General features: G+C 37.6%; 3 protein-coding genes across 5 annotated transcripts; all 3 read right to left on the bottom strand.

Annotated features, from left to right (window-relative positions):
* Positions 1-29,083: 29,083 nt before the first annotated feature.
* MYH4 (myosin heavy chain 4) lies at positions 29,084-55,128 on the bottom strand. The gene is made up of 40 exons (XM_054571243.1): positions 55,050-55,128; positions 54,791-54,839; positions 52,055-52,302; positions 51,789-51,932; positions 51,260-51,416; positions 50,604-50,631; positions 50,383-50,500; positions 49,897-49,989; positions 49,683-49,746; positions 49,472-49,570; positions 49,265-49,368; positions 47,942-48,080; positions 47,237-47,355; positions 46,988-47,137; positions 44,913-45,083; positions 43,082-43,391; positions 41,621-41,691; positions 40,962-41,049; positions 40,762-40,879; positions 40,316-40,439; positions 40,089-40,225; positions 39,701-39,956; positions 38,760-39,002; positions 38,266-38,442; positions 37,895-38,040; positions 37,539-37,629; positions 37,063-37,452; positions 36,456-36,582; positions 35,859-35,977; positions 35,534-35,730; positions 34,120-34,303; positions 33,869-34,034; positions 33,642-33,766; positions 33,057-33,365; positions 32,260-32,463; positions 30,802-30,927; positions 30,545-30,715; positions 30,355-30,459; positions 30,159-30,254; positions 29,084-29,353 (listed from the first exon to the last, which is right to left on the bottom strand). The coding sequence occupies exons 3-40, from the start codon at positions 52,256-52,258 to the stop codon at positions 29,201-29,203; spliced, it is 5,823 nt and encodes a 1,940-aa protein (XP_054427218.1). The 5' UTR covers positions 52,259-52,302; positions 54,791-54,839; positions 55,050-55,128; the 3' UTR covers positions 29,084-29,200.
* A 9,537-nt stretch (positions 55,129-64,665) lies between these two features.
* LOC129068803 (myosin-4) lies at positions 64,666-90,541 on the bottom strand. 2 transcript variants are annotated; one of them, XM_054571236.1, is made up of 40 exons: positions 90,493-90,541; positions 90,213-90,243; positions 88,388-88,631; positions 88,143-88,286; positions 87,873-88,029; positions 86,745-86,772; positions 85,801-85,915; positions 85,616-85,708; positions 85,415-85,478; positions 84,661-84,759; positions 84,465-84,568; positions 84,170-84,308; positions 83,837-83,955; positions 83,598-83,747; positions 81,528-81,698; positions 80,429-80,738; positions 80,265-80,335; positions 78,722-78,809; positions 78,522-78,639; positions 78,112-78,235; positions 77,889-78,025; positions 77,536-77,791; positions 75,197-75,439; positions 74,930-75,106; positions 73,957-74,102; positions 73,787-73,877; positions 73,311-73,700; positions 72,622-72,748; positions 70,435-70,553; positions 70,092-70,288; positions 68,658-68,841; positions 68,224-68,389; positions 68,010-68,134; positions 67,308-67,616; positions 67,019-67,222; positions 66,584-66,709; positions 66,327-66,497; positions 65,944-66,048; positions 65,730-65,825; positions 64,666-64,927 (listed from the first exon to the last, which is right to left on the bottom strand). In XM_054571236.1, the coding sequence occupies exons 3-40, from the start codon at positions 88,589-88,591 to the stop codon at positions 64,775-64,777; spliced, it is 5,820 nt and encodes a 1,939-aa protein (XP_054427211.1). In that variant the 5' UTR covers positions 88,592-88,631; positions 90,213-90,243; positions 90,493-90,541; the 3' UTR covers positions 64,666-64,774. The 2 variants fall into 2 exon arrangements, with proteins under 2 accessions (XP_054427211.1, XP_054427212.1); XM_054571237.1 differs by lacking the exon at positions 90,493-90,541 and having other exon boundaries at positions 88,388-88,627; positions 90,213-90,237.
* Positions 90,542-93,054: 2,513 nt separating this feature from the next.
* Positions 93,055-117,931, bottom strand: LOC129068802 (myosin-2). 2 transcript variants are annotated; one of them, XM_054571235.1, is made up of 40 exons: positions 117,909-117,931; positions 117,645-117,687; positions 115,694-115,920; positions 115,462-115,605; positions 113,964-114,120; positions 112,800-112,827; positions 112,604-112,718; positions 112,419-112,511; positions 112,218-112,281; positions 111,463-111,561; positions 111,267-111,370; positions 110,969-111,107; positions 110,636-110,754; positions 110,398-110,547; positions 109,126-109,296; positions 108,692-109,001; positions 107,984-108,057; positions 107,042-107,129; positions 106,834-106,951; positions 105,647-105,770; positions 105,424-105,560; positions 103,732-103,987; positions 101,495-101,737; positions 101,205-101,381; positions 100,976-101,121; positions 100,799-100,889; positions 100,326-100,715; positions 99,543-99,669; positions 98,754-98,872; positions 98,417-98,613; positions 97,561-97,744; positions 97,318-97,483; positions 97,092-97,216; positions 96,621-96,929; positions 96,332-96,535; positions 95,674-95,799; positions 95,417-95,587; positions 95,232-95,336; positions 95,014-95,109; positions 93,055-93,338 (listed from the first exon to the last, which is right to left on the bottom strand). In XM_054571235.1, exons 3-40 carry the CDS (start codon positions 115,898-115,900, stop codon positions 93,186-93,188), a joined length of 5,826 nt encoding a protein of 1,941 aa, XP_054427210.1. In that variant the 5' UTR covers positions 115,901-115,920; positions 117,645-117,687; positions 117,909-117,931; the 3' UTR covers positions 93,055-93,185. The 2 variants fall into 2 exon arrangements, with proteins under 2 accessions (XP_054427210.1, XP_054427209.1); XM_054571234.1 differs by lacking the exon at positions 117,909-117,931 and adding an exon at positions 117,832-117,896.
* Between the last annotated feature and the right edge of the window lie 26,248 nt (positions 117,932-144,179).

Raw genomic sequence — 144,179 nt, 5'->3', positions numbered from 1 at the left:
TAATAACATTATATAAATTTCAGGTGTACAACTTGATAATATGACATCCATATATTCTATTGTGTGCTCACCACCTGAAGTCAAGTCTCCTTCTGTCACCTTGTATTTCAAATAGTTTACCCTCTTCATCCTCTCCCCACCTTCCCTCCGCTTTCATAACCACTATTTAGTTGTTTGCATCTATGAGTTTGGTTTTTTAAAATTTATTTTACTTTTTTATTGTTCAGATACATTTGTCTCCAGCTTCCTGCCACCACTTTCCCCTGCCCCCCTCCCCTCAATCCTTTCCCACTTTGGCTTTGTCCATGGTTCCTTCACACTTGTTCCTTGACTTGACCCTTCCCTTCCATTTCCTCGCCCCCTGCCCCTTCCCTCTTGATTTTGTTGGTTTCTTTTTTCTTTCAATGTTGTTCGTTATATTTTTCTTCTTTGTTTCTTTTGTTGGTTAGGTTCCACTTATAGTTGAGATCATATGGTGTTTGACTTTCACCCCCTGGCTTATTTCACTTAGCATAATGCTCTGCAGTTCCATCCATGCTGTTGCAAAGGGTAGTATCTCTTCCTTCCTTTCTCCCTCCCCCCCCTCCCTCCCTCCCTCCCTCCCTCCCTCCCTCCCTCCATCCCTCCCTTCCTTCCTTCCTGCTCCGTAGTATTCCATTGTGTAAATGTACCATAGCTTTTTGATCCACTCATTTACTGATGGGCACTTTTGAATTGGTGTTTTGGGATTCTTAGGGTATAATCCCAGTAGTGGAATCGCTGGGTCAAAAGGCAGTTCCATTTTTAGCTTTTTGAGGAAATTCCAAAAAGCGGCTGCACCAGTCTGCATTTTCCACCAACAGTATACTAGGGTTCACTTTTCTCCACAGCCTCGCCAGCACCCGTGGTTTGTTGATCTATTTGTGATGGCCATTCTGACTGGTGTGAAATGGTATCTCATTGTGGTTTTAATTTGCCATTTCTCTGATGGCTAGTGATGCTGAGCATCCTTTCATATGTCTCTGTGCCCTCTGTATCTCTTCCTTGGAGAAGTGTCTCTACAGGTCCTTTGCCCATTTTTTAATTGGATTTTTTTTATTTGTTTTGTTTGTTGATTTTCATTTTATATCCCACATATAAGTGCAATATATGGTTCTTGTCCTTTCCTCTCTGACTTATTTCACTTTGTATAATTCTCTTAAGATCCTAGTTTTTGAAATGAAAGGGTTATATTTTTCTTATTAGGTTTATTTCTAAGAATTTATAGGTTCTTCTTTTACTGTAATGGTGAACAGGATTATTTTTCCTATTATACTTTCTACTTGATGTTACTGGCATGTGGCAAATGAGTTCATGTAGTCAGAACCTCAGTTTTGTTCGTAGCAGCAATATGCCCACTAAACTTTATTTCTAAGATTTCTTTGCAGGGAGTAACCATGTGACACTTTTGGCTAATGAAATGCAAGCAGGAGTTGCTGGGTTGGGCTTCCAGAGAAGTTCTTTTATCAAAAAGGGCACACTCCTCTGTTTACCTTTCCCTTTTCCCTCTTATCCTTTTTCCTGTGTAGAATACAGATGCAATGGCTAGAGCTATAGCCTGGAAAGGAGGATGAAGAGAATTTCAGAACTTAGCTTTGAAATTTGTTATGTGAAGAAAAATAAATCACTAATATTTATAAGGTACTGTTCACTTAGATTTTCTGTTACATACAAACACAGTCCCTAACAAATATGTGGTGCTTCTGAAAGTTGCTGGTTTTTCTATGTTATCTTACATCTGACCCTGCTTGATGAACTTCATAATCACTTCTAATAATTTACTTGTTATTCCTCAGTTTTTGATGCACTATGCACAAATACATCACAAAAACAAGTCACAATTCTCTGTCTCCTTTTTTTTGGTAATTTATACATTATTTTTTTCTTCTCTTTTGCATTGTCTTAAGATATTTAGGACAATGTGAATAGTGATTAATATATTATTAAGACTAAGATACTTCTGTACCTATTCTATACAAGATAAGCAATTCTTACCTTGTTCCTGACATTAATTGCACTATATCTAATGTTTTACCAAGTATAATATTTGCTGTATACTTTATATCTAGTTTCCCAGTAATTTTGATAATAAAAATGAATTGAAGTGTTCCATTCCTTGGTGTATGCCCAAGAAAATTGAAAATACATGCTTATACAAAAACTTGTGCACAGATGTTTACAGCAGCATTATGCATAATAGCTAAAAAGTGGAAATAATCCAAATGTCCATCAATGACAAGTGAATAAACAAAATGTGATATATTCATACAATGAAATATTATTTATCCATAAAAGGAATGGAGTACTAATATATGATACACAATGGATTAACCTTTAAAACTCTATGCTAAGTGAAAGAAACCAGACACAATGTGCCCATATTTGATTATTTCATTTATATGAAACATTAAGAATAGGCAAATTTATAGAGACATAAAGTAGATTAGTGGTAGAGAAAGTTGTGAGGGGGGAGTGGTGAGTGACTACTAACAGGTTCCTTTTGAGGTGATGAAATGTTCTGGAATTAGATAGTAGTTATGTTGCACAACTTTGTGAATCCACTAAAACCACTGAATTATGCACTTAAATAATAAATTTTATAGTATATTAAGTATATCTAAAAATGCATTGGACTTTATCAGTGTTTTTCTGCATCTACTGAGATTACTATTTTTTTCTTCTCTAGCTTTTTAATGTAAATTTTGTGATAGGGTTTCTCACTTTTATCATTCTAGAGTTCATGAAATAAAACCTATTGAAATAATGTTTAATTTCCTACTGCTTTAACTTCACTGATTTTTATGTGAAATTTCTGCATCTGAATTCGTATGACTAGGCCATAGTTTTCTTCATTTTGATATCAGGATCATGCTAATCTTGTAAAATGAGTTGTTTTCCACTTGTTTCTATTTTCTACAACAGTGTGTTTAGGATGTGAATAATCTGTTCCATGACAGTTTGGTAGAGTTCCTTCATGAACATTTTTGGCTTCTTGCATCTTTGAAGGATAAACATCTTAACTCTTATTTACTTATTTTTCATGACTATTGATTAGGCTATTCAGAGCTCCTACTTTTTTGAGGGGGTGGGTCATTTGGAAAATTTCTATTTTCCTAGAAAATTGCCCATTTCATGTAAGATTTTAGATTTTTTGGCATTTTTGTGCATACCTTTTACAATTAAAAACTTTTATGTAGCCATCTATTTCTTTTTATTCTTTATATAATTTAATACTTATTGTATCCTGCTTTTAATTTTATTCTTTCCTTTCTTTTACTTCTTTAGGCTTATGTCATTGGTCTGTATCTAGCATCTGGAATTGAAATTTTCAGTTATTTTCACTCTTTGTTATGGTCTTACAAGATTATTTATGGTTATAAATTTTTCTTTGGTTACTACTTTGGCCAAATCCTACAGGTTGATAGGTAATACTCAAAGAGTCCTTCAATTATAATTATTTTAAAATGTCTACTTTAAAAGAATGTTCTCTTTTAACTGTTAATTTTTTATTGTGTGTGTTTGTATGTGTATGTGTGTGTGTACAACTTGTTTCCTAGCAGTCCCATTAGGAATAAGGAATGTGGCTTATGTGTCTGTTTGTATGTGTGAGTATAAGTGGTGAAACAATTCAGTAGCATCCAAATATGAATATTATAGGTACCCCATAAACTTCTCATGATCTTCATTATAACTCTTATTTTCCTCTCTTAAAGGTAACTATGATTTTTACTTCATGATAATTTCTCAGCTTTATAGTTTTGCTATTTGTATATGCACCCATAAAAAAAGCATATTTTTGCCTGTTTTTGAGGTTCATATGAATACAACTTTATTTACTTTTCAGCACCTCACTTTTTTTGCCCAGCATTAGTCTTGTAAGATCTCTACATGAAGTTGTATATAGCTTTATTTTCATTACTACGTTTAATATACAGTATTACATTGTATAATAATATGACAATTTATTCTACTATAGACAAAATTTGGGCTTGTTCTCAGTTTTTTGCTATAGTTTTAAATTTTGTACATTTATTTTTCAGCATGAGCAGTAACTATCGCCTCTGTGATATCTTATTCTAGAAATAGTTGGTATTTCTTTTGCAGCTTTGTACATGGGATGGTTATTGTTTTCTTTCTCTCTTCCCCCTTCTTCTTTCGTCAACTTTATTCAGGTTGAAATCTACATACCTTAAAAGTTATATGTTTTAAGTGTATAAGTCAATGAGTTTTTAAAAATTTAGGCAGTTGTGCACCATCACTGGCCAGTATTATAACACTTCTATCAATCCCAAAGTTCCCTTGTGTCCATTTGCCATCAATTTCAATTCCAACCCCAAATTCTATGCGAACATTAATCTGCTTTCTCTCTATGTATTATTGCCTTTTGTAGAAATTACATTTAAATGGAATCTTACTGTACCATGTGCAATCTTTTGTGTCTGGCTTTTCTTCCTTAGCCTCTTTTGGCATTCATCAGTGTTGCTGCATATAAGAATAGTTCATTCATTTTTATTGCTTAGTAGTACAGTCTGTTGTATAGATGCGCCACATTGTGTTTACCCATTCTCCACTTGAAGGACATTTGAATTGCTTCTAGTTTTTGGCTATTATGAATAATGATGTTAATAATATTCTATACAAGTCATTGTGTGGACATTTGTTTTTGTTCCTCTTGGGTATGTAACTAGGAGTTGAATTGCTAGGTTATATATACTTAATGTTTTCAGAAATTGCCAAATTCTTTTCCATTGTGGCTGTACCACTTTACATTTTCAATAATAATATAGGAAGTTTCCAGTTTCTTTACATCCTCACTTACACTTGTCCTTCTTTTTGACTCTAGTCATCTTATGAGTAGAAAGTGGTAACTCATTATGGTTTTAATTTATATTTCTTTAACGAATAATGATTTTGGTTACTTTCTCATGTGCTTATTTGTCATTTATATATTTTCCCTAGGTGAAGTATCCTTCCAATCTTTAGCATTAAAAGATTGGATCATTTTTTGTTATTTACTTGTTAGAATTTTAAATATATATACATATATATTCTTCATAAAAGTCCTTTATCAGATATATGATTAACAAATACTTTCTTTTGGTCTGTGCTTGTTATTTCACTTATTTAATGGTATCTTTTGAAGAAAAGTTTTAAATTTTGATGAAATTTTGATTAAAGTTTGGTTCATCTTTTCCAATACCTTTATTTTCAACCTTTTTAAGTTAATTTATTTTACATCACACTTTTAAAATGCAATTACCTCCTTTAAAAATCCATTATGAGATTTTAGTAGGTCAGTTTTAGAAGCAGCAAACTGGCTGGCATGCATTTTATGGTGTGCACAATATTTTAAATATGAATGTAACTAGCAGGATGTTATTTTGTATGATTTTAGACAAGTCACTTAACCTCTGCAAGCCTCAGTTTGTTTTTCTGTTAAAAAAAAATAAAATGGAGACAAATGTATTTGGAAAAAAAAAAAAAACCACTGGAAAAAATAAAACTATTAAATTACCACAAAAAAAATACATCTCAAAACAGTTCCTGCAGTACAGAGAGTTGGAGAGAAATCTACAGAAAGTAAATGTATTTATTAAAAAATAATAAAAACAAAACAAAAAATAATAAATCCAAAAAAAGAAAAATAATAATATTTTTTTTACAAACCCACAGAATTAATGTATTTGTGAGAAGTATATGTAAAGCACCTAGCATAGTTATCTGGCAATATGGACAGTATTTGTTATATATTGACTATTATCACTCTATTTAAAATTATAGAAAAGGTAAGGTTCTCTCACTGTGAGTCATAGGATATCACTGGTGTCTTTTAAACAAGGAGCTGATATCATAAGATCTGCCTTTTAAACATGACTATGGTAGCAGCGTGGAAGATGAATTGGAGGAGTGAGACAGAGATGAAGAACTCACTTAAGCAGTTGTTGTACTATTTCAGGAAAGAGTTGAGGACCTGAACTAAGCCAACAGCTCTTGGAAAAGAAAATAAGGGGATGAAATCAAGAGGTATTTAGATTGTGGACTTGACTGTGCTTGCTGTTGGTGAAATAGAAATAATTTTAGATGTTCAAGAATTACTTAAATTTATTGTACCCCAACACAGCTTTAAAAAAAAAGCAAAAAAAACCCCTGAATTTCTTGAGGTTGTACATAATTTTTTTTCATGAAAAGGGAACAGACTTGGAAGTAATAGAAAGATTAAAGACATAACGATGTAGAATTACAATATTAGAAGTTGTAATAAAAAGAATGCAAGTTTCCATGAATAATAAGCTTTTTCCAGACAATGAAGTAACAAGCCACCCTACCTGACCTCAAACCTTTTAGAAATATGATTAAAATAGAGCAAAATTAGTGGAGGTGAAGACAAGTAGATCAAAGTGGGTTCTTGCAGGGATGGCAGTTTGGTGTATTATAAAGGTGGCATTTCAAATTACTTGAAGGGGGAAGGACTATTCAATGAATGGGGTTGAGACTTATCAAAGAGGCAATACAAATAGCCCATAAATTTGAAAACATACTCAACTTCAGGGTGCAAGTTCAAATATCCACTAATGTATTTCATCCATCAGGTTGGCAAAAATAAAAAAATTCAATGGTAACAAATGATCATGTGGGAGAGTAGATGCTCTCATATGTTATGGATAAAGGAGAAAAATTCCAGGGCAATTTGTTGAATTCTCTGAAATTTAAAATTTCAGTAATTTCCCTTCTTACTGTCTTTTCTGCAGAAGCACAGGAGAAAAAGTTTCTGCATTTAGTACTTCCCCTAATAGCAAAACTTTGGAAACAAATTCCCATTCAGTTACTTTGCCTGTATTAAGTGGCCACCTGTTAAGTGACGGTGATCTGATTATGGGTCAGTGTCAGAAACCTGACACTTAGTTTAATCTGAGATTTGGATCAACATAATGCATTTTCCACTTGTTTTCTTTGAGGTGTAACCCTGTAAATGAAAAACCTTATTTAAAATAATAAACAATGAAGTACAGAGTTTTCATAGGATATATATATCCTAAGAAACTAAACTGTGAGATATATTTTGCTAACATTTATTGGTATATTCCAACCCTTTTCCAATGTGCAGATATCTCTTACACAATTCTTGAGTGACAACTCATTTCTTTTAACTTAGAGTAAAGCTCTTTCAAGGTCTGGCTTATATCCCTTGTCCATGCTCTTCTTGAGAGTATCTACTTACAATTAAGCTCAGGGGCAGCATTAAGTTACTGTGTTTAATCATCCTTTTGCTCTGTAAGTCCTTGCCAAAAATTAGCCTACAATTCCTAAGTTTCCCTTGGACCTAACAATTTCTCTATGTTCTTTCTTCAGTGAGGAAAAGCAGGAATAACAGCTGCTTAAGGCATCCCTACTTTTTCTAATAAGAAACTCTGTAATTATCTTATTTTCAGCCAAAGGAAACAACTTGCCTTTCATAAGATGCCAAAGAGGAATGTTATTTAGATTCATCTATGTCATTTCACATAGTTCATGTCTTCTTATTGTTGGTGAGTAGTGTTCTTTTGTGAAGATACACCATATTGTGTTCATCTATTCTTTTGCTGATGGAAATTCTTCATTGTGTGGGCATACCTTTTATTTATTTTGGTTAAATCCTAAAGGAGTGGAATTGCTATATCAAAAAATGTATAGGCAAATACCATATGATCTCACCTATAAGCGGAACCTAACCAAGAATGCAAAGATGCAAGGAAAATATGACCAGCAACACTGAAAGGAAAAGAAATCAACAGAGACAAGAGGGAAGGGAGGGGGGCAGAGAAAGGGAAGGGAAGGGGAAAGTCAAGGAACATATAGCAAGGACTCATGGACAAAACCAAAGGGGAAGAGCTCTGAGGGAGGGAAGGAGGGAGGGGGCAAGGGAAAGTGGTGGGGGGGAGGCAGAGACAAATGTATTTAAAAAATAAATAAATAAATAAATAAATAAATAAATTCTCACAACAACCAAAAAAAAAAAAATAAACTTAGGTGGACTATCAAATTAAAAAAAAAATGTATAGGTGTGTAATTTATAAGAAATGGTTAAACAATTTAAAAGTAAGAGTTGAACCATTTTACATCCTTAGTAGCAATATATATGAGATGTAGTTGCCCAGCATTCTTGTCAACATTTGTCATTGTCAGTCTTTATGATTTTAGCCATTGTTACAAATATGTAGCAGAATCTTCTTCTGATTTTAATGAAAACTGTAGAATCTTCTAGAATCCTCTAGACCAGTGGTATTGAGCATCTTTTTATCTGGTTATTGGACCTTCACACACCTTCTTTTTGAAATTATCTTCTTCTTATTGTTGTTTTATATGTATTTTTCACATACAATGAAGTCATTTGTTGCATATATGGATTGCATATTTTTTCCAGCTTGTGGTTTGTCTTTTTATATTATAAACAATGGATTGGTTAGCGGTAGTTTTAATTTTGAAGAGGACAAGTTTATTATTTTCTTTTGTATTTTGTGCTTGATGTGTTCTGTTTAAGAATTTTTATCAAAGATCACAAAGATATGCTCCTCTGTTTTCTTTTAGAAAATTTATAATTTTAGGATTTAAATTTAGGTTTGTTATCCCTATTGAGTTAATTATTGTATATGGTATGACTTATTTTTTCCATACAGTTATCTAACTGATCCAGCATCATTTACCGCAAAGACTTTTCTTTCCATGTTGAATGGCATTGGCAATTTAGTAAAAAGTTATTTGACTGTACATATATAGAGGATTTATTTCCAAATTCTCAATTCCTCTCTATTGTGTTTCATCTATCTATATTTTTCTACCTTTATGCGAATACCATATTGTTTTAATTACTGTAGCTTTGTAAATTTAAATATCTGCTAAGTCCTCTAATTTGGTACTTTTTTTTAAAGATTGCTTTGACTACTCTATGTCCTTTATACTTCATATGCATTTTAATATCAGCTTGCCAATTTCTCAAAAATTGCCTAATGGGATTTCGATTGGTGTTATATTAAATATTTAGATAAATTTGGGAAGAATAATAAATTTGCAATAATGAGTCTTCTATCCCAAGAAAATAGTGTCCTTCTTCCCCCAAATGTGTATATGTATATGTACCATATTTTGCCATGTATAATGTGCATCCATATTTTTGGCCCATACTTTCAGAAAAAAATCTTTTGTTTTAATTTTTTAAATTCAATTATTTATTTATATTTAGAAACAAAACAAATTATAGTATTCCAGGGTATTATTTTGCATACAGATTTCATTATTGTTTTTAGTACTGCCCATTTATAGTGCGCATCCTTATTTTTCCCTCAAAAATTTGGGCAAAAAAGTGCACGTTATACATGGCAAAATACAGTACATATATGTGTGTGTATTTGTGTCTGTACATATACATACGTGTGTGTATAATTTACTTAGGTCCTCTTTACTTTGCCTCAGCAATGATTTGTGGTTTTCAATGTAGAGGTTATTTTTACATTTTTTGTTATATTTATTCCTAAAATATTTTGTGGTATTTTTGATACTATTGTAAATGTTATTGATTTTTAGAATTTTATTTTTCCAATTTTTTTTGTTAATATAAAAATACTGTTTGACATATGATCAGTTTACTTCTTGGATTAAATGTTTTTTATAGATTTACTTAAATGTTCTATTTGTACAATTTTGTTATCTATGAATGAAGACAATTTAATTTTTTTCTTAATCTTTATGCCTTTAATTTTATTTTCTTGCCTTATTGTATAAGCTAGGACCTCCAGTATAGTTAGACAGAAGTGATGAAAGTAAATGTCCTTTGTGTAGTCCCAGTCTTAAACAGAAAATCTTCACAATTTCATTATTAAACATGATGTTTTAGTTGTGCTTTTTTTTTATAGATGTCTTATCAGATTAAAAATGGTCTTTTTCATTGCTAGTTTGCTGAGAGTTTTTTTAAACGTGAATGGGTGCTGGATATTGTCAAATACTTTTTATTGCATCTGTTGAGATTACATAATTTTCACTTTCATTCTGTGAATATGATTTATTACCTTGAGTTTCTAATATTAAACCAACTTTATATTCCTGTGATAAATTTCACTTAGTCATGACTTATTATCATCATCATCATCATCATATATTGTTAGCTGTTGTTAGAATTGATTCATCAATATTTTGTTAAGGATTTATGCATCCATGAGGAATATTGGACTATAATTTTTCTGTATTGCTCTTTTTTTCTCCATTTCATTCATTTACATTCTAATATTTATTATTTCTTTTTTCCTGCTTGCTTTAGAATTAGTTTGCTGTTCTTTTTCCAGTGATTTAGGGTGAAAGGTTAGGTTGAGGAAGAAGGTTTAGGGGAGAGAGAGAAAGAGAAACATCGATTGCCTGCTTTCCCTACTGGGGATCGAACCTGCAACCTAGGTATGTGCCCTGACTGGGAATCAAACCCACAACCTTTCTGGTGTACAGAAAACACTCCAGCCAACTGAGCCACCTGGCCAGGGCTTATTCTCCTTTTTGATTATAGGCATTTACAGCTATAAATTTCCCTCTAAGTACTGCTTGGGCTGCATCCCGTAAGATTTGATATGTTGTGTCTTTGTTTTCATTCATCTCAAAGTATTTTCTGGTTTTTCTTATGATTTCTTTTTTGACTCTGATTATTTAGGAGTATGTTATTTTCTTTCCATGTAATTGTGAGTTTTCTAATTTTATCCTACTTCTGATTTCTAATTTCATTTCATTATCAGAGAACATACTTCATATTATTTCTGTCCTTTTAAATTTACTGAGGTTTGTTTTATAGCCTAATGTATGTTCCTTCAGGAGAATATTCCATGTGCACTTGTGAAAATGTATATTTTGTTGTTGAGTGGAGTGTTCTATGTGTCATGTTTAATTGGTTAATAATGTTCAAGTCTTCTAATTTCCTGTTGATATACTATCTAGTTATTCTATCTGTTATTTAAAATGGGGTAATGAGGCCTCTAACATTGTTGAATTGTTTTTTCTCTGTTTATTTCCATCAGTGTTTGCTTCATTTGTTTTGGTGCTCTGTTATTAGGTACAAATAAATATGTGCTCGTATATTGAGAAAAAGTTACCACAGTAAGTTTAGTTAAAATTCATTTTTATCCATTGCTACAGGCATTTTCTTGTGAGAAGAACTTTTAAGATCTCTTTTAGCAACAAATTTATAATACAGGATTGTTAACTATAATCTCCTTGCTCTACATTACATCCCTAGGACTTATTCATCTTAAAACTGGAAGTTTGTACCTTTTCACTACCATTACCCATTTTACCCACCCTCTTCCCCCATGTCTATCAACCACCAATCTGTTGTTTGTATCTGAGTTTGTTTTTTGTTAGGATTTCACATATAAACAATATTATATTATTTTTATGTCCAACTTATTTTATTTAGCATAATACTCTCAAGACCCATCCATGTTGTGGCAAATGGTAGAATTTCCTTTGTTATGACTGAATAATATTCTATTTTGTGTGTGTGTACGTGTATAGCATTTTATCTGTTCACTGATTTATCCATTTATCTGTTGATGGATACTTAGATTGTTTGTCTTGGCTATTATAAATAATGCTGCAATGAACATGATGATGTGTAGATATTTTTTAAATAGTGATTTTGTTTCCTTCACATAAATATTCAGAAGTAGAACTGCTGGATCATATGGTGGTTCTATTTTTAATTTTTTGAGGAACTACCATACTGTTTTTCATAGTGGCCATAACAATTTACATTCTCACAGTCAGTGTAAAAAGGTTCTCTTTTTTCCCACAACCTTGTCAACATGTTATTTTCTATCTTTTTGATAACAGCTATGCTAACAGATGTGAGGTAATAACTCATTTTGGTTTTGATTGCATTTCCCTGATGATTGGTGATGTTAAGTACCTTTTCATGGTTCATTGGCTGTTTGTATGTCTTTTGGAAAAATGTCTATTCAGATCCTTCACTCATGTTTAAATTGAATTTTTTCCCTATTGAGTTGTATGAGTTCTTTATATATTTTAGATAGTAATGCCTTATCATTATATGATTTGTAAATATCTTTTTCCATTTTGTAGGTTCTTTTCATTTTGTTGATGGTTTCTTTGTTTTATGGACAAAGTACATTTCTTCATGTCTGTCCCAAGAACACATCATGCACATATAATCTTATTCAATTGTTTTCTTAAATAAGTTAAAAGAAAGGATAAAATATGTTTTCATACTGTCTTTTATAATTACTAATTATATTATCCAGTGCACTTTTTTTGGTGGATTTGAATTGCTGAATGGGATCACTTACTTTCAGTGTGAAGAACTTCCTTCAGCATTTATTGTAAGATAACTTGGCTAGCAGCAGATTCTCTCAGTTTTTGTTTATCTGGGAAAATCTTTATTGAGCTCTCTTTTTTGAAAGATAACTTTGGTGGATATAGGTTTCATGTTTGGCAATTGTTTTTCCTTGAATAATTTGTATATGTCTTTCCACTGCCTTCTGGCCTCCTCTGTTTCTACTTATGAGTCAGCTCTTAATCTTATTTTTCCCTTGTAAATACTATGTCATTTTTTTCTCTTGTAAATTTCAAGATTTTCTCCTTGTCTGATTTTTAGCATTTGTACTGTGATGTGTCTGTTTGCAAATCTATTTATATGTATGTTGCTTAGAGTTTGCTCAGCTTCCAGGATGTGTAGGTTATTTTTTTTTTCAGTAAATTCAAGGAGTTTTCAACTGTTTATATCTTTGAATATGTGTACTATACCCTTTTCTGTCTCTCCTCTTCTTTTGGTATTTCATTGCTCATATACCAGTGTATTTAATGGTACCTCACATTTCTCTGAGGCTCTCTTTATTTTTTTCATTTCATTATTTCTTCCTCTTTGTTCTTAGACTTGCATTAGTTCTATACTCTGAACTAATCCAAGTTTGCTTATTCTTTTTTCTGTCAGTTCAGATATACTGTTAAATCCTTTTATAATGAATTTTTTATTTCAGTATTGCATTTTCCAACTCAAGAATTCTATTTGTTGTTTTAAAAATTTCTGTGTTTTTATTTATTTAAGGTGGGTGGGGAGCCCACAGGCAGCAGCTCCAGAAGAATATTTAAATGGCCAGTTGGATCTCCCTGAGAAGAGTGGGGTCTAAACCATATGCAGGGATCTCCATCCTGCAGCACAAGAACCCAAAAAGTACACAGATAACAACCAGCTGTGAAAAGTGGCAGGGTTGCTCTCTGCCAGAGACAGGCAGCTGGAGAGGCAAAGAGCTTTTTAAAGGGCCAACACATAAATTTTTATTTGCAGCCACTTACCCTGGTTTCTGGCAAAGGCAGGGGCAGAGTGAGCTAGAGATGCCTGAGAGGAGACTGGGGAAGGAGGCTTTGGAGAGAGAACTGAGAGAGTAGCCAGCAGGATCCTGGTGCTGATTCCTCCCCCATTTGGCAGCGGCCATCTGGCTCAGGTGGACCACTCCCCTGAGCAGCAGCAGCATGAGAGGACCCAATAACCCTACCCCTAGGAGGGACTCTGCCCCGCACTGTGGTCTCTAAACTTACTGCTGAGTGCAGAGTGACTAGATTATGGACTGAAGGAGTCAGCCACAGACAGTAGATTCCTGGAAGTCTCAAACAGACTGCCTAAGGTCAGACAGGGTCAACATCTGACATCATCAGAGACAGATCCAGAAAGAAAAAGCAGTGGTCTCCTACCATACCACCACAGAAGAACTTCACACCACAAAGTCAGGAAATCAAGACAGATCAATTTAAGAAGCAGAAGCAAAAAAGAAATGTCTCACAAATGATGAGAAGACAGAGAAACACCCCCTAGTCGAAGGGAAAGGAGAAATACCCAGAAAGAGAACTAAAGGAAATAGAGGCAAGTAAACTATCAGATATTGAGTTCAAAACAATGGTTCTGAGGAATCTCAATGAGCTCAGTGAGTGCATACAGAAAGCAACTGGTCAATGTTCCTCTCTCACACTGATGTTTCTCTCTCTCTCTCTCTCAAAAAAAAAAAAAAAAACTACAGGGGAACTATGAGGGACTTAATACAAACTATATCAGCATGATAAAGGACATAGAAACTATCAATAAGAGACAAGGGGAAATGAAGAATACAATTTCTGAATTGAAGAACGTGGTAGAAGAAATCAAAAGCAGGCTAGATGAGGCAGAGAATCGAATCACTGAGCTGGAGGGTAAGGTAGAAAAAAGCTCCCAGAAAGAGCAAGAAAATGAAAAAATATTAAAAAAGAATGAAGAGGTGTTTAGGGAAATGCAGAACAACCGGAAACGTAATAATACCCATATAATAAGGATACCAGAAGGAGAAGAAGAAGGAGGAGGGATAGAGAACCTGTTTGAAAAAGTAATGATGGAAAACTTCCATAATCTGAGGAGAGAAAAAGTCACATAAGTCCAGGAAGCACAGAGGGTCCCATTCAAGAGGAACCCAATAAGGCGCAGTCCAAGACATATCATAATTAAAATGGTAAATATCAAAAACAAACAGAGAATCCTAAAGGCAGCAAGGGAAAAACAGGTAGTAATACATAACAGAGCCCTGATAAGGCTAGCAGCTGATTTCTCAACAGAAACACTGCAAGCCAGAATGGAATAGCAAGAAATATTCCAAGTCATGAAAAGCAAAGGCCTGCAACCGAGACTGCTCTACCCAGCAAGGCTCTCAATTAAAATGGAAGGTAAAATAAGGAGTTTCTCAGACAAAAGAAGGCTAAAAGAATACACCTCCACCAAACCAGCATTGCAAGATATACTAAAGGGACTGCTTTAAGAAGATGAAGAAAAAGAGCCTATGAATACCCAGTTCCTTTCACAGTTACCAATACTTGCTATTACCAATATTTTTAATACTTATTAATCTGATTGTGAAAATGATGTTATTTTAATTGTTTATTATTTGTTGGAGCTAAACCTGCTTTTGTATATTTCTTGCCTATTTCTATTATTTTTAAAAAGCTTAAAATGACTTTTTGGTATTCTTTATCCATTTTTTGATTAAATGTTTGTAGAATTTTTTCCCTAAAAAACAAAACAAAACACTATCAACTCTTATTTAGATGTGTGGCAAATACTTTCCTATTCTATTAGTTGTCCTTTAACTTTTTTTGTATATATTACTGTATAGTCTTAAATGTTTAATATAGTCATATTGTCGATATTTTACTTTATAGCTTCTGGGTTTGAATATTTTACTTCAGGGTAAGAAAAATACTATTTTGTATTTTCTCCTAAGACTCCTTAGATTATACATATTGATTTTTAACTCCACTAAATATTTTTTGTATAATGTGTGAAATAGGGTTCTATATTTGTTTTATTTCAAGTAATAGTGGCCCATGCACCTTATTTGTTGAATATACCTTATTTTTCCTATTGATTTGAAATATCAATTTAATCATATATTACATTGTTATATATATACGTTTGTGTCTCGAATACTCATTTCATTGATCTACTTAATTATTTCTGTGCTGGTGTCATGTTGTTTTAGTTGCTGAGACTTTATAATAGATTTAAATTTTTTAATATTTTATAATGGATTTTGACATTTAAATAAACAAATAAAATCTGCATTAAAAAAAGAAAAGAAAGAAGGAACTCATACCTTTTGCGGCAACATGGATGGAACTGGAGAATATTCAGCTAAGTGAAATAAGTCAGTCGGTGAAAGACAAATACCATATGATCTCACCTATAAGCAGAATCTATTCAACAAAATAATGAACAAAATAAACCACAGGCATGGTAACATGGAGCAGACTGAAAGTGACCAGAGGGGATGGGGAAGGAGGACAATGATGGAAAGAAGGGGGAGGGACTAGACAAAGAACATGTATGAATGACCCGTGGACATGGACAACAGTGTGAGAATTGACTGTGGGAGTGAGGGGGTGGGTGGGATGGGTGGAGGGGGGCAAAAGGGGAAAAATTGAGTCAACTGTGATAAAATAAATGATTTAAAAAAACAAAAAGGAAAAATCTTTTAATAAATATTACTCTCAGATCATTTCACATATTTTATTTTTTAATTTTTTTAATAACTTATTTTTTTCAATTACAAATACAATATTACATTAGTTTCAGGTGTATAACAGTGACTACACATTTATGTAATCTACAAAGTGATCACCCTGATAGTGCTAGTACCCATCTGACACCATATTTAGTTATTACAATTTTATTGACTTTATTTCTTATGCTATCCTTTGTATCACCATGACTATCTTGTAACTACCAATTTGTACTTAATTTCTTCTCCTTTTTTACCCATCCTCCCAAATCCCCTCACATATGGCAGTCATCAAAATGTTCTCTGGGCCCTGGCTGGTGGCTCAGTTGGTTGGAGCATTGTTCTGTACACCAAAACATTGCAGGTTTGATTCTGGTCAGGATTCTGTGAGTTTGATCCACTGTTGTGGTACATATAGGAGGCAACTGATCTATGTTCCTCTTTCACACAGATGTTTCTCTCTCTCTCTCTAAAAAAAAAAAAAATCAATAAACATATCCTCAGGTGAGGATTTAAAAAAATGTTCTCTAGATCTATGAGTTTGCTTTTGTTATGTTTGTTCACTTATTTTGTTTTGTAGATTTGGCATATAAGTGAAATCATGTGACATTTACCTTGCTCTAACTTATTTTACCTAGCACAGTACTCTCTAGGTCCATCCATATTGTTGCAGATGGCAAGATTTCATTTTTTTAATGGCTGAGTCATGTTTCATTTTATATATGTACCACTTTCCTTTATCCATTCACCTATTGCTTCCATATCTTGGCTATTGTAAATAATGCTGCAATGAACATATGCATGCACATATGTTTTTGAAGTAGTACTTTGGGTTTCTTTGGATAAACACAAAGGAGTGGAGTTGCTGGGCCTTTCTTTGTTTTAAAGTTGATTTTGTCTGATATGAGTATTGTTAACTCCAGCATTTTTCTCTCATTTCCATATTCATGAAATATCTTTTTCCATCCCTTTACTTTCAATCTGTGAGTGTCTTTTGATCTGAAGTGAGTCTGTTTTAGACAACATATGCAAGGGTCTTGTTTTCTCATCCATTCAGCCACTCTATGTCTTAATTGGAGTATTTAATCCATTTACATTTACAGCTATTGTTGATAGTTATGTAGTTTTTGACATTTTATTATTCATCTTTTTTGTTTTTAACTTCTTCTTAAAGAACCCCCTTTAACATTTCTGGTAATACTAGTTTGGTGTTCATGAACTCCTTTAGTTTTGCCTTGTCTGGGGAGCTCTTTATCTGTTCTTCGATTCTAAATGATAGCTTTGCTGGGTAGAGTAATCTTGGTTGTAGGCCCTTGCTTTTCATCACTTTGAATATTTCTTGCCAATCCCTTCTGGCCTGCAAAATTTCTATTGAGGAATCAGCTGACAGTCTTATGGGAGCTTCCTTGTAGGTAACTTAACTGCTTTTCTCTTGTGCAGGGGATGGCCCTATGGATCAGCATTTGCTGTAGAAGGGCTCTGGTACCTGCCTAGTTTGCTCTTTGGGTTTGTTGTTTATGGAGGTGGTTGGGTGGTGCAGTGGTATAGTCTGAAGCTGACCTCCAGGTGTGTTGATCCTGGACCTTTAAGGAGGGGCTCTGGTGCAGGCAAAGGTCAGCTGCCTGTGCCCTGCCCAGAACCACTTGGTCTTTAACATGAACCAAGAGAGGCCATTTGTATGGAAAAGCCACTGGAAGCTGCTTGGGTGGGCCTGCAAGGTATGTGGGATGGGGGTCGGGAAATCACCAGGGCAGGGTGAACAGTGTTAGCTACATTGATGGAAACTCAGATATGGCCCCCACCTGTGCCTGCAGGCTGGGTACAGAGAGGGTTCCACAAAGGAACAGTGGCTTCTGCCAGCAATTTTGTCCGGTAGATAGCTGCCTTTCCAGCCCCCACCCTGAAGCCAGACAATTCAGTTTCTCCTTGTATGTCCTTGGCACCTTTCAAGTTGCTGCCCTAGTGTTGGAGCTCAGAGTGAGTCCATCAGTAAGTCCATGCATAGACCCTGTAAGAGGAACACCTGACTCTAGAAGCCCTACAATTACTCAGCCACAATCTGTGCTGGTTTTCACAGCCAGGAATTCTGAGGACCTAGGCTGGTTAACCTGGTTTGGGGCTGGGACCCCTTGATCCTCAGGAGGTATCTCTGCAACCAAGATAGTCCTGCTGATTTTTAACTGCCACATGCAGGTGTGGGACCAGCCTGTTCCACACTTCTGTCCCCTTCTACAAGTCTTGACTTGGCTTGACTTGATCTTTAGTTATGAGACTCTGTGATGGTTGTTCTATAGTTTAGAAATAATTTTGATGTGGTCATGGTAGTAGGATAGCAAAGTGTTTGCCTACTCTGCCATCTTGCCTGAAAAGCCTTTTTATCTTTTTATTGATAGTCTCTATTGATGTGATGTTATGACTTTTTTTTACTTCTTTCATCATGGTTTCATTTTCTTCTGTGAACATGTTTATTATGGCTACTCTGATTTCTTTTTCTGTTAAATCCAACATCTAATTAGTCACAGGCAGTCTCTGTTACCTTTTTTCCAGTGTATGGGTCAAGATTGTTTCTTTATATGCTTCATCTTTTTTTGTTGTTGCTGTAAACTGGATGTCTTTAGATGATATATTGTGGTAACTGTGGGTACTGATACCCTAACCAGGGCTTCTTTGTTTTATTTGTTTTTAACTTTCTAGCTTATTTATTTCCCACCCATAGTCTTTTTTATATGTATTCACAGGTAATGATTTAATCAAATATTCCCTTATTCAACAAATATTTCTTAAGTATTATAGGTGTGTGTGGCACTAATGGCTGGGGCAACAAAACAAAAACTCTACTTGTAAGGAGTTCATAATTTGGTAAGGAAGATGGATATTGTCTCAGTCAGCTTGGGCTGCCATAACAGAATACCACAGAATGGGTGGCTTAAACAATGTAAATTAATTTTTTTCTCAGTTCTGGAAGTTGAAAGTCCAAGATCAGGAACTGGCATGGTTGAGTTCTGGTGAGGGTTCTCTTTCTATCCTACAGATGGCTGCCTTTTTGTTTCCTCACATGGCCTTTACTCAGTATCTTCCTTTTATAAAACCACCAATCCTATCAGATTAGGCCCCCCCCCCCGCCCCGCTTTGATCTTATCTAATCTTATTACATCCTAAAGATCCCATCTCCACATAGAGTCAAATTAGGAATTAGAGTTTTAACACATAAATTTTGGGGGGGAAACAACTCAGTCCATAGCAGACACATACACAGGTCCTTACAATGCATCCACAGGAAAACACAAGGATGCCGATGCCAGATGCACACACAAGAAAAAGGCAGTGTGAGCAGAGCTTAGCAAACCCAGGCCCTTGCCAAAAGGAATAAGCATTTGGGTCAGTGATGAAAACCTGACAAACTTCCCACCCACAGTCTTAAGCCTCTGGTGTTGCTCCCCTGGGAAGTACAGCTTTGATATGCTCACCTTATGATGACAGTAATTTTGATAGGATTCTATTCCTCTCTTTCTTTGACCACATTCAATTTATAAACTTCACTAATTGCTGGCTGAATGCCCTATAGTTTTTAATAATATCCTTGGGCACAAATTTCTCTACAGATGAATCCAATAAAATTCTGGCTCCTTTGAAAAAATAGTTTCTGAGGTCAGTGTTTGATATTTGTTCTCATTCCATAAGGGCTTCTATCTTTTTCCATGGTTCTCCCCTGAATACTAGCTGGCCTGAAGTTTAGCCTGTACCTTGAGTATCTTCCAATTTCCTTTCACTACAACTTCTCTTGTCCTTGAGAGTGAATTTAGGCTTGACTTTCTTTGCCCTTTGTGGCAAATGAAATTAATTCCTTTGGGCAAAGATAGAGGCTCTCTTTTGACATGCTTGGCCCCCAAGGCAAAATCTCTGAGCTAGGGCTCTGTAGCTGTTCGTGGTGGACAATTATAAATTTCTCTCTGAGTGACACTTCTGCTCTTGTAGTTGAACTGTAGGTGGTGGTGGTCAGGAACAGTTTTTTGGCTTGTTTCTCCTGGTGTGGAACCACCACCTGGCAAGTCAAGTGAAGTTTTTATCAGGGCCCAAATATTCTAAGCACACTATACCCATGATAAAGCCCGTATTTCATTAATGGTGGCTGGGAAGAATAATAGAGCCCCCATCTCTTGACCACAATTATTGAGGACTTTGCCTCAGAAGCAGGTAGCTGGGGGCAGAATGAGAAATAGTGATTATCTTGCTATTTTGGGGAAGAAAGTTTTCTGGCTAAGATAAGGGTGGAAGAAGGAGCCCTGTGTTCTTGGACTAGTAGTTTAGAGTGTGGTCCCTGTTTCTCTAAGCTGGGAGGGTGGGAGAAAGGAAGAGATTTTAATTCAAATACCACAGACCCTTACCTTTCTTACAGACTTTCATAGATTTTCTTGGTATATGTTTCATTTTCTGTTTTCCCTTAGGACCATTTCCAGAGGTTTTAAATGATGTTTTAAAAATGATTTTCACAGTGTCAGTGGGTAAAGGGTCTGTGACACTCCTCAGGCTGTCTTGCTGGAAGTTAATCCTATCTACAGTTTGTGTGTGTGTGTATGAGTGTATGTGTGTATCTCTTTGCATGTCACTTTTTTGTAGTTGCTCTAGGTATGTCTATATATAAAAATTACCATTGTCTTCTTTTCTTGTCCCGTTGCCAGTCAGGTGAAACATGGAAAATTTGTCCCCCTTTAAGTACTTTTATCTTCCCCATTTATAATAAAATTGCCTTAAATATATCCTCTATGTTTAAAACCATGTCAGACAGTGATGTAGTTTTTGCTTCAATCATCAAACATAATTTAGAAAACTTGAGAAGAGAAAACCTATTACATTTACTTCCTATTTTTGATTACTGTGTTTTTCTTTTTTAATATTCCAAGGTTTCTTCCTTTATTGTTTTTTCTTTTTCTGTTTAGAGAACTTCCTCTAGCTATTCTTTTAGGGCAGGTCCACTGCTAATAATTTTTCTTAGTTTTCATTCATCTGAGAATGTCTTGAAGAATGTCGTGATTTCTCTTTCATTACTAAAGCATTTATTTTTCTGGGTACAGGATTCTGGGTTGACAATTCTTTTTCACCCAGTGCCTGAAAAATAGCTTTCTGGCCTCCATGATGTCTGGTGAGAAATCTCCTGTCATTTAAATAATTTTTCTCCTATAAGTAAGATATCATTCTTCTTTTTTTAATTGTATTTTATTGATTATGCTGCTACAGTTGGTCTCAATTTTTCCCCTTTTGCTACCCTGAACTAATACCCCCCTCTCCCTCAGGCAATTCCCACACCTTTGTTCGTGTCCATGGGTCATGCATATAAGTTCTTTGTCTACTCCATTTCCTCTACTGTACCTTACATCCCCACGGCTATTCTGTGACTACCAATTTGTACTCCTTAATTCCCTCACCTCTTCACCTGTTCCCCCACGTCCCCTCCTATCTGGTAACCATCAAAATGCACTCTGTATCCATGATTCTGTCTCTGTTCTTCTTGTTTGCTTAATTTGTTATTTTTTTATTCATTTGTAATAGCTGTGAGTTTATTGCCATTTTACCATTCATAGTTTTGATCGTCTTTTTCTTAAGTAAGCCCCTTTAACATTTCATATAATAATGGTTTGGTGACAATGAACCTCTTTAGTTTTTTCTTCTCTGGGAAGCTCTTTATCTGCCCTTCAATTCTAAATGATAGCTTTGCTGGGTAGAGCAATCTTGGCTGTAGGTTGCTTTTCATGACTTTGAATATTTCTTGCCAGTCCCTTCTAGCCTGCAGAGTTTCTTCTGAGAAATCAGCTGACAGTCTTATGGGAACCCCTATGTAGGTAACTCTCTGGTTTTCTCTTGCTGTTTTTAATATTCTGTCTTTACCTTTAACCTTTGGCATTTTAATTATGATATGTTTTGGTGTGGACTTGTTTGCATCCATCTTGTTTGGGATTCTCTGTGCTTCCTGGACTTGCATGTGTATTTCCTTCACCAAATTAGAGAATTTTTCTTTCATTATTTTTTCAAATAAATCTCCAATTTCTTTCTCTTTATATTCTTCTCTGGCACTGCTGTGATATGAATGTTGGTATGCTTGGAGTTGTCCCAGATGCTCCTTACGCTATCCTCGTTTTTACGGATTCTTTTTTTTTTCTTGTTTTTCTGATTGGTTATTTTTGTTTCCTTATGTTCCATATCATTGATTTGATTCTTGGCTTCATCCACTTTACTGTTGATTTCCTGTAAATTGTTCTTTATTTCTATTGGTGTATAACATTTCTGCTTGGATCTTTTTTATGCCGTTGAGGTACTCATTAAGTTCCATGAGCATCATTATAATCATTGTTTTGAATTCTGCATCTATCTGGTAGATTGACCAACTCCATTTTCTTTACTTCCTTTATTGGAGTTTTGATCTATTCTTTCATTTGGGCCATGATTCTTTGTCTCCTCATTTTGGTAGCCTTCCTGTGTTTGTTTCTATGTGTTAGGTAAAGCTTCTATGACTCCCTGTCTTGTCAGTGTGGCCTAATGTAGTAGTAGTCCTGTAAGGTACAACTTCCCATTTCACCTGAGCAGGGTGGAGAGGGTACACCCTCAATGTGGGTTACATACACCCTCCTCTTATAGTTGAGCATTGATTGCTGTTGGCAGGTGATTGGGAGGGATTTACCTAGGCCAGTCAGCTGCAAGGACTGGCTGTGACCACTAACCACCAACCTCTGACTTCCATGGAGAACTAGCTGTGCAGGAGGAAGGTGGTGGTGCTCCAGCGTGGTTTGTTGCTATCCACTGGGTGCACAGGCTCTGGGGTTTCCCAGGTGGTGTTGGCCAGGGTCAAACACAACTGTGTTCTGCCTGGAGCCACCCAGTATGAGCTACCAAGCTATCTGCAGATTGCTGCTACTTGTTCTGGGTGTGGAGGCTCCCAGGCAAAGCCAAACTGATCCAAAGCTGGCTGCTGCTAGTACTGGGCCTGGGGCTGCTTAGCCAGAGGTATGGGGACTACAGGCTCCTTGAGGCTGGCTGTTGTTTATCTGAGAGGATTTAGGAAGATGTGAAGCCTGAGCTGAGACCAGCCATTCATATGGAAAAGTCACTGTTGATGGCCTAGGTGGGCCTGTAAGTTGGGTGGGGGCTGAGCCTCAGAGACTCCTCAGGACAGAACCAACTGTGTTAGCCAGGTTGATGGAGTCTCAGATAGGGCCCCTACCTGCCTGCTCTGTGGCTCTGTTGGGGAAGGGCTCTGAAAAGGAACAATGGCCTTTGCCCATCTTTCTGTCTGGGAGAAATCTGTCCCCAAGCTCTCACCCTGATGCCAGACACTTCAGATCCTCCTAGTATACTGCTGGTGCCTCTCAAGCTGCCACCCTGGTACTGGAGCCCAGAGGTAGTGAGTCTGAGAAAGACTGTGTGTGGCCCCTTCAAGAAGAACTGCCTGGGATTCTAGTAGTTACTTTCATTGACTCCAACCCTGCTGGTTTTTACAGCCAGAAGTATGGGGGCTTATCCTCTTGGCACTGAAACCCTGGGCTGGGGGTTCTGATGTGGGTCTGGGGTTACTTGCTCCCAAGATATCGCTCCTGATTTTTATCTTCTATATGTGGGTATAGGACCAGCCCATTCCACATGTCCGCGCCTCCCCCGTGCTCCGTCTCCCCTTCTTCTACCGGAATTGACATGGTTTCTTTAGTTCCATAGTTATTGGACTTCTATTCAACTTGATTTCTGACAGTTCTGAGAGGTGGTTGTTGTATAGTTGTAATTTTGATGTGGTTGTGTCATGTTTGAGGAGATGAGCCATGTTTGCTCATGCCTTCATATTGACCAGAAGTCAAGATGTCATTTTTCTCTGGCTGCTTTCAAGATACATGTTTTGTTTTTAGTATTTAGAAATTTATGATATTTCTTTGAATTGCTTCTCTTTGGATAACTTCTTTTTTGGATCTACAGGTTTTGTTTCCTACTATATTAGGACTTTTCAACTGTTATTTCTTAGAGTACTTTTTCAGCCCTACTCTCTTTCTCCTTTTCTTCCGGGACTCTTATGACATGAATATTAGATTTATTTGTTGTTGTTGATACAGAGCCACAAGGGCTTCAGGCTCTGTACATTTCCTCTCTTCATTTTCTTTCAGTGTTTCTGATTGGGTTATTTCTGTTGTTCTGTATTCTAATTCAGTGAGTGTTTCCTTTGTCCTGTCCTTTTTTCCATTGAGCCCATTCCACTAAGCTTTTTATTTCAGTTGTAGTTTTCATTTTCTAAATTTTCATTTATTTTTTATATCTTCTATTTTTGTTGAAACTTTATGTTTTTACATTTGTTAAATATGTTATCAAGCATCTTTTTAAAAATTAAATTTATTGAAGTGACATTGGTTACTAAAATTATATAGGTTTTAATATCATCAAGCATTTTAATAAGTATTCCTTGAAGCATTTTTATATCAGATGCTTTAAAATTGTTTTCAGACCATTCTAACTCCTCTATCATCTTGATTTTGACTCTAAATTTATATAGTTATCCTTTTTCATTCAGTGTGAGATCTTGTTATGATGAGTGATTTTTACTTGAAGCCTGGACATTTTTATATTATGTTCTGAGACTCTGGATCTTACTTTAACCTTTTAGCTGGCTTCTTGCGACACCTCTTTGTCAAGGGGAAGGGGGCCACTTCATTACTGCCACATGGAGGTACAAGTCTGGGTTCCCTTCTGTTGACACCTGAGAGGGGAATCTTCTTACTCTTATGTAGTGATTGGAGTGATGGTGCCCCCATATGGTCTCCTCTGACACCACAGTTTTGGGGAGGTAGCTTCATTACCACTGGGCAGTTGTGAATGTACTGACTTTCCACTAGGCCTCCTCTGACAGTGAGAAGACCAAGAAGTACCGTGTTACTGCCACGTGGCTGGGAGTCAAGGATCCCTGTATTGTCTCTACCAACACCATTTGTGGGGTCCAATTACTGGCTGGCAGGGATGAAAATCTCATCTTCCTACTTGCTGTCTTCTGACACAGCCCCAGTGGAGATGTTGGGGCACCTGAATACAGCCTCATTAGGATAGAAGCATGAGCTTCCCACTCAGATTTTGCTGATGATGGAGTGGAACCATAGTTTTTTCTGTGTCATTTGGCTGGTGTAGAGCAGTTATTATCTAAAAGTTTTTTATCTTGCTAGACTGCCTAATACTTTGTCCTTCAGCTAGAGAGAAAAGGCTTTGGTGGAGCTTTTTTGTCTGCACCAATTGGTGTTTTTTTATTGTCTGCTTCTTCAGCTCTAAGACTGAGACATATGAGGCAAAAAGAAAACTCAAGGAACTTATCTAGATGGTCCATCTTCTTTTCTCCATCTTCAGAATCTCTTTTATTAGGTTTATGTATAATGTCCAGAGGTTTTAGTTGCACTTAATGGCAAGAATAGGAAAATTTGATCTTCCTGAAATCAGAAGTCTCCTTACTGAAATGTTTTAGCTCTGTCAGTTACTCAATATTTTCTGCTTTAGGGTTTATTTTGGGGTAATATGCACTGTGCATGGCACATATTAAGTTCTCATTAAATTATCATGCATTGCACAAATTTTCTTGAGCATTTGTTACATGACAGGTAGTGTTCAACTCACTGGACCTTCAACAGTGAACAAAACAAAATTCTGCCCTTGTGGAGCTCATATTTTATAAGAAGAAGATGAATGTTAAATAAAATAATGGTCGTTTGGTGGTCAGTTGCCTGGACAGATTTAAAGCAAATCACGGGGATAAGAAGTATATTTGTCAGGGCAGAGATAAAGTGTTGCCTTTAGATACTGAGTAGCCAGAGAAGGCCTCTCTAAGGTCTAATATGACAAGAATCATGCAGAAATGAAGGAGTAAACCATTTGGATATCCAGGTGAACAGCAAGGACCTTTCCTCTCTTCTACTGAAATGACAGATTACTGACCTTGTTTCTAAGGGAAGAATGTTATCAGAACCTTTCACTGGTCAGGCTGGACTAGAAATCCAGGACAGTACATGACTCTAGGGTGAATAGTTAGAAAATCTTGGTCTGTGTCTTAGATTATCACTTATTAGTAATACAACATTTGACAAAACACTATCATCTTTGTATCTCAGTTTCCAAAAGGATTATGTTTACCTCACACACTTGTGAGTGTCCAGTGACTGAGAAATTATACACAGAAGCATTTTACAAATAAAACAAAGGGTCCTACAGTTGTAAGATACTAAATTATATCATAATTATTGACAGTGCTGCCCAATTTGGACTCAAAAGGCATTGGTTTTTAGCAGTTATTTAGCTCAGCTTCTTCATTTTATGGATGAAGAAACTGAGGCCCTGAGAGGTTTGGCTGAATTTAGGAGCTATAGAATATCATTGTAATAACTCTGTGAAAGATTTGGTGATAATATAGAGCTGTGGTTTTCAGAACGTAGTGCTTGGAATAGGAGCATCATCAACTGGGAATTTGTTAGAAATACAGATTCTTGGACCTTAACTTAGGCCTGCTGAATCAGAAACTCTAGAGGTGGGGCACAGCAATCAGTGTTATAACAAGCACTCCACATGATTCTGATACATGCTGAACTTGAGAACCACTGATGTGGAGGTTCATAATCCTGAGACTCATGAGGAAGGATGCTGAATGTCTTAACAGAATCAACCCTTAGCAAAATTGTGAGTAAATGGCTTTATAGATGCATTTTCTTATCTTTCCCCTTTCTCTCCCCAAAGGATGCCTCCCCTTTAGGCTCATCTTAAGAGACTTATTTATTTACCTGCTTTCTTAATTTATTAGCCAATAATTCTACCTAGGGCATTAATTGAAATTAGTATATTTTAATTTAATAAAAGATTAAATAAAGTGAACATCCTCCAGAATGTCAAGTAGTAGGATATTTAGAAATAAGGTAGACAGAAGTGGAAGTAATAGTTTGGAACAGAGAGATCTTGAGATTTCTTATTTTCTTGATATCTGTTTGGATATTGAACACTCATAAATTGAGTTGACGGAAACAATTCGTGATATTTTCAAGTATCAGTGTGTTGAATGTCCCAGAATATACTTTCAGTAACCATGGCCTTTAACTATTTAGAACATGGAAAAGTAAAGAAACTGGCCTTATTACACATTCTTGGGGGATTTTATTAGAGTAATGATGCCTGTCTGGGTGCCAAAAACACTAGGGCATGATCATCTCTGCCTAGTTTCCTGTGCATATGTTTTAAATAGGTTCATCTATGTTAGAAAAAAATATTTTTGTCTTATTAACATTTTACAATATTCTTCCAGTCTCAATTTTTTTTTCCCCATCACAGTAAGCCTTAGTGCTACTAATCAGGGAGGAATAAGGCTTAAACTACCTCCATTATTCCCAATGCATTGTTGTTCTTGGAGGCAGCCTCCTGCCTTCTCCTTGCATTTATCCTATTTGGATTCTATATCCAGCATAGGTAGGTTAGAAACAGTTCCCAAATCTCAGTGACCCCTCATGTCAGTTAAAGAAAAATCAAAGAGTATTATATGTGTTTCTAGGTTATCATGAATGGTTTTGTCAAAATAGATAAGGAAATAAGTCTATAAATCACCTAATCTTGAGGAAGAATATTAGCCAAAGTAGCTGTGACTCTTAAATCCTTTTTGTTTAATCAGAGACCCCAAAATAATTCACCCATCTATAACTAAACCTACTATCAACTGTCTATATAAGCAATTATTTAAATAGGTGACAAAATAATAAAGCAATTGCCCAGTACTTTTGAGGTCAATAAGTTAACCCTACAGAGTTTAATTAAGATCTGACAATAAATGCCTACTCTAGGCAGGATATTTTATTAATCTTCATTATGGCCTAGGTGAAATATTCCTTATCATTATTTTCTATCTCCTTTAAGTCCTCTTCTCACAAAACAGGCTTCTTATTACTAATTAGGATTCCTACACTAGGGAAGGAGATTCCCTCAAGCAGTCTCCTCATTAGAGAGGTATATCCACTACTCTAAAAGAATAGATTGGTATTCTATTATCTTAGTTTTTAAATGTCCACACAATGAAGCCAAATTATAAGCTTTAAAAAAGTATCAAAGACCAAAAAACCCACTCTGGCAATGGCTGTGATAAAAGACAGTCACATTCTTTTTGCTATCACAAATTAAATTCTGTTTCTGGTTCCACCTTAAAATATGAATGGTATTAAGAAAAACTTGGTTTCCTTGGTAAGCAAAATTATATGCAAAAATTAGAAGGTTAATAAGAGTAATTATTTTAAAAGTTTGGTTTTTTTCTTCTGAGAGGGAGATAGTTCAGAGGAAAACAATTTCCCCCAAAAGGAAGTAAAATCTATAACCACAAAGCACCTGGGAGGTTTGAATTCTGTGAAACCATGTAACCTCTTCAGTGCCCTCCCCGTCTTCTCTTTATACTAGTTTTAACTTCACAGTCAGGTTTCACCTTCCACCTCTGGCCTCATCTGATGCCCTTTGCTCATGCAGCCTGTGTTTAAACTACTCGGAAACCATGCTCATTTTCTCTTTTTCAAATGACCATCTCCACTTCTCTTTCACCTAATAACTTTTCTACTCATCTTTTAGGAGCTAGCTCAAGTCTTCTTTGAGAAGCCTTTCTGGATTCCCCAGGTTAGCTGCTTGTTCTAGGTTATTACCATACTTTATTTTTATACTTCAATCAAAGTATATATGTTGTTCTATAATCTGTTTGAATTGCTCTCTCTCCCACTGGCTCAAGATCCTCAAAGGAAGGGATGATGTCATATCCTGGGCGCCCATTTCTGTATACACACATACTTGGTACTCGTTAAAATTGGTTGAATGGAATTGAGGGTGCATTAACCAGTCCTACATCCTCTCAGAGCACTTCATTTCATTTGCCTTCTATTAAAGTTCACTCACTGCCCACATTCATTTTTGTTACCACCTCTGATTGCACCCAGTAGGAGCTTAACAAATGTTGAATAAATGAATTAGTTCTAGTAGCACTATAGAGCTGGTAATTGAGACACATGTTTTTTTAGATTGCAAAATTCTCTGCAGATTTTATTGATATTACAATGACATGTGACAGTGACAAAGAACTTCACATTGTGTGCATTTCTTTGGTCACCTTTCAGCATTTGGATGAATTACTCTTCACTTATGATTTTTGTGTGAACCTCGCGGCTCTTCACCCGCAGCTTGTTGACCTGGGACTCGGCGATGTCAGCCCGCTCCTCGGCCTCTTCCAGCTCGTGCTGGAGCTTGCGGAACTTGGAGAGGTTGACGTTGGATTGTTCCTCCTGAGAATGAATGGACATGCATTTGAGATTACAAGAAAATTGGATGTTTCTGATTCTTATTGTCTTTGTTACTAGAAGCAGCTACAGGACTTGCTTCATGATTGAGAAAGCAAAAAGTTCTGTCATTTGGCAATGCACTTATTTGGGGGTAGGGCATCCCATATACTTGCCTCAGTGAATAAGAAGGCTTACAACCACCCTGCTCTGTCTTTCTTACTTAAGTCTCTTTCTGGCAAACCTAAGATGCTGCAGTGACCACAGGGAAATCAACATAGCAGGAATATGAATCTTGTTTCTGTGAAACAAACTTTTAAAAGTAGACGCAGTGGTAGTATTGGGTGCAGAAAAACTTAAGGAACATTTCAGAATTAACAGGATAAGACACAAATTAAAGGGAAATGTCCTGAGATAGATTTATCATGAAATTAAATAAGTCTTAAACTTCAGAGCCCTCATTTGCACAGTCACTATGAGTGCTGGGAATATAGGACTTCCAGATGAAAGTTGTAGAATGTTCTAGACAAGGAGGAAATTGGGTTGTAACAAAGAAGCATTTCTATTCGAACATGTCTGGAAGATTGCTTAAAGAAGTCTGAGAAGAAGTGAACCTGAATCTCAAAGGCTCCAGTAATTTGTGGTAAAATTTTCTCATTCTAAGTAAATACTCATTTTCAAACCTAATTCTGTATTCCCAATTTTGTGTTCTTTGCCTTGAGGAAAGCGTCTTCAATCATATAACCTTTAGGCCCCACAAAATGTGGACTTGCTCCTGAACCTTTCTTTCTCACTCTGAAGAGATACTCACAGCCTCTTCAGCTTGTCTCTTATAAGCTTTAACTTTGGTTTGTAATTTGTCCACCAAGTCCTGCAGCCGGAGAACATTCTTGCGGTCCTCCTCAGTCTGAAATGAAAAAGGTACCAAATAGACAGTGTGATTATTTGAAAACAACTCTTTTATTTTCTTGAGTATAAAATTTGGAAAACATGGAAAGGTTCGTCACCTGGTAAGTGAGTTCCTTCACTCTTCTCTCATGTTTGCGAAGACCCTTGACTGCCTCAATGTTGCGCTTCTGTTCATTTTCAACCTCGTTTTCAAGCTCCCTCACCTGGAAAAGAACAAAGGTGTTTAACAATTAGTTGTAGTTTGCTGCATGAATAGGCTGGGAATTGAAGGAAGTGGTGGAAACCCACCCTGGCCTCTAGTTTCTGGATCTGCTTCTTCCCGCCCTTCAGGGCCAGCTGCTCAGCCTCATCCAGACGGTGCTGCAGGTCCTTCACCGTCTGCTCCAGGTTCTTCTTCATCCGCTCCAGGTGGGCGCTGGTGTCCTGCTCCTTCTTCAGTTCTTCAGCCATCATGGCCGCCTAATTAGCAAATAAATCAAGAAAATAAGGAAACCTGGTAATGGCAGGTAGCACTTGTGTATCAGTAAAACAAACGCTCATCTCACATCAGTGATGGCCTTCTTGGCCTTCTCTTCTGCGTTGCGGGCTTCCTGGACAATGTCCTCCATCTCTCCCTGGATTTGGGAAATGTCTGTCTCCAGCTTCTTCTTGGTGTTGATCAGGCTGGTGTTCTATTTTAAATTAATAAAGAAGAGGAAAAGCATATTTAATCATAAATATTTACATGGTCAATTTTATTAGTGTAAATAGGCATAAATTGTTGATGTAACAAGTATTCAGAGTAAAAACCAAACCAAAAGTTTAAGTGTATGCTTTCTTTCTACTGATATTTCTGTTAATAAAAAATTCTCTTGAATTCTTCCACGTAAAATTTAATTTTTGATATCAAAGGTATTTGACAATTTATCAGTGGCTGTTTGTATGCATAAAGCCCTGTCCCTGCCCCAAGAAAAAATTTATACTGCTCTCTGTATTATATAGCACCATACAGCTCATAAAAAATGGGTTATTAATTTTTAGGTGTTCATTCACATTTGTTGGCTCTATATTTTAAGTGCATAAATAGTGTCACTATTGATTCAAAGAGATCCAAGAATCTCTTATGTTTTGGAAACTTGATAATATTTGAAATATTCAACCCATTCAAGAATACTAATAATGAGTAAGGAAAATCTTTTATTTTAATTTGAATATAAAGTTATTTGTAATATGTAATTTTAACATTTATGTGATGGTTATTTCCTTATATTGTAACTTTTAAAAGTTTACAATAATATACACTTATTGTAAATATAGTATAACATACAAATTACCAAAAAAAGAGACAAAGAATGATTATTGTACTTTCACATTTACAACACTTTTGTTTATCTTTCTGGATGTTTCCTGCATATTTTTAACAAAAGAGATCATGCTTGTATATTATCTTTAAGTTGCTTTTTTTCACTTACTATATTGTAAACAGCTTTCTATGGCAACAAATGCATACTACAATGGCTGCTTATTTATTAGCTATTAGTAGGACAAATCACCATTTATGAAAAATATCCATATAAATGCTGACTAGCAGTTAGGATTACTTCCATGAGTTTGAACTTAAGAGCTTTTATATGTCCCATGAAATTAACTTTATGTGCACACATGATACATAAATATTGTGTGGTTGTTTATCCTTTCTCTATTTTATTTGCTTATCTATTTACCATTTAGAGTGGCAAAAGACAAGATGGGCTGCAATGTTGTATATATGGTTATTAGTAGGGGGTCTTCTGTGCTTTTTAACTAAAGTTTCTAGAACTTGAAATTATTTCAAATTAACATAATTATGCCAGTCCATAAATATACTTGTGAACTAGCTAGGCCCCAGTATGTATTTATTGATGTACATTTTCCAAAATTCCAAGACCTTGCCAAGACTAATCCTGACTTTATGAACAAACATTCTCTCAAATTGTCTTCAGCTTCAGGGAGTGCATCTGCTCATTCATACTCTTGATTCTCACCTGGGTGTGCAAGAGTTGCACACGCTCACTAGCATCCAGAAGCTCTTGTTCTGCCATCCTTCTGCTCCTTTCAGTCTGTTCCAGGGATGCCCTTAGCTCTTCAATTTCAGCCTGCATCAGGTTAGCTCTGCGCTCAACCATGGCCAGTTGTTCTTTAAGGTCATCTTGGCCTCTGATGGCATCATCCAAATGTAGCTGAGTGTCCTACACAGAAAGAGAAAATGACTCTTACTCATGCCCCGATTAAAGCAAATACAAATTTAGGTTCATGTACACATGTTGATCTTAATAACTTAGAGCACAATTAGATAGGAAAATTCTACAAGTCCCTTTAATGACAAATTCTTTGTAGCCTAGGGTAGCAGTTTTACTCAAAATAATATGACACTATATTATTTTTAATCCTGAATCATAGAAAAATACTGTGATGTAAGCTATAAAATTTTGGATAAGGACAGTATTCTTAGAGATCAGTTAATCTTGGTATTATTTTATATATAATCAACAAATGAAGTCCAGATAAAAGAAGTGATTTATGCAGTGGCATGTAACTAAACTCTCATTACTTCCTCTCTCTCCTCATTCTTCACCACTTTGTCTTCTCTTCAGATGACAAAATAAACCCTGTCCTGGGCTTTCCAGAATTAAGCTGTTTTTCAGCTATGCGCATAAAAATTTCAACTGATGACTGCATTACTTGGATGATTTATTGCATATGGTCCTCATACAATATTAAAATTTGAGTTACACAATGACACCCAGACTGTCTGAGACCACGTGTGTTTATCCCACTGTACCTTCAGTATTCCTTGTGTGTTTCTAAGATTCTTTATTGCCTCAGCAGCCTGGCGGTTGGCATGGTTCAGCTGAATTTCCATTTCATTAAGGTCTCCCTCCATTTTCTTCTTGATCCTCAGGGCATCATTTCTGCTCCTGATTTCAGCATCTAGGGTGCTCTGCATAGACTCCACAACTCTGAGATGGTTCCTCTTTAGCTGATCGATTTCTTCATCTTTTTCAGCAATTTTTCGGTCAACTTCAGATTTCACCTGATTTAACTCAAGTTGGATGCGAAGGATTTTGCCTTCTTCATGTTCAAGAGATGCCTTTTGGAAAAGCAACATTTATGTTACCTAAATGTAAAGTTTCAAGAGCTTTTTTTCTTTTGGTTATGATGATTTCTTCAAGAAGGCATTTAAAAACTCACTAAATTTCATACATCTTAACTTAGCCTATTGGTTCTGCATTCCCAAGAAACTATTCAGTATTTCTCACTAAATTATATGAGATTGTCCCCTAAAAGTTTGCAACATGATTGATATCAGTTGCTATTAATTTTTCAACTTATTTATAATGCATAGATGAGCAAACAAAACATGTACCTCTGCCTCCTCTAAGGCAGCCTGTAGTTCACTCTTCTCTTGATCTATTTGTTTTTTAATTTTCTCCAATTCATGGATATGCTTTCCTCCCTCTGCAATTTGCTCAGTCAGGTCAGAAATCTCCTCTGTAGTTTAATAATAAAATAACAAATTCAATTGAGAAAAATGAAAAGTTGGGAAGATAACCTCCCTACCATTTTTAAAATAGCATGATTATAAAGACTCACGCTGTAAGTTCTTATTCTCTCGCTTTAGGGTTTCAAGTTGGTCCAGGGATTCCTCATAGGAATTCTTGATCTTGAACAGCTCAGTGCTGAGAGAACGGGACTCTTTCTGGGAGGCCTCAAGTTCAGCGTGAGTTTCCTCATGCTTCTGTTTCCATTCTGATAGGACCTGAAAAGTATCCAAGTCATCAGCCAATGCAAGCAGAAAGGGGGACCTAGTGAAACATGGATGAAATTTAAGTAGGATGGGCCACCTTGTCAAAGTTCCTTTGCTTCTTATCAAGAGCTGCGCAGGCAGCATTAGATCTCTCGACATCGAGCATGAGGTCCTCCACTTCATTCTGGAGCCTCTGCTTTGTCTTCTCAAGGGAGGCACACTTGGCATTCACAGCTTCTACATGCTCTTCAGCTTCTTGCAGCCTTTGAGCCAGCTTCTTTCTGAAAAGTTGGTCAGGGTGAGTAACTAAGGACGGAGTCCAAGTTGTCCACTTTATAAAGCTGTTAACTAAAAAGGCATTGTCTTCCCAAGATTTTTTTTGTTCCTATGTCTACAAGTCATTAAGGTTTTCTAAGAATATCTTCTCAGTATCCATTTTATTTCTTCTAGAATTATGTTTTGCCTAGTGAATTCTTATCTTTATTTCAGAGGTTGTCAGATATTTTTATGAGGCCATTTGTGTGTGTGGTGGAAAAGGTGCGGAGGGAAAGAGAGAGAGAGAAAGAGAGACAGAAAACACTTAAGCTGACTGAGCAGTATGAGGATGTGAGGGAGGATGAGGAAGAAGTGGCAACCATATACAGGAGTCATATCATTAAAGAATACTAGTATTGAATGGGATCCTTAAACATTTTTTTTGTATGGTCCTCTTTACAAATGAGGAAACAGGTCTAGAGTGACATGTTCAAGGTCATACAACAATCAGTAAATAAATATTATTCCATTATTTGTTCAACCCAGAAAATAAATATTATTCCATTATTACTTCCCAAGTATCCTCCAATCCTACTGATCCCTTCACCAGCCCACACTCTTATCTAGAATACTCCCTCAGCAAACCAAACCCTTCCTTCTGTCTAGTTCTAACAACTACTGAGATAAATCAAATTTAGGGAAGCTTCCTTCACTGGGAATATAATGGTTATTTTCTTTCCACCTGTAATTCCCATGAGTTTTATTCCACAAATAGTGTGTGTTATTTTGTGAATAGACTCATTGATACCAGTTTTTAGTTAAGTGATGAGAGTATGATAGTCTCATTCTGAATTTGTAATACTTCAGGTAGAGATAAATTGATTAGTGTGAATTATAACATGTATAACAATATATCAGATGTTTCAATGTCTCTATTTTTCCTTGTATTAAAGGAATCAATTCTACCTAATTAATAAAGAATATACTGATAATTACTATTTAATTTTGATGCAAAGAAATTTAATATACTTTTGTAATAGACCAGAATGGGGAGAGGGCTCTGGTCTTGGCCCATTCTCCAAGAAGGAGAACATGGTAGAATCCAGCACTCTGCAATAAAATAGACTGAAATCCTTTATGGATAATCATAATCTATCTCTATGCCTGTAATATTCTCCTTCTTTTAGTTTTATTTTGCTGTTTCATAATTTTTATTTCTTTCTATTGCCTTTCCCCCCTTCCCCGAGAGCCCTTACTTGGCCTCCTCCAGCTCCTCTGTGCGCTGGATGGCGTCCGTCTCGTACTTGGTCCTCCACTGGGCAACCTCGCTGTTGGCCTTGGACATTGCCCTCTGCAGCTCGGCCTTGGCTTCCTGCTCCTCCTCATACTGTTCCCGCAGCAGGTCACAGTCATGGCGGGAGGACTGCAGAGCGTGGGCTAGAGCACTCTTGGCCTGAACCAACCAAAATGTTCGTAATATAAGTTTATGTTCTGATCATCAATACTCTCCATGTGAAGTTCAATAGTGTCTCATGCTGCAAAGTTCAACTGATAGAAAGTTATCAGCTGGAGAATTCTCACCTTAGACTCCTCTTCTAGCTGCCTCTTTAATTCCTCAATCTGTTGTGTAAATGCTTGTTTGCCTCGGGATAGCTGGGAAACCAAAGCATCTTTCTCATCTAGCTGTCGTGAAAACTCACCTGTGAAAGACAAAACATGAGACAACATTTGTTGTCTAAATGAAGAATAATTTAAAGAATGAAACAACATTAGAATTCTCTTATTTCATATGATGGAAAGAATAACTCAAGAGCTTTGATACTGTTGAGGAGACTATTTCTTGCCTTTCAAAAATGTGCGTGCTTTCTTTGATATTTTAAGATTTGGGTTTTTAAAAAATGTATTATATTTTTCCCATTACCATTTAGTCCCCTTATACCCTATGCTCCAATGCTAAAGCAACGAAAATTTTCTCAGCCCAATGAGCTAAATTTTTCCCAATTATAGCTTATAAATAATTTTTTACCATCTCACAATGAAAATATGAAGGGATAATAAGTCAGTGGTAAATGGCCATACATGGCCCAAGAAATGATTTGTGTTTGAGAGGTAAGCACTATTTGAGTCTTGTCTTACATCCTTCGCCTGTCCACAAGATGTTCATATTTATTTACTGACCTGATTCTGTATGTAAACGTGCTCTCTGGGCTGATAATTCATTTATTAAGCGTTGTTGTTCCTCTTCCTTTGTTTTCACTTCACTAAGCTGGTCCTCTAGTGTGCGGCACAGTTTCTCAAAGTTTCCCTATGGTGGGAGGTACAAAGCATAAGATGATACATTTCTATGTTTAAATCTGGGATTTGGAGATCTGAAAGTACTTTTGGAAAAGGGATGAGTTTTATCTGCTTTTCTATCTATCTCAAAGCCCTGTGTGGTGCCTTGGATATAGAGGCACATAATTTTGCCTGAACAAATGAATAAATGATTGTGAAAAGGGTATTGAAAATGACTGGAAAACATAAACAGCATGTAGATTCCTCATCATGTTGTAGAGTTTGATTTTTAGATTTTTTTTCTATAATTGCATTCTTTCAGAGTATTAGTGACAAAGCTTAAAATGATTTCTACATATAAATCAAATGAATATAGTGATGTCTATTGGGAATAACTTTAATATTTGAGATAAGACCTAAAGTTTGTACCATTAGATAAGATTGTCATATGTAAATGATCATTTTTGAATTGTTGTAAACAAAGATGAAAGGGGAACAAGTTAATAAAGACCTTGGCTTTGGTGACAGTCTCCATGTTACTAGCAAGGTCATCGATCTCCATCTTCAGCTCACTCTTCTCCTTCTCCAACTTCTGCTTGACTCGCTGCAGGTTGTCTATCTGCTCCCCAAGTTCAGCTACACTGTCTGCGTGCTTCTTCCTCAGGGCGGCCGCCGTGGCTTCGTGCTGCAGGGTGGCCTCCTCCAGGTCCCTGCGCATTTTCTGGAACTCGGCCTCCCTCTTCTTGTTCATCTCAATCTGGGCCGAAGTGGCGCCCCCAGCTTCTTCCAGCCGCTCGCTGATCTCCTCCAGTTCCCGCGAGAGGTCAGAGCGCTGCTTCTCTGCTTTGGCCCGAGAGGCCCGCTCTGCCTCGATTTCTTCCTCCAGCTCCTCAGTGCGCGCCTGGGAGTGACATAACCAACACCAAGGTGAATACATGGCCATTTTGATTCCTGCAATGTCTAGAAAAGGTGGAATTTATGACTTACCTGTAACTCCTTGATCTTCTTCTGCAGCTGCATCCCAAGGGCTTGTTCATCTTCAATCTTGCTTTGCAGGTTGCTCATTTCAAACTCTTTCCTGTTAGAAGAGCATCACATTAGCTCACAGTCAGTTCTTTTCCCTTCTTCTTGTCTATGTATAATTGAACGTCTATTTATAATGTTGGTGGTGAGGAAGTGAGTAATACATGCTTTATGAGTCAATAATCTTCAGTTTTCATTAACTAAAAAGTGAAAGATGTCTTTTCTCCCATATAAAATAGTAACATTTTAGAGATTTTTAAAACATGTATTTCATCTGAACTGACAATAAGAAGGTTATAATTGAATTATATCATACTCACTTTTTGAGTTTCTCATCAAGTTGCTGTTTGTCATTTTCTACATCCATTGTGGATTCTTGGGCCAATTTTAGGTCACCCTCCAGTTTTCTCTTGGCTCTTTCTAAGTCCATGCGAAGTTTCTTTTCTTGTTCCAGAGATCCTTCAAGCTAAATTTTTAGATTTTATTATTTTTTTTTTTGTCCTTAATTGCTGAATGCTATGTTACTAGCTCTCAAAGATACACAGGAGAATTTTAAAAGATACATCAAATAGCCTGAACTTCAATTATTGTTTCCAAACCAGTAGTTAAGAGTTTATGAGCATCATTTATGGTTATGTGTTTCAATGGGTTATTTCATCTTAAGAGACAACACCGTGTTTTTCACACTTACATCATCCACTTGCTGCTCTAGTTTAGTTTTGGCTTTGGTCAGTGTGTTGACTTTGTCCTCTTCCGCCTGCAGGTCATCCAGGGTCTGCTGATGGGCCTCCTGGAGGGCCTTCTTCTCCTTGGTCAGCTTAGCTATGGTTTCATCCAGGCCTGCCATCTCTTCTGTCAGGTTTTTTACCTTTAGATTTGGAAAAAAAGTTGTAGGAATGTTAATGACGTCCTGTCATCTTGATGAAAAACATGGTACTATTTTAGGACAACGTCAGCCTGATAGAAAAGGGACACTAGAAAAGGACACAAGCTAACTCAGGTGTATGTAGCTAAAAAATATAGGAGATAAAGGTCAAGATAAATAGATAGAAGTGGCTAAAAGATGACATAATTATGACAGTAGTTTTCTTTCATATTTTACAATTTTATGGTAAACTTTTAATTGAAATACTTTAGGAACAAGCTAGTATTTGTAAATATTCTAAAATGGATCATGATTTGTACCTTGTTTTCTGTGGCATGTTTCTCCTTTTCAACCTTGGCCAGTGTCAGCTCAAGGTCATCAATGTCTTTCTTCAGTTCTGAACATTCATCCTCTAGTTTCCTCTTCTTGGCTGTCAGCTCAGCATTGATCTCTTCCTCATCCTCAGCTCGCTCAGTTACCTCTTTGATTTTGGCCTCCAGCTGGATTTTGGCTTTAATCAACTGGTCACACCTTTCCTCTGCATCTGCTAAGCCTTCAGCTTCCTAAAGGGGGAAATGAAATGTTTTCATTTGTCTACGCTATATCTGCAAACTCATACTAAATTATTAGAAAGTGGAAACTTCAGTGACTCAACCAGTTTGGTCAACACATATGCCAACTAACTTGCCAATTTTCAAAAATCAAAAGGACAAAATGTTAGTAATTTCAAATATACTGATTAGATATAGTAAAAAAATTCCTCCAAATATCCATATATGGAAGGTCAAGTCAGGAAAATGAGCCTTTTGGCTAAATCTGCACCCCTTCTACTTTGGAAATTCACTTATTCAATCTAGGACTCAGTTTCCTTATATTTGAGTGTGATTGATTTATCCTTTTTTCCTTTCCTGGCAAAAACAACATAACTTCTATTTTATCCATAAAAATATTAACTAAGAAAAGAACATTATGATTCAAGAGAAGGTTTATAAAGAAAGGAAATTGTCTATGAATATTTTTGTGGCTTTGCTCACCAATCATCAAACTATGTGTGAATGCACACATGAACATAGGCAACATAATTTGTGACTGTGCATCTGTTGCCTCTTTAGGTCTGAGTCTTGGTATTTTTGAAAAGCAAACAATTACAACACGTTTCAGTGGAAAGTATTTATTTATAAAACTTAAAAAATTCTTATATTAAATCAGATAGTGATAGGATGATAAGATGGGGCTAAAATGTGCAATCTATGATACTCACAGATTGAACTTGGAGTTGTAGATCATTTTTCTCTTGCATCAGAGTTACCATTTTCTCTTCAAGTTCTTTCCTTTTGGCCTCTGATTTAGCCAGGTCTTCTTTGGTCTTCTCAAACTCTTCTTTCATGTTGGCCATCTCCTTCTCTGTCTCTGCACTCTTGAGGAGGGGCTTGATCTTAAAATACAGCTTCATCCAGGGCCAGTGCTTGACGTTCATGAAAGCACGGACATTGTACTGGATGCAGAAGATGGACTCTCTAGGAAAGAAAAAAAGGTGCAAATGAAAAAGAATGTGGAAAGTGACCATTCCTCAACAAATGGAATGACTGCATTGGATTTAACTATTAAAATGTGGAGAACTTGTACTTGACAGTCAGAGACAACCTCACCTCCTTTCCATCATCTTCTTGAACTCCACCCTCATCAGGTACCCTCTGCACATGGCTTGAGTGCGTGTGATGAGTTGAGCCAGCTTATCATCTCGCATCTCCTCTAGAGTTCCCAACAGGCCAGCTTTAAAGAAAACCTTGCCAAAGAACAAGTTAAATATGTTATTTTTATTCATGAGAAAGTCCAAAGGAGATGAATTTATGATAGTAATTAACATTGGTAGTACCTTAGTATGACCGAATTTGTACTGGGTGTGGTCAATGTCAATGGACCCTAGAAGTTTCTCAGAAGCCTTCTTGCTGTCAATGAACTGACCCTCTGGGATGGCACTTGCATTTAGAATCTTGTATCTGTCAGAATAAAAAGAACATTAAAGAGTGGTTTTCCTCACTGAAATTAAAAAGGTAGAACTCTCGGTAGCTGTCATGGACAAAATTATAGATTGATTTTTGGAGGAAAAATGTATTCAAATAATGAAACAGTGCTTTATGTAAAACTTGCAAAGATATAATGAAAAATTTATGATCATATAAACCAAGAATTTTTTCTTTTATGATCACCTTTCAAATAATTGCATTTCAGTGTTCAAGGAAAAGTTAAAAAATGTTTGAAATATATAGCAATTTTGACATAGAATAGCACATTGAGAGGCATAAACAATGAGACGCAAACCTTTGTTTGAAGTCTGCATAAAGGATTCTGCTTGGGAATCCCTTCCTGCAGATTCTGATGCCTTCCAGCACACCGTTACACCTCAGCTGGTGCAGGACAAGTTCATGCTCCATGGCCCCTAAAAAGAAGATATGTTTTCCATCTAAAAGTCTCATGAAAAGTCACACCCAAGTCTTATTTGGATATCAGAAATATCTTACCAGGAGTTTTAGTTTCATTGGGAATGAGACAGCGTACAAAGTGGGGGTGAGTGCTCCTCAAGTTGGTCATCAGCTTATTTAAATTCTCCTATAACACCATATGAAAAGTTTTAAAAATAATTTCTAGTTATATTTATATTACAGTCCCTATCAATGATCTGTAGTTAATGTGCTTTTGTTTCATATTTTAATGAGCTGTCTCAATGAAGAACAAGTCATAGTAACAAAAAATCATATATATGGAATATAGATAGAAAATTATGGATTACACAAAACCAGACAATTTCATTATGCTTTTCTTAATCACTGACAATCAGAGACAATTTATATTGAGACTTTGGTCATATGAAATAGATGTAACTGAATACAGTGCTTGCTTTTAAGTGAGTGTTTGATTTCATGTTAAATTTGTTTAATACCAGATCTTTTAGATTTGGGGCTTAAAAGGGATGTGCTTCATTTAGCATAAGGTTTGATGTGAACAGACACACTGTGGGTCTTCTTGTTAAATTTTTCCTCAGGAATTTTTTAGATTATTTTTAGTACATCTCTACTTTTCTTCTGTTTCACCATAGATTTCTTTAAATAAATGTTTTAAAGTTATAATAATTTAACTTCTTCACAAGAGTAATCATTTGGAATTCAAGAATATACTGTACCCTGAAAAGAGCTGACACCGTCTGGAAAGAAGACCCCTTCTTCTTGGCACCTTTCTTTCCACCACCACCTTCTGAAAAATAAAATAGAGAAATTACAGTTGTTTAGAGTAGTCTTTTAAGTACTATCCATAGACATCAGGACTGCCAAAATAACCTTTGGTATTTAAATTTGCACTCATTCATTTGTATCATTCCTATTATTTTCATATCTCTCCTCCTTCAACTCTAGATTTTGAAAATATAAACACTAGTTCACATTAAAAGTGTTCAGGAAAATACCACCACCACTACCGCTACCAACAACAAAAGAACTGTTTTGTAAAGTGTAGATTTAGGAAAGGGATAGGATTCCTCTACTTCAAATCAGCAAAGTCTGTCCCATGGAGGAGTTGCCAGGAGACAGAGAAAGGCCTTCTCAGTGCACACATTCCCAGAAAACAGGTAAAGTTGCATGCCTGGTCCCAAGTAGGTGAGCCTCTGCTAATCTGCAGGTTAGACCTATTTTCCCTTTGCCTGTACTTTCATACTGTTACTTGTACATCCAGTCTTAGGTGACTTAACAGAACTTTAATTTCTCAAGCACTAGTGCTCTGACAAAGAATTTTCTTGTCTCCAATTTAGCTGGATTCTTGAAGGAATCTATACTATTTAAATGAAAACAATGAGCTGTATGATTTTGAGCAAGTCACTTAACTGAGTCTCTGCGTTTTTATTGGTAAAAGGAGTCCACACCAAATGACCCATTGTGTCAATTTTATTTCGGAAAGTCTATGATTGTAAGACTGTGTACCACATATATTAAATATACTTCACTTCATTACATCCATATTGGCCAATATTTTCATGTTAGGTTTTGCCATAACTATGTCAGTCTCTGATAAATAGTATATTTCTGACTTCTGGCTCTAGGAACATATTGATGATATTAAAAATACCCATCAGTAGATGAATGGATTAAAAACCTGTGGTATATTTACACAATGGGATACTACCTGGCCATAAAAAAGGAAATCTGACCTTTTGTTACAGCATGGATGGGCCTGGAGAATATTATGTTAAGTGAAATAAGCCAGTCAGAGTAAGGTAAATACTATATGATTTCACTTATAAGTGGAATCTAACAAACAAAATAACAAACAAAATAGAAACAGACTCACAGAGACCAGATTGACAGCTGCCAGAGTGGAGGGGAGGAGTTGGGGGCTGGGGAAAATGAAGGAGGGATTGAGCAAACCCCCCACCAAAACTCATAAGACACAGGCAGCAGCATGGTGATCACCAGAGGGAAAGGGTGTGGGGTGAGGTAGAACAAGGGAAAGAGGGGATAAATGGTGACAGAAGATGACTTGGAGTGGTGAACACACAATACAATATACAGATGATGTATTATAGAATTGTGCACCTGAAAGCTATATAATTTTATTAATCAATGTCACTGCCATAAATTCAATGAAAAATTACCTGCTTCAGCAGTTTGAGCCCCAGAAAAGAGGAGAGCCAGAGTCTTCATTGATGACTTCTGGTACAGCCCAACCACGGTCTCATTCAGCGGGTCCTTGTTCTTGTCAAGCCAGCCTGCAATGTTGTAGTCCACGGTGCCCGCATAGTGCACCAGCGAGAAGTGGGCCTCAGCCTTGCCTTTGGCTGGCTTGGGCTTCTGGAAGTTGTTGGACTTTCCCAGGTGCTGTTCATATAGTTTGTTCTTGAAGGAGGTGTCTGTGGCCTTGGGGAACATGCACTCCTCTTCCAGGATGGAGAAGATGCCCATAGGCTAAGAGTAGGAAAAAAGGGTATAGTAATGATGAGTCTCTCCAAAAAAATATGCTCCAGTAATTATGTACTTGGTGGAAACCTGAAAATATAATGTTCCAAAAGAAGACTTGGAATGATAGGAAATTAATTGATACTACTTCATTGCCTCAACTACCTAAATGTGAAACAATCATGTACCAAGGATACATAGCAAATATGTTTGCTAGAGAGACTCCATTTTAAAAAAAAAAGCTTATTTGTGCCACTTGATAAACTTTATGTTTAGAGTATAAAATTAAATTCCAAAACAACCATTTCAAAGCTGAATTCTTTCTTTTATATATGTATATATTTAAATACTTTCTTCCCTACAGACAGTGTAACTTCCTTCACCTCAAATTTACACATGACAAAAGTATGATGGGAAGAGAGATTAAGGATAATGACTAGGAATGACCCATTCCCAGGAGAAAAGTGCATCTCATGCTGTATCATAAAACTCTTTGTACTCTAAGCTCTGTTCCCCACCTCTGAGGAGTTAAGTGATGCTAATTTGTTTTTTCTTTGTAAGCAGATTGACTCTTTTCAGTGGCAAATTTGGTATGAAAGCCTGATATAAAATTCAACATTGATGGTTTTGCTTTAGTCACAAACTGTCTTGCAGAAGCTATTTTGCATGTTCCAGACTGAAATACTATAGAAGAAAACAAATGCCTTTCCTGAGGACTGTACAGTTTTGATGAATAGTAGTGATATTATATCACCAAATTAAAATATCTTTTCCCCAAATTAGGCACACCTATTCTGCTTTTATGCTCTCACCTTTCATATTTTTATGAATTTTGACATTAGTATTTGTGGTTTTCCTACATGGCAGTTACATTTACTAGTCCCACTGTCAGGGTAGGGTTCACAAATAAAAATATGCTTTATTGTTATCAGTAGGTACATGATAAGTTCCCACTACACTTTTGAAAGTGTTTAACAATTGCCTGATGAGTTTTAACATCTGAACTGATATAACTGTTGCTCTACCCCCTTGATAATGGGAAATTCAGGGTCCATATTCCAGGTAAGGCTCTAGAAGAGTTTATTAATAATCAGTTTACTCAATTGACTGCAACAATTGAAGAGTTAACTTTCCAACCTTTAAGATATCTTGACATATCCTGCCTAGATACACATGAAAGATGGCAAATGCCCAATACACAATCATAGGTTCACTGAAGTTCATTACAATACTCAGAGGACTAGCCATAATTTCATTCTTTTCTCCCATATGCATGAAATCATGCAGGAATAACAGAGAAAATGAAGTGATTAGAGGGAAAAATGTAACTATGTGTGTTGTAATCATTTTTCTACAAATTGCTTTCTTCATTAACAATGGGTCACTTGTGACACACCTCACAACTGATCGGAGTGCCCAAATATATCATAAAATACCACTGTTTTACTTTGAAAATTGGGAGTACAACTAGGCATAGGTAGGTGGACTATTTGTTTTTCACATTTTGAAGGCTTGAAAAGTTCTACAAACCTTCTCGATGAGCTCGATGCAGGCAGCCAGGTCCATCCCGAAGTCAATGAACTCCCACTCGATGCCTTCCTTCTTGTACTCCTCCTGCTCCAGCACGAACATGTGGTGGTTGAAAAACTGTTGCAGTTTCTCGTTGGTGAAGTTGATGCACAGCTGCTCCAGGCTGTTGAACTATAGGAAACAATAAATATAAGAAATCACTCATAACTTAAGTGTTTGTATCTACAGAGCAGCTATTAATATTTCCTTCTAAATTTAAGGCATTTGATATTAAATTACAAAGGTTTAGATTGTTTTCTTAATTTATGACATAATTCTAAACAAAGGAGAATTGACTCTTCTGTATTTTGCTCTCCAAATAACTGCATATGAGGCAAAATGCTATTAAAGGAGATATCTTTTAACCATTCCCTTAGAGTAATTTAAGAAAATGTTTCTATACCCATCTGTTTGGGTCCTAGATTGATATTGACTTTTAATCATTCATGGACCAATTTTGACACTTAATAGATTTGAGAGACTAAAGCTCTCTTTTATATTTATACCTATTTACTAGATTTTATATCTTCTTGAAGACCCTTCTTTAGCACAAATTGTATTTTGTACTTTTTGATAGTTGAAGATTTTAATATCCCTCTTTAAAAAATTCGTAGAAAAAATAGGCAGAAAATCAGGAAAGAATAGTATACTTAAATGATGATATCAGTTCACCTGATTGATATTTATAGAACACTCAACAGTTTGTAGCAGAACACGTTTTTTCTTTTTTATCATATAAAATTTAAAATTTTTAATATAACAAAGTACTTTATAATCTAACCATCCCATAATTTTAAAGCCTTATCTCTTCAAAACCCACCACTTTCTTACCGTATCTCGCATCCCTTTTTTAAAAGAAATGTTATTTAAATGCATTTTGGTGACATTGATTAATAAAATTCTATAGGTTTCAAGTGTACAAGTCTATAATACATCATCTGTATATTGTATTGTGTATTCACCACCCCAAGTAAAGTCTCCTCCTCTCACCACTTATCCCCCCTTTACCATGTTCTAGTCCCCCACCACCCTTCTTTCTCTCTGGTAATCACCATAGTGTTGTCTGTGTCCATGAGTTCTTTGTTGTGTTTTTCTTTTTTTCTCTTTTTCTTTGCTCAATCCCTTCACCTTTTCCTCCCAGCCCCTCAACTCCACTCCCCTATGACATCTCTCAGCCTGTTCTCTACCTATGGATCTGTTTCTATTTTGTTCGTTATTTCATTTTTTGCATTAGATTCTGCATACAAGTGAAATCATATGGTATTTGTCTCTCTCTGACTGGCTTATTTCACTTAACATACTACTCTCCAGGTCCATCCATCTATCACAAAAAGGACAGATTTTCTTCTTCTTCTTCTTTTTTTTTACAGCTGAGTAATATTACATTGTGTAAATGTACCACAGCTTTTTTATTCACTCATCTACTTATGGGCACTTGCCTGCTATTGTAAGTAACACTGCAATGAACCTTAGAGGTGCATATTTTTTTGTATTAGTGTTTTGGGTTTCTTTTGATATATTTCCAGAAGTGGAATTACTGGGTCACAAGGAAGTTCCATTTTAAGTTTTTTGAGGTAACTCCTCACTGCTTTCCTCAGTGGCTGCACCATCTTCATTCCCACCAACAGCGCATGAGGGTTCTCCTTTCTCCACATCCTCACCAACACTTATTCTTATTTTTTATATTTTAAATTGAATTTATTAGGGTGACATTGATTACTAAAATTATATAGCTTTCAGGTATACAGTTCTATAGTATAGCATCTGTATATTTTATTGTTTGTTCACTACCCCAAGTCTCCTTCCATCACCATTTATCCCCTCTATACCCTCTTTTTCCTTTCCCTATCTCCTTCCCCTCTGGTAATCACCACATTGTTGTCTGTGTCTATGAGGTTTTTTTGTTTGTTTTTTGCCTAATCCCTTCATCTTTTTCACCCAACCACACAACACCCCCACTTCTTATTTGTTGACCTGGTATGCTTTAAATAATCAGGGATTTGCATTTGCTAATTTTCTGTCAGTTCACAACTCACATCAAAGATCTCAAAGCCAGCGATGTCCAAGACCCCAATGAAGTACTGCCTGGGCTGCTTGGTGTCCAGCTGCTGGTTGATGCGGGTGACCATCCACAGGAACATCTTCTCATAGACGGCTTTGGCCAGAGCACCCACTGAGTTGTATACCTTCAAGAACAATGGTAGTTTAGTTTTTGAATTGAAAACAAGATGGATCCTTGAGTCTCCTTTGGCTCAAATGAATCAGGAGGTTTAAGTCATGTTTACCTGCTGCACAGTCTGGCCTTTGGTGACGTACTCGTTGCCGACCTTGACCCTGGGGTAGCAGAGGGCTTTGAGCAGGTCAGCAGAGTTCAGACCCTGGAGATAGGCTGCCTTGTCAGCAACTTCATGGAAGAGGTGAGAACAGTGAAACCGATCAAGACTTATACAACTTAAGGTGTGAATGACAATGACACAGGAAAAAAATTTTGCTTGAAGGGTAGTATGTGCAAATGTAGCAAAACCTATTCATGTGCTGATATTGCTTCAAAATTATTGCCACATTTTATGCTAATTTAAGTCATTTTTAAGATGATAATTTGAAATTTGAGAAATCAATGTTCTGTGTGATATTCAAAACATAGCTAAATGGGCCACAGATAAAAATAATTTGAGAAACTCTAATCTAAGGGAGTAGTGACAGTAAAATTTAGATTTCTTTTTCCCAGTGCATGTGGGCACACAAAATATTCACTGAAATGAAAAATGTTTTAATCAAATTGCAAATACTGTCTTGCAATAAGTCAACGAAGAATGGAATGGGCAGAAATCACATCACCACAGATCTGCTCAGTCATGTAAAACACTAGGTAGTGCATCATTTTTTCCCCATCATTGGGTAACTCAAACAGTGTAAAAACATAGTCTGTGCCTCTGAGGAGCTGATGGGTTCAGTTCTGTCAATTGAAAGAAATCAACAGGGAGTGATACCTTCAGTGCCCTCTGGCTCAGCTTGCTCTTCCCTTTGCTTTTGCTTGAATTTCATGTTCCCATAATGCATCACAGCTCCTGTGAGCTTGTAAATGGCCACCTTTTCATCAGAGCTGAAACCCAGGATGTCCACAGCACTCTGTGAAGAGTTGAATTTAACGCACCTCAGAATTATTACCATGGCAGACTTGGGATGCTCCTTCCACTTTTTTCTTGTCACACCGTCTCATATTTGACTAACAATTTTTCATTTCAAAAGACACTCATATTCATCACCATTTGGTTCCACATAACAACACCAAGAGGTATGTATCAGTCTTCCCATTGAGTCATGTGGACAGTAAAGATGCTATATAATTTGTCCACACTCACTCAGCCAGGACTGAGAGCCCTTGCTTTGGATACTAAGGCCAGTGCTTTTCCCATTCTCCATGTTATTAGCCTGGCCTTGCTGCACATACTTATCATTGTTTCATGGCTTTTCTTGCTCTTCTTTCCAGCCTCATTAATCTCTCTGTTTGCTCCTTCTTCTCCTACATTGTCCTAAACTAATCCATAATCAAAGTGTATCTTTGCACCCTAATGGGCATGAAGAATGATGTTGGGAAGAGGATATGAGGACAACAGCAGTGGCCTGAGTTTTTCTCCACATTCCTCTTCAGTACCAGGTCATAGCTTAAAGAAAATAAGCCAGAGTAATAACCCCTTAAAAAAAGAGGAGGGAGGAAAAAACTGTAGTTGCAAAAATAAATGTAAAATCTTCATGGAGTCCCAAAAGAATAATATTATGCTAGACAATCCATTGCTTCTTATACTGCATAGGGTGGTGAGGCTTATATTATTAGCCCACAGGGGTATATTCAAACCAGATTTTGTGTTTACATATGAGTATAGAGGAAATGTGAGGATAACATATTCTGTTATAAAAAATTTAAAATGTTGTAGTTCTTTCTCATACTCTTGGGTATAGGGTCTGGTGTAAAGTAGAAGAGAAACATCACCACTGGAGTACAAAAATTGACCAAAAATGACTGATGAGAAAAAATAAAAAGAGTCAATTAGCCAAGGAATGACAAAGACCAACATTTATTATAGACATTTAAATTTTCTAATTCTCCACATTCTTGTAGTAGTTACAAGAAGGTGGGCAGGAGCATTGAAATTTCTTGTACTTTTATTCCAGGGGTAAGAAAACCTAAAAGATAGTATTGCCTATTTATACTCTTTCCACTAATGCTATCTACTCTAATAGAGGAGAGTGTTGTATAGTGGAAAATGAATTTGCCTTTTCCTGCTTTTCCCTGTGTTGTATCTATTACTTACATCTGTGGCCATCAGCTCTTCCTGATCATCAATGCTGGGCACTGTAATTTCACCTTGACTGACAAAGGCAAAGTCATATGGGTTGGTGGTGATCAAAAGCATTTCTGAACAAATCAAAAAGAATAATTATAGATAGTTACTTTGGTCATCAAAAACATTTCAGAGGGACTTCTTAGAAGGGCAGTTATTATCAAAGATATTTCTTACCAATGAGCTCTGGTTTCTTGTTGGACATGATCTGATAAAATATGTGGTAGCTTCTTTCAGCCTTTAGCTGGAAAGTAACTCGGGACTTCTCTAGCAGATCTAGAAAGTGAGATTAAGCATATTTAAAAGAAAAGGCCACAGTGGCAAATAGACTTAAAAAAATTTAAATATGTACCTCAAAGGAAAACATACTCTGTAACTATTAACTTACAAGTTTCAATATCTGCAGAAGCCAGTTTGCCTGTGGCTCCAAAATGGATCCTGATGAATTTACCCTTAAAGAGGCAAAGGAGAAGTTACTGTTAATATAAAGTGGGTACTAGTTCTTTAGCTATGGAACAAATAGATGGAAAATATATTGCTATCAGATACATAGAAAAGGCAGTGCTGATTCTCACACTGAAAAGGAACACCATGAAACTTACAAAGCGAGAGGAGTTGTCATTCCTCACGGTCTTGGCGTTGCCAAAGGCCTCCAGGAGGGGGTTGGCACTGATGATTTGATCTTCAAGGGTCCCCTTAAGAGAATTGAATAAGACAGATAAAGAAACCCTACAAAAAAGGCGTTGCTGTTGGCTAAAATAATTTTTTCATTGATCTTTCCTCTTCTCCTTTCCCCTTTTGCAGTAATCTGTAGCTTTTGTAAGTTAGTCAACAGGACAAATTGTGGGGAGCGGGACATTCCATTGACATGGTCTTGATTTCTGTATCCTTAAGGCCCACTTTTTCCTCCTAATTAAAGAGTCATGAGAACTTCTGCATATTGAACCCGCCAATATATTTCATTCTCACAAGTCCTTCCAAGAGTTATTTCCCAAATCTGGCATTGCATGCAGTTAGTTGCCATGATTCTGAAGGTCACATTTGAAAGCCTTTTCATTCTTCCATCCTCCAATGAACATCGCACCCACCTGCAGTTTACCACCAGGAGCAGATTCCTCTTTTTTCTTCTCCCCAGTAACTGCAATTGTTGCAAAGTACTGGATGACACGCTTGGTGTTCACTGTCTTCCCTGCACCAGATTCTCCGCTGTCAAGTCCGGAGACAAGAAAAAGTCAGAATCTAAGCCTGAAGTAGTAACTACTACAAGAATCAAAATTCAACAGAAAGAAAAGGCAGGAAATGTGCATACGTAATCAGGATCGACTGGTTCTCCCGATCTGTGAAGAGAAACGAAAACCCAAGGTGTTTTAAGAAAAAAACAACACACAAGAACTCAGCACATAGATTAACACAGTACCTATAAACTTAAAATTGTCTTTTAAACCGCCCCCCCACCACAAAAATAATAACTGTATCATTTGGTGCTTTGCTTTTTTCACAAGATACTTTTTAAAAATAAGTAGCAAAAGATGTGCTAATCAGGTAAATTAATAATAGATTCATGTCTCATTAATCACCTAATTCATAGTTCAAAATCCTGTCATGATATTATTGTCCAATCCAAAGTTTAATATAGTAATTGTGATAACTTCTCCCCATGAAATTCCAAAATTTACTTTTTAGAAGAGATGATGTATTAGCTATAATTAAAATGCATATATTTAGTTAATTTTGAGCTGGAATTTGCACAGATTAATTTGGATTTTAGCATAGAAATATAAGCAAAACTCCTTATTTTTGGAACTGGTACATTTTATTCTAAATCTACTTCTTAATTTTATTAGTGCTACTATTACCTTGTGCTAAACATTTTATTCTCAAAGTACTGGCTCTATGTCTTCTGTGTTATCAGTGTACAAATCTTTTATAAGTGGCTGTAGAAATTGTAACTATGGACTTGCTCACCAGTCAGCATGAACTGATAGGCATTGTCAGAGATGGAGAAGATGTGGGGCGGGGCCTCCTGGCGCTTTTTGCCTCGGTAGGCAGACACCACCTCGGGGTTGTACACCGGCAGCCACTTGTAGGGGTTGACGGTGACGCAGAAGAGGCCTGAGTAGGTCTGTGGGAAATGACAAGGTTGCTCAATCAGTAGTTGCCTCACTAATCTCCCTGGGAAATATAGAGAGAGGGACCTAAGTATTGCATTGAAGGGACCTAAGTCTTAAGTTCTCGTAGAGCTTAATTGTTCCATTCATTTGCTGCCACCCTCTAAACACCTTCTGCTGCACAAAATGCTTCAGTTTTCCAACTAACTCAGTGTTAAGTAGATGGCTTTCCATTTGCATCTTTTCAAATACATCAGAATTTACAACACTAACCAAATGATTGGCCTTAAAATAATGTTGCAGTAGCAAAGCCTGAAAATAAAGTCTTCGTTTTAGCTAACATGGTCATGGAGTTATTGAAAAGTAATGTCAAAGGGGGCACTCACGTAGATCATCCAGGCTGCATAACGCTCTTTGAGGTTGTACAGCACGGCAGGCTCGTGCAGGTGAGTCATCATGGCCATGTCCTCGATCTTGTCATATTTCGGAGGGTTCATAGAGAAGACTTGATCATCCTTAACTGTAACCGTCTTAAGAAAAGAAGGATCCAGTGTATGTCAACTAAGTAGTAGAAGAGTATCAATTATGCCTCTCCCTCCATTTATTTTATTCATTCATTCATTCATTCATTCATTCATTCATTCATACTCACAGCTCCACCTTCAGTCTTGACTGTCACTTTCCCTGCTTCCCTGCTCTGCACTGTTGCTTTCACATAGGATTCCTTAGCATCCACCACAAAGACAGAATTCTTGGCATCAAAGGGCTTGTTCTGGGCCTCGATTCGCTCCTTTTCAGACTTTCGGAGGTAAGGAGCAGCCTCCCCAAAAACTGCCATCTCGGAGTCGGAACTCATGGCTGCGGGTTATTGATGGCAGCACAGCACAGCACCAGGTGTACCTGAAGAGAAGAAACAGAGCCGGGTGGTGTCCCAGGGTGTGGGTGGGCATGGTCCTGTTGCTCTCATATTTGGTGAATGGGCTTCGCTGGCCAGGCTATTTCCTCACCCCTGCTTTTAGGGGTCACTTCTGTGTGCTCTGTACCAGTTTGGAAAATTTAGATCATTAATTTGAAAGTCTTATAGTGGTAGCTTAATTTTTGTGAAATTTTAAGCCTCCACTATATCTTTTGTATTGAGTGGGAAATATGGAGGGATTGATGTTCCACTCAGCAACTGATTTATAATGCCCCAAGTGTGCTCAGAATCTTTTCTTTTCCTGCTTGCTTTTTATTTCTTTCCTTTTTCTACACATCCCCTTTTTTGACATTGTGATGATACAAAGGATCTTTTGACATTGTGATGATACAAAGAATTGGAAAACATTTAACAATGGGTTTACAATCTAAATGAACCTATTTAAAATATTCAATTATTTAAGTAAGTTTTCCTGCTGCCCAAGTTATTAAAGATGGATGTATATACTGGATGTAAAAAGATATTAAAATTGGACATATGAAAGGCACATCTGTTCTTTGAGAACATAGTCCGGTTGAAAACACCTAATAAACACAAATAAACTCTTAGTTAACTGACAAGTATTAGGTAATTAAAGGGGAAAATTAGTATAATGGTAGCTGAAAATCCAACAGGTGATATTATCCTAGCTCAAAATTATATTTTATCAGTTCTTAAATTATGTAAAAGTCAGAAATGTTATCTAAGCAAAATATAACTTTCAGAGTTTCTTGGAGAAAAATATGCATTTTTAATAAAATTTTTTTTAGTGATTACATTCTTTTAGTCTATACTTCCTTTTGTTTTTAGCTGGATTTTAGCATACATAACCTTTTTATCTGATTCCTATTGTTTTAAGCCTCTTTCTCCCTCCTCTTCTTATTTAAAAAATATCAATCTTCTAAATATATCTTCTGAAATGAATAGCCAGCATAAGTTTTCAAACCAAAAACCAAACAAACAAAAAACAAAACCTTAGATTTTTCCCACTGTCAAATTAATTGTGAGAAAATAAGTCCTCTTATCTTTGTGATAAGGACAGGATGAGTGACCAGAGTTAAAGAAAGTGACCTTTGTGAAGCAGAAGAAGGGCTGATTTGTGGAAAGCAGTGTCTTGGTTGTCGACAGCAACACAGCATCAACCTTTTATAACTTTTCCAAGAGTCTTGGTCAAAAATTCCTCTCAACTCACAATGTCAGATATGGAATTTACTACCTACTCTATCTCTAAAGTCAGTATAGTTTATACTTGTAAAAGTCACTTCATAATACTGTGCAATTTAGATATTTTCAGGGACAGATATTGAAACAGCTAATGTTAGGGTTTTTTTTTTTTCTTAGAAGAAGAAATGTTATTGTTTTACATTATTTTTTATTTCTGTGCTTGTTTTTGTACCAGGCAATTTTGAATTAACAACCACGTAGAGATTACTATGTACAGTGTATCCACAAAACACAGAAAGGATGTTACCCTTCCCATTTCATGGCTGAAATCAGTCATTTCCCAGCTTGTGTGTCACAAGCCCCCAAGGATCCTCAGGTTTGTTGAAGCAAGATCTTGGGTTCACCTGCACAGTGATAATTGCCTCAAGTTCAACAAGCAACATTGCCATACAAACAATATGATTTCTAAATGAATATAGATGCTGTATTAAATATAAATTCATTTAAAATAATTATTAATGTATAGTAGGTTTTCATCATTATGTATATTCCTAACAATGCAAAAAAGTACAGGTCCTGACACTTAAGAGTTGGAGGAGGTCTATTAAATGTTTTTGGTTCTATAGGAGGGGTCCTTGGAAACCACTGATAGATCATAGACGGCAAGAGCTGGAAGGACGTTAATGGCCACTTAGAATCCATTCTTGTCATTTTACTCACTGATGAGGAAACTAAGGCTCAGAAAGATGAAGGATCATTAGGTTACACAGCGGCATAAGTGGTGGTGCTTGGACATGAGTCCTCTTCTCCTAAGTTCTCATTAGGACTTATTAGGCCTAATTCCACTGTGTCCCACTATTTCAAGGTATATAAAGGCCAACTGGCTTCACCAGGCAACTACAGTTAGTGAAAAGCCTGGACTGGCAGCTGGAAATTTTGACTTCCAGATCAATCCATTTTTTATATTACCATTTCCATCCCTCATATATATCTTTATGGTTTTAAGTTGTAGTAGTAGTTCACATTAAAAGTTACATGTGATTGTTGCATACTGTCTAAAGTTCTAACAACATGTAAAAGAGAATCATCATTACATTTTGTGTGATTAAATAGTCTTAACAGTCAAAATTTTATGAGAAGCCATTCTTAAAGAGCGTGGCTTGTATCCTATTCCCAATAGTAAACTAAAATATAAAATGGTAGCTCTTTAAGACATAGCAATAAAGAGATCCTTTTGTTCTTTAGAGTGTTGTAATAGATTACTCTTACCTCTTGTGTTAGCAGGTGGAGAAGGTGGCAGGCTCAAAGCAGACGACTACTGTTGAAAGAAAAAACATGAGAATGTGGATTCTTTTATTTTTTCTTTTCAATTTAATCACACACTACTAGTAATTATTTTGCAGCACAATGTAATCTTCAGGGATGTTAGAAAGAAAAATTAAAAGTTGGGAAACAGTAGCCATCTCCCTTAAGTGAATAATAATTCAGGAATGTAAAACTAGCCAAGTGTCCTTCCACATATACATACCTTAAAGAATTTTGACGAAGGACAGGACACAGGCATCCCAGTTCCACTTTTATAGAGACCATTCTGCAAACACAGCAGCCACCTCAGCTGTCCTAGCTGGGAACCTACTTGGCAAAACCTATTTTTTGGCAATCTCTTTGCACAGTATTTACTAACTGAGGCTGTGAATGGATATAATTAGAAATATTTGTTGTCAACTATAAATGATTTGACAGAGGATAATCTAGGGCTTTTTTAATAGGCATTTGATAGGGGATGGGGATTCAGGGCTTCTAAGGCTGCTTCTTCAGCTTGGCTGTTGCATCATTCATCACAGAACTCAAAGCCAGGTTCCCACTCACTCTCCTGCCTATAAAACTGGTCTGGAAGAGAGAGTTTGATGTGAGTAGTTCAGGACTAATTGATTTGTTAGCACGTAGAGCCATTGAGAAGCTGGGATGAATTTTAGATCTGACGCTATGATTGGAAGCAGTGAGCGATGGATATTAAGGCAGAATTCCTACCCAAGTCTGGACTTTAGAAACACTAGCAATAGATTCTTTTAAAGTCTGAAAGTCTAAAAATGAAGGAGAAAGTTAACTCTTAGGTTAGGCAGTGAAAATGGACGATAAGGGATTTAGAATAGATATAAACACTTCTCCTTTTTGGGAGGGCTTTACCATGGATATCTCCAGCTCTTATGTTTTCACTGAGGGGACAACAGAATGCTGTATGATGTTCCATGCGTTTCCACTGCATAATGGAAGGAGACACAAACATGCATTTCTAGTTCACGAGCAAATCTTCATGACTAGCTGTAGCTCTAATGAGGTGGGTACTACATATTTTAATATAAGGTGGGAGGAAAGACAGTGCTCTCTTTGTGAATTGAGAATATGAACGGGCCACCACATATGAGCGTGATACTTTTAAATTGGATTTTGGTGGTTTTGCTACATACACAGCTGTTGCTGAATATGGCAGGAAATCTATCTGCCCTAAGTGTGTCCCTAAGATCTCGTGTGATATTTTTGACTGTCATCTGCTAGGTTAAATTACTGATTAATGTGATTACAGATTTTATACATCATATTGACTTAGAATTTCTCTTTAACATGTAACAGGTCGAATCTTTTCTACTTTTTATTTCCTTTGATACAATACCGTGGAATATTTGGTCAGACTCTTTTTTAATCCTCATAGAAATGATTCTCAGAAGTCTAATGACTTCCCCAAAATATTAGGCTCTAAGCCAGAAAGAAGAAACATCTGATTTGTCTGTAATTTAAGACTTTCATGACACTTATTTTTACTCTTTTGCAACTTAATATCTAAATTATAGACATAAATATTATCAAACTCACATACTATTTTTGGAACTGAAAGATAAAATAAGAAACTGTGAATGAGACTAAGACACATAGGCTAAGTTATACAGTTTTGGCTAATGTGGATTCTGCCTAAAAGTCAGAACTTTGACCAGTCGCAGATAGACATCATTCAGATCTTGAACACTCTAAAATAAGACAGTACTATTGTAGTGGACACTGGCAAGGACCACCAGGAGTAGAGAACCTTGCAGAGCTTGGATAAGGGAGAAGAGAACCAACACTGAATAGGGAGGAGATATTTCCCTTACACTTGTTTTCCTAAGGACTGTCTAAATAGGAGATAAAGGAAATTAACAGCCTTTTTGTATTTGTGTGATTCTTTATGATTAGGTATGAATAGGAAGGAGAGTGACTTTGGATGCTGTATTTCAGCAGTCTGGATAAAAGCTTCTCTGCAGTATTTCTCCCTCATTATCCTCAAGATTTAGAAATATTATAGTCTCCTGTAATCTTATACATCTTTATCAATTAAAACCATAAATCTGGTGAAAACATAATATTCACCTCACCTATAGAGTTGTATGAATTAAATTAGATTACATAAGTAATTTATAGTATATAATACTTACATAAGTAATGTATGTATTATAGATTATTTTACTGTATAATAAGTGGAAATTATACCTAATTTATATGTACTCTCATTTAATTTATATACACACACAGATACATGTGTGAAATGCTTAGAATAGTATCTACCAGGGGCTGCTGAAGTAGACATTTCTTAATTAGAAGTAAAGGTTACAGTGACATGCTGATATTTTTCCCAAATATATCCTCCCAAATATACCCAAGGAGTCAAAGTGGTAGTAAGGGCAAAGATAAGTGATGGTTGGGAAATGTGAATGAATAGGATTATTTTGTTGTTTTTATGTTTTTCTTATATAAACTGTGTTAAAAAATACAGTTGGGAACTAGGTTGGAGAAGATGTGTATGTCCTAGCTTCCATGGTGTCCAGCATGACAGATTGCTGTTTGTCTTCTATTAAATTTCTCTAAGGCTCCAATGGGTCATCACTACTGAAAAGAAATTGTGTATTCATTTTTAAGTCAACAGCTTATTACACTTTAGAGTTCTCACTCTAGCATGTGTGTACAGTCATTTACTCATTTATCTATTCAGTACATATTTACTGAACACCCACTATGTGTCAGCCACTGTTTTAACAACAGGTGACACTACAAAAATTGGCAAAACCCATGCCTTCATGGAAATTTCAGTGAATGGAGGTGGACATACACAAACAAATAAACAAGTCAATACATAGTGTGCCAGATAGTAGAAAGTGTTAAAAACAAAGCAGAGTAAAGGGGAAAGGGAGTGCTGTACCCAAGTGGGTGATCCAGAAAGGCTTCCAGAATGTGGTGAAATTTGGGTAGAAGTTTGAGGGAAGTGAAAAAGCAAGCAGTATAGATATCTAGAAAAAGAGTATTCCAGACAAAGGGAACAGAGTGCAAAGTCCCTGAGGCAGGAGTACACCTGTTCAAAGACCAGCAAGGAAACCTGTAGTCAGAGCAAAATGGACAAGGGGGAGAGTGGCAGGACATGAGGCAGGGAGGGCCATGTAATGTTGGATCTTATGAATACTTTGGCTTTTCATCTGACTGAGATAAACTAGGAAAGAAATTTATGAAGTGGAACAATGTAATCTGACTGAATATTTAAAAGAACCACTCAGATACCTGTGCTGAATGTAGATTGTAGGCTTCAAGGGAAGGCCAAAAATAGGCAGCCAGACTATTGCCACAATGTAGATGGAGTGTAATGGAGGTGTGGGCCATGTTCCAGTTATAGTAACTGCATAACAAATTATCCCAAACATAAGGGCTTAAAATAACTTTTTTATTATGCTCATGAATTCTATGGGTCAGGAATTTGGAATGTCAAAGGGACACAGCAGTCTGTTCTACAATATCTGGGACCACTGAGAACTCCAAGCCTGGGGCTGATTCAACATCAGGGACAAGTATTATGTATCATATTAAAGGTTAGAGAAGAAAAGGATTGTTGAGAAGGGTAGCTAATAAATGAAGTGGTATTTGGATGTAGACAGGAGGCCAAGGGAAGCTTGTTAAAAGACTGGAGAGACCAAGCATACTTGTGTTGATAAGAAGGATCCTATAGAATTAGACAAACTGATGATGCAAAAGAGGGAAGGGATAATTTTGGGACACAGGCAAGAGAGGCTGAACTCCAGAGGCCAAGTGGAAGGGTTGGACTCTGATGGAAGCAGGGACACCTCATGTATTAGGCAGGAAGACAGAGAGTGAGGGAAAGATGCAGATTAGTTGGTAGATTTGCTGGTAGGAAGATGAAGGAATTTCTATTTGCTTGCTTCTGTTTTCTCAATGAAGTATGAGGCAAGGTCATTGGCTGAGAGTGAGGGCAGTGGAGGAGAGGTAGCAGATATACAGATAGAAAATGCGAAGTGTTCATTTTGGAGAAGAGATGTCCCAGGCTTGCCCATAAGTATTGAGTTATAATCATGAAATTAAAGGGAGACCAGTTCAGTAAATCTGTATGCTTTTTTCCAGTAACTTTAGTTGCTTGGATGTGACCATAGAAAATATGAACAGTGAAATATAGGGAGAGAGGGGCAAGGAGTTAAGAATCTTTTCAAGTGAGTGATTATAATACTAGAACACAAATTTTAAGTTTAAATAGGAAGAAAATGAGAATAAAAGGGCATATATCAGAACAATGAAAAAGTGGCATGGGTCAATGGATAGGCAGTCTTGATGATGTCAAAGAACTGCCAGGATGGACTATCTGGAATAGATGAGCTGGAAGAAGAGGAGGTAATGGATAGAGATTGAATAGAATAAATTTCTCCTGGTTGTGGTGTGTAATTCTTTTTAGTATACTGTTGGATTCAATTTGCTAATATTTAGGGGGAGGATTTTTGCATCTATATTCATAAGATATATTGGTCTGTAGTTTTTCTGTCCTGTAATGTCTTTATCTGATTTTGTTATTAGGGTCATGCTGGTATTACAGAATGAGTTAGAAAAGTGTTCCCTTTGCTTTTATTTTCTTGAAGATATTGTGGTAAAATTGTATTATTCCTATTAAATGTTTGGTAGAATTCACTAATAAAATCTTCTGGGCCTGGTGCTTTTTGAGGGAAAACTTATTAGTTATTGATTTAATTTTTTAATAGGTATATGCCTACTCACATTATCTATTTCTTCTTGTATGTTTTGGTAATCTATGCAGAGACTGAATGGGATGCTTGAAATTGGGGTTTTTGTGAAGGTACAGATATTCATAATGACAAACTCAATGATGACTATATGATTTATCGCTCTAAAATGTGAACTTGCTTTGAATAACAGGTGAGATAAGACCAATGCAATAACCGAAGAGGAGGGATGAGGCAGGGTGCATTAACTGAGTAGAAGACATAAGACAGAATAGACTAACTGAATAGGAAGATAGGACAGATGCAGTAATTGAAGAGGAGAGATAAGAAAGGATGCAATAAATGAGAGGGAGAGATAGAGAGTATGAGAGAACAAGATATAGTAACTGAATGGGGGAGATAAGACAGGACAGGATAACTGACAAGGAGAGATAAATAATGCAATAAAAGAGAGGACCTCGAAAGGACAGAAAGGGAGAGAGAATAAGATGTAATTAATACAAATGGGAGATAATAAAGGAAGGAATAACTGAACAGCAAAGGTAAGACAGGATATAATAAATGAGCAGATAATACAAGGTGCAAAATGATGAGAGAAACAAAACGGGATGGAATAATTGGGAGAGATTAGACAGGTGGCAATAAATGAAACTGAGAGATAAGATAGGATACAATAAATGTATGGGAAAGAGAAGAAAGGATTCAATAGCTGTACAGGGAAGTTATGACAAGGTACAATTACTGAGCAGGACACATGGACAGGGTGCAATAACTGAATGTAAGAAATAAGACATGATAGAATAAGTCAATGGAAGAGATAAGACAGGAGAGGATAATTGAACAGGAGGAAGTATTAAGTAATTGCTCTAGGAAAATTCTTCTTCCCACTTGGGAAGGCTTCTTAGAGCTGGTGCTCTTGAGGGATAAGTAGGGTGAACTTACAAAGAAGGAGAAGGAGCATTATGGTCAGGGGCAAAAGAACCAGGAAAAATAAGACAGTGAAGGTAAGGGTTTAATTCTATGTGGATGTCATAGAACATGTAAGAGTGGATACCTTTTCTAAAGAAGGTATTAAAGGGAGTAGCATTTAAACCGAGACTTAAAGAATAAGTAAACATTTGCCAAACAGAAAGATTTGGAGGGTATAAAGGAAGCAAATTCAAAAGTATGGAAACATTCATTCTTTCGAAATACAATTTTTGAGCATGTACTTTACTCAAGCATGATGCCAAGTCAAGGGATACAGGGATGAATGAGACCCTCTATTTACACTCATGTAGCTTACATTTTAATGAGTGAGAAAGACACTATTTACAGTTTAGTAAGTCATAAATAAAGAGGACATAAAACAGGGAAGTCTGATCTATTCTGGAGGTCTAAGAAGGTTTTCTTAAAGAAATGAAATTTTAGCTGAGATTTGGAGGATGGGTAGGCCTTCTCTAGTCAGAGCATGGAGGTGACAGGTGAGAAAAGATTCCTGGAAGCTGAGGGAACAATATGTGTTAAGTCCCTGATGTGATAAGGCTCACAGTGTATTTATGGATCTGGGAGGAGGTCAGTGCAGCCAAAACCTAAAGACATAGATTGAGAGTATCTCAAAGTGATTCTTGCCAGGTCAGCAGGACCATCACTGGGATTTTAGTCTTTATACTAAGAGCAAAAGAGTGGTTTTAAGTTAGAGAGTGATGCAGTCAGATTATTGTTTTTAAAAAGATCTCTCTGGGTGTAGTTCAGATTTTGCCAGAATGGTTTAGACTTGGGAATGAATAGATGTGTGAGAGACTAGGCAATAGATGATGGCAGCCTGGATGAGGATTATGCTGAAGGAGAGAGAGGAGTTGATGGTTTTGAAGGATATTTAGGAATGGTCAAGAAAAACATAATTATTGGTTGTATATGAGTGAATAAAGACAGGTAGATTTCAAGGCTGATTCCTAAATATTTAGCTGGAACAACTGAATGATTGCTATTGCCATCCACTATGATTAACAGTATAGGAATACAAGAGAGGTTTTAAGGAGAGGATTGTGAATTCAATTTGAATGTGTTTAGTTTGAAGTGTTTATTTGCAGAGATACCAAGTCTGGACCTCAGAATAGAGAACTAGAACTGAGATGGAAATTTGGAATTCATGGGTTATAGATGGTAGAAGCCAAGGGAGTGGGTGAGATTATCCAGGAGAAAATACAAAGTGAGAAGAGAGGGATTTAAGATGGAAACTTAAGCCACATCACATTGAATTCATAAAAATATTTGATGGTTAGGCAGAGGCAGATGAGCTGACAAAAGAGAGGAAGAGAGAAGCTGGAAAGCCAGAACTGTACAGAAAAACAGGGCAGGACAGAGTTCTAGAAATCAATTGAAGGAACATTTTCAATAAGAGAGAATGACCAGATGTATAATATGCCGTTAGAAGGTCAGTATAATTAACGACTGAGAAGTGTTCATTTGATTTAGCAAAACAAGAAGTCATAGGATCACAGTGAAATCCATTTAGGTAGAATATAGGGAGCAAAAGCCAGACTGGAGTGAGTAGAGAAGTAGATGGGAGGTAAGGAAATGGAGACAGTATATCCAGAACTCTTGAGAAATTTTGTTGTATAGTAAGGAGAAGAGACAATAACTAGAGGGGAAAAAAATGGATAAAGGGAAAGCTTAAGAAAGGATCCAGTAGAGTGGGTTAGATTGGAATAAAAGTGAGGGAAAAGGATAGTCCATTTTATAAATATTTTAAGGAGGGGGAAGATGAGTTTCAGAGCCAGGCAGGTAGCTCTAAATTGGAGGAGAGACCCCTACAGGGAAAGGAAGAAGACGGCTTGGCAGTAGAAATGTAAGGCAATTTTCATCCAATGGCATCTACTTTTTTTCTTTCAAGCAGGATATGAGATTATTTTCCAGGGCCAAAGGGCAAATGAAAGTCTGGGGAGAGTAAGGAAGATTTCAAGTAGAGAGAAATAGAGCCAGCAAGTTGATGATTTAACTCCAGCACTGCAGGCCCAATGGGGTTGGTGGTTAAGAATTTATAGTGGTACCATTTTCTCTGAAGTGTGAAGTAGTAAATTACCAGATTCATTCAGGTTTAATGTTTTTACACTCAAGTATAATAGAGGGATAAGAGATGGCGAAGGAATTTTAGGGTGTTATCATGAGAGTAGACAAAAAGATAGATGATGAATTTTTGTATAGTTGGGAGAGAAATAAAGGTAAAATAGGGGCTGATGTAAATGAAAGAAGTAAAAGGCCAGAAAACTGGAAATGTCACTGGTGTTGAAGACCTGTTATGCTGGGAATAGTTCAACAAGCAAGCTAGAAAATCAGGAAGGAGTTGCTTGGTTTGGTGAGTTTGAAGATGGGGCATTTTCTGGAGTGTGGCTGTGGAAGAGGCAGAATGGAAGAGAAGGCAGTGGAGGGTGGGAGTCAATGTATCAGATGAATGAATCATGTGGACATTGAAGTCTCCCATAAATGTGATAAGAATTGGGTGAAAAGAGAAGAGATGCCAAAATCTTTAATGAATAAAAAGTCAGTAGATAATAGCAGTAGGTATGGGAAATAGCCAAATAGTATGAATAGTCAGAATCTCGAAAAAGGAAGAGCTTTTTTTATGAGTATAAGCAGCAATGGGGAACGAAGGTGAGGAGGGGATTTTGTGTCTAGCTCAGGACTAAGGAGTTCTGAAAGCAAGAGAGAATAATAGTTACGATTTAGGAGGGCTTCCAGGGAAACATTGTTTTCAGGAGAGGCAGATTGCAATTTAAGCCAAGTGGTGGGAGGAATATTCCAGGAACATAAGAAATCTCATACTTTTCAGGAGGGTCAGCATTAGGTGAGGGTACAGCTAAGATTGACTATCTTCCTTTCCTATGTCTGCTTAACATGTATCTGTTTATCTATTCATTTTCTTATTAAGTGAATAACCAAGTGAAATGGCAATGTGGAATTGGACGAATAAGTTGTAACCTTTAGCAGGATATTAGATAATATATTGAGAACTGTTAACTGTTTTATAAATTACTTTATAGTGAGCTGAAGATGTCATATTAGAGTAATAAATCCAATAATCAATACAAAACAAGTGAAGGTGCTTAACAACCTGGAGGGAAACTTTCCCAGGAGCCAAAGTCCAGAAGTGTGTAGCTGGATAACTTAACCTACTTGTTTCTCTTAAATCGGTTGTATACTCATCTTTTAAAATCTTTATTATATTCCTAATAGACAAGATACTTGCTTGCTTCCTGTCTATAAAAAATTAAATAAATAGATGACTCATGCTACCCTCAGCACATGTAAATCTGTAGTAGTAATACTACAGATTATACCTTATAATTATGCATATAAGGTAAACTATACATTATAATTATGATGCTAATTGCCACAGCACTATTTAGAAAGGCACAATGTAGCAACCTAAAGACAAAATAATGAGAGTAGGAAATGGACTTTTTAAAAATATTAATTGGTCTTCTATTATTATCAGAAGTACTGTGGGGAAACCTTGTAAAAGAGGCAGAAGCTTCCAAAAAGAGAAAAGAACAAATATTGAAAATATGTTTATTCTTAACTCCTGTTTACCATTCTAATGTAAAAACAAGGGAGGAGGCTCAGTAAAACAAACAACTAAACATCTGTAGGTAACAAAAAACTAACAGCCTCATATTTAAAAGGACCAGAAAAATCTAGAACGTATTTCCTCCTCAAGGGATCCTAATCTCAACTTAATAGTTCATGTCATTATAGGGGAGAGTTTGCATTTTAAATATTTTTAAGAGCCTAAACAAAGTTGTTTACTTTTTCTTTTATTTTATGTTTCACTATATTTTTATTCGGCCTGGGGATTAAGACTGTTAACTTCGTTAAGAAAAATCTGCTATTCTGGTAACTAGCTAGGGTTTTGTGAAGAGGAGTTTAACAAATCCTCTGTGTCCTGTATGGCTAAGGCCCGCCTCTAGGCGCCCCTGCTCCCCTGGGATTGACCTGGCTCCTCCTCTCACCTCTTATTTTTGCTGACCAAATCCTTCTCTGTAAGATTGAAGCAAAATATTTTTTTCTTCATTTGACGCATAAAAAGGTAAATTGACCCAGTGGGAGAAAAAGAGACACAAATTCTTTGCAAATAAATTTTTTATCTGCAAAAACTGTAAGTACAAAACAGAGTGACAAAGATTTTCACATTGTGTGCATTTCTTTGGTCACCTTTCAGCATTTGGATGAATTACTCTTCACTTATGATTTTTGTGTGAACCTCGCGGCTCTTCACCCGCAGCTTGTTGACCTGGGACTCGGCGATGTCAGCCCGCTCCTCGGCCTCTTCCAGCTCGTGCTGGAGCTTGCGGAACTTGGAGAGGTTGACGTTGGATTGTTCCTCCTGAGAATGAATGGACATGTATTTAGGAGTGAATAAAGTTCAGAATTCCTATTTTCTTATGTCAATGGATCTGGAATTCCTGTTTTCTTGTTCCACTGGTCTTTTCTTCCCTTAGTTGTTCTTTTCAGTAATATGCCATTCACCTGCTAACTCAAACCATAACTTGGTAAATTACCTTTGATTTTTTGTCTCTTACCTCCCAAGTGCAATCCTTTAGCATGCCTTGTAGTTTCTATCTTCAAAATATCTCTACTTCTCTCTGTATGCTCCACTACTATTTTAATCCAAGCCATGGGACCACCTGAAAAGCCTCCTAAACTATTTTGCTGTACCAGCCTATGTTACCCAAAAATCATTCTCCACATAGTAGCCAGAATACTTTTTTTAAAAAAAAATATAAATCAGGGCAGGACTGACCCAATGGAGTACCATTCTGTGGCTTTCCAGTGTTGCATTGCATGTAGAATAAAAGCCAGACCTCTTATTGTGACCTAGAAGACTCTGTGTTGCTCCTCCCACCCAGCTCTTCAGCTCTATCCCTACTGCAGTCTCCCTTGTTCTGTTTCTTGAACCAGACTCCTTTCCACACAAAAGCTTTGCATATGCTTTTCCCCATCTCTAGAACATTTTTCCCTGGCTCATCAAGTGGTTGGTTTCTTTTCATTCTTCAGACCTTCATTGAACCATTTCTCTTTAATCTTTCCTCATTTTACCCTTTTTCTTTCATCCCTTTAACCAAACTGACTTGGACATATGTGAGAACTAAAGGCTGCCCAGTCCCCCCAAGAGAGCCTATACTCACCGCTTCCTCAGCTTGTCTCTTGTAAGCTTTCACTTTTGCTTGCAGTTTATCTACCAGGTCCTGGAGCCTTAGTACATTTTTGCGGTCCTCCTCAGTCTGAAATAGTATTTTAAAGAGTGACTTTCTTGAAAGTAAAAATAACATCATATTTTGTTGTACATTTGATTTGTGATCCTTTGCAGACTTGGACAGAAACTTAGCTCATTTTCCTTACCTGGTAAGTGAGTTCCTTTACTCTTCTTTCATGTTTGCGTAGACCCTTGACTGTTTCAACATTGCGCTTCTGTTCACTTTCAACTTCTGCTTCGAGTTCACGTACCTGCAATAAGATGGGCATTTGAAAAACATTTATTATAATCTATTCACTGGATTTCTACTCTTCATATGGCATGTACTATATTTATTTTACTCTGCTTTATATGTAGTTTTTGATGTCCTAGCCTAATCCCTAATCCCCCCCTCTCTTATAAGTCCTCAGCAGCAACGAGTATCTCTCATTCATCTCTTCATGCCATGCAGTATTTAGTAGTGCTAGGCATTCAAAAATCATGTGTGGCATTCGAATGAGATGGAAAATATGCTGATTAGAAGACCCACCCTGGCCTCTAGTTTCTGGATCTGCTTCTTCCCGCCCTTCAGGGCCAGCTGCTCAGCCTCATCCAGACGGTGCTGCAGGTCCTTCACCGTCTGCTCCAGGTTCTTCTTCATCCGCTCCAGGTGGGCACTGGTGTCCTGCTCCTTCTTCAGCTCCTCAGCCATCATGGCTGCCTAATTAGCAAATAAATCAAGAAAATAAGGAAACCTGGTAATGGCAGGTAGCACTTGTGTATCAGTAAAACAAACGCTCATCTCACATCAGTGATGGCCTTCTTGGCCTTCTCTTCTGCGTTGCGGGCTTCCTGGACAATGTCCTCCATCTCTCCCTGGATTTGGGAAATGTCTGTCTCCAGCTTCTTCTTGGTGTTGATCAGGCTGGTGTTCTGGTTAAAATATCACATTTAGAAATATTAAGTACATGAGAGCAAAATTAGGATGCCCGCTCTTCTAATGAAACCAGAAACTAATAAATTAACTAATTAGTATTTCAGTTGGCAATGTATTTTTAAAAGGAAATCAACTCTGGATGTCAAATTTCAGATAAGCAAAAGTACTATTAATGCAAAATATTAAGTATTTTAAACTTTATCCTCTATGAAACATTATGAGTAAATTTTTAGATAGTACTATACAAGCAAGAATTTTATTTTACTTCCTCTATTTTTTACTATTCTCCTATTCTATCTACTCACCTGGGTGTGCAGGAGCTGGACACGCTCACTGGCATCCAGCAGTTCCTGCTCTGCGACTTTCCTGCTCCTCTCTGTCTGCTCCAGAGTGGCCCGCAGCTCCTCGATCTCGGCCTGCAGCAGGTTGGCTCTGCGCTCAACCATGGCCAGCTGCTCCTTCAGGTCCTCCTGGCCCCGGAGTGCGTCATCCAGGTGGATCTGCGTGTCCTGTGGCATGAACGATCATTGAGACACCTTGTTCTCAGGGCTTCGGTCACCCCAGTGCCCTGGGACCATCTCCTGAATCCCCCACCTTGAGAATGCCTTGGGTGTTCCTGTAGTTCCTCAGGGCCTCGGCCGCCATGCGGTTGGCGTGGTTCAGCTGGATTTCCATTTCATTCAGATCTCCTTCCATCTTCTTCTTGATCCTGATGGCATCATTCCTGCTCCTGATCTCAGCATCTAGCGTGCTCTGCATTGACTCCACAACTCTAATGTGGTTTCTCTTCAGCTGGTCAATTTCCTCATCCTTTTCAGCAATTTTCCTGTCAACTTCAGACTTGACTTGGTTCAGTTCCAGCTGGATGCGCAGGATCTTTCCCTCTTCATGTTCAAGTGATGCCTTAATGACAGCAAGAGGTAACATTAGTAGGGAATAAAAGCGTGTAGTATTCCAGGAATCAGAATTAGTTCCTAGTTTTGTGCTGCCATAATACATCTTTATTCCATTTTTATAGACATTTCTACAATGAGTTATTGTTGGTTTTATATACTTCTATCTCCCCAGCTAGATAGTACCCTTGAGGGCAAGTTCCTCAACTTCATCTTTGTTTTCTCAGTGTCTAGCAGTCTGTCTGACATACAATTCCATTAGTTGGAAATATGGTCAATTCTCTGTCCCCATACTTGTATGCAGAGTAAAAATTATTTGTCTTTTCTCTTGATTCACCAATTCTTGCATGCAATAGACCCTAATTTTTCTCAAAATTGTTTTAGAATATACAATAATGTCTACCTCTGCCTCCTCTAAAGCAGCCTGAAGTTCAGACTTTTCTTGCTCAATTTGCTTCTTTACTTTTTCCAGTTCATGAATACGTTTCCCTCCTTCTGCAATCTGCTCAGTGAGATCAGAAATCTCCTCTGTTGGTAAACAAAAATGTACAAATTTATTCAGTGAGGAAAAACATTCTTTTAACTCTTTTGTTAAAGAAAAGGTTAAATGTACTCACGTTGCAAATTCTTATTTTCCCGCTTCAAAGTTTCAAGTTGGTCCAAGGATTCCTCATAAGCATTCTTAATCTTGAACAGCTCTGTGCTGAGGGAGCGAGACTCCTTTTGGGAAGCTTCAAGTTCAGCATGAGTTTCTTCATACTTCTGTTTCCATTCTGCCAGGACCTGAGGGGCAAGGAATAGTCAAGAAATTTAGTGGAGAAAGTTTGATGTAATGAAACCATTTATTGTAGCAACTCTCAAACAGAGTTGAAGTATCTAGGACTGAAAAATTATGAATGAGAACAGTAAAATCCACAGGAACTCCCCACCCCATCCATGAGACAAGAGCTACTGAGAACAGCCCTCAGATAGTTGGAATAAGGCACACTGAGTAGCAGGCTATCTTTAATCATATGTTGGATGCTAAGCCAGAAACTTCTTCAGAAATTACCTTATCAAAGTTCCTCTGCTTTTTGTCCAGGGCTGCACAGGCAGCGTTAGATCTCTCCACATCGAGCATGAGGTCCTCCACTTCATTCTGGAGCCTCTGCTTTGTCTTCTCAAGGGAGGCACACTTGGCATTCACAGCTTCTACATGCTCCTCAGCGTCCTGCAGCCGCTGGGCCAGCTTCTTCCTGAGAAGTGAATTAGGGACAATAGAAGTAAATGGTCATCAGACCATTTCAGAGTGGGTACAAGGGAGTGACTTCCACAGTCAGACTCCTTAATACTTTGCTTTTCAAACTTGGTTTCTAGGTCTAGTTCTGTATTAACTCATTCTCACTCTCCTACCAACCAAATACTGAAAATTTCAATATCACTGTATTTCATAGTCTGGCTTTAAGGCAGTCATGATCAGCCTAAGCCAACATTTTGCCTTCAGGGTAGCTGGTTCAGTTCTCCTTTAGAGAATATTAATATCTACCTTGAATTACTGTTATTTACTGTTTTCTCCACTGAATTTTCATCTCCAGAGAGTAGAGTATTTTGCAAATCTTTGTGTATTCTTGTAGGCTGTCATACATATTAAGCACTCAGATGTTATCTTAACTGAATTCAAATAAAGTATACTTGATTTTGTCTAATTGCCTAATTATATCCCTTATTTCCTAGCTTTTCATAAATCCTTTAATAAGAGGCTTTCCCAAATCAATATAAACTTTGCTTTGAGAGCTTTACTAAGAATCTATTCTAAGGCATTGACTAAAACACTGTCATTCCAATGGTAGGGATGCACATTAGCTATAGACTAAATAAATAAATCTCTCCTTAAACTTTCTGTTGAATAAATAGGTCCCTTTCTGTCCAGATTCTCTCTCTTAACAGTTAAGTCTTGAACTTTTGATTGCATTCTATATTTAGTCCTTTATAAACAATTTTATTTTTATTACAGAATTTTATGTCTATTTTTAATTGTATTGTCTTTAATAATATATTCACCCTCCTCCTGCTTTTTTCAATATAGGCATATTTTCACATCTCAAAAGAAGGAGCTGTACTTTAAAGTGTAATTATTTTTTTCTCACATACTTATCACCTTGGACCGATATTTTTGTTAGTTGCTGAGAGAGAAGAGAGGCATGGGAAGTATAATTAATTCTTATTCTATCTACACTTGTATAGATAGAATGATGGCAAAATTCCCCATTTTAAAAATAATCATTCAGCTTTCTCTTGCCTTATATCCTTTTTCTTTCTACCTCTAGCTTAATTTCTTTCTTTAGACAACCTAGAGTATTTTTCTTGCTTAGTTTTATGTCCATGCATGTTTCTTTTCCTATTTTTTTATTTGTTTTGGGAGCAGTGGACACTTGCCCATGTAATAGTGGTAGCAGAAGCACTTTGTTAACAGAGATACTTCATTTTAATTAAGTTTAGAACATACTTGGCCTCCTCCAGCTCCTCTGTGCGCTGGATGGCGTCCGTCTCATACTTGGTCCTCCACTGCGCAACCTCGCTGTTGGCCTTGGACATTGCCCTCTGCAGCTCGGCCTTGGCTTCCTGCTCCTCCTCATACTGTTCCCGCAGCAGGTCACAGTCGTGGCGGGAGGACTGTAGGGCATGTGCCAGAGCACTCTTGGCCTGAGAATGTAGGGAATGGTGATTTAGTTTCATACATTTAAAGTGATATTGAGTAACTAAGTTCCTGTAGGTTACCAGAAGAAAATCTATAGAAATAGGCAGAAACAAGGACAATGACAAGAATAACACCAACAAGTAGGGCTTACCTTTATCTCCTCCTCAAGCTGCCTTTTCAGTTCTTCAATCTGTTGTGTGAATGCTTGTTTGCCCCTTGAGAGTTGGGAAACTAAAGAGTCCTTTTCATCTAGTTGGCGTGAATATTCACCTATAAGGACCAAAATCCAGAAAATCCAACTTTACTTTGGAAATCAAAGTTCTAAATTAAAAATGGAGCAGGGAAAGGGAGCTGAGTCAAAACATGATGGATATCATGGATTACAGCAAACCACCAACATCCACTTCAAGCCTAACAAGAAAATCTATGTAAATCTGAGAAGTATGGAAACTACTGGGGCAGATCATATGCTTATGAACAACACAAAGATTTTGGAAGGTATTTAAGATTATTTGATTACCATAGAAATTTTCAAGAAACATGTAAATAAATATAAGTCAAACCAATGAACATTGTCTAGGCAATAGTATTGTACTAATTTACCTTCCATTGAAAGTTGATTGAAACAAAAAATTATTCTGTAGAAAATAAGAGACTATGAGCAATTCTCTATGTAAGTAGAAGTGATATTCAAAATAAAATTGTGGAATCATTTTTATATTAAGAAATGATCAAGTATTCTTCCATTCCCCGAGGAGTTGATTTTTGGGATAACTAATCAGTTCATAAACTAAATGGCATTTAAATTGATCTCCAATTCTTTAAGCATCATAATTCAGAAAATACATTATATTATAGTAAATAGAGAGAAAAACTTTCAACACCATTTTTGAACTGCTTACCTGGAAACCTTGTCTCTACCATTTCGTAAGAATCACAACTTGCTTTTTTTTTTTTTTTTATACCACTAAATTACTAGGCACAAACATGTATTGAGGAAGAAAAACTACAAGGAGCCTTTGATTCTTTTAGAGTATAGTTTTTCTTTTTCATAAAGTGTACTTACATTTGTATAACAGTAACAAAAGCCTTACTTTGTGCTTTGTTCTAGAAAGAACAATATTTGAACGATCATGAAAAAGTAAAGTGGTTCCAACACTTTGATTTGCCTATTGATTTAATAGTTCAGATGACCTATAAATAATTTCCATTGTGCTACTTCTCTCTAGCGGATGTATAACTTTGGTCGAAAGGTGGCCAAGTAGATAGGGGGAAGAATGGATGCAGAGATTCCCCAGTTTGGATACTCAAAATGCTATGAATCTCACTTGAGTGCTCCTGGACTGGGTTGTGATCTTGAGTATTTCCCTACTTCACTGTGGTAGCAACCAGCAATTGGAAAAACCTCAGGAAAATGACTAGAGTAAGCATTCTTGAACAAGTCATTTTATCACTACCATAATTTGTCATTTTTAAAATGGGGATAACATTATAGAGGCTATTAAGAACAATAAAGTAATAAATAACTTTTGGAAGCATTTTGAAAAGTGAAAATAATATTGTGAGGATATACTTTTTTATTTAATAACTTTTTGATTAGAGCCAAATCTGCTTTAAAATGTTAAAAATAGCACAATTTACAATAGCCAAGTGCTCCAAGCAACCTAAGTGCCAATCAGTAAATGATTGGATCAAAAAACTATGGTATATTTATACAATAGAATACTACACAGCAGAAAGAAAGAAAGAGCTACTCCCCTTTGCGACCTCATGGATGGAACTAGAGAGCATTATGCTAAGTGAAATAAGCCAGGGGGTGAAAGGCAAATACCATATGATCTCACCTATAAGTAGAACCTAATCAACAAAACAAACAAGCAAGGCAAATATAACCAGCAACATTGAAAGAAAAAAGAAACCAACTGAAACAAGAGGGAAGGAGGGAGGTGGGTAAAGGGGAAGGGAAGGGGAAGGGTCAAATCAAGGAACATGTATAAAGGACACATGGACAAAGCCAAAGTGGGGAAGGATTGAGGGAGGAAGGTGGAGGTGGGTGGGACAGGGGAAAGTGGCAGCAGGTAAATGGAGACAAATGTATTTGAACAATAAAAAAAAATGTTAAAAACCCCCCAGATCTCTTTATTATAAAAAAACAAACAAAAATAGAAGAAAAAAAAGAAAGAAAGCTGTTCACGTTCATGGTCAGTAATGTGTTCTTACGAGTGGGCACCTCCAGGAAGATAATATATGATCTCAAATAAGTCAATGCAGAATTTTTCAACAAACTGAGCATCCAAGGTACATTTGTTATTCAAACCAACACTGGTAAGTGGCCCACCTGCTTCTGTCTGCAGGCGAGCCCTCTGAGCCGTCAGGTCATTGATCAGCCGCTGATGCTCATCTTCCTTTGATTTCAGTTCACTCAGTTGATCTTCTAGAGTGCGGCACATCTTTTCAAGGTTCCCCTACATTCAAAAGGTGGTAGAAGATACCTCAAGCAAGTATTTGGACCATAGAAATTTTTATTAATCCCAAGTATTACATAGGAACTTCAATTCTCATTTATTTTGAGAATCAACTATTTTCACAAACAAAAATAACAGGCCTTAGACTGTGATGAGAAGACTAACAAGATACATAGTCTATTTGTGAATTTGTCTTTACTCAATTGGCTTATCCTAATATGAGAATAATTTGATTCATCTCATGAGATTTTTTTTTTGAGAAGCACATTATTTATTCATGCTTAAAAGAAAAACAAAAAGCTTAATCAAGGCAAAGTGTTTTAAAAATCTCAAAGTGTACAGTTGAATTGTGTTTTTATATTTGAAAGAGCTTAAGTTTTCACTATTCATATTCTTGGGATATGGCTTTTCAGCCAGAAAGAGTGAGCACTTTATCCCAGTGCACCTGATTTGCCCCTCTCTCCTACCAGTCTCCTGTTTTGTCCTTCCATAGTCTCCGTTCAGTCACTAATGATTCTTGAATGGCTCAGTCACACCTGTGTTACAGAAACCATGACTGTACCTTGGCTTTGGTGACAGTCTCCATGTTACTGCTCAGGTCATCGATCTCCATCTTCATCTCACTCTTCTCCTTCTCCAGCTTCTGCTTGACGCGCTGCAGGTTGTCTATCTGCTCCCCAAGTTCAGCTACACTGTCTGCGTGCTTCTTCCTCAGGGTGGCCGCCGTGGCTTCGTGCTGCAGGGTGGCCTCCTCCAGGTCCCTGCGCATTTTCTGGAACTCGGCCTCCCTCTTCTTGTTCATCTCAATCTGGGCCGAAGTGGCGCCCCCAGCTTCTTCCAGCCGCTCGCTGATCTCCTCCAGTTCCCGCGAGAGGTCAGAGCGCTGCTTCTCTGCTTTGGCCCGAGAGGCCCGCTCTGCCTCGATTTCCTCCTCCAGCTCCTCGATGCGGGCCTGGGAGTGACATAACCAACACCAATGTGAATTCATGTCTGTTTTGATTCCTGCAATGTCTAGAAAAGGTGGAATTTATGACTTACCTGTAACTCCTTGATCTTCTTCTGCAGTTGCATCCCAAGGGCCTGTTCATCTTCAATCTTGCTTTGCAGGTTGCTCATTTCAAACTCTTTCCTGTTAGAGAAGCACTTTATGTAAGTCACGGAAATATTAATAGTAATTTCCCTATGACATTTTTGTCCTTGTTGCTTACTTTTTTAGCTTTTCATCAAGTTGCTGTTTGTCATTTTCTACATCCATTGTGGATTCTTGAGCCAATTTTAGGTCACCCTCCAGTTTCCTCTTTGCTCTTTCTAGATCCATCCGGATTTTCTTTTCTTGCTCCAGAGACCCTTCAAGCTAAAAGTTAATGATCCATGAGTACAGTTCCTGGCATGTTACCACTCTTTGTCCCAGGTTGAACTTGTAAACATTTAACTCATATGTAATTAACAAATTATTTTGACTTTTCTTTGAGTTCAACAAATTTGTTTCATCTATTTCATTTTAATTACTATTTATCTAGTCCAATGATACATCATTTAAAAGGTGAAATGTACCTTATTACCAAATTTTTACAGTAAACTACTAAGGAGACATCGTGTCTTCTCTATCTCCCTACTGGAATTCATTGTGATAAATGTTTTACCACATGGGATGAACACCACAGCAATATTCCCAAACCATGGCCTTTGTCAAGTCCTCTCTTACTCAGACATTTACAGTGGGTTCTCTATTCAATATCAGAACACGTTTTAAGCCAAATTTATTTTCCACATTTTTTTATTCAAAATCCTCTTAGTCCCTGTGAGAGGAAACCATATGGATCATCATTGTTTCTTTGCTCTTGTTACACTTCCCACTTAGAGAACCCTCTCTCTTTCAAATCTTCCCATAGCCTCTCTCCTTTCAAGCCCAGCAAAAGGCTCATTATTTTTACACAGCTTTTCCTTCCATTCTTCCCCCCAATTCTTTTTACCCTTATTACCTGTTACCACTAACTTTCTTCATTGACTTTTTTGACTTATATGTTCATCTTAGTTCTTGTAGCAGGGATAATGTCTTATACCATTTATTCATTGGAAGCCCTTGAAAATACTTATTACATCATACGAATGCAAACTCATGCTTACTTAGTTTGTTAAAAAATTTTTTTTAAATATTTTTTTACATAATGTTAGGCTTACATCATCCACTTGCTGCTCTAGCTTGATTTTGGCTTTGGTCAGGGTGTTGACTTTGTCCTCTTCTGCCTGCAGGTCATCCAGCGTCTGCTGATGGGCCTCCTGGAGGGCCTTCTTCTCCTTGGTCAGCTTGGCTATGGTTTCATCCAGGCCTGCCATCTCCTCTGTGAGGTTTTTCACCTGGAAAGTCAAGGAAGAGAATGTCTCTACTGTAAAGCAGCTTATTGGATGGTAGAACCTCTATAAAGTATAACAGAATATGTTTCATACCTTGTTCTCTGTGGCATGTTTCTCCTTTTCAACCTTGGCCAGTGTCAGCTCAAGGTCATCAATGTCTTTCTTCAGTTCTGAACATTCGTCCTCCAGTTTCCTCTTCTTGGCCGTCAGCTCAGCATTGATCTCTTCCTCATCCTCAGCTCTCTCGGTCACCTCTTTGATTTTGGCCTCAAGCTGGATTTTTGCTTTGATTAGCTGATCACATCTTTCTTCTGCATCAGCCAAGCTATCTGCTTCCTGACGAAGAACAATAGACACATTTATATTTTAGTTATCTACATATTTTCAGATGTTATCAGTATGTTGAAACCAAAAACTTAAATTGTGTTTTAAAACCTTAGGTTTTTTATTAGCTTTCCATCATTTAGGAAATATTTATCAGACACTAACAACACTGAAGATAAAATTTAAAAAGTTTAAGTCATGGTTCCTGGTAAATTATGACACAATTTTATTTTAAATGATGGGGTTCAGGGTACACTGTCTCAAAATATGGTACTTTGGCATATTGAAAATCTTAAGCTGAAGGAGTTTGAGAAAATGGCAGGACAAGGAAGGTCACTCTGATCTCATCCCCTCACCTTTTTTTTCCCCTAAAATAGGTCATAAAACTCCCATATGAATGGCATCCTCTCTGTACTAGGAGGAAGGGAGATATTCTTATCACTAGAGATGGATACTAGAATTGAGGATGTAATGGCTATATAAACAAACATTATTACACTGACCCTTATCTTTCTAGTTCTTCACCATTGACTACCTTTAACATAAACCCCTGTATCTTTTCAATTTTTTACAAATTTATTGTTTCTTTTTCTGAAATGTATCAAATCTTCCTGCTTCAGTCACTTTTTCGGATCTTCTTGTGAAGGCTCCAAAGTATATGCAAAAATTAACAAAATTCATATGATTTTCTCCTGTTAATCTGTCTTTGTCAGTTTAATTTTCAGACCAGCCAGGGTTAAGGAAAATTTTTTTTCCTCTACATGTAATGTGTTGGTATATAATTTCAAATCATTTTTTTTTTTTACATTTTATTCCCAGAAAAATTTAGTATATGAAAAACAAACAAAATTATTTGGTATCTATCAGGTTGCTAAGAGGGTGGGGTAATATCAGGAAAAGTGACTTAAAAGGGAGACATGTCCTGCAGTGACAGAGTAGCTGAGAACTAAAGGGAGAACCTGGAAGAACTAAGGGGAACAGAGCATGGTAGAGCTGATTCTTAGAGAAGTAGTAAGTAAGCACATTTCTCATGGGAAGAGACAGGAGTTGGACTCTAATCTTTATGAGAGCAGAGACCATGTCTCTTGCTCAGAGTTGTATAGCTTGTGTTTGGAACTTCAGCAAATATTTAATGGATAGTTCACAGAATAATGTTGAAAGGAGGTCATTCTATACTCAAAGGAAAACAGTATACTTGGATACATCATGGATAGCCCCTATAATTATCCTTTGATTTTTGAAGGTGTGATGAACCTCTCCTCAATTTAGGAAACCATGAGGTATGTAAACTATGAGAAAAGTCACGGTGCCAACCTGGGTATTTACAATTCATCTTCCTTTAAATTTTTTAGTTATGTGTTCAAAACCTATAGGTCCAATATAGAGTCCTTTCTGATTTCAGAAGGTTAGAGGATAATCTTTAATGTTTCAGTTGTTGATTTCAGTGGTAGCAACTGAAATTCTCATGTCATTTGGTCACAAAAATGGGTGAGGCTCTGATGTTTGATCAAATATTTCTTCCCAAGTCTTTGAATACTTATTGGGACATCAGAATAAGAACATCAACACTATCTGTCCTGCTTTGCATGAAAAAATGATACTACTTATAGATAGTATTGTCATTATCCTTTCAATGATCCTATTCTTTCTAGTACTAGAGAGTTTCTAAAGATAGAGTTCAGAGAGAAGTTTCCAGGGGGCCATAGATTAAACATTCAGAATATTGGTTCAAGTTGATGCATTTTCACCACAAAGTCTCCTTCCTCTTCACTGTCAATATTGTCCTTTTTTCACTACTCCTTTTTGCATTTTTAATAGGGGAAATTTTAGGCAGCAAAGATCACCTTATCTCCTGCCCATATTCTTCGAGGAGAAACAATAGTTGGAAAGGAAAAACACTTGTTTTTCCCTTCTTAACAACAAGGAATCCTATCACAGTTCTTTTTAGCAATAATTGTATATGAAATTTTATAGAACATTCTCAGGAGTTGTGAATTAGGAAAGACTGATAATTAGTTCCTTAGTTATGTGGAATCTTGACTCTCCCCTAGAATTGCTTAAATAAAATTTTAACATCAGATGACAAGAAATGGGTTTCTGACACTCACAGCTTGAACCTGGAGTTGTAGGTCATTTTTCTCTTGCATCAGAACAACCATTTTTTCTTCTAGCTCTTTCCTTTTGGCCTCAGCTTTTGCAAGGTTTTCTTTGGTCTTTTCAAATTCTTCTTTCATGTTGGCCATCTCCTTCTCTGTCTCTGCACTCTTGAGGAGGGGCTTGATCTTGAAATACAGCTTCATCCAGGGCCAGTGCTTCACATTCATGAAAGCACGGACATTGTACTGGATGCAGAAGATGGACTCTCTGTGATAGGAATAGAAATTTTCAAAGCCCAATTATAACAGGAATCAGAATTTAAAAGCCTGGCTAATGAGGTTTAGTAAAGTGTCCCTATTAATACCTTCTCTCCACCATCTTCTGGTACTCCACTCTTGCCAAAAACCCTCTACACCTGGCCTGGGTTCGGGTAATCAGCTGGGCCAGCTTGTCATCTCGCATCTCCTCTAGGAGCCCCAGAAGACCAGCCTTGAAAAAGACCTGTGTGCAGGCAGTTGTAGATCAGAAACTTTGCATCCACTTCAAAGGCACAGGGATAACATTAGGTAGACTTTAGAGACCATTACCTTGGTGTGACCAAATTTATACTGGGTGTGGTCAACGTCAATGGACCCAAGGAGCTTCTCAGAAGCCTTCTTGCTATCAATGAATTGTCCTTCAGGGATAGCACTTGCATTTAATACCTTGTATCTGTTTAACAAGTAAATAATAAAGCTAGTGTCATGAACAAGAAGTTTCCCTGCCTTACTATAGAAATGACATAGTTGTCAGGTAGTCTAACAGACACAAAAAAATCATATCTACCTCTTTATTCTCTGTATATTCAAAGAGTGTCAAACTTTTGATATGTCAGTACAGGGTCAGTTAAACTTGTTTCTCTTCAATTTTAATATAAGGTATAAATGTTTTTCTATTGAAAAATTAAAGTAAATAAGAAGAATCTGTTAAAATAATTTGTAGTGAAAAACAGTCTGACCTCTGTTTGAAGTCTGCATAAAGGATTCTGCTTGGGAATCCTTTCCTACAGATGCGGATGCCTTCCAGCACACCGTTACACCTCAGCTGGTGCAGGACAAGTTCATGCTCCATGGCCCCTAAAAGGAAGAAAACACATGCCTCATTTCCTGGTGTAAAGCAAATATACTGGAACTTGTCTGGATAGCAGAACTGTCTTACCAGGTGTTTTGGTTTCATTGGGGATGATGCACCGTACAAAGTGAGGGTGAGTGCTCCTCAGATTGGTCATCAGCTTATTAAGGTTTTCCTGTGGAATCATATGAATCTTAGTTTAAAATATATATTATTTTCATACATTTACATATGCAGACATAATCATTGTTATTCATGACATTTGTTCAATTTTTTTAATTATTAATTTTTAAATTTTGTCAATTACTGTTTACATTCAATATTATTGTATGTTATTTTCAGGTGTACAGCTTACTGGTTAGATAGTCATATACTTTACAAAGTGTTCCCCCCAATACTTCCAGTACCCATCCAGATTTGAATTTGCAAAGATTTAGCTCTGGAATTTCCACATTCCTAAAATGACCTTCTATTTCCTATTTGTGTGTGTGTGTGTGTGTGTGTGTGTGTGTGTGTATTTCTACTAGGTGTTGAAGCGTTGTTCACCGCTGTTGAATAGGATAGTATGTCTTGTAAACTTAATAATATACTCGTATGGAAATACTCTACCCACACTCTTTTGCCTGGATATGTGGTATGGTTTTACAAATAATTCAATGTCTTTATCCAAATTTCCACTTCTGTCTTTTTAAAAAGTTTCTTAAAAATATGTTTATTGATTTCTGAGAGAGAAAGAGAAACAACAATATGGGAGAGAAACATCAATTGGTCCCATATGCACCTCGACCAGGGATCAAACCCGCAACCTAGGTATGTGTCCTGACTGGGAATCAATCTCCCAACCCTTTGATGTATGTGATGACGCTCCAACCAATTGAGCCACACCAGCCAGGGATCCATTTCTTTCTTTACCTGACTTTCAGTTGTATCTGCTCCCCTATCACAATCTCATTCCTTATCATAGTTAGACAGCTGTGTCCTCCTTCTGGTTCCATAGAAAATGGCCTTAAAATGCCTTATTCTTGGAATTGACAGAAAACTGATAGCTATGTTACCAAGTATGAGATGTTTTCCAAGGAAAGCCTGGCTTTTCAGAATAACTAGAGCTTTAGTTTTTTACAGATTGGATTGTCAAAAGTAAATTTTCCTTAAAGGACTATTTCTTATCCCATCTGGTTCTTTTTTAGATCAGCTTCCCATCCCTACCATTATTCTATATTCATCCTTTGAAACCTACTCATTTCAGTTCTATACCAAGATACACCTAAGCACTTACATAATTTGGAGGTTCCCAAAAATCTCAAGCCAATCTATCCCAATAGAAACTCTTAAGTGTCAGATGACCTAATTTCCTGGCCCACAAATTGAATTTTACCATCTTATACTGATTTCTGCAATTCACTCTCATCCCTCCTGAGGCCTGTGTCTCCTGTTACACTAAGTATCTCTTCCAACCTACCGCAAACCTCCCTCAGACTCAGTTCTATCACTACCTGCTGACCTATCTCCTTGAGTCACATCCAGTTCTAGAATCCTTGCAAAGTTACCTTCCCCACACAATAAACCCTTCCCCACACAATAAAGAAAACCTTAATTTCCTGCATGTAATTAGAGAAAATGAAATGTGTACCCTGAAGAGAGCAGATACAGTCTGGAAGGAAGAACCCTTCTTCTTGCCGCCTTTCTTTCCACCACCAGCCTCTGAGGATAGAGAAAACACAAGCAGTCATAGTGCAGGCTCTCTCAGTTTATGTTTTATACATTCATTAAAAAATAAATTCTATTGATAATTACCTGCTTCAGCAGCTGCTGCCCCAGAGAAGAGGTACGCTAAAGTTTTGAGTGACGACTTCTGGTACAGCCCGACCACAGTCTCATTCAGTGGGTCCTTGTTCTTGTCAAGCCAGCCCGCAATGTTGTAGTCCACGGTGCCCGCATAGTGCACCAGTGAGAAGTGGGCCTCAGCCTTGCCTTTGGCTGGCTTGGGCTTCTGGAAGTTGTTGGACTTGCCCAGGTGCTGTTCATATAGCTTGTTCTTGAAGGAGGTGTCTGTGGCCTTGGGGAACATGCACTCCTCTTCCAGGATGGAGAAAATGCCCATAGGCTAGAAGGAGCACAACAGGCTACACCTCAGTATTTAATGCTAGTGTATTCCAATGACTCCATTGTCTGCAGGAGCCAAAGGCGACCTCTTTGGTGCTGTTGCTCTGTTCCTGAGAGTACTGGACTGTAAGTACTGAGAGAGCAAGGCTCTCAGCCTGTTTGGTGCAATGATGGACTAGTGCTAGACATATAGTAGGTGCTTAACTAATATTTGTTGAATAAAAGTACATGGAATGAAATGTGTATATAAATGTAGCTCGCTTTTAGCAATAGGTTTACAAAAATGTAGTTATGTACATGGACATAAAGTAATATGAGTAATACTTCAAGCAATCATATCTGGATTTCTTAGTGGCCACTTCCTTCCAATATGACCAGACTCAAAACACTATGGAATTCCTTTTTTTAAAGTTAATGTTACCTGCTGCTTTCATAATAACATTCCAAGTGCCCCAGTGCTCTAGTGTCCCTCCTCCATGGGTCTTTGGACAAACCAAAGAGATATGAAATGCCACCGTCCCCGCTGTCCCTGCTGCTCCCCCCGCATCACATTCTTGGGAATAACTGAGCCCTGGGATCTTAACCACCCCCATGTCTCTCTAGGTGTCTAAACAGCTTCTGGGTTTTCCAAACACTTGGGCTTTGTGCACAAGGGGATTTGACCCTCTGAGGGCTCACAGCCTGTGAGTGTGGAGTGAGGGGCAACAACGTCTTAGCAGGACAGAGAGCGAAGAGGTGGTAGTCCCAACTAAAGAGGAGCTGTCTCTGGGGAGTACAATGACTTCTTTACCTTCTCGATGAGCTCGATGCAGGCAGCCAGGTCCATCCCGAAGTCAATGAACTCCCACTCGATGCCTTCCTTCTTGTACTCCTCCTGCTCCAGCACGAACATGTGGTGGTTGAAAAACTGTTGCAGTTTCTCATTGGTGAAGTTGATGCACAACTGCTCCAGGCTGTTGAACTAAATTAGTAGAAAGTACAAATTGACATTCATTTTATAATAAAATCTTCTATTTGATAGGGGCTTTTCTTAGTTGGCTAGTTTAACTGCCCTCTTAGGGTGGTGTGGCTTCATCCTGCCAGCAGCAAAACCCACTCTCCCTCCTGCCTGCCTTGCTGCTGTGGGCTAGGACGTGTCACCGCCCTTGTTGGAAATGTCTCTTAAACAGGAATAAACAGAGTCTGAATGATGCTACCCAGTTACATCATTCAGATGCAGTAAAACAGTTACGTGGTTTTCACAATATCTATTTTTTATAGTTAGAGGTTTCTTAGTAATTTATGTCTATGATTATGTTTTATAACTAGCTAAGATTGATCCCTGTGAGCCACTATGGTCTGTATTCATAGTTGTTATTAATAATAAGAATAAAAATTCAACAACTAACATTTGTTGAACATTTACTATATTCTAGACACTGTGGTAAGTGCTTATATAAATCACTGCATTTAGTCCTCACAGCTTCCTGTTTAAGGTGGTAGTATTTGCCGTGTCATGGATGAGGAAACACTATTGGAGAGGTTTTGTAACCTGAGCAGGATCCTGCTAGTAAGGGGCATGGCTGGGACTCCAATGCTTTGACAGCGGAGCCACTGTTTTTACTCAGTATTAGAACTCGAGTTCTGCTCTGTGTTACTATTCAGGATGCCTAGATCTAAAAGAAATTGTGAATGCATGTGTCTAGGAACAGTGTCACCATACACAGAAGCCAAAGGGATTTTACCACACATATGAACCTTGCTAACATGATGCTAAGTGAAAGAAGCCAGTCATAAAAGACCATGTATTGCAGGAGGGGGCAAGGGAAAGTGGTGGGGGGTAGGCAGAGACAAATGTATTTGAAAAAATAAATTTAAAAAAAAAGATTCGTGGTCATCAAGGGCTGGGGGACAGGGAAGTGAGGAATGACTTAATGGGGAGTGGGTTTCTTGTTGGGGTGATGAAATGTTTTAAAATCACTTGTCATGATGGCTGCACATATCTGTAAATACATTCAAAACCATTGAGTTAAGTAGGTAAATTTTATGGTATGTGAATTATATCTCAATAAATCTGCTATTAAAAAGCTCAAAAGACATCGTAAGTATGCACTGTTGCTAGTTTTTTTTATTTGAAGAAAGCATGAATTGCTCTTCTTCCTGCTTAGTGCCAGATTATTCCTTTCTTCCCATGTGGGCTTGGGAGTTTCTGGAATTGTCCTTGTCCCTAAAACTCAGAAAGATTCCTCCAGTGTCTATCAGTCAACTCATAAGAAAAGGTGTAGAAATGCAACTTGTGCATCAGACACATCTGTCAGGTAGAGGGCTTTGGTACCCTTGTTTTCTAAGTTGTATGTATGGTTCCAATTTGAGTTACTTTACAATGCCACGTCCATCCTCTACACCTGGATAGTTCAGGGCAGATAGGAATCTTGAAGTCTTTCTTTGAATTTGTCATTGCTTCCCCCACTGTTATCTTTGTCACTCTTATCACCTTCTTTATCTTTTATTAAGTACTATATGCTTGGGGTACGTGCTTAGGGCTTTAAATACAGAACTCTACTAGCTGGCAGAATGGTCCAGAAGTAAGTGTGCTATTTGGAGTGCTAGGTGATGTAATTATAGGTCCTAGTTGAATTTGCCTTGTGATTGGTCCAATACCATTCCCATTACCCAAGTTTACATAGTTAGGAATTGACAGAGGTGAAGTTTGAGTCCAGATCTGTCTTATTCCAAAGTTCCTGCCCTTTTATGGGCTTCTGATCTTCTTTCACATGTCTATTTAGTTTAGAGGACAGCTATTTTTCCTAGACCTTTTCCAATATTGATTGTAGCACCATGATTTGTAAATTTCCTGGCTACAAAGTTTCTGTTAACTCACATCAAAGATCTCAAAGCCAGCAATGTCCAACACCCCAATGAAGTATTGTCTGGGCTGCTTAGTGTCCAGCTGCTGGTTGATGCGGGTGACCATCCACAAGAACATCTTCTCATAGACAGCTTTGGCCAGAGCACCCACTGAGTTGTATACCTTCAAAGGCATAGAAATAACAGTTGGCATTCTTAAATATATGACGTGAGGTTTAGGATGTGTGTCATTCATTGGAGTCATGTGCTTACCTGTTGTACAGTCTGGCCTTTGGTGACGTACTCGTTACCGACCTTGACCCTGGGGTAGCAGAGGGCTTTGAGCAGGTCAGCAGAGTTCAGACCCTGGAGATAGGCTGCCTTGTCAGCAACTGTAGAGACACAATTCAGGTACCCAGCGTGACCTACTGTGCGCCCACATTTCACAAGGGGAGAGTAATTGGTGAATCACTTTATAGAAGGTCTCTGTGGGGATGAACTTGTGCACGTTCATCAAAAGCTCTGCTCTAAAGGAGACACGGGTTTGGCATGGGTTTCTGTTGCCTAGATTCTCCCATTAAACACAGATGGAGCTCCATTTGGTACCTTCAGTGCCGTCTGGCTCAGCTTGCTCCTCACGCTGCTTTTGCTTGAATTTCATGTTCCCATAATGCATTACTGCCCCTGTGAGCTTATAGATGGATACTCTCTCATCAGAAGTGAAGCCCAGGATGTCAATGGCACTCTGCCAGGACAAAGGAGGATAGAAAAGTTAGGGCAGAAGACACTAATTTATTTAGGAGAATTTATACTATCTCCTTAACCACACACCTACAGCAGGTCACTATTGTCATTCCCATACATAATGGATTTTTAAAATGTGTGTGTGTGTGTGACTTACATCTGTGGCCATCAGCTCTTCCTGGTCATCAATGCTGGGGACTGTGATCTCCCCTTGGCTGACGAAGGCATAGTCATATGGGTTGGTGGTGATCAGGAGCATTTCTGGGCACACAGAATTCAGGAGATACATTTTACATTGGAAGATATTAATGAAATGATTAAACCCTAGCTTACAAATGTATGTTCTTTCTTACCAATTAGATCTGGCTTCTTGTTAGACATGATCTGATAAAAAATATGGTAACTTCTTTCTGCCTTCAGCTGGAAAGTAACTCTAGACTTCTCCAGAAGGTCTGCAATGCAAAGTAGACATTGGATTATGGGGAAATTGTAAAGTTTCTGGAGTGGCTTTGTCACTTGGGGTCATTAGCTACATTTCATTGGCCCCCTGAGATTTCAGCTGAATGTTCCCATGGGGTACCACATACTACATCTCTACCATGGCAGTTGCTCTTCCCATCTCTAGAAAGAAACTAAAGCATGCTGGCCCAAAGCATATTCATTTCTCATACAGAAGACCCTTGATATATGAAATGTAATTGGTTCTTGATAACCTCTCCCTCCCCCAGTCTCTTCTGATTTTATAATAGAGGGAATACAAAAAGCAAAATTTGTCAAGGCTCTGACTAGGAAGTAATCACACTCAACCCAGAGGCAACTCATTTAACACTAGTGTTAGTTTTTTTCTTAGGAAGATTTGAAACTAATTCTGAGGCTGGAATAATTCAGACAAGCCAACAGCTCCTGGCAGTTCCCACAGATTCATTAGCTCATGACTGACATGGATAAAGCACACTGTGGACTCTGGGTAAGATTGGCATTAACCGTGGGCACGTTTGGCAGCAGACTGGTGTTTCACAGGCTCCAGGCTCAGTGGGAGCTGCAAGATGTTCATCCAAACCATCATTTGTCATCCTTGGATTCCATCTAGGCGGTCCTGTTACTCACATGTTTCAATATCAGCAGAAGCCAGCTTCCCCGTGGTCCCAAAGTGGATCCTGATGAATTTACCCTTGCAAGTGAAAAAGATGTTGTTATGTACAAAGCTTGGAGCACACAAGAGAGACAAGATTGCAATAATAATCGTTCAGACATGCTTTCTCTGGCATTTAAGGGCTGAGAAAACCCTTCTGTGATTAAGACACTTACAAAGCGAGAAGAGTTGTCATTCCTCACGGTCTTGGCATTGCCAAAGGCCTCCAGTAGGGGGTTGGCACTGATGATTTGATCTTCCAGAGTCCCCTGCAAAGACGGGAGCAGTGCTCACATCTGAGGCTCCAGACTTCCCGAGAGCCCCGGCAGCCTTGATTCTGACTCTGGCCCCTCAGACTCACCTGCATTTTACCAGCAGTAGCTTCCTCCTTCTTTTTCTCCCCAGTAACTGCAATTGTTGCAAAGTACTGGATGACACGCTTAGTGTTCACAGTCTTCCCTGCACCAGATTCTCCGCTGTCAAACAGGACCAAACATGTGAGAAATTAAGTCATGTGACAAATGAAACTATCACAATCAGCACTTACTACCTATGCAGCCATTTTTCCATGTCTTTGTCATAATCTCCTAGATCTTTTTCTATAGCTTATTACTCCTATTGCTTATCACTGACAAGATATAGGGAAATTCATTAATTATTTATGTAACACATATTTCTTTTTTTTAATTTTATTTTAATTTATTCTTTCAAATACATTTGTCTCTGCCTACCCCCCACAACACATATTTCTTTAGATCTTCAAATATGCCAGAATTTCTTCTAGGTGCTCAGGCCTGGGCTTGAGAGGTCCAAAATGTAACCACTTAACAACTAGGTAGGAAATTAAACAATTAGTTAAAAACTATGAAACAAAGCAAGTGTTCTTCATTTTCATTAGACCCAAGACATGGCTCAAGTTAGGTCTTTGAAGGACTAGACATTCCTCAAGTAGTTCTTAAAAATGAACCACTGGTACATTCCCAAACTGCTTAACCTCCAGGAGGCTATGTGTTGCTCTCTGCCCTGTACCAGGTTTGGGTATGTTCAGGAATGGGTTTTATATCTCCTACTCTCAGGTTAGTCCTGTGGTACTTTCAAGACTAGATGAGCAAATGTTGTAACTTGCAGCATTGTCACTTTACATTCTGATACAATCTAAAGCCTACAATACAGTGAAAACAACATCTAGTTTTTGGCTGATTATTCCTTTGCTTTAGTATGTGGACATTAACTAATTTCTTCTTTTATTTTTTATTTTCCCAGTGTGAATAAAATATTAATAAGACTCAGAATAGTAATACATACGTGATTAAGATAGACTGATTCTCCCGATCTGGAAAAAAAAGAAACCCAAAAGATAACAGTGGCCAAACAGCATATATACCAGTTATACAAACAAAATTTTCTATAGGGAAACACTTTTGGCACTGTGTATAAATATCATATCCAATGGAGTTTTTAACACATTATGGTGAAGTTACATATGATGTTATTCTTAAGCCTCTTAACTTGAGGAACAAAAAAATCAAATGTTGTCATCTCTTAAATTCCTTAAGCCCCCACAGGAAGTGTGTCCTTCTAGCTTAAAATAAAGAACAGTATTCTCCAAAGGCAGACATATTCCCTAGTTGTGATGTGTAGATTTCAATGTCATGCTGAGTGCTCATTAATGCATATAACTGAAAAATGAATAATTTGCTGAAGTTTTGGACTGTAGTTTAGTAGGCTAAAATAGTATTAATCACGCAAAGGTTGAGATTTACTTTCTAAATTGATCAGTTGGCCACCAACCCCCCCCCACACACACACACCCCACTATGTCTCATGGCCACAGACTGCAACCTTAACTCTAATCAGTCTTCCCAAAAATCTTACATTGGGTCAAAGAAAGCAGGTGAAAGAAGGTGATGTAATCAGAATATAATCTTTAAGGAGGGGAATAACAACTTCTGCATATATACCTGTAGCCTTTATAAACCATTTAATTCAAAGAGGAGATATCCGAAATGAGCTCTGATGGCTTAAAGGGATAAAAGTACCTCTAAAATATCTAATTCATAATCAACTAGAGACTTAGGCACCAAAATGATAGAAGACATTTATTATTTCTACTCCGACAATACAATTCAGTTATTACTTAATCTTACTCTTGTTACTTAAGTATATAAAATAAATTATGTTTTTCCAAACAGAGAGACTAAACAAACTTAATAAGGATGGAGGAGGAGCATGCTCTGGTAGTCAAGAAGTTAGAATCAGGAGAACTGAGTTTTAGTCTCCACTTTGACAGTATCTACCTTTCTGTGTTTTAGTCACCTTTTCTGCACAACTAGGAGGTTGGATTAGATTATTTCCAAAGGTCTTTTTAGCTTTAACATTTTGTGATTATATAGGTGGTAAAATAATTATATGAAAGACAGTTGAACTACTCACCAGTCAGCATGAACTGATAGGCATTGTCAGAGATGGAGAAGATGTGGGGCGGGGCCTCCTGGCGCTTTTTGCCTCGGTAGGCAGTCACCACCTCTGCATTATACACCGGCAGCCACTTGTAGGGGTTGACGGTGACACAGAACAGGCCTGAGTAGGTCTATAGCAAAAAGGAAAAAATATATATAATTATTTTATAGGGATATTAATAATTACTATTTTTCAAAAATACTAGCTACCTGTATGAGCAGAAGGCCATGAGAATGAACTCACGTAGATCATCCAGGCTGCATAACGCTCTTTGAGGTTGTACAGCACAGCAGGCTCATGCAGGTGAGTCATCATGGCCATGTCCTCGATCTTGTCATATTTTGGAGGGTTCATGGGGTAGACTTGGTCATCTTTCACAGTTACAGTCTGTCAAGTCAAATGAGAGAGGCCAGGTGAAAAAAATGTAATGTCAGTTCACCTAACCCAAAATGAAGCACGATCTAATTGGGTCCAGATGTGTTACTCACAGCTCCACCTTCAGTCTTGACTGTCACCTTCCCCGATTCCCTGCTCTGCACTGTTGCCTTCACAAAGGATTCCTTAGGATCCACCACAAAGACTGATGATTTGGCATCAAAGGGCTTGTTCTGGGCCTCGATTCGCTCCTTTTCAGACTTTCGGAGGTAAGGAGCAGCCTCCCCAAAAATAGCCATCTCGGAGTCGGAACTCATGGCTGCAGGTTATTGATGGCAGCCCAGCTGAAGACTCTGCCTGGCAGAAGGAAAAAAGATATTATGGACATTCAGAAACTGGACCATTATTAGATTTACATTGAAAAAAATAAAACATTACATGATTTTCTAATTACTTTGTTGTACATCTAAAACTAATTCAGAAAAATATTGAATGTAAACTGTAAATTAAAAATTAAAAAATAATAAAATTAAAAAAGAAAAAGGAAAGAAAAATAAGAGATTCTTTATTCACGGACCTGTTCAGTGCTTAGTGTTGCCCTGAGTGTGACCACCTTCCTGGCTTGGCTAGAGGTGAAATGTCAGGGCTCGTGCTCCGTGCCAGTGCTGACAGACACTCTATTATGCATTTGGAAAGAGACTATTGTAACCTGGCTCACCTACTGTATGATATTGTAGTTGCTTTCCGAGTTTCGTTGGTTATGTATCTTAACTTATACAGCTGCCTGTTAGGGGCTTATGCAGAACACAAGACCAGGACGGTGGCAGGAGTTCTCCATCTCTCACTTATGGTTCTTATCTTCCAGTTGGATTATGAGTGCCTTGCAGGCAGGGGAACTTTTCCCTCTATGGCATCGTTCACACCTCTTAGAACACAGGTTAGATACAGCCAATAGCTCAGAGCTGGCTTTGTGAATAAAAATAACAAAAGGAATGTGTTGCTAAAATTGTAGGAGCTATTTTGTATATGGTGAAAATCTTTTCCTCATAGATTCAGATTTTCAAAGACTATCTAATAAAGGAAAGCAAAAACCTGAGGGCATTTTTTATAAATATATGCTATTATTCACCACTTTCTCTAGTTTCTGTATTATAATTTTGACAAACTCAGCCTTTTCACCTGTCTTTAGTATTTCTCCAAGACTTATTATAAAATGTTATTATCTATATTTTCTTGCTGTATTTACTAATATTACAAAAAAATTCACAAAATGTTTTTCAAAGTTTGTCTTTTGCAACTTTAACATTCATTAATCTTGTCAGTTGTGATCATAGGTAATAATAAACTTATCTTTTCCAGGAAAACTTTAAGTATTCAGGCAAATGTCCACATTTTTCCACTCAAACTACAGTGATTGGAATGACACAATTAAAAGGCTTTGTCTTGCTGAAAATGCTTGTAATCACTTTCCATATCATATTTTTTTTAATTTCCATTTTACAGATTGTGAAACAACATTCAGATTTAAGTTGCTTTCCAAGCAAAGATTCAATCCATTCAGATAGCACCTCAAGGTTTTTTATGTTATATACTGCTGAGTAAAAGCTATAGTATAGGGAATTTAAATTTTCTCTATAAATTAATAACACTGAAATGTATTGTGTGGTGTAATTCAATTATTTAAAAGACAAACTGCAATGTTGCAAATAGAAAAAATTATGTATGAAACTCCTGAACACTCTGAGAAAGCATTTTCACATGTGATAAAGGACATAAATGCATAAGAACCAGTTTCTAACACCCCCTCAGAATTTTTCAAGGGAAGCATGGTCAGCCATAGATTGAAATGCTTTCATTTTCTAACCCCCTGAGCACTCCCCAAGCCACCACAGAAGATTTCTCACACTTTGTGAGGAATGAGAAAAAGCAGTCTCTTACCTTAGAACTGCAACCTTGAAGTGGGTCAGAACTGTAAGAAAAAGGACAAATTTCTTCTGAATTAAATTCTAACAATTCCCAATAATAGCATGCGTAATTCTTAACTGAGGACCAGGAAATGGCTGGGAGCACTGAAACATCTAATTAAAATTGCTCTGGAGTAAGTTGGTGCCTCATGGCAGAGCTGCCAGGGGCCATGGGAGCCAGGATGTTTGGCACGCGTGAAGGCAGCCAGACATCCCTTACTGTCCCTCAGACAGAGCCCTGTCCTCACACTTACCTTGAAGCTTTATGAGGAAAGACAAGCCATACTCATTCCAAGGGTACTTTTATAGGATCAAATATGGAAAACACGTAGTCTCCTCCTCTTTCTTAAAACATTTTTGGCAAAACATGTTTTTGGCAATGAAGGTCTCCAAGCATTAATTCCCTTCATATTAAAGATGTTTGGATATAATTAGAAATATTTCCTCTCACATTAGGTAGAGTATATGAATCAATCTCCTATAAATAATTTGAGTCGTTGGCAATCTGAAAGTGATCTGCCTTTGGAATAATGTAAGGTGATTTTTCAAAGGCAGCTCTGTTCTGGAATCCCTGGACTTTGTTGCCTGCTGTTCTTCTGTTTCACTCAGTCAACTGTGCGAAGTCTTGTCAGCTGCCCACACAATTGAAGATATTATACTGGGGAAGGAAGTTTCTGCTTTTTACCAGAGTTGTGAAAAGATTGTTTGCTCATCTCAAGAATGTATGGTTGATTTTTCTTTTTCTTTTTCTTTTTTTTTTTTTTTTGCAATTTATTGTGTTTTTTCAAGAATGCTTGGAAATTGAATTTTAAAATTTGCTTCATGAAGAGCAGCCAGAGAGCTTCTTTTGTTTTCCCTAGTCAGTTGCCTCTCATTGTCACAAAATACCACTCCTACTTCTTCAGACTTGCTCCAAGACGGGATTGCCTCTCTGAGCTCAGATGTCCTGCTTCTCTTGTTTTGTTTTTTAATGAAAGTTGCTTGTGAAATTGTGTTTCCTCTATGAAACTCAACATAGGAAAATATTGGAAAACACAGCTTTTCTCTGTCTAAAAATGCAGCGACTATGACTTTTCTTCCTAGTAGCTACGCATGGTATATATTTCACATTTTGCTTACAAACTATCTGAAAATTGTTTTCTATTCTAATTTTTAATTTAAAAAAATTTTTTTTATTGTCTCTGTGGCCTTGAATCTATGTCAGCATGGTCTGCCTGGAAGTGACATCAACTTTGCTTAACATACCGTTTTGCAATCATTCCTGTATGATTGTACTCGTATTTCAATTGATTTAATGGAAATAAGTTGCCTTATGAAATCAGATGCCTGGAGATACTGGTTATAATGGTCACATGATAATATTAATATGAGACCATCTAATTCATATCCCTCATCTTACTTATAACACTACATAAATCCAAAGAATAGAAGAAAATCTTCACAAATCACACAGTAATCTAGGTCCTGGTCACCTGGAGCAGGTTAAAGCCATCAGAAAGTGTCTTAAAGGAGACATTCTTCTGAGAGGGGCTTCCCTAGCCCACTCTTAGCCTGCACTGTTACCACAGGTCATCATTTTATTTTCTTACACATCTGTTTTCTTTATTGGACATCTGGAAAATGTGGGAAATGATTCTCTGGAAAAGAAAACATTTTCATAATGTTGTCAATAGGATTTGATCAGAATTGTATGAGTCTTTTGCCCTGCCCTGGATAGATTTTTTCAGAAAGTAGAAAGTAAAACATCACTTTTGGTCGTTATTGCCATACTATGAGGCACATAAGCATTTACAGGTCATGTGGGAACAAAATGAAAGATGGGCCAGTGCAGTGAGAAGGGCAGTTCCACACCCTTCCTAAGGCCAGTGTGGCACTGTGAAACCTAATTACCTGTCAAACTGCTCCGACACACCCAATTTAAGTTATTGTCGCACAGTGCCATTTAAGCCACTATAACCTTGCTCCTTATTCAGATGGATAGTTACCCTTTAGCTTTTCCTTTATGCTGTCCAGAAAGGTTACAATTTTGGCCGCGGCTCTTAACCGAATCCACCTGAAGAATCAGTCTTCTAGGAAAACTCTGAGTCATTAAGAATGCTACCATATCTGGTTTTTGCACCAAACTCATACTCCTCATTATGTGTGTTGAATATGTATTTAGATAACCTGTTTAGAGATTCATAGTTTATTGATTATATAGAAGGCCACTAAGTCTGGAAATACAGGTTAATAAACAGCTTATTGGTATTATAATATATAGAATAGTATTCTCTTTGTATTCCAACTTTATAGCCACCTTGTAACTTTCATAGGGAGGCCACATCTCACTCTTTCACATGATACCCATTACCTAATGCACATGTTATGAATATACAGTATGTTGGTCTTAATGATGAAAACCTCATGTGCTAATAATCATACTTGGGATTTGTGTTCTTGATAACAGTTATTAAGCAAGAAGAGTTAATAATCTATTTCAGACTGAATCCCCTATGTGAGAATATAGCTAGTGTTATCCTTCACATAGACCTGCAAAATTAGGTTCATGTCATGGGGAGCTGGAGCTTTCTAATATCCTACTATACCCTGGTATTAGGGGAAGGTTGGAAAGGAATACAAATGACTTTCAGGCTTCTGTTCATCAGAACTGGCTTCCTAATAAGTGACAAGTTTATGGTCTTAAACTATTACTATAGACATAAAATAGAAATGAGTACATAACTATCAGTGGTAGGTTGAATGTTATTGTTTGACAGCCCTGTGATTCAAGCTTTGGCATTGATTTAGGAGTGAGAGAAAAGACCAGTCTAAGGATATTGTTTGCAAAGTACCCTATGCTTTTATTTTCTTTGCAATAGGGTGGCACAGACAATAATTACAGATAGACATGACCAAAGATTTCACATTTTGTGACTCTCTTTAGTCATTCCATAGCATCAGGGCACGATCACTCTTCACTGATGACTTTTGTGTGAACCTCCCGGCTCTTCACCCGCAGCTTGTTGACCTGGGACTCAGCGATATCAGCCCGCTCCTCGGCCTCCTCCAGCTCGTGCTGGAGCTTGCGGAATTTAGATAGATTTGTATTGGATTGCTCCTCCTGAGAATAAGAATGAAATTGTAAGGAACCCGTACTGTGTGTACATCTTCCTAGACTCTATAGGTCTAAGGGAAGAAAGGACTTGGCATCTACAGAGAAGTTAAAATACTCAACAGGAAATGTGATTGTCTTATCTTCTCCTTGATTATGCTTATCATTGAAGTTAATTTTATGATTTATTTGGGGCTTGGTGTCTCAAAAAAATCACATTCACATTTTTAAACCAAAACATATTAAAAGATACATATTACAAGTAGAGCAAGAAAACATATAGGAGCAGAGAAGAAGGCAAGAATATTAAAGTCATGCTTGTTAATGTTTGCTATAAGATGACTTCAAATTAGATATTCTTTATCATATTAATGAAGAATTTCTTAATAGTTTCTTTAAATTAAAAAAATGTTGAATTTCATAATATATTTTGTCACTTTTTTCCTCCTTCTTTGGATGTAATTATCCTATTGATAGATTCCCTAATATTAAGTAATCCTTCCATTGTTAGGAATTGACTCCATTTAATCACTAATGGACAATCCCCTGAATAAAGTAAGGGTTTCAGCAGCTTAGTAATTTATTTTTGCTATAAATACACTCATCAGTAAAACTGCCCTTATTTTTTTTCCTCCTTTCCTTCTTGGACATGTTTTGGTATGAAGGTTATATGAGCTTCTTAAAATAATTTGGAAATCTTTCCATCTTTTTCCCATGCTCTGCCCCGGCTTACATAGCTTGAGGATTATCTGGTACTTGAAGTTTTGAAAGAACTATCTGGACCTGAATTTATATTCAGAAGTAATTGTGAAATAACTTACTCAGCCAACCTACCAATTTATGTTCTCCTATAAAAATCACCAACTTATAGATTTCAACTTTGTTGACAGGTTTATAGAGTTTACATCTTAAAAATGTAAACCTACTTGTATGGCTTGTATACTTTCTCATTTCTAATGTTGAGAAATTGTATTTTCTTTCTCTTTTTCATCAATTAAGCTAGATTAAGTGTATTCATTTTATTATTTTATTAACTCCTTAGATATTACCAGATATTACTGATATTAGTATATCAGGATATAGGACAATGTAATTAATCAGTTTCTACCTTTATATTTATTAGTACTTCTTACTTCCATTATTATTTATAATTTACTTACTGGAATGTCAGTTTATTCACTTATTTTTATTTTTCACTTATAACAAAAGCATGTGAAGCAATGAATTTTCCTTCAAGGACAGCTTTGACTATATGTTTGTAAAAATAGCATCTTCCTTGAAATTTTATTTATAATTGATAATTATTCAGCAATTTTATTTTTTATTTCCAATTTAACACAAAAATATATAAGGAAGTTATTTACTTAATGTTTAAGCATTTGGGAATTTTTAAAATATTTTTATCACTTAGCAATTTTGTGACACCCTGGCTAGAAAATGTGGCCTGTATCATTTCTGCTTTGAAATTTTTTGAGGTTTCTTTGTGGATTGAAAATTTACTTTTAAAGTTATGGTATTAATATTACAAATAATGAACAATGAGTATAAAAAGGCACAAAAGTTTTTAAGAAGTGCATAGTCTCTATAAAACAAGTAACTATTTAAGGAGTAGATAATCCAATTATTTATTAGCTTTTTTTTAAACAGGGACTTGTGTCTTGCCTTCTATCTTAAGGATACTTACAGCCTCCTCAGCTTGTCTCTTGTAAGATTTCACCTTTGCCTGAAGTTTATCTACCAAATCCTGAAGCCTGAGAATATTTTTTCGATCTTCTTCCGTCTGAAAGATTATAAAAAGCATAGAGCTTTACCTCTAAAGTACATGACCACTGTATCATTGCATATGAGTATTTCACATATATATATGAAGGAGAGCTAAGCTGATAAGAATTAGTGCTGTACCTGGTAAGTGAGTTCCTTCACTCTCCTCTCATGTTTGCGCAGACCTTTGACAGCTTCAGCGTTACGCTTTTGCTCACTTTCAACCTCTCCTTCCAGCTCACGCACCTGTGAATAAATAGAACTTTTAAGAACTTTGATCCAATGAGGCACTGGGAGCAAATGAAAATGGATTATGAGATACCCACCCTGGCCTCTAGTTTCTGGATCTGCTTCTTCCCGCCCTTCAGGGCCAGCTGCTCAGCCTCATCCAGACGGTGCTGCAGGTCCTTCACCGTCTGTTCCAGGTTCTTCTTCATCCGCTCCAGGTGGGCGCTGGTGTCCTGCTCCTTCTTCAGCTCCTCAGCCATCATGGCCGCCTAATTAGCAAATAAATCAAGAAAATAAGGAAACCTGGTAATGGCAGGTAGCATGTGCGTATCAGTAAAACAAACGCTCATCTCACATCAGTGATGGCCTTCTTGGCCTTCTCTTCTGCGTTGCGGGCTTCCTGGACAATGTCCTCCATCTCTCCCTGGATTTGGGAAATGTCTGTCTCCAGCTTCTTCTTGGTGTTGATCAGGCTGGTATTCTGGTTAAAAATAAGTTATAATTCTTTTGTCATGTTACTTAAGAATTTAGCAATAGCTATTTTTTGAAAAATTTCAGATAAAAGTTTGCAAATCAAATGATCTTCAATGTTACTTTGTTATATAGTACAATTATATAAAATAGAAATCTTACAGAATATTCAGTGTCTTCAAGTATATAGTTCACAATTAGGCCAAGTATCTCTACAATTTTATAACTGTCATTTACCACTGAGACCATTCACAGGCATAAAATTATAACAGATATTCAAACATTTCATTTCTTCACAACTGTCAATATTGATAACGAGAGTCAATAAAGATAGTAACAAAAAATAACATGTGTAGCTTTAGAATATTATAGGAAGAATATCAATAACCTATGCAAAATAAAAGAGCAAAAGATTTCTCCGTAATAACAGTGAAAATTTTGGTAGAAGTATAAAACCTGGTTGTCAAATATAAATTTAAGCTTATATTTTCTGGGACATATAAACATTTATTAAAAGTGAGGTTTTTGGTGTTGAATCCCACCTGGGTGTGCAGGAGCTGGACACGCTCACTGGCATCCAGCAGCTCCTGCTCTGCGACTTTCCTGCTCCTCTCCGTCTGCTCCAGAGTGGCCCGCAGCTCCTCGATCTCGGCCTGCAGCAGGTTGGCTCTGCGCTCAACCATGGCCAGCTGCTCCTTCAGGTCCTCCTGGCCCCGGAGTGCGTCATCCAGGTGGATCTGCGTGTCCTGTGGCATGAACGATCATTGAGACACCTTGTTCTCAGGGCTTCGGTCACCCCAGTGCCCTGGGACCATCTCCTGAATCCCCCACCTTGAGAATGCCTTGGGTGTTCCTGTAGTTCCTCAGGGCCTCGGCCGCCATGCGGTTGGCGTGGTTCAGCTGGATTTCCATTTCATTCAGATCTCCTTCCATCTTCTTCTTGATCCTGATGGCATCATTCCTGCTCCTGATCTCAGCATCCAGCATGCTCTGCATTGACTCCACAACTCTAACGTGGTTTCTCTTCAGCTGGTCAATTTCCTCATCCTTTTCAGCAATTTTCCTGTCAACTTCAGACTTGACTTGGTTCAGTTCCAGCTGGATGCGCAGGATCTTTCCCTCTTCATGTTCAAGTGATGCCTTAATGACAGCAAGAGGTGACATTAACAGAAAATGAAACCATTTGGAAGTTTTTCTGCACACCTTTTCTTTCACAAATTATGTGCTTTTTATCTTTTTATTCACTCTGAATGTGTCTAATTTCTTTCTGAGTTTGTTTATAATGCACAATTTGATCTGTACCTCTGCTTCCTCTAAAGCAGCCTGAAGTTCACATTTTTCTTGTTCCACTTGTTTCTTTATTTTCTCCAGTTCATGGATACGCTTCCCTCCTTCTGCAATCTGCTCAGTGAGGTCAGAGATCTCCTCTGTTTTTGGGTAAAAGACAGGTTGATATTTGGTCAGACAGAGGACATAAGAGAAAGGTTCTTTCAAGACGTGAGTATTACTGAAAGTGAAAGAGACTTACGCTGCAAGTTTTTGTTTTCCCGTTTCAAAGTTTCTAGCTGATCCAGGGATTCCTCATAGGCATTCTTCATCTTGAACAGCTCAGTGCCAAGAGAGCGGGCCTCCTTCTGGGAGGCCTCAAGCTCAGCATGGGTTTCCTCATACTTCTGTTTCCATTCTGCCAGGACCTGAAAAACCGAATGTGGTTACCTGCTATAAAGGGTGGAGGAAAATGGTGGAGAGCAGAGTCTGTTGCAGAAATTACCTTATCAAAGTTCCTCTGTTTTTTGTCCAGGGCTGCGCAGGCAGCGTTGGTTCTCTCCACATCGAGCATGAGGTCCTCCACTTCATTCTGGAGCCGCTGCTTTGTCTTCTCAAGGGATGCACACTTGGCATTCACGGCTTCTACATGCTCCTCAGCGTCCTGCAGCCGCTGGGCCAGCTTCTTCCTTGAAAATTATACATATTTGTAGAGAGAAGTGAATCAAAACAAGGATTATGAACTATTACCACACTGAAAGGTACTGAAAAATTTATATTAAAAATATCCATTCACTCATTTGACAAATACTGATGAGCTCCCTTTATGAACCAGATGCAGTACACAACAGTGAACTGGACAGAAAAGGTCCTTGTCCCATGAAACTTCCAAACAATAAGCAAGTGAGAAAGTGCATAATAACATATTGCTGACATAAGTGCAATGAAGAAAACTTTTTTAAAGATTAAGAGGTGAGCAACTATTCTAGATAGTCAGGAAGGCCCCTCTGAGGCGGTAACATGCTGAGTCAAGATCCTAGTGGGAGACCTGGGGAAAAATATTCCAGACAGAGGGACCAGCAAATGCAAAACGCTGAAGCAGCAATGAGCTTGGTGTGGTTGACCAACAGCAATAAGGCCTAATGGGCTGAATAATTATTTGTTGTTCTTTATGTCCTTAACTAGATTGTGGGTGAAGAGAGCAGAGATCATGTTTGCTTTATTCATGTCTTCTCAGATGGCTGACAGCGCCTGGCAAATAGGAGCTAATTGTGGGCTCATTCATGGAATCCTCAAAGATTATACCTTTCTGATTCAATATGCAAAGTTTTCTGCACATTCTCTCATATCTGTGCACATACTTAGCCTCCTCCAGCTCCTCTGTGCGCTGGATGGCGTCCGTCTCATACTTGGTCCTCCACTGGGCAACCTCGCTGTTGGCCTTGGACAGCGCCCTCTGCAGCTCAGCCTTGGATTCCTGCTCCTCCTCATACTGTTCCCGCAGCAGGTCACAGTCGTGGCGGGAGGACTGCAGGGCGTGGGCCAGGGCGTTCTTGGCCTGGGGAAAAAATTGTCTTAATTTTACTGGATATTTAAATGTTTTTAATTATTGAGTTTCAAATCTTTGAAAAGTTAATGTAATAGACTCTAATTAGGGTCCGATCATGGGAGGAAAATGAGTCTGGTAATAACAGTTACCTTTATCTCCTCTTCAAGTTGCCTCTTTAATTCCTCAATCTGTTGAGTAAATGCTTGTTTGCCCCTTGATAACTGAGACACCAGAGCTTCTTTTTCATCTAGCTGACGTGAAAATTCACCTGATAGGTGAAAGAAATAGCACTATTTTGTTAAAGTGAATAAATATTTTGCAAGCCCCTATTAGAAATAAATTTTAACTTTTAACTCTTCCCCAATCGAGCACTCAGATGATTGAATTATTTATTGGCATCTTCATGCTTAATGTTCATTTTCTGATTTTTATGGTGATAATTATTATCTGAGCAAATAAATACAGCTTAAATTCTTTTTGTTTTCTCATTCTTTCAGGGTTATAAGATACTGTGTAAAACCTGGTGATAACTGTCCAAGAAGGGAGCTAAAATGCCTAATTCTACATAGCCTCAGTTTTGTAAGTCTTGTTAGAGACTGGGTTACCCATTGCCCTGCTCAGGAATTTGGTTCACTGTGATATAGATAAAAAGAAGCTTGGTCTAAAACAGAAGCCCTGCACCTTTGTTGGAGTGATTCCTAACCCCAAGCACCCTCTCACTGTGGCCAAAAAGTTAAGGCCTTTCTGAAGCAGAGCTTGTTGCAGTCCTTTCTCTCCAATGTTGTCCCCAAGTGACCTTGTAAGTAGGTTGAGAGTCTGAGCTGTTCAATGAACCCCCCATGTTCTCTGTGGCTTTTATAGGATTTCACAACACCAAATCAGTTGTTTTGAACCACATTGGCCCCCTTCTTAGGCACCATAGAAGAGGAGGGAATTACCAGATTCCGTTTGCAAGCGTCCCCTCTGGGTGGTCAGGTCATTGATCAGCCGCAGATGCTCTTCTTCCTTCGATTTCAGCTCACTCACTTGGTCCTCTAGAGTGCGGCACATCTTCTCTAGGTTTCCCTGTGGGAGGAAAAGCAAAAGGAGTAAATGAAGACATTTTAACAGAATTTTGCTTTAGCTACAATTTCTTCTAAAACAGAAAAATATTTAAGTTGACATATGAAATAAATCAAATTATTTTATGTGCAACACCCTGACCAAATAGTACAGACAAAAAATTTTCTTTATACTTTATGATTACTGGCTTAAGGTGAAAATATACACTGGAATTTTTTAAAAGCTAATCATGAAGCTCTGTTCAATATAAAAATTATGTTCTAAATTTAAAATTTTATAAGAATTTTATGGTATATTTTCTAAAAACATGTTCATAAATATTTCACTGCCTTTATGTAGAGACACTTCATTTACTGGGTAACTGAGAATATTGGAGACCTGTGTTCTTCAGTTGGAGACCTAGAGAACACAGACAGCCTATGTTCAAAGTTGGTGCTTTTATTTATTGATGGTATGATAAGGGCAGTGTGTTTAACTTCTTCAATTTAAGATTCTTTACATGTTCGGTAGAAATAATACAAATACTGTCTCTCTTACTAACCTCCTGGATTACTGCATAGAACAAATGATATAATGTGTGTAAAGTGCCCTGTGCAAATGATGATGTGTACATAAAGGATTATTGTTGTTAACAAACAATTTCCCAGACCCTGTGGTACCTTGGCTTTAGAGACTGTTTCTACATTACTAGCGAGGTCATCGATCTCCATCTTCATCTCACTCTTCTCCTTCTCCAGCTTCTGCTTGACGCGCTGCAGGTTGTCTATCTGCTCCCCAAGTTCAGCTACACTGTCTGCGTGCTTCTTCCTCAGGGCGGCCGCCGTGGCTTCGTGCTGCAGGGTGGCCTCCTCCAGGTCCCTGCGCATTTTCTGGAACTCGGCCTCCCTCTTCTTGTTCATCTCAATCTGGGCCGAAGTGGCGCCCCCAGCTTCTTCCAGCCGCTCGCTGATCTCCTCCAGTTCCCGCGAGAGGTCAGAGCGCTGCTTCTCTGCTTTGGCCCGAGAGGCCCGCTCTGCCTCGATTTCCTCCTCCAGCTCCTCGATGCGGGCCTGGGAGTGATGAAAAACACAAATTTAGTTTATGTTAGTAATTTTGCCATGTTAAATTACACTGATAGAAAGCACGTACTTACCTGTAACTCCTTGATCTTCTTCTGCAGCTGCATCCCAAGGGCTTGTTCATCTTCAATCTTGCTTTGCAGATTGCTAATTTCAAACTCTTTCCTTTTTGAAAAGTAGTAAAAGATAACAATTGAATCCAGGTCCACCGCTGGAAGCAAGCTCATAAGTATAAATTCCTTTATACTTACTTTTTGAATTTTTCATCAAGTTGTTGTTTTTCATTTTCAATGTCCATTATGGACTCTTGGGCCAACTTGAGGTCACCTTCAAGTTTCCTCTTAGCCCTTTCTAGGTCCATGCGAAGTTTCTTTTCTTGCTCTAAGGACCCTTCAAGCTAAACATAAATAATGTTGAGTCAAAAGGTTAGCTTAGCCTTCTTTCAAAACAATTTTTTTTTCTTAATAATCCTAGGCTTACATCATCCACTTGCTGCTCTAGCTTGGTTTTGGCTTTGGTCAGGGTGTTGACTTTGTCCTCTTCTGCCTGCAGGTCATCCAGCGTCTGCTGATGGGCCTCCTGGAGGGCCTTCTTCTCCTTGGTCAGCTTGGCTATGGTTTCATCCAGGCCTGCCATCTCCTCCGTGAGGTTTTTCACCTTAGGAAGTAAAAACACTTTGTATTATATGCTGTATTTTGGTGGACTCAGTTTTTTGCTTGTATTCCATAATAATAATAAAAACATAAACTTTTCCTATATATGTTTCATACCTTGTTCTCTGTGGCATGTTTCTCCTTTTCAACCTTGGCCAGTGTCAGCTCAAGGTCATCAATGTCTTTCTTCAGTTCTGAACATTCATCCTCCAGTTTCCTCTTCTTGGCCGTCAGCTCAGCATTGATCTCTTCCTCATCCTCAGCTCTTTCAGTCACCTCTTTGATTTTGGCCTCGAGCTGGATTTTGGTTTTGATCAGCTGGTCACATCTTTCCTCTGCATCAGCCAAGCCTTCAGCTTCCTTGATTTGGAAACAAAATCAAAATTAGGAAGAAAGAATGAAATATTTCCAATGATAACAGTATAAATTTCTGCTCTTTGTTCTTTGAATATAAATTTTTATGAACCATCTGCTGTGTGTAATGCAGGATACTCCACATTATGGGACAAACAAAATATATCAGATATTCTCCTATTCCTTTGGAAGAGTATATACTCTTGTCCCTTGGTACCCCTGGGGGATTGGTTCCAGGATCCTCTCATGGGTACCAAAATACACAGATGTTCAAGTGCCTTATATAAAATGCCATAGAATTTGCATATAACCTATGAACATCTTCCCATAGACCCCAAATCATCTGTAGATTATTTATAATGCCTAATACAATATAAATGTTATATAAATAGTTGTTATACTATTTACCTATACTATTTAGCCAATAATGACAAAAAGTCTGTACATGTTCAGTATAGACACAACCATGATAGGTCTATGTGTATAGCGCATGTCAGCAATAACATAACATTTTCAATTTATAATTGGTTAAATTCACAGATAAGGAACCCATAGATATGAAGGACCAGCTATGTTCTACAGTAGATTGGAAAGTCTAGCCCCCCAAATCTATCATTGATTCAGAAAGCAATTAGTGATGTAAGACTTCAAAGAAGTTGTATCAGAGATTGTTTTGTGAATGAAATGGCATTTGAGTTGGGCCTTGACAGATGAGTAGGATTTGGTTTTTAGAAATCAATTTATGGAGGGAGGGCAGGAAGAGAGAAGGCATTCCAGCAGGAGAAGTTCAGGATGCAGCTGCTACTGAACTATTTCTCTTTGTGATACTATAGGACAATCCTAGTCATGCTCTAAATTCAAGTTAAGCCATAAAGTGATTCCTGTAAAAGGAATTTTACAGTAGTAAATTCCTACTGTAGTAAATACAGCAGTAAAAGATATTCCTGGCAACCAGCTATGTTTCCAATTAAGAAGGTTGAGGGTATGAAGGAAATGAGAGAGAAATCAATATAGACATTTATCAGTAAGCCTCCATATCAGCCTTTGAATACATAAAAGAATACAATGTGCTGCATATAACCATGTGGTGGATATAGTCACATGGGACAGATTCTAAGCAATCCTCTATAGACAACAGGAAAAAATTCAGGATGGATTTGAAGAGTGTGAGGAAGGGAAAAAAACGTCTTTTTCCTTTTGTAATCTACAAGAAGTTGTTACACACCCCAGACTTGACAGAAGAGAACAGTCTTAATCAGTAGGAAAAAAGATATGATTTTGTGATGAGTAAATTATGTCTTTCAAACCAAATGAAAGACAGTCTTAAAAATTACACATTGGAGTTGATGGAAGCAGCTCTAAAAGGACTGGTTTGGGAGTGAGTGGTGAACAGACTGGAGGGAGGAGGAGTGAGTTGAGGTGGGGAGGCAGAGCAACTTAGTGCAGCGGCAGCAACCTGGGTATGACCTGACGGGGCGCTGACTGTGCAGGTGGATTGGAATGAGAAAGTCTGAGTTTTGGAGATCAATAACAAGCAATCATTCAATACAATTTGATGTAGAATACTGCCATTTTTCACCTGTACACATTGTGATTTAAGATGCACGGGCAACTAGAAGTTGAAGGAAGTTTCAGGGAAAAAAATAGTCTCTCTGTGCTATCCTCCCCTTAATGTTCTACTTGGGATAGTGTCACATTCAAATCACTTTCAAGGACTGTCTTCAAAGGGAAAATAAGTCATAAATCCTGTAGTATGATGAAATTGTGTAAAATGGAAGACACCATTCTGCCTCAGTTCTGTCTTATTGCCCTCATGCTGGTTTGGGGTGTTTATTGGGCAATGAAGGAATATACAGACTTTATTAGTTCAATCAGAATGTTTTCACTTTCTCCCTACAGTGAGTGTCTCCCACACTGACTACCCAACTTAATGTTGCTAGTGACCAGAGTTCTGTACTTGCATCCTGATTAGCAGTACCCAGCATAATACCACTACGTACAGCCTGAACTTGGAGCTGCAAGTCATTTTTCTCTTTCAAAAGTGACACCATCTTTTCTTCAAGTTCCTTCCTTTTTGCTTCTGACTTGGCCAGTTCTTCTTTGGTTTTCTGAAACTCTTCCTTCATGGTGGCCATCTCCTTCTCCGTCTCCGCGCTCCTGAGGAGGGGCTTGATCTTGAAGAACAGTTTCATCCAGGGCCAGTGCTTGACATTCATGAAAGCACGAATGTTGTACTGGATGCAGAAGATGGACTCTCTGGAATGACACAGAAACATCAGTGTAGATTGATGCAAATTAGATATTGTGTGGATGATGACATTAGATGAAACCTTGGCGGTGAGAGTTGTAGGTGCTGCCCCTACTGTGTTTCTCGTACTTTAAAAATCACAGATGAAAGAATTTGATTTTGTTGTGATGGCCAAGGCCTCATCTATCACTCATTTCTCTAATTCAGTGCTTTTGAAACTTTGCTGTACATAAGAATCATTTGAAGGGCTTGTTAAAATATTGGTTCCTAGGCCTTATCTTCAGAAATTCAAATTCAGAAGATCTAAAGTGGGGCCTAAAATACATTGTTTGCAAGGGATGCTGATGATGCAAATCCAAGGACCAGCCTTTGAGAAGTGCTGTTCTCTGTCGGCGCTTCTCAGAGTTTTCTATGAGAACAACATTAAAGAGCCGTGAGGGGAAACTAGCCCCTGAGGGATGTGGGATATGGGATAAAGGGACTCATTAAAAACCTAGAATTTCTTTGAAAATCTTGGGCGTTATATTTTAATATTGTGTGAATATTGCATTCTACTCTATAATATCATCACATTTGTTTTAATCTAAATTATTTTTAAAAGTAATTATCCTCATATTTTGGCAATTAACTGTCCAAATATATGTCCAGTGGGTCATGACCACACTTACGATCTTTAATTAAATAGAATACAATACAAAACGTGAGCTCAACTACAGATGACATAAATAAAATTTGTTTTATATAAATTATTTATATAGTTATGCATATGTACATATATACAGATGAATATATAGGTGACAGATAGGAAATTAACTTCTCACTATGGGTCTCATTCTCACTATGGGTCCTGCAGTTTGAGACACCTCACTCTTTAGTCTCAGAACTCTGTCCCTGCATTATATTAGTTCACTAGAAAACTATGTACCTTAGAAACATTGCATTCACTTACTGAGAGAAATCTTTCACAGATAAATGCCCTTAATATTTTAAATCATGATAGTTTGATAATGGAAATGATGGAGTTGAAGACGTTCTTTCTGTGTCTTGTATAAGATCACTATTGAAAATACTGTCAGCCATGCAGTTCAGCGTGTTTTATTTAATGATCCACCCAATAAATTCATATTAGAATCAAGTGCTAGGGCAAACTTTATCTCTGCTTACTCACTGGTAGATTTTTTTTCTTGTTAGATGAGAACTACATACACTCTCTGCTTCTCTCTTTCTCTCTCCATATATCTTTTTTACCCAGACACTCCAGATGTATTCCATGGTGATGATCTCTACCTAAAGTTTTGTGGTACAGGTATGTCCCCACTTCAATGCAGGATTCATATTCATTCTTTACTCCTTTGGTGGCCTTACCTATCTGAGTCTTAACTGTAAGCCATCTCAAATGTGTTTCTGAAGAAGGAAGACATGAATAAACAATATATTCATATACCTTCTCTCCACCATCTTCTGGTACTCCACTCTTGCCAAAAACCCTCTACACCTGGCCTGGGTTCGGGTAATCAGCTGGGCCAGCTTGTCATCTCGCATCTCCTCTAGGAGCCCCAGAAGACCAGCCTTGAAAAAGACCTGTGTGCAGGCAGTTGTAGATCAGAAACTTTACATCCACTTCAAAGGCGCAGGGATAACATCAGGTAGACTTTAGAGACCATTACCTTGGTGTGACCAAATTTATACTGGGTGTGGTCGATATCAATGGACCCAAGGAGCTTCTCAGAAGCCTTCTTGCTATCAATGAATTGTCCTTCAGGGATAGCACTTGCATTTAATACCTTATATCTGTTAAAGTAAATAGAGTTTTTTAAAACTTGGTTTACTGATAACACTAATAGTAGCTAACGTTAAATAATCTACTAAAAATCAGTTTTTAAAAAATATTTTATTTTTTCACAAGAAGGACATGGTATATATGGATAGTTCATTGATGATTTTTATTCCATTTTACCTTCCTGCATAGCTGTAACTTTCTGCTTCATCAGGCCTTGTTCTCAGGCAAGGGTTCTATAATCTTTTCACATTTAGATAGATATGACCAATAAAATATAGCATTCTATCCTTGTTAGATGCTTTTGCTTTTTAAGATCCTGAGTCCAAGAAAGCAAGTTTTAATAAGGAATCTGGTAGAAAGTACTCTTTAGGTATGAGGAACTGTTCTAGCCAGCTAAGGGCAAACGTAAGAGTGCTTTAGGTATTGGACACTGGAGTTCTCTGTCAATTCCCCCAGATCCAGACAGGAGAGACCAAGTGCCTCTGGCAGTTGCCCAGCCCCTTACCACTTTGCCTCCTATTTGATTCTCAAGATGACTTATCTAGGGAGGAGAAAGAAGAGCTGAGGAGCAGTTACTGTGGCATGGTTCTGGGAAACTAGTGTGTGAGAGAAAAAGATAAAATGCCAAAAAATGGTTTGATAACTATGCATGCATGAGAGTTCCCAACTCAGTCACTGAATACCCTTGTGACTTCTAGTAAATAATTTAATTTCGTTTAGCCTCAATTTATTTGTCTATAAAAAGAGGTATCGGTAGTACTAGCCTCTATTGAGTTTTTGTAATGATTAAATGAGATAATCCAAATATATTAAGCACTCAAAAATGGTAGTATTCATAATTATTAAAGTTACTGTATACATCTATGAGCTAGCCCAGGAGCTTCATTAATTCAAGGAAGCTGCAGAGTTCTCAATATGTGCTATATCTATATTTTAAAGGTGTTTTGAGACTTATAATTTTTTGCCTTTTGTGGAATACTAACAAATAAAAGTATATTTTCCCCAAATTGTTTTTCTTGCATTAAATATATTTATACTAAACTTTAAGGTACACTGTAATTAGGAGAGCCTGACCTCTGTTTGAAGTCTGCATAAAGGATTCGGCTTGGGAATCCTTTCCTACAGATGCGGATGCCTTCCAGCACACCGTTACACCTCAGCTGGTGCAGGACAAGTTCATGCTCCATGGCCCCTAAAAAAATACACATTTATTTCATTGCAGAGTTTGTTAAAAAGGAGATATAGCTGTCATACATGGTGCTTTCTCTCTAGAACTTCTTACCAGGAGTTTTTGTCTCATTGGGGATGATACACCGCACAAAGTGTGGATGGGTACTTCTGAGGTTGGTCATCAGCTTATTCAAATTCTCCTGTAAAATCAGGAAAAATCTTGTTATTTCAGACTTTAGACATGGTTATTAGCATTTTGATGATGTCTATAAAATCAGTGTGTAAGATCGAGTTGAATGACTAGTATGGTGCATTTTCACTTAAGGTAACATCATGCTGTTCCTCCTGAGATGCAGTTTCTGCCTCTGTACTTCTTTCTCCACTTGAGTGGGCAGGAGTTACACATACAGAGCAGTCTGACACATGATTCTTTCTATTGTGTACATGTACTATCTTTCTACCCCTGGCCACCTGTTTACATTCAAAAGGCCATTGACTTCCCATACTAGATGATCATACTTTCTTCTGCTAAACTCCATAGTTTTCCAAATAAGAAAATACAAGACTGCACCACATTTGGACTTTTTTCTCATAAATATGGTCCCCTTTCCTACTATATCAACATTTATGGCATAAATATTGTCTATAAAGGAAATAATTCTACCAGTTATAATTGAGAACTGCCTGGGTTAAGAACAAGGATACCACACTAGGTTCCTTACAGACTAGCTGTTAGATTTTCATTAGTTTCACCAATTATTTTGTCTCCCTGAGTACAGGTCATTGCTTATTTTTATGACTCAACTAAATTATGAATGGCAGAGTATTAAGTTTTATAAAATTTCCTATAAAACATTGTTTATTATTTGGCTTAACGTGAAAGGTGAGCTAACAATTTCTAAGTAACTTAAAGCTCTTCTTTCCAAAGCTAGATCAACAGATGAAACTAGTTAATGACAGCCCTTATATAAATGAGAGTGAAAAGAAGACTCTATGATTTTAAAAACAAATTCCTAAAGTAACTGGAGAATGTCAAGAACAGTTTTGTCCTTACTCTGAAAAGGGCAGACACTGTCTGGAAGGAAGAGCCCTTCTTCTTACCACCTTTCTTGCCACCACCACTTGCCTCTGGAGAAAAAATAAGAAAAGATGTTCATTCAAACACAGTTTTGAATCAACAGGACTATTAATTGCCTGTTTGCTGGTTTCTATGCTGAAGTGAGCATTTTTTGACACCACTGACCTCTCTGTTTGATCCTGAGTGAATCTTACGTGCCAACTAAGTTTGCATCCACTTTTCTGTGATTTTTTTTTTTACTCCACTAGGAAATGAAGTGAAAGGCCTTCATCTCACTGTGTAGAGATGGACTCCTCAATATTAGGGCATTTGGGGCACTGTAATTTCAGAAATGATCAATAAAACTAGAGTTGAGATGAAGTTTGTTATTATATTGCCTTAAATATCCCAGATATCAAATAGCCAGCAGATGTGGAGGGAGAAGCAGGAGAGAATGAGAAGCCAAGGCATTTCTTTGGCTGAGCTCCTGACAGGTTCTAGCTGACCATTTGCAGTAGGGTCTCTGTCAGTGCAGGAGTGAGCCATAGGTATATAGTGATTACAGTGCAGCTTACTTACTTAAAACCTGGGGACACACTGCGTTTGGCCTGGCAATCCTCCTGCCAGGGCTATGAGGTCACCAACCTGAATCTAGCACCACATTTTGCAATATTCAGAAAAAGTGTTGGATTTTTTTTAGCATACCTGCTTCAGCGCTTTGAGCCCCAGAGAAGAGGTAAGCTAAAGTTTTCAGTGAAGACTTCTGGTACAGCCCGACCACAGTCTCGTTCAGCGGGTCCTTGTTCTTGTCAAGCCAGCCGGCAATATTGTAGTCTACGGTGCCCGCATAGTGCACCAGTGAGAAGTGGGCCTCAGCCTTGCCTTTGACAACCTTGGGCTTCTGGAAGTTGGCAGACTTTCCAAGATGCTGTTCATACAGCTTGTTCTTGAAGGAGGTGTCTGTGGCCTTGGGGAACATGCACTCCTCTTCCAGGATGGAGAAGATGCCCATAGGCTAGAAGCAGACCACATACAGTTATAATTTTGTTTAAAGAGTTTTCTCTGTGCATAGAATTAAAATAAGATGCAAAGAATAATTTAGTTGCCACAAAACATGGTTTCTGAAGTGTAAAACAAACCTTCTCGATGAGCTCAATGCAGGCGGCCAGGTCCATTCCGAAGTCAATGAACTCCCACTCGATGCCTTCCTTCTTGTACTCCTCCTGCTCCAGCACGAACATGTGGTGGTTGAAAAACTGTTGCAGTTTCTCGTTGGTGAAGTTGATGCACAGCTGCTCCAGGCTGTTGAACTAAATAAATAGATGCGTTTACTTTTCTCTGTAGCAAATTGAGCATTCTTAAATGTAGGACTTTTTAACTGAAAAATATGTCAGATAGTCTTTAGATATCCAAATCATTAGGGGCTTGTGAAATCTGATGTTTTCTCCGCTGCTATTTATGTACAATCCTAAATCATTGTTCATACACTTTTTCTGCACTTAAGTTTACCTAGGTATTTTTCTGCATTCCTACTTAATCGTATCATGTTTATTTCCAGTAACTTTCGCATTTTCTGTTGACTCATTTAAAAGCTAATTTGTGGCCCATTAGAAGCTAGCAGGGAGGAACCTCTGTGTTTGGAAAACATAGTGGTCAGCATGACATGTGAGCAATCATTGCCACCCGTATTCTTCTTTAATTTGAAATGAAAAAATAATTGAGATACCAAATATTATGCACAGCATGTTAATACACACTTGTATATTTTAAATGCCAGTATGTCAACATTACCTAGATTAGCTAGATATAAATAGCAGAATTAATGTGAAAATTTTCCCCTATATTTTCCATATTTTCTGCAATTCCAAGTTTTACTTTTAGAAATTGAAAGAAAAGGATAAACTTCTTCAAAACTATAAGAAGGAAAAATGTATTTCATATTCAAATTTGTATTTTTATCCCATGATGTTACCTTAATGAGAATTGGAGTGATTTGACCTGAGTTTATTAATGCTGATTATAAGTTACTAACATTTTTCTTAGCTCTTACTATCAACCTACATATTTCTGAATGATTTTTCCACCATATATTCAGAGCTACACAGTTTTACTTTGATTTCTTTATGTGAACTTCATTTTGCATTGTGGAATTTTTAGAACTTCCTCCCCACTACACCAAGCTGATTTCTAACTCCCTTCTGGTCATGTAGAAAGTTAAAGAGCCTCCATCAATGCATTATTTCTTATAGAAGTAAAATTGACAGTACAATATATGAAACAATCACACCCTTTTAAGTCTTAGCATAATTTTTGACAATATTAAGAAAAGGTCATAATAGTCACAATTCCTTCTCATCAATATTTCCATTACATTAAGATAAAATCCTATAACCAACCACCTCCATACTCACATCGAAGATCTCAAAGCCAGCGATGTCCAAGACCCCAATGAAGTACTGCCTAGGCTGCTTGGTGTCCAGCTGCTGGTTGATGCGGGTGACCATCCACAGGAACATCTTCTCGTAGACGGCTTTGGCCAGAGCACCCACTGCATTGATCACCTTGAAAGACAAAATTATATCTCTTGAGATTATTAGAGGATGGTAAAATTCTTGCATCCATGGCACTGAATATGAATTATGTACATACCTGCTCTACCGTTTGGCCTTTGGTGACGTACTCGTTACCGACCTTGACCCTGGGGTAACAGAGGGCTTTGAGCAGGTCAGCAGAGTTCAGACCCTGGAGATAGGCTGCCTTGTCAGCAACTGTAGAGACACAATTCAGGTACCCAGCATGACCTACTATACGCCCACATTTCACAAGGGGAGAGTAATTGGTGAATCACTTTATAGAAGATCTCTGTGGGGAGGAACTTGTGCACGTTCATCAAAAGCTCTGCTCTAAAGGAGACATGGGTTTGGCATGGGTTTCTGTTGCCTAGATTCTCCCATTAAACACAGATGGAGCTCCATTTGGTACCTTCAGTGCCGTCTGGCTCAGCTTGCTCCTCACGCTGCTTTTGCTTGAATTTCATGTTCCCATAATGCATTACTGCCCCTGTGAGCTTATAGATGGATACTCTCTCATCAGAAGTGAAGCCCAGGATGTCAATGGCACTCTGCCAGGACAAAGGAGGATAGAAAAGTGAGGGCAGAAGACACTAATTTATTTAGGAGAATTTATACTATCTCCTAACCACACACCTACAGCAGGTCACTATTGTCATTCCCATACATAATGGATTTTTAAAATGTGTGTGTGTGTGTGTGTGACTTACATCTGTGGCCATCAGCTCTTCCTGGTCATCAATGCTGGGGACTGTGATCTCCCCTTGGCTGACGAAGGCATAGTCATATGGGTTGGTGGTGATCAGGAGCATTTCTGGGCACACAGAATTCAGGAGATACATTTTACATTGGAAGATATTAATGAAATGATTAAACCCTAGCTTACAAATGTATGTTCTTTCTTACCAATTAGATCTGGCTTCTTGTTAGACATGATCTGATAAAAAATATGGTAACTTCTTTCTGCCTTCAGCTGGAAAGTAACTCTAGACTTCTCCAGAAGGTCTGCAATGCAAAGTAGACATTGGATTATGGGGAAATTGTAAAGTTTCTGGAGTGGCTTTGTCACTTGGAGTCATTAGCTACATTTCATTGGCCCCCTGAGATTTCAGCTGAATGTTCCCATGGGGTACCACATACTACATCTCCACCATGGCAGTTGCTCTTCCCATCTCTAGAAAGAAACTAAAGCATGCTGGCCCAAAGCATATTCATTTCTCATACAGAAGACCCTTGATATATGAAATGTAATTGGTTCTTGATAACCTCTCCCTCCCCCAGTCTCTTCTGATTTTATAATAGAGGGAATACAAAAAGCAAAATTTGTCAAGGCTCTGACTAGGAAGTAATCACACTCAACCCAGAGGCAACTCATTTAACACTAGTGTTAGTTTTTTTCTTAGGAAGATTTGAAACTAATTCTGAGGCTGGAATAATTCAGACAAGCCAACAGCTCCTGGCAGTTCCCACAGATTCATTAGCTCATGACTGACATGGATAAAGCACACTGTGGACTCTGGGTAAGATTGGCATTAACCGTGGGCACGTTTGGCAGCAGACTGGTGTTTCACAGGCTCCAGGCTCAGCAGGAGCTGCAAAGATGTTCCTCCAAACCATCATTTGTCATCCTTGGATTCCATCTAGGCGGTCCTGTTACTCACATGTTTCAATATCAGCAGAAGCCAGCTTCCCCGTGGTCCCAAAGTGGATCCTGATGAATTTACCCTTGCAAGTGAAAAAGATGTTGTTATGTACAAAGCGTGGAGCACACAGGAGAGACAAGATTGCAATAATAATCGTTCAGACATGCTTTCTCTGGCATTTAAGGGCTGAGAAAACCCTTCTGTGACCAAGACACTTACAAAGCGAGAAGAGTTGTCATTCCTCACGGTCTTGGCATTGCCAAAGGCCTCCAGTAGGGGGTTGGCACTGATGATTTGATCTTCCAGAGTCCCCTGCAAAGACGGGAGCAGTGCTCACATCTGAGGCTCCAGACTTCCCGAGAGCCCCGGCAGCCTTGATTCTGACTCTGGCTCCTCAGACTCACCTGCATTTTACCAGAAGTAGCTTCCTCCTTCTTTTTGTCCCCAGTAACTGCAATTGTTGCAAAGTACTGGATGACACGCTTGGTATTCACAGTCTTCCCTGCACCAGATTCTCCGCTGTCAAATAGAAACTCAGTCTATGAAGTTCCAAAGCTGGCAGCTATCACAGCCATGAAAAGAAAGCATAAAACTACTTACGTGATCAGGATTGACTGATTCTCTCGGTCTATGAAAAAGAGATTGTAGACATTTAATACTGTTTTCTTATATATTTATAACTGGTAATTCAAATAAAATGGAATGAACTTAGTATTTTTCAGACGTAGTATCTTTTAGTAGCCCCTAGGACCTGAAGGGCCTTAAGCCTATTACCTTTTTCTATATTCTCCTGCTCCCTATGGTTCCCCTCATTCCCCACCTAATTTAGCATACATGCAATCATTTAAGCAGAACACTGAAAAGAAGCACCTGATTTTTCTATTTATATCTATCACTAAATAAATATCAAAAATGGGCTTGAGTCTTCAGCTGGATTTTGATAAGTTAATGGCATTTATAGGTACAAGGAATAATGAAAATATGTACTGGAGATAATTTCAGCATTTGAAAAGGAGTAGATATACTAAAGGTGGTAACTTTGGAAGTAATCATGGCTTTAGTCATTTTTTTAGGAAACAGTAAAAGTTTATTTTGTTGTTTTATTCTACTTGAAGAGGAATTCTCTAGGCTCTTTCTCCAAGGTGCAATAGTACCTCAGATTGGTCTAACTAAGATAATATTCTAGGAAGAAGATTCATGGCTTCACTGTTCTTATACTAGAAACACCTTAAAATCTGGAATGTGTTCAGATTGGTTCTGAGAAAATGGTAATAACATTTTGCCATGCTCAATGTAAAGAAACTATTACTAGTCATAATTTTGGTTATGAGGATAAGACCACAGAGGCAAATTTAAATTTACTTTTCTGGTTTTTTTTTTTTTTTTTTTTTTTGGCTCTTGGTAATAGAAACACACTTTCTATGTGTGATTGTGTGTGTGTGTGTGTATGTGAGACATACATATATATATAGGAATGTTTATATTTTTCTTCAAGCTGATTTAGTTTCTGAGTTATTCAAAAGTAAATTTTGTAGCTATGACCAACTTCTGTTGATTATGAAAAGTTTAAGAGATCATTACCAATTTTGTAATAGTGGGGATTGCTAGTCATCTTTACACTCTCTCTTTCCTGGACTATCTCCCTCACAGATCCATCAGCCTCAGCCAAAGGGGACCATCTCAAAGAGAGTGTGGAGATGGTTCAACTCTATTTTCCATACGGTTCTTCTCTAAGAAGATGCACATACAGAGCATTCAGCTTACCAGTCAGCATGAACTGATAGGCGTTGTCAGAGATGGAGAAGATGTGGGGCGGGGCCTCCTGGCGCTTTTTGCCTCGGTAGGCAGTTACCACCTCGGGGTTGTACACCGGCAGCCACTTGTAGGGGTTGACAGTGACACAGAAGAGGCCTGAATAGGTCTGTGCAAGGGAATATGAAAGAATAACTACTCAAAGTCCATTTCTATTATTTGTACAATTCACTTATTAAATGAATTATAACCTAAAGGAGCACATTAAGTAAGTAAGGTGCTGATGCCTTACTTCTTCAAGGCTTCAGTGTAAAAATTAGTTGGAAGGTACAACAATGAGATAGCAAAATTTTTGAGAGAAGGGGCCACAATTTAAGTTTATTCCCATTTCGATTTGTCAGGGATCTTCATATAACAGAAGCTCCAAAAAGATTTTTATGTGTAATATGAGATATTTTTCTGTATTTTAAGAAATAAGCATATTTATTATATAACACTAAGATAGTCCAAATTAATAAAAGCATAAATTTGGATACAACCTAAGTGCTGAACGATATGGGTATGGTTAGGTGAACTATGATAAATCTTTTTAGGAAATATGACACAAGCATTTATAAAGGTAAATACTTCGCAAAATACTATTACATTATAAAGAAACAGAACACAAAATGTTGTAAATACACTATGGTTACAATAGGATGATTTTCAAATTAATGACAATGGATCTAGGACAGGCACAAACCAGTAAGAATGGATGCTGACTCTAGACACTAGGGTTTGTATAGGTGCGGTCCAGCTGAATATCAGCTCTGGCTAAACTGTACAAAATATCAGTGTAACCTAATAACTTCAATTAAAGATATGCACTTAGCATGTATTATGTGCCAGGCCTCTGGGAGGCACTAGGAATGAAACGTAAATGAGACAATGTTCCTTGAGAAACTCACAGTGCACCAAGGAGATGGACATATAAATGAATCATGGTCAAAAAACGTGATCAGTGTTATTGCAGGGCCAGAAACAATAGGACAGAAAATGCAGCTCTGCCTGGGAAAGTTGAATGCTTTCATCAAGACATTCCACACTGAAGGGACGAGAATGCACAGATGCAAATTGCTGTTATTTTGGAGGAGTGAAAATGAGCGAAATTTAGTCTTTAAAAACATCACATTTAGGAGCTGTCACATAAGTTTATCTTTTCTCTCTGGATGATTCTGCTGCTGGAATGAAGAAGTGAGGTTGAAATGTAGGCATGTAGCCTACACATAAGTAGTAAGTGCTCCAAGATTCTGTGGTAAACTCAGTATGTGGAAAATGGCCTTGCTTAACTTCGGATGAGAAGACAGGATAAAGTGCCAGTTGCTGTGTGGTACCTTACGATAGCAATAGTCAAACTTTTAACCCTACTAGTGAAAGCAAAATGAGTCACTATCTGTGACCCAATGATACTACAGTGGAGGCAATGGGCTGGCAAGGTCCAGGTCATGGTCACTCTGTGAGGGGCACTCACGTAGATCATCCAGGCTGCATAACGCTCTTTGAGGTTGTACAGCACAGCGGGCTCGTGTAGGTGAGTCATCATGGCCATGTCCTCGATCTTGTCATATTTCGGAGGGTTCATGGGAAAGATCTGATCTTCTTTCACTGTCAGAGTCTGGTAAACAGAAAAGATAATTGTTCATATCAATTGAGTGACCAAACAAAAGAATCAATGCAGTGTCGGCTCCTGGGACTTCACTCACCGCTCCTGCTTCAGTCTTTACGGTCACTTTCCCTCCTTCTCTGCTCTGGATAGTCCCTTTGACAAAGGATTCCTTGGGCTCCACCACAAAGACAGAGGTCTTGGCATCAAAGGGCCTATTCTGGGCCTCAATGCGCTCCTTTTCAGACTTTCGGAGGTAAGGAGCAGCCTCCCCAAAAACAGCCATTTCCTGGTCGGAGGAACTCATGGCTGCCGAGCACAGAGGTCCTAATGGAGAAGATGAAACATTTCACGCTAGAGATCCTGGACTGTTGTGTATATCAGTAAATGTCTATATTGATGATATTTCAAGGGCCCCATTAGAAATTCCACCAGGCAGGTCTACTGTTACACTGTGCCATAGTATAGTGACTGAAACAAACAATCACAAAGACTCCAGTGCATCAGGGGTCCCTGTGTACCCAAAACTGAGCTGGGGGCTGTACACCCATTATCTCCTTTTATCTATCAAGACTGACATTCAAACCAGAGACCTGTGTTGTAGCATCCACATGTTGCTAAGGAACTTGTGACCTTGGGTTAGGCACTTGATTTTTCTGAGCCTCAATGTCTCCATCCTTAGAATAGGGATTACAATATCTACCTTTCTTAATTCACAGCCTGTGAGATATAGTGTAGACCCTTTTTTAAAAAAGTTAAAATGATGATGGGGAAAGCAACTTGAAATAGTTCAGACTACTATTTAGATATAAAATATAATTTATTATAATGTAACAGCATTTCATTTCTTGCCAGGTGATGTAAGAGGACTTTCTTTCTTCCTTTAGATGTTCATCCAGAACTGCTCACATTCAGTGGATTTTGAGGGATTGTAATCTCATTTACCATTTTTTTCACTTGGGTGCTTAGTAGAATTTCTCTAACATAATTCTTTGCATATTAAATGCAATTAATCAGTTTAAGCCAGTTAAACTAATTAAAGATAAAGCCACAGCAAATGTTATCCTCATCCTTCTATATTGAAGGGTTCTCTTTGCTTTCCCAAATTTCCTCCTGAAGAATGTAGGCTCAGGCTGCACCATTCTGTGTTACCTGCAGGCGGCCAGTGGTATCAGTAAAATAAAAGATTGGGTAAAGGATGTTCCTGTAGTCACTACATGATCCAATTACTTGAAACTCATTGTAATCAGCTATCCACCAATCTCCCTTTAGAAATGCAGCCTGCAGTAGCAGGGCAGATTGATACCTTTACTACAGATGTAACAAACATTTCACAGTGTTTTTGTTTCATAAAACACTCAGCACTGGGCAAGGCAGCTATTTTCAACCTCTTGCATCTCATGGCCCACATAAACTAATCACTAAAATTCTGCAGCACACCAGAAAATATATATTTTTTTGTCAGTCTGACAAAAAAAGATATAATTTTGATTCATTCATACCAGACAGCTGTTGTTGTGTTGGCTATTGTTTTTGTTTTTGTTTTTGTTTTTTTAACAATCTCAGGGAAAAGAGGCCAGTGCCTTTTACTAAATAGTCAGGTATTGTATGTTTTAAAAGTTCTTGTGGCACACCAGTTGAAAATCATTGGGGTAAGGTAATGTTTTAAAAAGATTTTAAAGAAGTTTAAAGGACCCACTTTCCTAGGTACTTCCTTTTTATTTATTAGACATCATGTTTACTAAATGAAATCTCATAGCAGGATACATTTTTGTCCAATTTGAGACTTTTAACAAGGGAATCTTAGTGCACACGTTTTTTTCCTACAGAAACAAAACTATATTCTCTTAATGACTATCCTTTTGCTAAAATGTCACCCCATCAATAAAGATCTGGCATTGTTCTTCCTCTCTCCCTTTCCAGCACCTTCCCTGAACTACAGCTATTAAGGTATTTACTGCGACAAGCACTTTTTTGAAGGTTGCTAAGTGACATAAATCCATCCCACAGTCTTGCATTCTCCTCCAGGGACTGGTTAGTCTAAATCTTACCTCGTTAGCAAGTGAGAAGATATAGCCTAGAAGTGAAACAGTTCTGTAAAAGAAAAGGGAAAAGCAGTTGATTAGTTAACCAAAACCAAAACAAAACAAAATCCCATTTGTGGCATTATTTGCTATTGCAAACAGAAGGCAACAAAAGCCATGGGTGGAAAACGTGCTGTATCAGAAGGAGCAGTACCAGAGATGGCAGCTGCAGCCGACACTGGGCAGTGTGGCCAGTGTCCTTCTTGAAAGTCCTGTCCTGTTCCCACTTACCTTGGAGCTTTTTAAAGCAGAACGAGTCAGTGTCATTCCAAGAGCTCTTTTATATGGATAGCTATGGAAACAATGCAGCTGCCTCTTCTTTCTTAAGTCAAAAGAAATTGTTTGGCAAAAAAGTCTTGGCAGTCTCACGTCCCTGCATAATTCTATTCATATTAAGAATGGTTGGATATAATTAGAAATACTTTTCTTATTGAGTATGTGGATAACTCTCCTATGGATAATTTGAGAAGATGATCTGAATGGAAGGTTCTTGCTGATAGATAAAGAGAGTGACTGGGCGGTCAGAATACCTGGCTTCCCTTGTAAATTCTTCCTGGCCCTGCTGGGCATGCCACTCATGCTTGCCTTGCACTACTTTTCTTATTTCACATAGGAAATGATAAAAATAAAATACAAATATTTATTTTCATTTTGTGAGGGTTAATTCTTACCTGTTGGTTTGTCCTTTCCTGCCCTGCAAAACTAAGCTATGTGCCTTTAACAGTGTAAAAAGAAAGAAGGTCCTCTCTTTATAGTGTTCTCATATTGTAGTTTGGGGGACTGTTCTTACTTTCTCAGTTTTGCTTTTGCCCAGCTGGTTCTTTACATAGCACAGTTTCCTGTTCACCTATTTGTTTGACTTGCCTGCAACAAGAAAGGCTTAATAATTCCTAATAGTAAAAGGTGTATTTAGGGAGTACTTATCAACATTTTTTCATGTCAGCACACCTAGAAAAAATATGATATATTTGAGTAGTATGCTAGAGTGATGTATGAGTGATTTGGCTATATCTGTAAGGGGCTTGGTGAGAACATTTCTTTATGTGATATAAATATAATAAATATAGCCAACATTGAAGAAAATATTAAATACTGAATGTATCTACAACTTCCTAATAACATCATTTTAAAACTTAAGGAGCAATTTTAGCTAAATTGAAAGAACAAAACTCATTATATCTGGTTTTATACTTGAAATAATGACACATATTTCCTGATTTAAAAATTTTTTTAAATGACTACATTCAGCATTTGCCTTCTTGATACTTACCATCATGGGGAAATTTTGCCCAAGAAGACAATAAAAATATAAAATCATGTTTTTTTACAACTATTGAAATTATATTTAAAAAATTTATCAGCCCTTTTTTTCTGTTCTTTGACAAATATGTTAAAATTTCTAGGATAATGAGAATAAATTTTACATCTGCTTGAACTCTTTTTTTATATCAACTATTTCAAAAGATGGTGACGCTCTGACCTTCAAAAAGTACATGTGTTAGAGTCACCCCACTGCTGGGTTGGTCGCCATTAAATGGGCACATCAGCCACAAATACACAGAAGTGCCTGATATGTTCAAAGTCTTAGATTTTGAGCTCCCACTCTGAGCTGTCTCCACCAGGACAAACGACTTGGCCTTCCGGGCTTCCCACGCTGGCTGACTGCATTCTGGCTGCATGCCCTGCGTCAGGCATCCTGAAATACCAATCCTCCCAGCATCCCCAGGGGTCTCCTGCCTACAGCTGGCAGCATCGCACTCTCAGTTGGCTGCTGGAATAAATGCTCTCCTTGGTTCCACTCAACACATGGTAAACCCCATCCTTTTTGCTTGCCTCCTTTTTTGGGATCGTAAGGTACACTGCCAAACTCGAATTCAGGCCAGGCCACCCTCTGCGGAACCCCCAGCCAGGCTTCTCACAGCTGGAGACCACCTCCAAAGTTCCTGGCTTCCCCTGCCCAAGATAGGAGAGATGCACACTTCATGGCACATCTGTAACTTTTTGATGCCAAGGCACACTGGCTGGGCAGCTCTGCTTTAAGGTGCGCTGTAGTTCTATTTCCCTATGCTATTTCACTGAAACAAAGCCATTTTTGGTGTACAAACTAAAATCCTATTCCTTTTCTTCTTCACATGGGTACTTCCTTTATACTTTATTTAAATATTTCTTATTGATGTTCTCTATAAAATGTCCTTCACTTTTAATTCATGTCAAGGTTATACATTTTTTTTTTTAGTTTTACAATTCTTTCAGTGAATACCAAAGCAGAAGCTGCCCAATATATTATTTTTTAATATAAAGAAGAAAGTGCAAAGCCTCATTCCAGTGGTTGAGAACTATACCTTCATTGTTCCCCATGCTACTTGGCTCACAACTTGTGATTGGTAAATGTTATTGGAGAATTTGCTTATGTTATGTAAATGTTTCAGATAATTTGTTTTTCTACTCTGCAAACAAGACAAAGATATATGAGTACATTCACTTCCATTTTCTTGATTTCACCAATATTTTGACCACTGCTCTAACGAATCAGGGACTTTCCATTTTCCATTGCTTACCCGTTGGGGGGTCTGTCACATATAGGTTTAGTGGCAACTCAGGAAAAAAGGGTATTCAAGAATAAGTAGTGAGCTGTGCAGTACAAGGCTAATAAATGTAAGACTTTAGTTCTTACAATGTCCTATCAATGTTATAACAAAACAACACTGAATAAAATGATGATATTCAAGGATTTGCTGTATATGGTCTCTGTTATCCTCCTGCTTATTAAGTAGTCTGCATCAGTACATATTTGTTAATTGATTAAAGAATAAATGAACATTATGTTTATAATGCCACTATTTACACAGCATTTTATAGCCTGTAAATAGTATATGGGCATTATCTCACTTTTTTTTCCAAAAACTGTGGTGTATGAATAGGGAAGATAAACTCTCTTCATTTCATATTTGAAGAAGCCATGATTCAGAGGAATGTGATATGGCTTATCAAATCAGAGTGGAACATAAATAAAGATTTCCCACTCTACTCTGCATTGCTTTGGTGACTAACATATGTAACTCTGACTGTATTCATTCTGGAATTGCTCTACTCCTTTGGGTTGATTATTAGGACATAAGTTAGTAAACTGCTGGCCTTAACCAGACATCTTCCATTATCATGGGGAAGGTAAGATAATATACCAATATAAATATACTTAAAGTTATTCCGGAGTGCAGAACATTTTATATGTAGAGCCCCAGAGGAGATGAGATGAAATAGTTGCTCCTTCTTAACCTTTTGCTACCCCGTTCTCTAAATTGCCTCAAAATTAGCACACTGACAGTAATAGCACATACAAATTTCTTTAATGAAGAAATGGTTGAGGGAATCAGGGAAGATTTCTTAGAAACAACATCTGAGATGGTCCATGAAGGAATATGTAGGATTTGACAGGTGGAGATCCAGGAAGAAAGAAGTTCTAGGTGCAACAATGGAAACAAAAAGAACAAAGGTAGGAGGAGAGGAAGTTTGAAGTCTGCTTGAGGAAGAGGGAGCTGTCTTGTCCAATTATAGTCTAACACATGTATAAGGGAAAAGTCTGGGGAGACAGATTGAAACCACGTATGTCAGAAGTTTTTCTATGACTATTTCATTAAGAATGAAATATCCTATCCTTAAAGTGTAAATGAGGCTGACTAGAACACCTCCTGAAGTTTTTTACCTTTGTCCCCAGACCATTGACCTCCCAGTTTCCTTGCTTTTTATTAAGTTCTGCACTCCAATTTTCCATCTCCCACATCCACACTCACCATATTTTCTACCGTCGGACTTCCCTTCTACCATCGTCCTCTTCCTCTCTTGACCACATTTGATCATACTGTCGGGTAGCCTAACCCTTTGCCCTCTTCCTTGACCATGATCCTTCCTCCCACCGATGCTTTTTGAATGTGGAAACAGCTGTGACTTCCACCGAACTCCTATACTGTCCTCCCAAGCCCACTCACAGCATGAGACCGAAAAGGGCCTTGAATGCTAGACACAAGAGTTTGATTTGAATAAAATGAATATATGGGTCAATTAATCAAGACAACACTACCATGAATCTAGAATGCTATACTACTGAGAATAAAAGTAATCTCACACATGGTTTAAAATGAAACCTACCCAATGTTTGTCTGAGAAAAAAATATTTTACTTGACTGTGATGAGATTTGTAAAGTCAATTTTTAGGAATAGAAATATTCGATTAACACAATTCTGTTTTTTTAATCTTAGCTGCAAGAATAAAAATTCAGTCAAAATAATTTTTATTTTGTCCTGCTAAATCATCCCCCATCTCCTCCCTCCCAAAAAGGAAAATCCCAAAAAAGAAAAGAAAAAGAAGAGTGTGAATTGGAATTGGGAATGGGATTCTCATGGTTGGAAAAAAGGAAATATTTGTGCTATTTCTGTGAGCTGGACATTTCAAGGAGACCCAAACGTGGATCAGCTCCCTCAAACAAGTGATCTAGGGGACAGGCGTTGATGAAAACAAGGCTGCACTCCAAGGCTGAGGAGTATTTTTAGATCATGAGGAACAAGGTTTTGTTTTTTTTTTTATTTGAGGGAAAGGATGGTAATGTCATCCAAAGCCCTAGTCCTGTGCAGAAACTGGGACTTGGCATGACTCAAGAAGCGTACTTCAAAAGGAATGCCGCCAAAGGCCAAGCTTCATGACACCAAAGGCTATGGAGACCCAGTTGCTCTGCTCATCTATCTGAAAAACTTGACGGTGAAAGTTTGAGTAGATTTCTCATTCTTTGTCCCTTTTATAAACTGTAAGTGAACAGAGGCACACACTCTGTCTTAATTGCCCTGTGGGAGACTCAAGCCTGCATCCTTTCTCCTTTGAACAACAAAAACAAAAATTGCCATTGAAATCCCCAGATATGTCATATCCTCATGGGAAAATGGATTTTTCCTTTCCCTTTTTGTACTTGCACCATAATAACAAATGCAGAAAAGCATTAACACAATGTATAGGTGTCTCTGAACTGTATTTTTCTCTGTGTGTTTCATTAAGTACCTCATTGGTAATCAAACTGAAGTGTGTGTGGACAGGCTAGGCTGGAGTAACCCAGAAGCTTATTTAAAATGCATATCTTGGGGCCCCACCTGAGATTTACTGTATTAAAATCCCTGAATGTGGGGCCCAGGAATCTGTGTTTTCAGAAGTTCACCATGTGATTTTTATTTGCCCTAAAGAGAAATCCTGATGTAGCTGTTTAGCCAGAACTGAGGCCAACAATTACATTTATTAGATGACAACCAATCCATCAAAAATTATGCATTCTCTCCTTGGTTTTAAAGTCCCCATCCAACCAATCCAAACTTAATTTACTTTTATACCCAGTCCTCTATACTGCTTACCATTTTCCATGCATAATCCATTTTATTGGCCCTATGCCTTGCTAGTTTTTGTGGCATAGACCCTTCTCAGAATAATGTTTTTAATTGCATACAATGAAACTTGTAATATTTCAAAAGAAACTGAAATACAGTTGTTAAAATATTTTTAAAGTTGTCTTAATAAAAAAAGTAAACATACTGCATTTCATGTAAGACCTAGAGGAAATCTGTAACTGTTATACTTTCAAAGTGGTGATCTGATACAAGTACTGAAGTATGGTTTGAAAATACCTGTTATGTCCTGTGGTGAAAAGTCAGTTATTGCTACACTGTTCATTTTTCAGGACCCAACAGATTTCTCCACTTATTCCAGCCTCCAGTGAGATACCACATTTCTGGAGACTTTGTATCCACATAATGATAAAGCTCAGCAAAACATTTCAATTGTTTATAAAATTTTGACTTTATACTGTATCGCTTCTATCTCATTGTGGGTTTTATAGAAGTAGAGACTGGACTTGCATTTATTTTGAAACTCCCTGATCAATGCAACCAACACAGTGATGGTCAGACCATACTCCATTGACTCACAACGTTGGGGAGACATCAGAATTCCTGGCAGATATTTAGGTCCTATGCCCTATGTCAGTGGTTGTCAAAATGTGGTCCCCAGCATCACCTGGGAACTTGCAACAACTGCAAATTGTTAAACCCTACCCCAAACCTGAGTCAGAAACTTTGGGGGGTGGAGGGGACAGCAATCTATGATTTTGATATACACTAGAGTTTGAGCATCACTGCCCTAGGGATTCTGATTTAGAAGGTATGGGGTGGGATTCAGAAACCTATATGAAAAAAGTACCATTATCCAGTAAACTCCGTCAGATGTGGGGTTCGGTCCAGTTTTGCTTACCTCTGTATCTCCAATACCTGCCTCAGTGCCTGACATGTGATCAGGACTCAAAAATATTTGTCAAATAAAGAAAAGAAATGAGGTTTCTGAGACCTACTTTTTCAGTAATGTCTCAGCATCTGCGGACTTTTACCAGAATTAGATGCACAATCCCTTTGGAGGAGGGATATTCCCATTAAAGGTGCCACTTATTTCAGGGTGCCAGTTATTTAACAAATTATGAACTGTGGCTCAGCGGTGGGATCATTTTCATAAACAGGCCAAAATGTCAGATTTTAAAACCTAAAAGTCTTCACCTAGTTAAATTAAACTCTGCATTTTTTCCAGAACTTGATATTTCCGAGGTTTTCTGATATCCCTGACAACATTATGTGAGCTCTCGCACCCTACAGAATGAAGAAGGAAAATCTGTTGGCATTTCACCTTCAAATATGGGTAGAATAAATGAAAGCTACAAGGACTATAATTTCCAGAAGATCATGATTTACATTCAAATAAAATATTGTTGAGAGAGCATACTTAGCTCTTTAAATAACCTGTCACTGATTCAAACAACTAGTATGTGCAAATAGTTGTTTAAGATCAATCAGGGAATACTGAAAATGATGTCTACTCTCCAAGAGCTCACAGCCCAGGAGAGAAGGTGGAACAGGATGAGTAGGAAGAAAAAAACAGGCATACCTCATTTAATGATGCTTCACTTTATTGTTCTTCACAGACATAGAAGTTTTTTACAAACTGAAAGTTTGTGGCAGCTCTTTGTCAAGCAAGTCTATAGGCACCAATGATGATGATTAACCATAAGTTATTTTTAATTAAGATGCGTACATTTTTGAGACATAATGCTATTTCACACTTAATAGACTACATAATGTAAACATAAGTTTTATATGTACCAGGAAACCAAAAACTCGTGTGGCTTGCTGTATTGAAATATTATCTTTACTGTGGTGGTCTGGAGCGGAATGCCCATCCCCAAGGTCTGCCTCTAACTGAAATCCCTCTACATCCTCTTTAGTGCCCAACAGATCCCTTATCTGATGTTTTTCTTTTCTACTCACCTTTTCAAGTGTGAGTTTATTGTCTTTTCTCATCACTAGAACGTAAGCTCCAAGAATCTCATTCACCACCATAAATGACCAGCAGTTAGGGTATTTACTCCCTGGAGACTGGTGAATACAATAAATATTTCTTGAACAATGCTGATGAAGTAAATACAACGTTAAACCTGTGAGGTACCACCTTTCAAATATTAGATTTCACATTATTTAGGTCTTTATTTTCATATTCTCAGATGAAGAATCATGCTCTGGATTCACATAGTTCAAGGTTCAAGTCTTAGTTCTTTAATTTACCGCTGTGTGGCTTTGACCATGCTGCTTAACTTTCCCTCCTTCTTTTTGTGCAACTAAAAACATTTATTTAGTTATTTAACTTCTATTTTTCAGTTACAGTTTACATTCAGTATTATTTTGTTTTAGTTTCAGATGTACAGTATAATGGTTAGACAATCATGTACTTTACAAATTGATTCCACGGATAGTTCAAGTGCCCACCTGGCACCACACAGGGTCCCTACAATGTTATTGACTATGTTCCCTGTGCTGTACTTGGCGTCCTCATGACTATCTGTATCTACCAGTTTTCACTTAACCCTGTCACCTTTTTTACCCAGCCCCCCACTCCCCCATCCCTTCTGTCACCATCAGTCTGTTTTCTGTATCCATGAGTCTCTTCCTATTTTGTTTGTTCATTTATTTTGTTCTTTAGATTCCACATAGAAGTGATAGCTTCTGTTGCTTCCTTCCTTGTAATATTGTGAGGACTAAAGGACATAATGCAGACAAGGCATTTGGCACAGTGCATGGTGTTAGCTATTATGGAAACAACATTTTTAGCCTTGCCTTCTCCAAAAAAACTTTTGAAAAAAAAAATATATATATATGTATAGCAGAAACTTATAGCTGAAGACACAACCACAGGCCCCAGGTGGCAGTTTTAAAAAAAACTTGAAGGGGCTGTCGACTAAGGTCCTGTGAGAAGGTGGGCACGCAGCTACAGCCATCATAAGTGTTGGAAGGAAAAGGTTAGCACATATTTACATAAGATTTAACAGAAATCAATAGTTACTCTGTGTTATTCCACATGAAGTTTAACTTCTAAGTCTCTTTATTAAGATGAACAAAGACATTTCCTATGATATTAAAAAATGTATTTTATGAGTTCAAAGGACTGTTGACTTATAACCATGAAGCTACAGTATTTTTATTAAAAACTATATATGTTACATTGTATGTTTTTCTTTCTTCATTTGTAGAAAGCTGTGTTAGCTCCTTGAAAGTGTATATTACATCATAAAAGGATAATTTACTCAACTACCTTATGATAATTACCTCACCATGATTTCCAAATATAGCTGCAATTTATTTAAGCAAATTTAAAAGATTTAAGATTAGCAGCATAGCTAAAGGAATTCCCTCCTTGCAGCAACATGTTTTACAAGTAAATTAAGTGACTGAGAATAACTTTAAAACACAACGCAGGATTTGATTTACTTTAACAGTTGTTTATTGTATTGAAATAATTTTGAATTGTGCTTTTATCATTGAGAGAGCAGTGATTCTAACAAAAATTATATGTGTGTATATAAATATATATTATGTTTATATAATCAATGCATAAGTATTTTTTAAATTTTTATTGAATTTATCAGGCTAACATTGGTTAATAAAAAATTATATCGTTTTCAGAATTACAATTCTATAATATGTCATCTTATATCGTATGTGTGTTCACCACCCAAAGTCAAGTCTCCTTCCGTCACTATTTACTCCCCTTTACCCTCTTCCACCTTCCCCCACCCCCCTTTCCTTCTGGTCGTCACCATAGTGTTGTCTGTGTCTATGAGGTTTTTTCCAAATAAGTGTTCTTTAAAGCTATGTTTTTTCTTTTTTCTCTTTTCTTTTTTTTTTTTTTTTGAGGGGGGTATGACTGTTTTTGTTTTGTTTCTGAAAGTTTTCCCCCATTACCGCTGGTCCCCTTCTACACCTCTCCTCTGCAGCGGTCAGCCCACTGTTGTCCATGCCCACGAGTCCTTTCTCCTTTTTGCTCAACCCCTCCACCCCTTACCTGTCAGCCTGCTCTCTAAGTCTGTCTCTATTTCACTTCTTAGTTCAGTTTGTTCATTAAATTTCACATATGAATGAACTCATATAGTATTTGTCTTTCCCTGACTGGCTTATTTCACTTAGCATAATGTTCTCCGGGTCCACCCATGCTGTCGCTAAGGGTAAAAATTTTTTCTTTTTTACATCTGAGTAGTATTCCATTGTGTAAATATCCCATGGTTGTTTTATCTACTCATCTGCTGATGGACACTTGGGCTGCTTCCAAATCTTGCCAGTTGTAAATAACACTGCAGTGAACACAGGGGTGCTTATGTTCTTTTGAATTAGTGTTTTGGGTTTCTTCAGATATAGTCACAAAAGTGGAATTGCTGGGTCAAAAGCAGATCCATTTTTAATTTTTTGAGACATCTCCATACTACTTTCCACAGTGGCTACACCAGTCTTCATTCCCACCAACAGTGCAAAAGGATTCTCCTTTATCCACATCCTTGCCAGCACCTTTTTTTTATTTATTGATGACAGCCATCTGACAAGTGTGAAATGATATCTCATTAGAGTTTTAATTTGCATTTCCATGATGATTAGTGACTTTAAGCATCTTTTCATGTTTATTGGCCATCTGTACATCCTCTTTGGAGAAGTGTCTATTTAAGTCCTTTATCCATTTTCTAATTGGGGTTTGTTTGTTTGTTTTCTGGTGTTGAGTTTTCTAAGTTCTTTATAAATTTTGGATATTAACCCCTTATCAGATGTGTCAGTGAATATGTTCTTCCATTCTTTGGGTTGTCTTTTTTATTTCATTGATGTTTTCCTTTGCTATGCAAAAAACTTTTAGTTTGATGTAGTCCCATTTTTTAATTTTTTCTTTTGTTTCCCTTAACTGGGGAAATATAGCAAAAAAAATATTGCTATAAGCAATATCCAAGATTTTGTTGCCTCTGTTTTCTTCTATGATTTTTATGGTTTCAGGCCTGACATTTAAATTAATCCATTTTTAATTTATTCCTGTCTGTGATATAAGAAGTTGGTCTAGTTTCATTTTTCTGCATGTATCTGTCCAATTTTCCAAACACCATTTACTGAATAAACTGTTGTTAGCCTATTGTATGTGCTTGCTTCCTCCGTCAAAAATTAATTGACTATAAAGGTGCGGGTTTACTTCTGGGCTCTCTATCCTGTTCCATTGACCTATGTGTCTGTTTTTATGCTAGTATCATGCAGTTTTGATTACTATGGCCTTGTAGTATAGTTTCATATTAGGTAGCATGATTCCTCCAACTTTGTCCTTCTTTCTCAGGATCACTTTTGCTATGTGGGGCCTTTTGTGGTTCCATATGAATTTTTGAAATATTTGTTCCAGTTCTGTGAAATACATCATTAGAATCTTGATGGGAATTGCACTGAATCTATACATTGCTTTGTGTAATGTGGACATTTTAATGATATTAACTCTTCCTACCCAGGAACACGGTATGTGCTTCCACTTATTTGTTATCTTCTCCAATTTCTTTCTTCAGTGTCTTAGAATTTTCTGAGAACAGGTATTTTCATCCTTGGTGAAATTTATTCCTAGGTATTTTATTCTCCTTGAAGCAATTGTGAATGGGATTGTTTTCTTAATTTCCTTTTCTGTTAGTTCATTATTAGCATATAAAAGTGCAACTAATTTTTGGATATTTTAATTTTGTATCCTGCTTTGCTGAATTCATTTATCAGTTCTAGTAGTATCTTGGTGGAATCTTTGGGGTTCTATTGTACAGTATCATGTCATCTGCAAATAAAGATAGTTTTACTTCTTCCTTTCCAATTTGATGCCTTTTATATTATTATTTCTTTTGGTCTAGTTGTTGTGTCTAGGACTTCCAGTGGTATGTTGAATAAGAGAGGTGAAAGTGTACATCCCTGTCCTGTTCCTGATCTTAAGGGGAACACTTGTAGTTTTTGCCCATTGAGTATGAAGCTGGAAGTGGGTTTGTCACAGATGGCCTTTATTATGTTTAAGTGTGTTCCCTCTGTTTCCAAGATCGTACACTATGATCAAGTGGGATTTATTCTAGGGATGCAAGGTTGGAATGACATTCACAAGTCAATAAATGTGATTCACCACATAAACAAAATGAAAGGTAAAAGCCACATGGTCATATCAATGGATGAAGAAAAAGCATTTGATAAAATCCAGCACCAATTTATAAGAGCCATGTTTTTCAAACTGCTTCTTTCCATTGCTGAGATGGGATGGACCTTTCTATGTGTTTTTCTAAAGAAGCTGCAAAGTCCCCTCTTGGTGTGTTTGAGGTGTACATTCTGGTGGTGCAGGTGCCTCAGTTATGTCCACGCACCCACGGGTACAGTCATGAGACCTGGGGAGAGAATCATCAGATACGAAACTTTCCAAGTTTCTAGTTTTCTGTCTGTAAAGTCAGGATAATAACACCTGTCCTTCTTTGAGGATCAAATGCAAAGTTGTATACAGAGGGTTTTGAAATGGTAAAACACTACATGTAATGCTATATGTATGTATGTGTGTATAAGTTATTACTGCTGATGTTCTTTAATGGATTGCTTTTATAAAGTTCACAGGAAATGCTTATCAAGGGATTCCAGTAGGTCTAGTAGTTATTAGCTATTCACTCTCTAAACTCAGTAACAATTAACATGACTGGCCATCATATTTAAGAGCACAAGATAGAGAGTATTCTTTTCACAGGTAACACTGCCTTGGATTTCTTTTCCTTCTCTCTCTCTCTCTCTCTCTCTCTCTGCTCTTATGTTTCTTGTGAAAATTTTTGAAAATGCAAATCAGTAAACACTTACTAACCCTGGATCTTGGCCAGAAGAGTCTTCTTATTGCTCCACAACTACTTCCCACTGGAGAACTGGGGCCTCAGAGGGCAGAAGGACAGGTCTGGCAGCCACCCAGCACAAACTACCCTTCTCTTGTGACAGCCTCTCGCAGACTCGATGAGCCTTTCCCCAGGCTTCCGTGGCTTTGTTCAGACTTCTTTCCTCCTGTTGACCACATGGTGGTAAAATTCAATTTTTAACAATAAATAATACATTGCTATGTAAGTGATAAACGTTTAAAAAGTAAATACGGAGAGTAAAATGTGAACATCCTCCTTCCCCTTTTCCCAAGTCCTTCTAGCAGCCATTGGGAATAGAGCCGCCCAGATCAACCGGCATGCAGCTTTAATCAAAGAAACCACTCTGTGCATTTTGCTCGACATAGCTTTTGTTTTTATGTCACTATATATATATATTGATATACCTATTGTGCCATGTAAATGTATAGATTTAACTTTGATGGACATTTCTTTCTTTCTCTGTGTTATTCTCTCTCTCTCTTTGCAATTATAGTGCTCCAGCAAACATTCTTGTACACACACACACACACACACACACACACACATGGATTTCTCAAGAACATTTTTATCATCTTGTTTTATATAATTAGTTCTTTAATGTAGTTAAAAGTTATTTTAATATGTAATATGATATACCTGTTCTTTTAAAAATGATATTCATTAGTTCCCAAACATTTATTGAATAGTTCATCTTGTTCCTGTTGGTCTAAAATGTTAAATGTATCATAAGCTAAATTTGCATGTATACTTGCTTCTGATTCTTCCATTAATTTATTTGTGCTGTCTGCAGAACTATTGGTCTCTACCAACCATATTTTTCATATTACAGTCATCATAATGCTATAGAACGTTTTCCAATCGAGTAGGGCAGGTGTTCAACAAAGCACAATTCTTTTTCAAAATGTTTTCATTAGCCTTGCTCATACTTCCTTCTGGCTAAGCTTTAGTATTTGCTTGACAAGTTCCATTTAAAAGTTACATTGGAAACTTTAAAAAATTAACACACAGTAAAATTGATGTTTGCAGAATACACAGTTCCATGAGTTTTGACACATGTATGGATTTGTCCAGGCATCGCAGCAATCAGGCGCCGGGACAGTTTCATCACCTCAAACTCCCTTGTCCCATTTTGTTGTCACACCCTCCCCTAGCTTAGGCAACCACTGTTTCTTCTCTGCCACTCGAGTTTTATGTTTTTGAGAATGTTATATAAGTGGAATCACATGGTCTAAGCTTTCTGAGACTGTTCTTTAACTCAGCATGGTGTCTTGACAGTCATCCAAATTCTTAAGTTTTTCCCTTTTTATTATTAAATGGTATTCCATTGTGTGGACGTTTTACAGCTTATTTATTCTCCCCTGGGAAGGACATTTAGGCTGTTTGCAGTTTGGGCCCACTATGAACAGAGCTATCTTAAACACTCATGTGCAGATTTTTGTGTGAACATAAGTTTTTATTTTTCTTGAGTAAATACCAACAGGTGGGATCACTGAGTTGTATGGTGAGTGCGTGTTTAACTTTGTAAAAACCTGCCAAACTGTTTCCAGAGTGGCAGTGCTATTTTGCATTCCCACCAGCAACATATATGGGAGGTCTGCTTCCTCCGTATCCTCTCCGGAACTTGGTATTGTTGGCACTTTTTACTTCAGTTGGTCTGATCAGTGTGAGGAGGTGTCTCATCATGATTTTAGTATGTTTCCCTAAGGGTTAATGATGCTGAATGTCTCTCATGTGCTTACTTGCCATCCTTATATCCTCTCTGGTGAAGAGTCTGTTTAAATCTTTTGCCCTTTTTAAAAATGGCAAATTTTTAAATAGTAAGGAAAAGTTGTTTCCTTACTATTAAGTCTTGAGTTTTCTTTATATATTCTGGATACAAACCCTTTATTGACAGGAATGGCTTCATGAGAATGTGGCCTGTGCAGTCACACAAGGCCCTTGCTTGAAAGGGTCCCATACTTCATTTAATGTTCCTCTGTCATGGTCTTGAAATTCTTAGTAAGTTTTCAATAAGGGTTCCCACATTTTTAATCCATACTGAGCCCCCAAAATAATGTTGCTGGTCTTGTTTGTTGGATATGTGATTTGCAAATATTTTTCTCAGTCTGTAGTTTGCCTTTTCATTCTCTTAACAGTACAGAAGTTTTACATTTTGATAAAGTCCAGTCTATCTATTTTTTCTTTGGTGGATTATGCTTTTTGTGTCATGTCCAAGAACTCTTTGATTATAAAGATTTTCTCTTCTGTTATCTTACAAATATGTTATAGTTTTATGTTTTACATTAAGTTAAAAATTAACTCAGTTAAATTTTTATAGTATATGAGATTTAGGCTTTGTATTGGAACTTTTGTTGGCAATATATTTAATTTATAGGTTAATGATGTCTTTATAATGTAGCATCTTTATATCCAGGAACATGATAATTTTTTCAATTTATTCTTCTTTCATGTCCTATAAAGTTTTATAGTTATTCATATACATCTTGCTCACTTTAGTATTTTAGTTTATTCCTACATATTTTACAGTTTTTGTTGCTACTTGAATAAGATTTTTCATCATTTTTACTAATTCATTATATTGATGAATATAGTTGAAAAGAAAGCTGTTGTTTTCTGTATTGATCTTGCGTCACAAATACTTACAAAAGGGTCTTACTAACTGCTTCGGCAAGTTTCCAAAAAGAAAACTTCTTTCCCCTCACTTTCTTTCCATAGGGAAAGCCCTATGTAAAGTATGGATGGGAGTGGAGTGAACGCTGGTCCTGCAAATTCTGCTGAAACAGCAGACACTGGCCAGCCCTGAGGGTAGGGTCCCGGCCCTAGTTGCTGCGAGGCACTTAGTGCCATTGTTCTCAGCTGTGGATTTTAAAAACTAATTGCATCAGACAAACAATGAACATTTTATTAGTTTATATTTATTCAGCTTAAGTAATGGACTAGTCAAATGCCATTTACTTTTAACAATGTGTTTTATTTTTCTTACATAACAAGAAATATGGAGCTAGGCCATTGCTGGTGTTGGTTCAGCGGTTGAATAATTGGGAACTGAAATTCTTTTCTCTTAAACTTTTTTCAAAATAAACTCTTTATTTTGGAATAATTTTAGATTCACAGAAAAATTGCAAGGAAGGTACTAAGAGTTGTCATATACCCTTTACCTGGTTTCTTGTAATGTTAATGTCTTGCATATTAAAGTACATTTGTCAAAAGTAGGAAATTAATATTAGTATATTAACTACTGTTAACTAAACTACAGTCTTTATTGGAATTTCATCAGTTTCTACATGTGCCTGTTCTGTTCCAGAATCTCATCCAGTGTACGATGTGCATTTAGTCTTCCCGTCGCCTTAGGCTCCTCATGACTATGACAGTTTCTCAGTCTCTACTTTTTCATACCTGTTTTTCATGACTTTGACACTTTTTAAGGAGGACTTACGGGTCATGTATTTTTGTAGAATATTCCTAAATATGGTTTTCATTACCCACTTTCCCAGCAGCCCCCACACAGCCATTCTGAAGCAAGTTATAGACATCACATTTAATTTACAAATATTTCAGCATGCATCACAAATGATAAGGACTCCTAGAAAAATAGCCACAATATCATTAACAGTCATAAAATTTAACTACAATTTTGAAGCTGTCTGATTTTCCCACTCTGCTCTCCTTGATGTGTGGTTCTTTACCCTTGCTGTTAAATGGTTGCAGGAGAGCTTTTTTGGCTTCAGCCATCGCATCTACCATCCAGGCAAGACACTGGAAGGCAAAGTAGCAAGAAATCTGAGACTTTCCCAGATCCCTCGTCCTGTCATTAACACTAACAGGCTTCAAAATATGTTTCATTATCCGGGACTGTGTCAGTGGCTACCACAACTAACGAAGGGAGCTGGAAAAGATAGCGTTTGGCTTTCCAACCTCTATAATAGAGGATGGAATGAAATAATGAAGTTGGGGGTAGATCCTAAATAAGCCAACACATACTATCTTTCACAATAATTTTGGGAGGAAACAGATTTCACTTGTCATCTCTCTCCATTCTGTGAAACTAACCATTAGGACCGGGCAAGGACAGAGTGGAATTGGCAGCAATAATAGCTGAGCAGCTGAGCCATGGCAGTGCTAATGTTCCCCCTGCTGCTGGCTTGATGGTGCCTTAAGCCTGGGACACGGCTGAGCCTATTAGTGGAGGCTAAGACCCCAGCTGTGGGGGCTGGAGCCGGGCAGCCATTTTAACTTGCCTTCCAACTACTGAAAGAAGTAGTTGTTAAAGAACGTCACTTCACAGGGTGTAAAAATAGGACAGGCCTAGCTTACTGAATAGGCTAAGTAAGTACGGAGAGCACCACCAAAGTAGGGACTCTGTGAGAAAAGTTTCCTTTTGATGACTTTACCAAGAATTGTACAAAATAAAAAAATAGAAAGCAACTAATTTTCAATATATCTAAGATTATCATTGTTTTATGTATTTGTAAGGAAGGAAATATGTTGTCCATAAATGCTGACATGCCATTTATTCTAAGGCACATCCTGACTCAGAGTGTTGAAATGTGGGGAATTGTGTCTTATGATTGATGAAATAGGGTATTTTTATTATAATATACAAGTAAATTGTGTATTCACCTATGCAACCACCACCTAGATTAAGATATAAAACATTTTCACCATCTCAGAAAGTTTTCTCATGACCTTCCCAGCCAATTCCAACCACAAATGTGGCTGCTGTTTCATTTTTCCCACCACTAGTTTTTGTTTGTTCTGGGACTTCATGTAAATGGAACCTTTCAGTTTGTAATCCGTGTGTCTAGCTTCTTAAATCAGCATAATGTTTTGAAATTTATCCACCTATGTAAAAATATAACAGTTTATCCATTCTCTTGTTGATGACCATTTGGGTTCTTTCTGATTTTTAACTATTGTAGATTAAGCTTCTATGAGCATATGTATAAAAGTCTTTGTTGGACTTGTATTTTCATTTATTGTGGGTACATACCTAGAGTGGAATTACTCTAGGTTGTAGGGCAGTGTATTTTTAACTTCATAATAAACTGCCAAACTGCTTTCCAAAGTGGTTTCACCATTTATATCCCCACTTGCAAAGTATGAGACCTCCAACTTATCCATATCCTCACCAACACTAGAAATTGTTGGTTTTTTAAATTTTAGTTATCTGGTAGGTATAAAGAAACAACTCATTGTGGTTTTAATTTGAATTTCCCTAATGAGTATTCTTGTTAAGTATATTTCCATATGCTTATAGGCCTCCTGCATATCTGCTCTCAGGAAGTTCTCATTTAAATATTTTGTCTTTTTTCAAATGGAAGGTTTTTGTTTTTTTTTTTTTTCACTGACTTGTAGGAATTCTCCATATATCCCAGGCACTGAGGTCTTTTTTACAGATGTACATTCTGCATGGAACAATCACTTATATGAAGGAAAACCATTAGAGCTGACGCAACTGTGAAATTGAAGTCAAACTAACACTCACTGAATGATTGAATGAGCAGATACGAGGATCTTCATGTCCAATATTTCCCCTAATCCTCACCAGACAGAGAGAAAATTATTTTCTTGACTTTTGCCCTATGATTCTGAAGCCCAGAAAAGTTCAGTAACTTGCTTGATGCTGCCCAGTTTGTAAGGGCGGAGCCAGAATTCAAAAAGGACTGTGTAAATACTTCCCCTTGAAAAACATAAGAGGATTCTGAAGCAAGTTGAAAAGACAGTTTGTAAGCAGAGAGTACTGGGGCAGAAGGTTGAAATGGAAGAGCAAGTCCCAGCCAGGTGGGAAGGCAGAAGCCAGCAGGGCTCCAAAGGCTAGAGGCAAAACAGAGCAGGGCCAGAAAGTCAGCAAGGAGAGAGGGATGGTCAGGGAGAAAAGGACCGTGGACTTTTGAGAAGCCTGCCTAAAATACATGTTCCCCTGCAATATCAGGACCAGCGATAAGCACCCCTGAATGTGACTTTCCCCAGATCTAGATTTCCAAGTTCTGCTTCAATTCAAGCACTTGCCATACAAAGCAGGTGCCATCAACATGGATGGTTTTTAAAATCTACAGCCCTGGCTTTTTACTCCATCCTGTTTAGTTGTCAAGTGATAGAAATGCAAATCACACTGATGCAAACAAACAAAAAATGTACTGGTTCATATCATTGAGAAACTTCAGGGAATGGGTCTGGCTTCTGACAAGGCTCAGTTTGGGGATTAAAATGCCATCTCCAGGAATACATCTTCTTCTCCATATCATGGCTGTGCTTTTCCCTGTGGTGTCTTCTTACCGAGGCAGTTGTCCCTCTGGGAGAGAAAGGTGGCCAGTGGCAGCTTTTTTTTCACTGTCCTTATGGTCAGAGAGCTCTGAGGAAAGAGAAAGCCCTTTCCCAGGAGTCCCAGGTCCAATTCTGAGTGGCTCGGCTCATGTCATAGTTCCATCCTTTTTCATCCTTAAGTAAGATTGCCAGATAAAATATAGGACTCCCACTTAAATCTTAATTTCAGATAAACAAAGAATAATTTTTAAGTATAATTATGTCTCATGCAGTACTTGTGACATGCTTATACAATCTTTTTTTTTAATCTGAACTTAAAACTTAAGCAAGCATTCTATATTTTTACTTGCTGAACTTGGCAACTCTATCCCTACCCGTCATTCGTGATCAAGGAACTGGGAGTTGCATCAGGCCCTGTATCATGGGGACCAGAAAAGGGAGAGGGCTAATTGCTGAAACGGATCCTGGGCAGACAAAAAACTGTGTCCTCTGTACCTATTCTTCCTGCCTGCACTGCTGGTTATGTGCAGACTTTGCCAGAACACCCATCTCACATTAAAGCTGAGATCACCTTCATCTTTACTTTTGTGGGGTTTTGTGGTGGGAGGAGGGTTTGAAAAGTGCCTATTACAACAACAATTGTCACCATTCCTTTCATTGTTAGGTACAGCATTTTAAAGTTCGGTGTTCTTCGTGTCTTGATTCACCGTTGGTCCCTAAATGCACAGTTTGAAAGCCCAGCAGCCACTTCTCCCCGTCTCACCAAGCGAGTCCTACATTGTATTGTCTGATGCAGTTCCAGTCTAGCCTGGCTCAGAGGGCATCGGGGCAGCACCCTCAGCCGTCAGCAGCGACCTGGCGGTTCGAGTTGCAGCGCATCTGTTGGTGCGAGCGATCACTCAAGGATTGAAAATAACTCTAAAAATCATCATTTTGTAAAATAATATACTGTATCATAGGAACAAAATTTGGACTTTAGCCGGGGAGGGGGACTGAATTCAAGGAGTTTTACTATTTGTCAAAATTACTGTTCTCAGCAGTTTTTTTTAAAATTACTTTCTCACATTCTCAGCTCTGCACCTCACCCATATGTATGCATAGCTGGTAATTTTCAGACGACATATTTTATGTCTGATCATATCAATTAATGCCATTGGCAACTCTTCCTTTGATATTGTCAGAATTCTTGGGAAACTGGGTTTTCTCACTTGGAAAAGTCCATGTGATACATGCTGAGGGACCAGGCTATTTTATGGAAAAGTCCTTTTTTTCTGGGGGCTATGGTATTTGCATAATCCCCATGTCTTCTTCTGCAGGGATCACTTAAGAAATAGGTTGACTTTAAAAGAAATTTCTCAGTAATTTTCCTTTGGCTTATGTTTGGCAATCAAAACAAATAAAATCAAGAGCTAGGGAGGCATTGACTCACCCTTTGAATTCTTAGGTTTATATTCAGAGACAGTATAGGAACCTGAGCTTCATGTTAGTCTTTGGACATGTGCTTTGACAAAAAACAAATAACAAAATGGAAAATAAAATAGACCAACATTAAGAAAAATGACATTCTGAATTTTGATTTCAAAGAACTAGTCCCTTATCTGTGTTCCAGGAATAGTAGAAAATGACATGTTTCAAATCCAAGTTAATTCTTTCCTTTAGTTAAATTGTAATGACTGAATGGTCCTTTTATATGTCAAGAAAATGATCCCCTCTCTCCCTGATCTTCTACTGAAAACAGTTGCACAATTGATTCTTCCTATTGATTAATCTGAAAATACAGACTCTTAAATGTGTAGAGCCCAAATTTAGAGCTTCTTATAAAGATCAGATTTTTAAAGGAAGTATAATCCATCAAGGACTCCCCTTGCAAAAATAATCTTTAAAAGCTCAAACAACTCTAATTAGGTAAGTACAATAATCATGGGTGAAATGTTAGAGCAGAACCAAAAAAGGTTCTAAAAAGGGTAGAACAATGAAGAGGTGCTAAGGGCAGATTAAAGCATGAGAGCTGAGTGGCTACGCCAATGGCAAAAAGCATTTAAAAATATACATTTCAAATCAGTCAAGGATATATGGTGGAGAGGGTACAGGGGGAACACGGGTCTGGGCCCCTTCTATGAATATTCACTGTGTTTTCTTTTAATAGAGGGCCCTCACGGAGGAAGAGCGAGCTATGGCTCAGATAGCTACAGGGGAGCCTGCTGGATTTACTATGACTTTAGGTGCCCAAGGGAGCTCATGACCTTGACTCCGTAAATCATAGAAGCCACGGAAGTTCTTGAAGGGAAAAGGCAGGCAAGGAAGACTGTATGTTGGAGAAGAAAATTTGGAAGTCAAGTGCAAACTGGGACGAAGAGCAAAAGTTGGATTTAGAGGCTGAGATTTCTGATTGAGTGTGTGGGCAGGGCTGAGATGAGATGGATTGGAAACAGCTTGAAAGGAGTGGAGAGCTCACAAAGAGGAATTCTAAACAGGCTAGACGATGTCTTGGAAGTTATCTGGTCCAACCTGCTGTTCAGTACAATCTATTTCAATTTAACAAGCGTGTTTTGAAATGCTTCTTTATGCTGCTATATCCAGGGGTTCTCTGGGTTCTCTTGCTCTCCTCTTAGGAGAAAAGCATTCTCTAAACTATGGGATTTACTTTATTGCCTCTCTTTACAATATTTTAATGTCCTTTCCAGAATGGATCTGTAGCATTGTGAGTCTTTCTGCTAGTTTTGCCACAGGTCAACATCCCCCACTTAAAACTTGATGCTATAAACCCCTTAAAAGGCCAACAACCCTTCTCTGTGGAGTAGATGGGGTAGAAACACCTCCTCCTTCACTCAACCCTCTGACATATTGCTCCTCTAATCTGTGCAAAACCCACACACTGACTATCATCTATGAAATTGCTTTATTGAACCATTAGAAAGAGAATTATAATGTCAGAGGGCAAAAAACTAGTGAGAGCTATAAACTTCATTGAGTGCTCACTCTATGCTCACCATAGTACTGAAAGTTCCACATACATGGTTTGCTTATTCTTTACTAAAGATTAAACCTATCCAACAGGGTAGGTAACCTCCATTTTACAAAAGAGGAAACCAAGATCCACAGAGATTTAGTAATTTCTTGGGAGTCACACTTCCACTAAGTGGTACGGTTAAAATTTATGGCCAGAGCCCCGGCTGGTGTGGCTCAGTGGATTGAGTGCTGGCCTGTGAACCAAAGGGTCACCAGTTCGATTCCCAGTCCAGAGCCCGTGCCTTGGTTGCAGGCCAGGTTCCTGGGTTGCAGGGCAGGTCCCCAGTATGAGTCGTGCAAGAGGCAACCACACATTGATGTTTTTCTCCCTCTCTTTCTTCCTCCCTTCCCCTCTCTAAAAATAAATAAATAAAATCTTAAAAAAAAAAAAAAAGTGTGGTCAAGGAGTGTGGCTTCAGAGCATGAAACCCCACACACTGTGCACTGTGCTTCACTTGAGATGCGGACCTTCCCAAGGAGGCCTTCCGTGAGTCCCTCCTCCCTAAGGTGGCTTTCCTGCCCTGCAGTTTGGGCCTTGCTTGGGCTCCCTCACCTTCAGACCTCTCCATGCACAGCTTCTACTCTTTCTCCTTGGGAAACTTTACCATGTCCCAGCAGAGAGCCCCTGCTCCATACATCGCTGTCTGTTCCCCACACACTGCTCCAGAGTGAGTCCCGAGTCTGAATCACACCCAGAGCTCCAGGCAAACAGGAAGTGATGTCCACAAATGCTCGGCTTCAGGAGTGGGGATTGCAGCTCCACAGAGAAAGGTGGAGGCACATCTCCACCTCCCCAACCACAACCAAATTTCCCTTCCACTGTGGGCCTGCCAGTTCCTTTACTAAATCATTTATTAAAAGGAGGCATATCTCTCAAAATGTACACTGATTTTTTAAATGAAAGAATAGACTTTAATTTTAGAGAAGTTTTATATTTATAGAAAAATTTTATATTTACAGAAAACCAGAAAATTCAGATTCCCGTTAGGACGTCTCCTCCCTGCCCGCCCCCCCACAGTTTTCCCTGTTTGCCTTAGTGTGGCCCATTGGTTAGAATTTATGAACCAATGTTAATACACAATATTGATATGAACTGAAATCCATAGTTTACATTAGAAGTCACATTTTGACAAATGTATAATGTCACGCATTCACTATTGCAGTATCATACAGACCTTAATTTCTCTTTCAAGGATGGCATAGATTAATACCATATTGATGAAGAAATTTTCTTTGACTACCAAAGTATCTGCCCCTGTACTGAAATCAGTGGGTCCCCACTGTTATGCTGAGGACTTTTGAATGTCCTTCCTGCTTTGGAGGTGGTTTCTCCTAGCATCCCTGAGGAATTATTGAATATTACATAATACTCTCAGCAGGGTTATGTGTCATATGCACTGTAAAATTTTCCTGAAATCATAGAAGCACTGAGTTCCAAACACACCTGGCCCCAAAGGTTTTGGATCTGGAGTTGTGTGCCTGTATTACATAACGCCCCAAGCCAAGTCTGTGACAGCACCTCAGAATCAAACGCCTTAATTATGATCTCTGCACACAAATCTTCACAACAGTTTACATTGAGTTTTTTCTTTGCCAAAGTGCAAATCTATGTATATATCTATTTATCTATATAAAAGTTCGTATCTTTTCAAACATTTTTAGATTTCAGAATTACAGATAAGAGATGGTGGATCTAGACACTACACAACAGAGTGGAATACAAGCCATTATAAAAAGGACTGAACCCAGAATGGGTGATTGGCTCATGTCTGTACCCCCTTAGCTGGAGCTGATTTCAGGAAGGAAGTGATAAGGGAGTACACATAGTGGGCATTGACTATTTGTATAAAAAAATTTCTTGAAATCTATCAGTTAGTATGTTTTTGTTAAAAATAACAAAGATTCCAACTCAAAGAAGCTGAAAGAATAAATGTGTCAGCTAATACGTTTGAAAAAGCCACAGAGGACTGGTAGAAGGCAGGGCTTAATCCAGAAGTTCAGTGATTTTATCAAGGACTCAGCTTCACCTCCATTTTATCTCTCTTCTTTCCTCTGTGAGCTGTTTGCGCTAAGGTTGGCTCTCCACATGGTTCTAAAAGGGCTGCCAGCAGCCTGCAGATCTACATGCTTCCCTACTCAAGTCCAGAGGTAAGAGAAAGCAAGCATTTCTCTCTCGGACAGGCTTGTCATATGCTCATCTCTGTGGCCAGGTGATGAGAATGCAGTGATTTCCTTAGCCTAGGGCAGTCAGTAGTCTTTTAAACTTGCTTTGCGTATTCCTGAAGCTAAAAGAAGGTTTCCAAAGGGGTACACAAGCTTGGATAGTTCTAAGGCAATCTATTTTCATATATTCACTCTCCATACTTACTCTTACCTAAATTGAAAAATCCCTAAGAACCTGTCTGTAGGTGAGACATTGCACCGGTTCTTGTCATTCCCCATCACAATCGTCCTCCTCCTGCCCTGCCAAAAACGGAAGCATGTCTCACCCATCACCTGTCACTGTGGTGCATTGACCTAGGGCGTAAAAACCCCGACGGCACATTCAGAAAGGGCAGTTCTGAAATGTGGCTGCTGAACAAGCTCCTTTTATCAAGGTTTTATGAGTTTTCCTGTCTTACACACATGTCTGTTAGGAGTGAAGCATGACTTAGAAAGCAAGTATTAAGCCACATTGGTATATTCTGAGTTCAGATACAATGAGGAGTAGAATGGTGGGACAATTCCCATTTTTAGCCCTCACGTCTTCTTGCCCTCTGCTGTGCTTGAAGAAAGCATTGTTCTGGAGGGAGAATTTCATGAGAACAAAGCAAAGGGAAATGGATGAGAAAGACTGAAAGTGGCTGTGACTGATTCCCTGTTGCATCCTCTGTCCGTCTAGAATTCAGAGGTGACGCGGCTAACACTTGTGTTTGAACCGAAAAGTGAAATGAGGCTTTTCTGACAGAAAGTAAGTCTATTTGCCTGCAGGTTTGCCGGTGAGGTCTGGATTTGCAAACATGATTACATGACGTTTTCTATAAATTCAGTGAGTGAAATCTGCTGTTCTAAGGTTTCTATGAAATAGATTTAAAGCATGTGATATTTTATTTTTAAAACACATTGGTAATGGTTTGTTGGAATTAGCAATATTTCTATTTTCCACACCCTTTCTGGATATACCAAGTTAAATAAAGTGTCTTTTAGTGAAAGAATAACAAGTATAATGAATAGGCATTTGCTATCTAGGTAAAGCCTTTTTGATACAAACCCCCAAAATGAGAGGGTGAATGATTCTAACTGGAAAACAAATCCATTAGCAAGACTATAATTTCCAAATCTTTGTTTTCAACTAGTTAAAACAATAAACCTGACTTACCAATTCATCATTGAAAACAGTTATTTATTTATAGACTGCCATTAACTTTAAGCATATAACTTTTTGTATATAATAATAATATATTAATTTCTATGACAAAATTTCTTCTCTTCTATGAATGAGGTGTCAAAACTTACATCCATAAAAAAAGAAAATAAAAAATAATTAAAAAATGAAAATTAAAAATAAATTTAAAAATTTTTTAAAGTAAAAAAGTTTTTGGACAACTGTAATCGAACAATTAAAAAAAGAAAAAATAGCAACAGAATTAATTCTGGAAACTACTTCTCAAAATTAGTAATATTTATCCATAAATTTATGAACTAATTAAAATTAAAGGCAGCCCAGTCCATTTCATTTGAAAAAAGGCTTTTCCACTATAATTTTACTATTTATATTTAGTGATTATTTATCAAAAATCCACATATATTTCTATTTTTGCATCAAAATTTTACTTGCAATAATTGTAATATAACAATGTAGAAAAAGTTAACATTAAGAAAATATTGTTCACAAAAAATAAGAAATTAATCTCAAATAATGAACATATTTTATTGCACAGAGGAATAATATTACTTAATAGAAACAAAAACATTATATTATGATCAAATTGTGGGGAGGAAATAAAAATGCAATTTTTGAGTAATAAAAAAAAACAATGGAACACTTGGCCTGTTATAGATGAGCTTGTTCATGAATTTTTATTTTTCTATTTTAAGTCATTCTTTATTTTTCAAATACAGTTTAGACATTACATAATTGCTAAGTGATCATCCTGATAAATGTTGCACCCACCTGGCCATACATAGTTATTAGAATATTATTGACTATATTCCCTGTGCTGCACTTTACATCCCAATGACTATTCTGTTATTACTAGTTTGTACTTCATAATCTCTTCACCTTTTTGATCCCACTCCCCAAAATCCCTTGTCATCTGGCAACCATCAAAATGTTCTCTATATATATATGAGTGTGTTTATGTTCTGCTTGTTCATTTATTTTGTTTTATAAAGATTGTATTTATTTATTTTTAGAGTGAGGGGAAGGGAGGGAGAAAGAAAGGGAGAGAAACATCAATGTGCAAGAGAAACATTGATGGGTTGCTTCTTGCACACCCCCAATGGGGAACCTGGTCTGCAACTGAGGCATGTGCTCAGACCAGCCAGGAATAGAACTGGCAACCTTTCAATTCACAGGCCGACAGTCAATCCGTTGAGCCACACCAGCCAGGACTATTTTGTTTTTTAGATTCAATTGTTGATAGATATGTGTTTATTGCCATTTTATTGTTCATATTTTTTATCTTTTTTTTTTCTTTGCTTCTTCTTAAAGGAGACCCTTTAACATTACAGGGAATGTTTTGGTGGTGATGAACTCCTGTAGCTTTTTCTTATCTCGGAAGCTCTTTATATATCCCTCAATTCTAAATGATAGTTTTGCTGGGTAGATACTCTTGGTTATAGGTTCTTGCTTTTCATCACTTTGAAGATTTCATGCCACTTCCTTCTGGCCTGAAAAGTTTCTGTTGAGAAATGAGCTGACATTTTTATGGGAGCTCTCTTGTAGGTAACTAACTACTTTTCTCTTGCTGCC

Source organism: Pteronotus mesoamericanus, unplaced genomic scaffold (assembly GCF_021234165.1).
Source record: "Pteronotus mesoamericanus isolate MK-2021 breed Mesoamerican mustached bat unplaced genomic scaffold, CSHL_Meso_final contig_22, whole genome shotgun sequence".
In the NCBI taxonomy this organism is placed as follows: Eukaryota; Metazoa; Chordata; class Mammalia; order Chiroptera; family Mormoopidae; genus Pteronotus; species Pteronotus mesoamericanus.
This window is presented reverse-complemented; position numbering and strand designations above follow the sequence as displayed.

What these genes read in the sequence shown, in the direction of transcription:
- MYH4 (XM_054571243.1), bottom strand. Translation starts at nt 52,258, where the DNA reads ATGAGTTCCGACTCCGAGATGGCAGTTTTTGGGGAGGCTGCTCCTTAC. An exon ending in TCAAGACTGAAGGTGGAGCT is followed by an intron (nt 51,933 to 52,054) that starts GTGAGTATGAAT and finishes TCTTTTCTTAAG; the next exon opens with ACGGTTACAGTTAAGGATGA. An exon ending in TAGAGCAGCAAGTGGATGAT is followed by an intron (nt 38,041 to 38,265) that starts GTAAGTGTGAAA and finishes CTAAAAATTTAG; the next exon opens with CTTGAAGGATCTCTGGAACA.
- LOC129068803 (XM_054571236.1), bottom strand. Translation starts at nt 88,591, where the DNA reads ATGAGTTCCGACTCCGAGATGGCTATTTTTGGGGAGGCTGCTCCTTAC. An exon ending in AAGAGCTGATGGCCACAGAT is followed by an intron (nt 84,309 to 84,464) that starts GTAAGTCACACA and finishes TTGTCCTGGCAG; the next exon opens with AGTGCCATTGACATCCTGGG. An exon ending in ACACCCAAGGCATTCTCAAG is followed by an intron (nt 67,223 to 67,307) that starts GTGGGGGATTCA and finishes TTCATGCCACAG; the next exon opens with GACACGCAGATCCACCTGGA.
- LOC129068802 (XM_054571235.1), bottom strand. Translation starts at nt 115,900, where the DNA reads ATGAGTTCCTCCGACCAGGAAATGGCTGTTTTTGGGGAGGCTGCTCCT. An exon ending in CTTGATGAAAAATTCAAAAA is followed by an intron (nt 100,890 to 100,975) that starts GTAAGTATAAAG and finishes CTTTTCAAAAAG; the next exon opens with GAAAGAGTTTGAAATTAGCA. An exon ending in AGAAGATCAAGGAGTTACAG is followed by an intron (nt 100,716 to 100,798) that starts GTAAGTACGTGC and finishes CATCACTCCCAG; the next exon opens with GCCCGCATCGAGGAGCTGGA.